Raw genomic sequence first — 105,252 nt, 5'->3', positions numbered from 1 at the left:
TATGTATATATGTATGTGTATATGTATATGTATGTATGTGTGTATATATGTATATGTGTGTATGTATGTATATATGTGTGTGTGTACATGTATGTATGTGTATATGTATGTATATATGTATGTATGTGTGTGTATATGTGTGTATATATGTATATACATATATACATATGTATATGTATGTATATATGTGTGTATATATGTATGTATGTATGTATGTATATATGTGTGTATGTGTGTATGTGTGTATATATGTATATGTGTGTACATATATACATATGTGTATATATGTATATAGATATATAGAGAGAGATATGTGTATGAGATATACGTAAGTTCACCACCAGAGGGCAGTCATTACCCGGCCACGAGGCAAGAATCAACATTGCAAAGGTAATAATTGCAGAGATTATGATGTAGCCTAAAAAAAGGATTTGAACAGATTGTCCTGTTCTTTACTGCACTGTGTCTGTGGCTGCAGGACAGAAGACGCTGCAGACACTGTCCTTTCTTTCTTGCTTTCTTGCTGTCAGTCTGTCCTCCTTAAGAGACTAAGCTTAGACACAGGAGTGCATTGTCTTAAGGCGGGGAGCACTCCACTGGACACTTTAATTGGAGAGCCATCACTCAGGGAACAGATTAGGCAGGAGTGTTCGACACATCTCCCAACATTTGCCAACACGCACTGTGAATAGAGCCAGTGAGTGACTGAGTGTGTGTGTTCCAGGTATTACTCATGTTGTGGGGACTTCAATCTGTTCAAATTCCCCTTAAATGACTACATTTTAAGGTGGAGACATGATTAAGGTTTGAGTTAGACCAGTATTAGTTATGGTTAAGGTTAGAGTAAGCCTCCCGGAAATGACTGTAAGTCAATGCAATGTCCTCTGAAGTCATGGAAACGAGACTGTGTGTGTGTGTGTGTGTGTGTGTGTGTGGTGAGGGGCCGTTAATGTCGCTAAAGAGACAAATCTATCTTGAGATTTACCGACTGTACACACGCGGCTGAAGAGCCGGACAGACACGAGACAGAAGCAGCAGCCATTTGCTTGTTGTTATTTATTATGATGTCATCACAGCCTCATTATTGCACGCATCATAAACTAGTGGAACTATGGCTTTGTGTCCAGCCAGTTCCAGAGTTGCAGCTTTGACTCCCTCGGCTTCATTTCATTCCACAGAGATCCTGTCTCGTCTCTAAGCCTCGAGAGCCAAGCACACATTCTGTTGAACAGCACAGAGCCTTTCGTCGAGCACATGGCAGTTGGCACAGAGTGAACAGAGGAAACCATGTCTGCTGTTGACGGGTTGTTGTTTGACAGGGTTATTCTTGGGTAAATCCAATTAATGAAGCTTCCAGATGGAGTCATGATAGGATGCAGTAATCTAGTGGAAAGCCAATGTAGTATTTTCCTGGCAGAATTTCCCAGCCTCCTCAAGGCTCCCTCAACGTGCCGTATTGGGCGTCCAGATTTGAGGAATTCTGGAAGTTCTGGGTCATACTGTAAAAGTCCACTATGGTCAGCGTGACGTAAATGTCATCACCCGTGGACTCTTGTGGTCCAGGTCAAGAGCGACAACAAAGACGAGAAGTCCACTGGTACCCTACACATTTACAATCATCGCTCAAATTATAAAATGGCAAAGAAAAAAATGCTGCTACTGGAATGATATGTGTGTATGTGAGGACTACACTCAGTTTAGTATGAACAGTACCACGGCCGTATACGCTAGGGCTGCACGACTGATCGCAAATTAATCGGAATTGCCATTGGTTTGGTTTGGTGATGGAAACATTCAAGTTTTCTTATATATTTTCTTTCAGGAAAATTAGAGTTAAAATGCAAACATTGAGAATATCTGTCAAAGAAAACACAATATGATTTTTAAAAAAAACCATATCGTGCAGCTTTAGTGTAAACACTAGCAGTGCTCTTTGGACAGGGGAGTATGACACAGGCCCAAATGTGGCTATCTATGTATATATGTGTATATATATATATATATATATATATATATATATAACTGTATGTAAAAATGGACTTAATCTTACAGTCGGACATCACATTCAGTCGGAGCGATACGGCTGTCAGTCACTGGTGTCCACTCACATGTGCCCTGCTTTATTGTCTATTTACCTCTAAATGGGAACATGATTTACGAAAGTGACTTCAGGTCCTATTTAAGAGCTGAAACCCTAATGACTGGGACCATTAACTCCTCAGGAAAAATGTTTATTGACTTTATAAATCAAGTGAGAAGTAGAAGCTCATTTTCCCATCGACTTCCATTCAAACAGCTACAGTAATTGCTACTTCCTGCGGCTTCGCTTTTCAAACTGGGAAAACCGCGGCCGTTTCTCACAGACCGCGTGTTGATCCTGGCTGACAGCGACTCAGTGGCAAATCTCACGCACAGTGTAAGACAGAGTTGGCGATGGAGAGGTTAAAGGGCTGAGGCGGACTGAGAGGGAGAGGGTCAGAGGAAGAGTGTGAGACTGTTGTTCATGACTAGTCCCTGGACTAAGTGAGAAGAAAATCAGGGTTAAGTGCTCTATTTGTGCGACCATTAAAATCTGTGAGTGGAGCGGTGCGGGGCCCTCACTGAGCCAAATCTCATCAGTCACTGCCAATTTGAATCACCACCAGCAAACCCCCGTTTCCCTCTTTATATTCGTCTTCTTTCACCCTCTCCTCTCACCCTCCTATCCAAGCAGACAAACACACATTCCAGCAGCGGATGTGGCGGTGGTTGTCCGTAGCAACCTGCCATGCGGGGTGTATCTTGTGGGAGCAGGACCACTGTGTGAATGGCTGAGCTTTCTGCTAACAAAAACTGAATCTCGGAGATGCTTTGAGCTTCCATGGCAGCACTGTGACTTCTGGGCTGTGGGAGTGCTTTACATAATCCAGCAGCAGCAGCAGCAGCAGCAGCAGCAGCAACAGCAGCAGCAGCAGCAGCGGCAGCAGCAGCCTTCTGCTCTCTCTCTCTGCTCTAAACACACAAGCCCCAATGTAGGTCGACTAGTCTTGGTGCATCCTCTAAAATTCTCTCAATCAGTCGTTCAGGAGCTGTTAGGAGACCGACTGTGTCAAAAAAAAAAGAAAAGTTCATCAGCTTCTTTCTATCGATGGAAAAATATCAAGCATAATAGTCAGACTTTATATTATTTAGACACATTACAGTATGTGCAATAGGGCTGCAATGACCAATCACTGACTTAGCTATCTATTCTGATAATTGATTAATGAGTTTGACTGCTGTTTTTAATAATTAAAACACATTTTCTATTTTTTTTCATCTAAAATGTGAATATTTTCTGTTTTTTTTTTCTCCATTGAGCAAAGAAATCAGAATTAAAACACATTTTGGAAATGTTTCATCTTCATAAATATGACTATTTTCTGGTGTCTTTGCACCTTCTAACAAAGAAACAAGAATTAAAACATGTTTTCAGATATGTCAGCATGTTAAATGTGTCTTTGTTCCATACAAGAAAGAAATTACAATAACTTTTTAGATTCCTCAGCTTTTTAAATGTGAGTATTTCCTGGTTTCTTTGCTCCATGTGCGAAGAAATCAGAATTACAAAAATTATAAAAATTCTCAAATATTATTTTCTAGGTTTTTTTTTTTGCACTATACAACAAAAGAGATTAAAATTAAAAGACATTTTTAGATTCTTCAGCATCTGAATTGTGAACATTTCCCACTTTCTTTGCTCTGCGCTTCAAATAATGTAGAGTTAAAATAAGTTCTTTGATTTCTAAGCCTAATAAATGTTCAGGTCCTGGTTTCTTTGCTTCACATAATAAAGATGTGTCATATGTCACCATGATTCTAACAATAATTTAATCATTGAACACACTGTAAAATCACTTAGGTTGTATAATGCATAATAATCACTAGTTTAGCCTTCTTTGTTTGTCATTTATTCTCCTCCTTTTCTCTCCACAGAGACGCTGTCACATTTCCAGCCACAGAGACTCTGATGGGTGTGTATGTTCTGTTAAGTGCTGAGTCGAATGTGCAGATGAGTTCTACTCTAACATCCTTTCGTTAGCTGGGATCTGCCGGCAGCTGACACTGTGTGCTCTGCTTCCTCCTGTGAGCCTCTGTGGGACTGCCGGAGCCAGCTGCTCGACTCTGCCTCTCAGCGTCAACACATTTAACACGAGCGTAAACTGCACACTTCAATAAGCTGCCGAGCCAATGACTTCATCTTAATGGAATATGAGCTTCTCTTCCCATTCTTTCATTCACTGGAGCTGCTGAGCTGTAAAAATGTAAAGTCAGTGATGGGTGTCTTATTTTTTTTAATCACAGGCTGAGGAAAGAATGGGTGGAGGAGGAGGAGGAAGTCCTTTTAACCCCGGAACTCCTCTTGTGTCACTCACTGTTTCAACACGTCAGGTAAGCGGTGGATGACAGACACACTGGTGGGGGTTTTAAATAAAACATGTACTCGTCTATACTGAAGTCACATTTACATCTACCAAACATGGATTCTGAGCTGGTAATGTAAACATGATCTCTTACAACTTTTGCTGAAGCACTATCAAAATACATTAAGGCACATAGCCATATTCAAAACATCAGCAAACACCATATCTGTGGGGCACGAAAAACAAGCCGAACAAACAGAAGCTTCCACCCCACTGTCGTTGGACTAACTCAGGATGTGTTCACCAAAGCAAGAGACAACAAATTCATAACAAAAACTGTCCAAATAAATACTTGTGACATTCTTTCACCCCTGCCATTAATTATTATTATTATTATTATTATCATCATTATTATTCGCCATTACAGCAGCACTACTTCACACTGCACACACTGAGTTGCTTTGGTGAACACATGACTGGCCACTATGGCCATTTAGATAAAGGGATTCCAGAATCAGGCATAGAAAAATGTATCAAAAGCAAAAATCTACTTTCCTTGAAAAAGAAAAAAAATTGAGTTGTTTACGCTGATCGAAGATAGAAATCATATTGACCAGAATGTGAAAAGGCAGATTCGCAAACAAAAAATTGGGCGCCGACACATAAGTCAATGTGTCCAATGGATTTTTGTTTGTAAGTCCATTCCAGCCGTTATTTTCTTTCCAGTTTATGCTTTTTGTCCACATTCACGAGACCGTTGTGCTGTTGGAACCATCAGTAGTGTAATATACAAATGTACAGATAAACCATAGAAATGCACCGGTTATAACAATGAGACCTACAAAAAAGCATGAGAATAAAAAGTTGGTGGAATATCGCGGGTGAGGCGAGCATTGAGCCACAAATGTGCATCCGGACCGAGAGGGACACACACACACACACCCTTCTACCATGATTAAGCACATGTCTATTTACACTGCGTCATAACAAAGCTATCAAAATCAAAGGCTCCAAAAATTCCTCCCTAAAAACTTTTTTTTGTTCTTTTGTTTCTCTACTTACAACAATGTGGATTCCATGTATGTACAACCCTAGAAAATAATTTAATTATAGTAACACACTTTCTACATTTGTGAAACAATACAGTTCTAGTCCACAAGGACGGATGTTTGTGTGTGTGTGTGTGCGTGTTTGTATGTGGACAGTGCAAACACTGTGTGTGTGTGTAAGATGAGGAGAGCAGGTTTAAGGGGGATGGAGATGATGATGTTAATCTAACAGTCGCAGGGGCAGATTTCATGAGTGGACTGTAGGTGGTCACAGAGAGGACGTGGTGGAGTCGACTATTTCTCTCCCGTTGCACACGGTCGGTACGTAGTGGGCACTGACCGAAGCTGGGGAAAGACGTGAGAAGAAAGAAAGGTCAACACTTATTGTTCTTGTATCTGTCGCATTCACTAAACTTGCATTCATAAACTGTGCTTCTTATGGCGCTTTTCCACTATGCAGTTCTAGCACGATTTGGTTCAGCCCAGCTCAACCCAACTTGACTCTACTCCAATTAGGGACAGTACCTGATACCTGGTGCTTGTTTATAGCCAAGCGTCAGGCCCACCCACTGTCAATAGAGCTCTGAATATCACATGTTGGCAGCAGGTGCAGCAATTTAAATGTTCAGAACCGGTGTCAGAGTTCACGGTGCACTTCCATGGAGAATGACCGAATACATTGTTTGTATTGTTGAACAGTATGGAAGTGATTCAAACATAATTAAAAACAACTAAATGTTTCAATTAAGGTCAAAATTGAAATATAATCTTCTATTTTGGGTTCATATATTTCACAATTAAAAGCAAAATACAACTTACCATGAGACGCATACGTGGTGGTGGCAGCCCCACTGACACTGAAGCGATTGAGGTTAAGCCTGTGACTGGTCACATTCTTCTGGGGCTGGAACATGATGATATGGACCTTCGGTGCAAACATGCAGCCCAGCACCACAAAGCCACTCAGGCTCACCGAGATGCACATCGTGGTGGTTTGAACCTGCAGACGACAGGAGGAGAACGAGGAGACACTCGTTACTTATGGTGGATAAATCTTGCTAATGCTAACGTAGAGCAGAGTAATTGCCATTAAGTGCTAATTTGATGATTGTAATCTGCAATAATGAACATTTTTTCAAAGGCACTTTGAGAAAATATAATAAATCCAGTTTTTAATATACATTATATAAATGCCTTAGGTAAGTAACCAATTTATCTACACACACACACACACACAGTATCTCAGTTGTAGTTTTAAATCCATTCTTTCTGATTTTACTGTCTCTCTTAGTAGAAATGTGTAATAGTATTCATTATATAGTGTAGTAATTTGATATTTTTAATAGAGTTGTTTAGTAATTGTGTTTGTGTGTTTGTATGCTGCCAAATTTACACCAAGACAATACAATTTACTGCTTTTCTTTTAGATACAAGAGATAAAATTAAATTAAAGTTAATTCAAATTTGGCCCGGCCCTCAACAATATTTTTTGTTTCTCATGTGGCCCCTTGAGGACAATAATCGCCCACCCCTGCTCTACACAGTTTGTATGGGGAACATGGTGGAACGGTGTTAAAGAAAAGAGCATGGATGTCATTTTTTTTGGAATGCTACGGCAGCTTTTTTCATCTGATGTCGTGGGGAAGCATTTCGGATGATATGGGTCAAGAAATGAGAAAGGAGAAAAGCTGATGGACAAACAAAAACCAATTTGCAGACACTGCCAGACTGCAATGACCCACACGATGGGGAATCTGAGTAATATGAGAAGCCACTTGGCAAATTATCACCTTGGAAAGAAATGAGAAGATGAAATTCAGTGTCGCCGAATGTCTCTAAATCAAAGGTTTAAAACTCCACTTCCCCATACGAACAGATTCTAAGATGAATTGTTGAATTTATAGTCCTATGGCCATTTTCTGTAGTGGACAACAAAGGATTCAGAGGAAGGGTGAACATGCTGGAGCCAAAGTATACAATCCTCTCAAACACCACCGCCACCATTCATTCTGTGCCATCACCAAGGTTATTATAGTTAATGAAAACTAACAAAATGAACTGTGGCACGTTTAAGCGTGTGGAGTCAAAGGAGTGAGATTTGAACATGTTTCCTTAATCTCAGTTGAAATAACATGGTAATTTAATGACTTAATACGATCAGTGTCTTACAAGCAGCTCCATTAAGTGTCAAAGATCGCCGTTGCAGTCGTATAATAGCGAGTCATAAAAATCACAGTGCTGTAAAAACTGCCAACAGCAGGAAACTCTTTAACGTAACATCTCCTCCTCTACGTAAATACATCATACTTGTGTGTGAGTGGTGATGTTATACTTTCACTTCACTCATCTTAAAGCCAGATTAAGATAAAATAAAATAATCCTTTATCTGTCCCACATTGAGGAAATGTGCAGTGTTGCAGCAGCCAGCAATCACAACAAGGTAGACAAGTAAGAAATAAGAAATAAAGACTATTAAATAGCGAATTAACCAAATAAATCCTTATTTTAATCAAGAGACAGACAGACTGAGAGACGTGTGTGTGTGTGTGTGTGGGCTGGTCTAGCATCAGCACCCTTGTATACACTGCTGTCTGTGTGTGTGTGTGTGGAAGTGTGTGCCTAAGATAAAATGTGTGTATGCTCTAGATTTGTATGGATCAGGTGAACACTGAAGCTAAAGCATCAAAAGTGAACATGTGTCAGCAGTTTGACAGCCTGTCTGTCTGTCACTCTGTTATACTGTGCAGCTTCAAGCACCTGCCTGACTGCTCTGTGTGCACACTTGGATTAATCAACATTAAGGAGACACACAGGGGGACAAAAAACGGGTCCCTGAAGGTCAGTGAGGATTAATAATAGAGTAGTTTGACATACAGACATTCATTAATTCATTGTCTACCACTTTATCCTCCATATGAGGGCCGCTGGAGCCAATCTCAGCTGACATTGGTTGACGTAACTGACGTAACTGCACGGTTAATAAGCCCCTTCCAGCAGCGCGCTGTTCAATAACCCATTGGTGGACTCGTTCGTCCAGCTCTGGCCATCGCGCTTTCAGCCCCTCGATTATCCTTCTCTGATTTTTTCATAGAAGTAAGAGTTACCTCTGCTTTTCGCCAGTCATCCCTTCGGCTGCTTACCGTATAATTTGCAGTTTAAATTCTGCAGTATAGCTTTTTCTTTTTTTGGTGGCATTTTATCTGTGTTCTCTCTGTCTTTATGGTTTAGTCGTGTCATTTTTCCGGTGATGCGCTCAACATCCATGAACCTTCTCTGTGGTCTTCCTCTTTCTTCCTGCCCGGCAGCTCCATCTTTAACATCCTTGGTCCAATATAATCACGATTCCTCGACTGTACATGACCAACCCATTTAAATTGCAGCCATGGCCGTAATCTGGTTCAGACCCAGATAAAAATTAAAATTGTTGAGATACTTTTTAAGAATTTAAAATCAGTTAAACTTCTCTTTAAGATTGTAAGAACACAGAAATCAACATTTGTTCTCGAGTATGTGTGAGTGTGTGTGTGTGTGTACCCTGTAGTCGCTTGATGTAACATAAAAGATGGGGAGGAAGGCCAGCCAAATGATACAGGTGGTGTACATGGTGAATCCAATGAACTTGGCCTCGTTGAAGTTCTCGGGGCACTTCCTGGTCTTGAAGGCATACCTAGAGGAAGAGAGTCATGGTTCTGATCAGGCATACACCACGAGGAAAAGCATCAACACTCTGAACACTCAGAAATATGATGAAATAGAGACATCATTTGAAGGGTTTTTTAACCTCTAAGACCTGGGACATACCATCTTAACAAATTAGCTCAAGGCACAAGGCGGGTTGGCACATGTTGGGGGGAAAAGTGTATTAGTCACTGGTGCCTCAAACACCACCTTGATAAGGTCTTTGGATCATCATTGACCATTTGTCCCAGGCTTAAAACACAATGAAGCCGATGAAGCAGACACAAATCTCTTGAGATGGGCGGCTCTCATGCGGCGCTAACAGCTGCGACTCACTTACACAGTACACAGGATGACCAGGAGCACGTCGTATCCCAGTGACAGCAACATACTGGAGTCGCGTACGTTGCACTTGAGGATGACAGTCTGCCGTCGCTCTGGCAACGTGAAGCGCCGTGTACCTGGAACCTCCAGCAGCAGCCATACTGACACCATCACTAACTGAACGGAGATTAGGCTCAGACAGATAAACACCTGGAAAATAAAAAGGGACAAGAGAATGTTAAAGGGTAACTAAACCACTAATCTCCCTTTAGGGGTCGCCACAGTGGATCATCTACCTCCATCTTGCCCTAGCCCTTGTTTCCTCTTCCGTTATACCAGCTGTCCTTGTGTCCTTCACAACATCCATTAATCTTCTAACTCTGCCCAATGCCTGATATTGAAAAATGCCAAGAATTGGAAAATCCCTCCACTAACGAGGTGCTCCGTGCATCAAGCTTCTCAATGGCATACACCACGTAAGCCATGTGGGAGGAGTCTGGAACAACATGCCTCTTGCTGATTGGACATTATTTGACGAAAGTGTGTATCAATGACACAATCTTGATACCCATATTTATTAGTTTGGGGTTTAGTTAAACTTTAAAGTCAAGACATGTCCATCACACTCACTGATGCATGTGCATGAATATAATGCTGCATTCACTGACCTGAGAGGACGGGCTAATGAAGCGTGGCCTCGTTGCACCCGCTCCGTCTTTCACACCACTGAATATCCGGGCAATTCTGTTGGTTTTGGTGAGGAGGGCAGAGTAGCAGACAGCAAATGATGTGCCCAGGCCGAGGCGACGCAGAGCACAGATGGCAGGAGATGGTTTGGCTAAGAAGAGGAAAGTCATGGCGTAGGACATGAAGACCCCCGAGAGAAGAATGTAACACAGCTCCCTGCCTGAGGCTTTCACCAGCGGTGTGTTGTTGTTTCGTACAAACACCCAGAACACCAGGCCGGTGCACATGAACCTAGAGACAGGAAGGTATGTTATGCAGACAGGCAGATAGGAATTTCATGATGTCAAAATGTGCAAGACGCTTATAAACTGGTAAACGTGTGTTTGATGGTGTAATAACCACAGTCACAACTGGGCATTATGTCACAACGTTAATGATGTCACCAAATTGAGATCAGGGTTAATTAATCTTCATTTTATACAGTGGGAGGATGGTATGATGTGTTGCCTGAAGTATATAAATATGCACAAGATACTAAACCAAAAACCTCGCATATCCAATTTGGGCTGCAGTCTAAACAAGGCCAAACTTCACACATGCATATGTCAACAGCAGAAAACATCAGATTTCTGAGTCCAGTCAGCATTTGCCTCGTGGAAGATTTAAAATTTGGAAACAGAGGATAATGCAATGCAATTGTGGATAAAAATGAGCTGTAAAGGATGACATCGTCTTCCATTACTGTTAGATTTTGTTGCTCTGCTGCAATGACGTAGATTGATGATGTCAACACTGTGCATGTGTGCATGCGACTGTTTGCATTGACACATATCAGGTACACAGTATATCTGATTTATGACCACACACTGAAGTGACAGAAACCTGAAAATAAAATAAAATCGAGTCACGTCAGAATAAAACTGGATATGAGTCACTTTCAGCCTGGTAATTTGAATGTAGGCAAACTATGATCGTCTCCCTTGAACTATTTGCTACATTGCTGCCTTATATTGTCCAGTAGTACTGCTTTGTTTCATCTGTTTGGTGCATATTCATAATCCACAAATAAGGAAAAATGGACACAGAGTAGGCTCCACTGATTTTTATATCCATTTCTAGCGACGAGTATGACATGCTAACGATTGCAGCTTGGGTATGAACCAAGTAAACACAATCCATAACACTTTTGCCCCTGTGGTTTTGAAACGGCTAGAAAAAATATCACCATCTTTGCTCTTTAAATGTGTTATACTTTAGAGTCTTCCGAGTAGATGCCTGGTAAATCCAGTGTCTGACAAACAGTTACCTTGAAACATCCCAGCCTTCACTGAACACACGGACCTTTGAGGATAGTGAGAAACTGACACCATGTTGACAGCCCTTTATCACTCACCCTACACAGGCAACAGTAATTGGACCAATGGCCCAAGCATCCTCCCACATTATGTAGTCCTCGGGTAGGTCGTAACAGGATGTCAGGTCATCAGTGGGCCACTGGCCGGGAGCACAGGGCGAGCAGGTGAACTCATCAGCCAGGTATTCATGAGGCTCACAGGCTGTGCAGATCCAGCAGCAGTACTCACCTGGGAAACAGGAATATGAGCAGCAGAGTGTGACAGTGTGAGATTTTTTTTTTTTTTTCCAAAAAGGCACATGCCGCTTGATATGTTGCTGTGACGAAAAAGAACGTTGTCGGAATTCAGTCCCCTACCTGCCTGCATTTTCTTCATCTCATTACGCTCGCAGGGGTCGCTGCACTGCGAGGTGGGCACCGCTTCTCTTGGCCAGTGAATCAGATCACTGCTCAAACTCAGGGTCTCAGCCCATTCGCCGACCGGCACGTAACCATAACGATCACCAGAGCGCTGGTAGCTGAAGATATTGTATCGTCCCATGCCGTCCCCCTGGGAATCAAACTTGACTGTTGTCTCGCTGCCTGGTGGAGCGAAAGGGGCTGGAGGTGGTGGGAGGTGATGAAGGAGAAAAATGAAAGAAAGTGATAAGACGAAACGGAAAAAGGAGATTAAACCTTGACATTCACAAACAATCATTTCATTGATGTCTCCTTGATGCCTCTTGAAAAAGCGGCAGAAAGGACGGAGACAATAAGCCTTGGTCAATTAAACCTTCGGAGTTCAGAACAGACAGTAAAGGACATTACAATAGTGTTTTCATTAGTGAGGACCAGCCGGTTACAAAAGTATTGGCTAAGAGGCTGTAAATGCCTGGTATGCTTAGTGATGTCTGTGTGTATCAATGGCCCCCCGTCCTTCCCTTGGGCCACATAGGGACAAAAATTGCTCGAAAATCTAGTCTCAGAGAGTTTATTACCAAATGCATCATTAACAAACTGCCCATAAAGTCATAGGCATGAAAGCAGAAGACTGAATCCCTGGACAGCGCTATAGCTACCCACACATTGATAGAATTAGCCTCTGGGTCTCTTATGTGAGGGAGGTATGCTGCAGAAACTTCCAAATTGGTTTGTATACAAGTTGTTATGAAAGGATTACCATCTACCCTGAGGACGCAGGAACAGAAGAGATTGTAAAATTGGCAGGATGCGGAAACCATAAAAAGGCAACGACCAAAAGACAAGGACAAAAGCATCTGGACAGAGGATTTTGATTTGATACATGCAGCGTTGGACTTGCCAGTGCTGACACTGGTTTGTTCTGACTTAGACAAAGTGTGTGTCACTGCTCCAGTGCGACTTCTGTCCTCGCAGCAAGGCAATCAACTCTGAGCTGTTGACACAGCGCACAGACAGAGCGGCGTGTTATACGCTGCTGTCACATGATGATGTGGCTGGGGAGAGTGCAGCATATGCTCGCCTCACAAAACATCACTCCTCAGTGTATAACGAGGCTCTTGGTCATCACTGCCCAGCTGCATAGACTCCAATGTGCCTCAGGGCTGTTGCGGTTATTGCAGTACCGCGGTTACGCCATCTTGTCACGCCCACTATAGTCATATAACATCACATAATCCCCAAGGGAAATTATCGAAGTCCCTTGGCACAGTGGATCACACGTGGTAAATAACCTTTTCCTGCTTTTAGGGATAATTGTACATAAAAATCACTTCTTTATAAAGTCAGGTTTTTACCCTGTCGGTCACAGTTGACTGCTCAGACAATGGCTTGGTTCACTTGGACAGTGCCGTTGAAGCCCACATAGACCGGAAGCTCCAATTAACGCTGCGTTTGTGTGTGTATCTGCGTCATTACCTCGTTTATGGAACCCTAAAGTTTCAGAACAAACAGTTCAGCCACTGCTGAGAAAATAGTGTTGTATTGTTTTCCTGGGCTGTGCAAAGCGGATCGGCACTTCCTTAATTTGATGTCGTCATCAAAAATCCTCACCACTCCTCTCACCACCGTAGCGCCTCCTGGTGCGGGCACTAGTCCGGGCACATCCGGTTGCGTACACTCAACCGCAGAAGAAGAAGAACTACTCTCGTTGTAGCTGCTGAGATACAGAGCATCCACCGTGCCAGAGGGGGAGCTGTGTATCTGAGAGCTGGCCTATCTATTACGTCACTTCCAGGTACCTGGCCAATCACAGGACAGTGGGAAAGCTCTCGTTGGCTAGCCAATCACAACACAGTCCACATTCTAGGGGTGTGGTTTTGGTCTGAAACAGCGCGGCTGACGAGAGCGTCAGTGAGGAGATATTTTGATCGGCTCGTTTGCAGCGATTAGGAGGTTTTTAACCATGAAAACAAGTTAATATATGTAAGTAGACCTCCATAACTAACATACATGTGTGATACAAGCATTCTATGTCACCTTTAAAATAATGTATGTCATGACTTGGTGCTATACAAGTACAAGTGAAGTGGATCGGTAGCAACTGAAGGCAGTCGTGCTGCTGTGATGTCAGTTGATGAAGCTGACATGTCAGATGTGTTTCTGCACTGTAATCTTCATGACGATGAGCTGCCAGAGATTTTCGCCTCAACTTCACAATCTCCTAAATATGGAACTAATCACAAACATAGCGGCCACCGAAGAGTAGCTGTCTTTCGACTCAGCTGTTGCTTCCATTTTGAGCAACTTCCTCCTCGGAGCTCCCCCGGGCAAAATGTTGTTAGACGCCATAGAAAGCCGTCGCTCCTGGAAAACAACCACATTTGACATGTTCTCCGTTCTCTGGATCGTTGGTCTGGATCGTTGGTCTTGTTAGTCAAGTCGGAGATGACTACACTCAGCTTCCTCCAAACTGCCATGAATCAAATGGTGAAATGTGTACTGTTGTGTTTACATTTCATTACTGAAAGTGCACTAGAACGCGTTCAACTACATGATTTGTTCAGAATCGGCTCCGTATTACAGATCGTCTGAGTGGAAGGCAGAATTTATGTATCAATCGCAAATGAGATTGAGATGGAGTCTGGAGTTAGCCGGGCTAATTTAATTCTACTCAGCTTTTAAAATTCTATGAGTGGGATTATGTCATGTGGTCTGGGCTTTTTATTTTGTATCAGGCAGTTATCGCAGCAACATCACTGGTTTGACAGATCTCAAGAAAAAGGCAAGAAAAACAGCCTTAATGTATCTTTCAGTGAAAGGAATATACAGATTGCAGATAAAAGTGTGTAGTTTTGCTGGACAGTGTGATGGTTAAGGCATCGCTGTGGTCGGCCGTGATGACGGAACTCTGACCCGACGCTTCGCTGTCTTGTTTGTGTGTGCGTGTGTGTGCAGATCCAACAGTGACAAGGGCTAAAGCTGTGCTATTGTTGTGAAAGCCTGGCGTCAGAGAAGAATGGTGTGTCAGATGACAGCAGAGGGGGGTTTAATGTTTTATGAAATCCATAAATCACAGAGACAACCCAACCGTCTATCTCTCTGCTTCTTCCGATGGTTGCAGGAAATTCCAAGTGTCAAGTCTTTGGAATTTGGGGATAAATGTTGTAGGTGACAGCTAAATGAATATGATTTCAATAAGACGGTGCTGATAATATCTTTGGCGAAGATGAGATATGAATCCATTATACTGCAAGTTGACAGATAATAAAGTCTGTTATTAACAGGGAGCAGTGAGACAAGCGGGTCCTCATCCTTTCACAAACCCATACACACTCACAGAAACACTTTGCCACTCGCTGATTATCATAACTGCATCTTATTAGGACCTTCGATGTATGCTGAAGTCTAATTAGCTGCATGTGGTAATTATGTCTAATACTGACTAAAGAGATAACAGCGTTAACCCACAGACGCTGTGTTGTCCTTGACTTTCCTCAAACATCACACATTCAGAGAGCAGTAGACCAGGAGCGTTGACAAGTCCTTCCTTTGGCCAACGTCAGCGACCTTGCTGACATGACAGAGCGCCTTATCAGGAAAGTGTACGAGGGTGCAAGTTAGAGAAGGCCACCGAGACTCTAGTGACTGCAGAGCGCTGATACAGACACGCCAGGTCCTTGACTGAGGGACGCAAACTATTCTCCTCATCACTGAGTTTCAGAGAACAAAGGATTTTGACTTTAACTTAACACTAAGGTGTAGCTGTATGTTAACATCAGTATCATTAGGTAGTATCATTAGTTCAAAAAGTATATTGTGATGAGATTTTGTAATCGATTGGAGGGCCACATTTGGCCCCCGGGCCACCAGTTTGACGCATACCTCCACAGGTTTCTGTGCCCATCTCATTGGGGCTTATTTGAACCCTGTTGTTAAGCAAAAACAACAAAAAAAACAGGAGTCAGCCCAGTCCTCTACATGCGTGGCATGAGCTGGAAACAGCTGGGAAAAGCCAAGACAAAATGAAAATGCAGACTCTAAAGTGTCCTGTGATGGACTGTGACCTGTCCAGAGTGAACCCGGCCTCTTACTGTATGTCAGCTGGGATCATTTCCCCCCCATGAGAGGATAAGTGGCACAGATAACTGATGGAGAATTAGTGCGAAACACAAACTACAAAGTACATAATACCATGGTTATTCAGTTGGAGGTGGAGAAAAACAATCATCACAAAGATCGTTACAGTTCATCCTCTTGGATTCATGAGCATAGGTGCAAAACCTGGTCCCTTGGGTTGATGTTGAGACATTTACGTGGCTGGATGAAGCGTTTTTTTTCGTCCAGCTGCTCCCACAGGAGTCACCGCTGCACATTTTCCCGGTCCGCATTGTTGCTTTGACATACTTTAGATTTATCATCAGATGCTGTTACTGACACAACCCTCTCCACTTATTATCACATCGGCATGCAGGCTACCAGAGCCAGGATCTTCCACTTGGACGATGTCACTGAACCTCAGCTGGCTCAGTTTGACCCACAGGTGAGAAAAAGAAATTTAAAAGTAAGCTGTAGGATTCATCAAACAAGGAATGTCTGTACCTTATACAGATATCTGATGTAAACCAATGTATATGAGTATGTAATAATGCTATCTGTTGTCCAGGTGCAATCTTCACAGTCTAGTGTAAAGTATTTAAATCATTACCGACACCAGCTACTGCATTCAAATTGTGCCGTTGTTTTTTGTTTACCCTCATGTCCGACCAGAGCGAGGCTTGTTGTCCCAGACTCCTCCCCCTTTCATAAAAGCTGTCGCGACACCATCTTTCTGAACGATTGAGAGGCTTGTCTTCACTGAGCACCTCACACAGCTGCAACTGGATGTCAGATTCCCTACCAGACCACGCCCCCTGCACGGCTCCCCACTCTCAGCCCACTTTTTTCAAAATCAGGCGCTAGTTTAGTCATTTTTAAACACCACTACACACCAGGAGAGCAGCTAAAAGGACGTCTGTGCTGCAGCTACAGTTTTCTACAACATGTTTCTGTGTGATGTAACTTTCATGAACCAAGAACTGAACCTGTATGATCATTTGAAGAATGAATATGTGATGACTGCTTCCTATAGCGACCAGAGGGCTTTCCTGCTGTGTCTTCATAGTTAATACATACTGTAACATCCTGGAGAAAAGCGCTGATTAGCGATTTATGTGTAATTGTCTGTACATACAATTCTCCCTGCCGGGCCAGTTCACTTCAGCTGAGACCCACCCACATTAATCACAGTTGGGGAGTTGTCAGCATTCATGTCTTTCTAAGTAGTTCTAACTCCACCAAGCGAAGAGTCTTTAGTGCAGTGATTCACAAAGATTAAGGTTCTGTCCACACAGAAACGTGTCGGGGTGAATATGCAATTTTGCATATTGCAGAAAACTTTTTTAAAAATGACAAAGGAAAAGATTGTTTGCGTCTCCGTGGTGATGTGCCTCAAATCTTCACCAGATTACCAACAAACAGCTGAGGCCGGAGAATATAAAGCGAATAACAGAGACAAACTGCTAATATATAAAGGAGCCTAACCAGATCCCTCATTTTTGAGTGATATTTAGTGTCCTTGCTAACGTGAGAATCACCTTATTATTCTAGCTTAATTAGATGCACTGTGAAAACAGGCTTTTAGCCATGTCGGGCTAAAGTGAAGCCCAAGGGGGATTGTGGGTATTAAAAGCAGTGAAAGACAGAGAGAAGGCAAAAGGGGCTTCGGTGGAATAAGTAATCTAAAAGCAGGGAGAAAGGGGACATACAGATTTATTAAGGGGGCTCTTTTCTTAGTGTTAAAGTGTAGCTAAATTCCAAAAGCTGTGTGCTCAGGAATGGAGAATTATGTTTGATTTCGATTCAAACTCAACAAAGAAAATAGTGCATTAAGACTGATGCGTAAATATGCACCACGTCCAGCTGCAACAACTGTGGTTGTATGAGATGTGGACGCTATAAACGTCACTGTAAATACAGTCATATTTGTTAAGCATGTTAGAGAATTTGATCAAAAGAATATCTCTGACACACTATAACATGCAGACATAAACATGGCATGGAGGAAGAGGGACGCTGCTTATGCTGCTGCTGTTACCTCAGGGTCTCTCTGAAGGACACACAGTTCACATTGTCCATCTTTTCTTTTGTTGTGTCTGAGCACAAGCCCACAAGCAGCACCCGCGATTGACAACTCCTTGCCCCGCCTCCCGATGACCCGTGAACTCGCGCAGCATTGTGACCGATAATTGGTTGGAGTCGTACTTGCAGTGTTGCCAGTCCTCCGAACAAGACGCGACAAGAATCCGTGACACTGTCGTTGATAATCTGACATGTTCACCATGGTGAGAGTGTGATGTGAGCGTTCGTCACTTATGTCCAATCCAAACAAAGGATTTCAAACACCAAGATAACACATTTGAGGTTACAGATGGAGGCAGCCGAGGATAAACATCGCCTGTGTACCGTGATGTAAAATTGCTGATTTTGGCTACATGGATTTTTTTTTCAGGGAGAGAACAGTTTACAAAGTCCAGTTTCCAGGCATAGAAATGGCAGTGAACATATTCTAAAGCATGTGGAGACTTAAACAGGTGTGGATGTTATTGGTGAGCTTTTTGTTAAGCGGGGACAGCGAGTGTTGCCATGAACCGCAGTGTTTCAGTGAAACGGTGGCACACTAAGCAACATGCTGAGTGAAGTCACCGTTGATAATGCCCATTCATTTTCTACCACTTTATCCTCCACGTGAGGGTCACAGGGAGCTGGAGCCTGGAGCGGTCACCCCTCCATCACAGGGCAAACATACGGAAGCAAACAATCATTCACTCACACATTCACACCTCCTCATACGGTCATAGAGCGTCCAATTAACCTAATCTGCATGTTTGTAGACTGTGGGAGGAAACCCGAGCACTCACAGGGAGAACAGAAAGGCTCTTGTTCAAACTGGGATGCAAACTGCCGACCTCCTCGCCGTGAGGCAACAGTGCTCGCCACTATGTATCAGTGACAACTACACTTCAAAAAAACAACTTTGAACTCTCCCTTTAATGGTATGGCCGACATGTTTTTTGTTTCCACTGCGGTCAATGACCTTATACATCTGTGGCTCACAGTGACTCTCACATATGTAGACACACTCCTGAGCATATGCAGTTATGTATGAATGAATGAGCGCCCATGATGCTACAAACACACATGCAGAGACAGGGCACATAAGCTGTATTTGTTCTCCCTGCAGATTCAGTCCTTTGAGACAGAGGCGCTCCCTGCGCTGCAGAGCAACAGGCCGCGGGGGAATAGAGCGAGAGAGAGGGAGGGAGGGAGAGAGAGAGAGACGACAACACGGGAGCGAAATGTATAGGAGGAAAGGTGCGGCGGCAGAGGACTGAGGCTTGACTTGAAAGAAAGGTGCTGAGATAGAGGAGACAAAGGAAGGTAACAGCGGTCCAAAAGCGCGAGGTTCTGGGAGGGAGGATGAGCTGCAAGACAAGATAAGGGCAAAGAAAGGAGGGAAGTGACAGGAGAAAGAAAGCAAGGGAGCAGGAAAAAACGGGAGACAGCTGAAGAGCAAGAAACTGATGTGACGGCAGCCGAGATATAGGTGGATGGAGAAAAGCCTTTAGATGTGGAATCAATAGAGAAAAGGTGAAGGATGGATGGAGTGATGGAGTGCGGTGGAGTGCAGAAACAATGAACCACAGAGAGGCGGTGGAGGCAGGAGAGAGAAACCTTGTGAAGTCTGAGTGGGATGTGCTGCTTTTGAATGTAGAAAGAGTATAGGACACATTCTGGGTGACAAAAGGGAAACGGACACGGAGGGAGAGAGGGAGGGAGGGAGGGAGGGAGGGAAAGGTAGAGTGATGGAGAGTGAGAGAAAAGATGGAGGGTGACAGAGTGAGGGAGAGAAAGAGGGAGAGAAGTGAAGGTTGTTTGCGCGCATCTAAACGTTGCAGTAAGCTCTCTGCTCAATACGGCCCTGCAGGCACACCGCCTCTGCTAACACAGACATATCACACACACACACACACACACACACACACAGACAGGAGGGGGATATCACATCCATCACCACTATTTGAACAGAAGACCGTGTGCATGTGTGTGTATTCTGATGTGTTTGCTGCAGATCGGGGTGGTGGGCGGGTGGGAGTTGAATGATGGCTTTGAGAAGCGTGTGGGTTGGGGGTGTCTGCAGTTTCATGATCGTAAAAAAAAACAAAAAAAAAACAGCTTTTCAAGCTTTGTAAAAAAAAAAAAAAAAAAAAAAGAATCCGCTGACTGTTTCGCACGTGTGTTTGTGTATGCGTCTCCTGTGCGTACCAAAAGTGCGTTTTATGTTTTTGCAAAGTACGCAGCGAAGCACTCATAAAAATGCGCAAATGTGCCCCTGAGTCTGTCGGGAGCAGTTCCCATGATCTGCCAGATCACTCCAACAATGGGCAATAGTGTCGGCTTCATTACCATAGCAACTAGCTGAGATGAGAAGGGGCATATGAAAACACACACACACACACACACACACACGACATACTGCCTCAGTGCACCACATACACTGTCAGTAACACATAACAGAGCACAGTAAAAGGCGGCTCGCTGTGGCGCGCTGTGAGCTGTAAGTTTAGGATAGTAATTCACTTTATCTAACCCTAACCCACGAGGATGTGAGTGAGATCAAACTTTGACGCGGCGTAATCTGTTTTTAATGACCGTGCATGTGTGTACGGGCGAGGAGACGCGGGCGAGATGAGAGAGAGTTGAACAGTGTTAGTTTTTCTATCAGCAACAGATCAGACTGCGAGCACTGCAGAGGTGCAGTGATGCTGCAGTATTTATACCCCACATTCAACCTCAGCTCACCTCTTCCTGCTAAAGATGTACTGTATACAGTATGTACAGCAGTGACAGCCAGTCAGTGAGTTAGGGCCGACAGTCGTCTCACAGCCACCTTCAACCTCCCTGTTGTCTCATTCAGGCCGATTCTGATTCTTTCAAGGTTATTTTTAGTTGTTTTTTGTATAGAAATCGACATCCTGGTAACCTCAAACATGTCGTATGCACCTCAGACACATCGAGAGTGGGAGAGAGGGACGCGAGGGAGGAAACATACAGATAGCGCTGCTCGGTTAATCATAAAATAATTCAAATTGCAGTGCGACCAAGTGCCTGGCTCATAATCTGTGTTCCAGTTCATCCCAAAGTTGGTCAATGAGGCTGAGGTCAGGAGATAAAGGGTCGAGCCCAAAGCCGAACCGTGCCACGATGGAACCGCAGCATCACTTTGTCATCTGCATATCGTGTTACTCTATCTCACTGTATAATCTTCCTCTCTCTTTCCCCTCCTGTCTGTCTGTCTGTCTGTCTGTCTGTCTGTCTGCCACGTCTGAAAAGCTCTACACCCTTTGATTTGTAGCAGAAATGAAGATGAGGGAATTTCAAAGAGAATCCTCCTCTTCTGCTGATGCACACTGTCCTGATCCAGCATTGCCTCACTGCTCTCTTGTATCCTCCCTCGTTATCACTTCTTCTACTCTACCCAAACTCCTCACTTTTTATTACTCCTGTCAGTCTTATATGAGCTTCCTTCCTCCCCTCCTCTCTCCTTTCGTCGTCCTCTCTGTCTCTGGTTCCCTGGTGTCTGGTGGCAAAGCTGCCGTGTTAGTGCTGCTTGTCTGGCTGCTGTGATGTCTGCTCCTGGTCACGGTCGGTGGAGGAATAAGCACCTCTAAACCTGTCAGTCCCTGAGACACTGCAGTTTATTTATACCACCTCCTTTGTACGCCACCTGTCAGTCAAGCCAATCCTCTGTCTCTTCTCTCTCAATTCTACCGAGACCTACTGACAGGCAGTGCGCTATAGGAGCTATTATAACACACACAATCTCATTAGTGCCAGAAAGGAAGAATATGGCTGACGGATTAACTGATGCTCTCTTTCCTCAAAGCAACTTTGCAGTGTCGTGTCAATTACGCATGGGTAATAGGTGTCAATGGCAGTCTGGCTCTGACAATACACAGCAATTAAATGGATTTGCCTGAGTTTTTATGCTCTGTTTTGGCTGAGGAGGACAACATTCCTGTGTTGTTCCTGAGACGACAGTTAATGCGGCACAGCACTCCAATCCCCGTCCGTGTCTTGCTCACAAAATCCCCTTTTCATCCTTCACACCGTTTCTATCTTCGTCCACCTCGAACGACTTGCTCCTCGCTCCCCTTCCCCACATGCTCCGTCTTACCTGTGAAGCTGACATTGAGGATGTAATCCCTGTAGAGTCTGCGCCCGTCCAAGGCCTTCATGCTGTCACACAGCTTGGTGGTGTTGGAGCACAGACTCTGTTGCATATGGTGAAGAGCGTGAGCCATAGCATACACCGCGTTCACCACGAACATGATCTTTGACTCCGGTTCAAAGTTGTTCTTGTCCATCGACAAGCTCCTGCCACACGGAGGGAGGTGAGCCGTCTCCCCGAGTCCAAGACCTACACCTCCTTCTTTTCCTCCACCACCTAAAGAGCACTGGAACCGCTGCTCCCAGAATTCCCTGTACCAGGGGTTACGGAGGTTCTTGACGGGGTTCAAGCTGAGGAAGTAGCGGTTGAACTCTGGCAAGGGATTGGCCGCCAGCTCGAGTGTGATGGCTCCCTCGGCGGTGACCTCGTTTCCCTTGACGATGCTCTCCTGCGCGCCCCAGCCGTCGCTGGCCACCCAGATGAAGGAGGTGTTGAGCCTGGCAGCAGCTGCCAGCAGCTCTCTGGCATCATCGCTGCGCAGGAAGAGGACAGCCACACGGGCGTTTGGCTTCTGCAGGAGCTGACGGATCACAGCTTCATAGGACTTCTTAGCGTTTGAGCGTCCCACCTGCAGACAAAGACAGCAGATCATCTGTAAATGCCTCCTTTACTTTCAAACAAGCTCACATTAAAGCCTCTTTCACACTAAAATGAGTGGGTATACCCGGGATTAGTGATTGAGACCGTTTCCGGTTGCTAGACTGCCCCCGACTTCACCCGCGTGTGAGATGTGACATCATGAATGTGCCGTAAACGGAATGAAATAAAAAACACCACTGTGGCTCTCTCGTCCCTCCTTAAATCGATATTTCAATTGATGGTAAATGGTCAGTATTTAAATAGCACTTTTCTAATCTTTTTCTAGACCACTCAAAGCTCATTTACACTTTGCCAACATGGAAGTTAATCTTCTTCAGTTCTAAGGAGGCAAACTGTACTGACGACGCCTCACGGATGAGAGGTGAAATGTCTGGTACAGCAGACGACTGAGAACCTTCACAGACATCTGTCGAGTAGTGGAGCCCAGGACTCAAAAGAACAGTCGTAAAATGAATGTACGTCATAGCGTTGTGCCTGAGACGACGTAGTCATCTGCGTCACTGCTAAGAATGAAGCAGACGAAGACAAAATAAACATGTTCACCTGGGTCTTGTATTCCCACTGATGCCAAACAGAACTAAAGCTGATCAAAAACCCCTTTAAAAAGGGTTTAAACTGGGCCTTTGGCCAGTGGGAATGGAGCATAACATGCACCTCTGTAGCAAATGAGATGTAATATGTGACTCTGAAAGTGCCTCGTACGAGTTCCTCTGAGATGAGCTTACATTTTATGGTTCATAACTGATAACATCAATGTAATATAAACCCCATTTGTGGGCAAGACAAGATAAGACATGAAGACAAACTTTTATAAGATCACTAATCGGTCTAGTTTAAGGTGCAGCTTCCTGCCATTCATCAGTATGACACTGCGGATTAAAATTGTGGTATTTTTGAGGGTTCTATTAATCATGGAGATTACATCGCAGAGAGAGAACTCTTTTATTTAAAGCGTAGCTAAACCCATAAACCACTTTGTTTTCAGGTGAAAACCAGTGTCTGTGTATCTCGTGATGTTATTTGTTGATCCAGGCGTAAAATAATTGAATTTATACATGTGATAAAAATCAGCATAGCTACTTCCTCTCTGGTCAAACACAAGCTACCGCATTTCAATTTTTCCATTGGCTTCATCTCTCTCCCTCAGCTCTCAGCCCGCTCCTTGGCATTTTTTCAAAATCAGACATTGGGCGGAGTTAGCCCCAGAAGAGGGGGTTTCTTTGTAGCCTACCTTCTCAGAAGTGGCGATGCAGATGTTCCTCATGCGAGCCTCTTGCTCGAAGGCCTCGATTCCAGTTTCACCATAATCGCCCTCGGACGCAACGGTGGACACGTACGTCCAGTTGAAGAACCGGAGGATCTCAGCCATGGCTTTGGCCTGGTAGAAGTCCGGGGGCACCGTGCGGGCGAAATAATCATAGCGGGTTTTGTCACTGAGCTTGGCACTTGTTGACGCGTAGCTTATCTGAGGGATCTGGAATAGCCGGAGAAGATTGGCGACCTGAGGGAAGGAGGAGGGGACAACGTTTTGATTTCTTTTTTAATGAAATGACAGAATCACATTTTCCCACGAATCACAAGGATATGTTAATATTAAAAACTGCAAAATTTAAATGATCATAAAATAATAATGAGTAATAAACAACACTTTTGGTCGGTCTCTCCACTCTAAGTAGCAAGGAGACACTTCTCTAAACATATTACTGTATCAACATTGCTATGTAATTTTTTGAGCTACTCACCTCCTTATTATTATAGAAAATGTAAAAATGTAAAAATTGCTAATGAGGTTAATTTATTTTGTCATAAAATGTGTGATAACTATATTTCTATTTCACAGATGAACATATTTAATGATGAACGTCCAGAATATTAATCTCTCTAATCTGCATTTTGTGTCTGCACTTAAATGGATGTCTTAAAATAAAAATAATCCAAGCATTAAATAAACTAAACAATAGTAAAAATGGGGCCCCTTTAATCAGTCTACCCGTCGTGAAGAAATAGAAGCAATGGAGCTACAGCTAATGTGTCACCTGAAGGAAGAGTGCAATTACACACTGAATGGGAAACTGGATGTTATCGCAAATAAATGATAAAAAAGAAGAAAAACAAAATGTTTTTAAAATGTCCCTGAGTAACATAAAGAAGGACATCACTTCCAACCAATGGATGAATAAATATTAAAAAGTGGCTATTATTATCATTATTATTATTATCATATATATGGCAGCCGATCACGATTTAAACTCTTTTCAAGCGAATAATCAAAGTCGGATCAAATATTATTGGTACACTGATAAAACAAACCCTACAGAATTATGAAGATGGTCTTTTAATAAATGTACTTTTTTCATCAAAGGAGAAAATCCCACATATTTATATGGTTGTTGCAAAACTGGAATTGCTTCATGGATAATGTGATTATTTAAAGATAAGACAATTCACACAGACGCACACACGCGCGCGCGCGCACAGGTTCAATAAATGCCTGACTCATGCATTAGTAACGTAATCTGGGCTCTACTGATGTCCATATAAAATTCCCTTTTACTGTTGACTGGGGTTTATTCATGTTCATTACAATTTTAGTCACAGACGCAGACAGAAACACTAACTGCGACACACAAAAATGTAAACAGACACAAATACACACACACACACACAAATAAACAGAAACTACACAACCATTCTGGTCTCGCCTCAGTTTAATCCTTTTAGAACGCATCACTCTGGCCTTTTTTCTATATATTTCATTCGCAGCTCAGTTGATGGACTGTTTCGAAAAAAAAAAAGTCAGAATCTCATTTCACTAATAATGTGGAAAATTAGAGCGCACACTCACCCTCACGCACACAAGGACAAGTCGACACACACGTACCAAAACCTGCAGTAACACACACGCACACACACACACAGGCAGATGCTTATAGTTTTATGGTTTTATTAGACGCCGTTGACTTAAACGTCGGGGAAGGTCACGCTAATGTAACCGCGTTGCTCCATTACCTTCCAATGACCACAGGTTGCTATCAGGCATCCGTGGGGACACATGAGTTCAGTCACTGGTCAAAGAACCTGTTTAATATTCAGGTGTAAAGTTATTTGCTGATCACAGATTAGTGTAAAGTATTAATAAAAGTGGTGTATCTACTTCCTCTCTGCTCAAACACCAGCTGCTGCATTCAACTCATATCACTGGCTTTCTTTGTTCCTGCATCGCTGTTACAAGCTTTCATCGCTCTGAAATAAACCGTTGTATCTTGTCCAATCAGCACAAGGCCTGTTGTCCTGAACTCCTCCCCCTCTTATAAAAGCCTGACCTGTCATGTGCTGTGTTTTCCATCATGGTACACTTCAGGGATCAGGGGTGTGGGCTGACGTCGCACAACAAATGCGACACAACACACAACAATAGAGGACATCCAGCAGCTTTTTTCTCTTGCTGATCAGCTGACTGTGGTGGGCGGAGCTGGTCTAGCTCCCCTGCTCCTCCCTCTCACTCAGCTCTCAGCTCACCTCTGGGCGGAGTTAACCTCAGAGGAGGCATTCACTCCTGATGACCCATGTGATTATGCTAATTTCTTCTTTTTCATTTTTGGCAGAGAGGCAAGTTCCAGTGTCACTTCTGGCGCACACTTGCTTTGTTTCACTCAATACTTTTAATGTCATCTTACTTCATTGTGCTCTGTGATGAATTTGAATGAGGGACAGAAGTGAGTGATACAGTAACAGGAATGACTTTAACACCGTCGTTACCGGCATGTTTGTGCCATGGAATGTCACACACATGTGTGTTTTTCTTTATAATTAGCCTTTTGTGTTTATCCTGGGCCACACAGAGGCGTAGCACTGTTGCCTTAGAGCAAGAAGACCCGGGTTTGCGACCCACTCCCATCCAGGGCCTTTCTCGATGGAGTCTGTGTGTTCTCTCCCGCTCTCATGTGCTCGTAGGTTTCTTCCCACAGTTCAAAAACATGCAGAGGTTAATTGTGTGAATGTGAGTGTGAATTATTTGTTCATCTCTGTACATTTGCCCTAAGATGAACTGGCAACCTTCTCAAGGTATGCCCTCTCTTTCACCCTATAGCTGCTGGGATTGCTCCTGTGATCCTGTGACCTTCTTTTTCTTTTTCTTCTTCTTCTTCTTATTGTCAGTGGGAATGGTGTTAATCAACTTTTCTGAGCAGGTTCCCCCGGGTTCAAAAATCCTTCTTATACCTGCTGATTTAAGTGTGACAGGGACTTCTGTTTGAGAGCACCGCGCTCTTCTTTTCACAGAGGAAAGGGAGATTCACTGAAGGTGAGGATTGAATATCAGAGAGAAGCAAAAAGAAAAAAGAATTAAGAGGAAAGGAGGGGAAAAAAGGCTGCAGTGGAGGGATGCTGTGTGTTTTCTGCTTGGGATGCAAGTCACACAGACACATACACAAACATGTAGGAATGGAAAGCAGGAACGGTGCCGACTACATAAATGGCCTTAAGACAGTGCAGTTTAATTATGCAGTGCATAACTTTTTTTTCTTATTCGAGTTATTAGTTTGCCTTCATGAACAGAACAAATCTGACATGATTTGCATGCTGCGTCCTTTCACTGTCAAACAGCACAAACAGACCTGACTGAGGACTGCGATCGTTCAGCAGCAGCAGCAGCAGCAGCGCAGACCCTCAAACTGCTGAAACTTTGTGTTTTCAGTCATACTCCAGCCTGTTTGAGTCATCTCCCTTTGCTAGCACAACATTGTTGTTGCCTCCGTCTGTGTCCAGGGTTGACATCAAATTCAAGGACTTTTAAAGGACTTTCCAGGTCCAATTTCCTCACATTCTAGGACTGAATGTGCTGACACAGTTTAAGATGGGAGGGCGTCTTCGCCCATGGCGTTCACTTTTATCGATTTGCAACACGCGCTGCATCTGGACAAGTGATTGTTGTCCTTGGGACCTTGGGTCAGTCTTTGTAATTTTCTTTGGTGAGACAGAGATCTTGGAATTTGTCCCAGGCATCGTGTCGTCACTTGCTCTCTCTCTTACTTAACTTTACTCACTCATTGTTCCGCATGGAATCTCACATCAACAGCAGAGAGAGACAGTGGACAGTGTAGTAATTATGACTCGTCTACGTACATCAAGCAATGCAGAGCATGAAACGGTACGTGGTGTCAACAACGGAGACATTTACCTAAATTTCAACTCAACTACTTTCTTGTACAAAATTCAAGCACTTTCAATGACACATGTCTCTTTAAAAGATTTGATGGCCTTGAATCTTTAAGACAAAAACAACCTTGCTACACACAAGCCAAATATTTTTCAAATTGATTTCATTTTTCTTTTTTAAGAAAAATAATCTGCCACATTTTTTCTTTGGCTAAAATTCTTAATACTGATACTTCCAGACTGTAATGTGCCTTAAAACAAGGACAATCTGGCCAAACTACAATGGCCAACATTTAAAAAGTTGCACTTATTGCCAGCAAATGTAAGAAATGTCCACTTAAAATGAGTCTTCATTGTTTTCTTGAACAATTTAAACCATTTAAAAGTTACTTTTAAATGGTCAGTTTGTTACTTACAATTAAAGTTTAAAGTCAACTGTACAAAGTTGGATATTTATATTATTTTTCTCATGCAAAACTTGATTGCCAAGATTATTTTACTTTCAAAAGAAGAACAATTTCCCAGAGACAAGGCTAATTTTTACTTTATCTGAAATCCATTCTTGCAGCATGTGTGCTTATTTGTTTTGTCATTAAAAACAATGCACTACAGCGTTATCGTAACATGAATCCTGACGACTTCATTCCGGAGCAAAACACAGACCAATTAGAGAAGTAAAGAAGGAGGAGTTAGATTAGCTTCTCTGGAAATGAGATCAGCAAACAGAGCACAGTTCAGGTCGTTAAACCGACGCGTTCTGTCTGAAAGGAAAAATTAAAAAAACAACAGCAGCAAAAGGGCAACGAGAAAGAGCCGCAGGAAAACGAAGGATAATTATGTTTGATGAAGGACGAGAAACAGAGCAGATCTGTTAACAATGGCTGCCCCAGGAAGCAGGAGGAGGAGAAGAAGGGGGCTGAGGTCAGCATACACTGAGCACTTCTTCCAAATAGCCGTGAGGGACGTCCCAGAATGCATATAAAGAAGGTGTGTGTGTGTGTGTGTGGGGTGAGAGAATGATGAGAAGGAAGAGCGCAAAGATTTGAGGGATTGTAAAAAAAGAGAAATATATAAGATGCGGGAGAGCAAAGAAGAGAGTGTGGGAAAGAGACGACAGAGAGACAGTTGCAGAGATTAGGGATTTAAGGACTGATAGGAGGAGGCTTTTGTGCAGTCACAGAGGGGGAAAGGAAGAAGGAGGTTTTATGCTAAGCTATGCAAATCACTGAGCTCTGTCACAAGAGCTGGGGAAACACAATAACACACCACTGCAACTTCTAAGAAACTAAGTACACACACGTATGAACACTGCAGAAATTGATTTCCAGGAAAGTCATAGAAGCCTTCTTCTTCAATAATCTTGGAAATCAAGTTTTGCACTAGAACAATAATAATGTAAGAGTTTTTACAAGTTTGAATGACCAATAACAAGATAAAACAATGGTTTGCATAAAAATCCAGATCCACATCCCAGATTGGTGTGTGTGCGAATATAGGAATTTATAAATTGTTCAAGTCAACTCAATCAAGTAAAGGTAAGTTTCAAGTGATTGTTAAATGTTGGCGATTTTCCATTTCCTTGAAATAAATTAATTTGAACCAATATTAAGAACATTTGACAAACCCAGACTGGCACAGTGTGTGTGCGTGTGTGTGTGTGTGTTACCTGTATGGACACACTGCTGAAGGAGCCTCCTATGACTCCAGCGATTGCAAGCGGACTGTCGTCCTGCAGAGCGTAAGATCCGTCTGGACAGATGAATTCTGTGTCGTCCACCTTGGTGAGGGAGGCTCTCACAAACTCCAGAGCCTAAAGGCCACAAGCACATTTATCTCCAGTATAATGACATTGTGCACCAAAAAAACCTGTTCTCAAAAAAACCTTTTTGAATTCTATTCTCTATATTTGAAGTATAAATTGAGTATAAATAGCAGGAGAAAAATGTCTTATTAAAATATGAGCCATAATTCCCCAGGTAGTGAACAATATTGTGCAAAATCAAGCGTTTCTTGGTTTGCTTTAGTACACTCCACACGTCATGACTCCGACCTATTAAATGCATGTTTTGATTCCACTCCATGATATTTGATAGATGACTGACTTCTGGATGTTATACATAATGGAGGGCGAAGATTCCTGGCCTGTCGAGTTGAATAATCATTGATTGTGTGATTGAGTGCTCAAACAATGTTGGACACCATGTGGTAAATCTGAACTCTCGTAAAAGAGTCAACACCTGCAATTTAGACAAGAATGACGCACTAATAACAACAGCTGTGACAAAAACGCCCTTCAATCTGGCGTCTAGATTGCAAATCAACTTTGAGACTGAGGCACAATATAACCAGCCGTATTTCTCCAATGTCAAGAACCCAGGGTTTGCACAATCAGTCAAGGAGCTCACTATATAACATTACTGGATGCATCATCTCTAAATAGCACAGCAATAAAATACACTCATCTTTTTGACGATAACAAACTCTGAGGGAACAAGGCTTTTTGTTTGCTGTGTATCTGGCTCATTTCCCTAATCCCAAATAGCTTCAGTTTCTATTTTTATTTCTCTTATCATTTTAAGGCAAAATCTTTCCCCTGCAGTAGATAAATAGATTTACAAGGTACATTTACTTTACCTGAGCATTATCTTTTAATGAGACTTTGCACTTTGGCTCGATTTAGATGGAAACATTACACGTTTTACTTCCAACGCCACAACTTACTTGACTCTGCAGCCACAGAAATGCTTTAAATGTAAAATGCAGCAAACGCTGATGTTGCCAGTCAGCATGAGAGAACCAAAAAAAAAGCAAATTAAACAAAGTATATCACTGAACTGTGCTGTAGAGTTGAAACGCTGCATCGGCATTTGCTGGTAAATGCAGTTACAACCATAGAAAAATGACTATCTTTGGAGAACAGAAGCTTTTACTCAGCTCAAACTATCAATTACACCGTTTGAATAACTAGGTTTGTGCAAGTGGTCGGTTGTGATCTGTGTAACTTCTCAATGTTATGTATTAGTATCTTTGATCAAGTCAAATTTGAAAGTAAATAGTGTTTTGTGCAAATGGAAGCCGGCAGTGATTTTGATTTACATATCTAAGATAATACCCAGTGTGAGTAGCATTTTAAGTGGCTGGCGGATAAAGTATGATTAAACACTGTCATCATCTCTGACGGGGAAACAAGCAGCGTTTGTGTACATATTCTGATCATGCAGTGCTATAAACGGTCTGCGGGGAAATTTAATCCAAGAAATGATCAACATTTTTCACATCTCTGCTGATACCGACCCACTTTGTCTCATTTTAGGGATGATATGAGAGGAAATTAAAATAGAAAGATTATCATCTGTTTTTTTTTTAAAGATGTTTTTTGGCTAAGCAGTGTAGCCTGAAAGCGGGAGGAGACATGCAACAAATGACCACGGGTGAACTCAAACCCAGGTCACAGCAAAGGGCCCTTTGTCCTTTGTTCGTTGTTGTCGTTTTTTCTTAGCTTTTTTGTACATTTTAGAATTGTAATTACTTGTCTATTTAACTTACAAAGTGCTCATTTAAAAAGAGAGTTGGTGCACATTTCCATACTCACACACCTGCTCCAGGGCATAGGTATCTCTTGAGCAGGTGTCCAGGATGTGGACTCCAAGGGAGACCCCGGGCAGTAAATAGTTGTCCTTATTGATTCTGTCAATGGCGAATAACATGGCCTCCAGCCTCTGGATTCCTCTGTCCTCGTTCACACGGCCACACTCCTCCATCCCAGCACCTTTCTCGTGCACGGGGAACAAGCCGCCGAGAACCAGGTCACCCTCGATGCGGATCTCTCGACGGGATTGAGGTGGGTCCCCGATGGAGAGCAGGACCCCCCGACACATCATCACCAAGAGTAGAGTGGGAATGAAGGCCACCATGTTGTGTTCAGGGAGGGACAGGATTGATGGAATGTGACAAGGGTCGAGCAGGCTAAGGGTGAAAGTGAGGGGTGAGGGATGAGGGGTGAGGTGTGCAGCGTCGGGGTGGTGGGGTTGAGTCAAGAGGCCGTGGATGCTTGGGTCGGTTTGTGGCCCATGAAAGATTCAGGGAGAGCTGAACTGGACGGCACATGGAGGGGCACACCATCTGGACATCAGTCCTGTTTTAGACAGAAAAGGAGAGAATAGGATGGGTTTGGTTTTTGACAAAGGGTAAAAAAAAATAACTACAAGATCAGAAATGAATAATCAACCCCCTGTTCCACCTTTAAACCCCTGATTTTTCAGTGTCAACCTCATTGCCAAACTAAGCAGTTCCACAGAGAAAACAAAATCCCTCAGAGAGCATCGACCTCCATCCAGGCTCAAACACTCATCAGGGAGGTGGGACAAGGAGTTGTCAAGCAAGGCCACCAAAGCCGTTTGGGTGATGCTCGGGGTCTTTTGCTCAGACTCAAAACAGAAAAGAAAGAAAAAAAGATTGTGGATAGTTCTGGATGACCACAGCTCAAAGAAAGCCTTCCTCTTCCTCCTCACCATGTTCAAATCTGTATGTTATCCTATTGGTCTCAGACTATAGGCAGGAAAGTAGAACATATTCCAACATGAGGAGAGGAGATATAGAGCAACGCAAGCCTCTTTCACACTAAAATGAGTTGGTAGACCTGGGATTTATGAACCCAGGTGAACCAGTGGGAGGAAGAACAAAACAACAAATAATTTTCTAACAGCTCTGGTAAAAAGTGAAAAAGTAATACAGCCAAAGACGAAATGGGCTTGTTCAGTCAGAGTCATTTGAACCGGAAGCAAATGCCAATTAAATACATTCCAACTGGTCAGAAATTCATTGAAATCTGCGTTTAAATGGGTTTTTGAGGAGTGGGAATGGTGTCAGTCCAACATTTCACGGGACAAACGAAAGCTGTCCGAAGCTGCACAATGAAATACTCTTACTCTAAAAGAACAAGACAGCAACGTAGACCTTTATTGGAGTTTGGGGACAATGTTAACAAGGGCTCAAAGATGTTTCCACTTCACAGCCAGACCCAGACCATGACTAAAAGGGATAAAGGAATGGGTTGGAGATTGTACCATTCTGTTCCCCAACCTACCCCTCCTTTAAATCACTCTGAAGTTTCTTCTTCACTGTGTGTGTGTGTGTGTGTGTGTGTGTTTGCCCCTGGCTGTATCAGGATTAACTAGCTTAGATTGCTGGTTGATACATGAGCTGAGCCCTCTCATGCCACAGATCAGAAAAGCTTCTCTAATCTGATATCTGTTCCAACAATTCTCAGCTAGACCATGAATTTTATTACAACTGTGTGTGTGTGTGTGTGAGTGTGTTTTCAGATTTATTGCTCCTTCTCTCGCCTGCATAATTCCACCATGAAAGAAGCTACAGTAACTGACAACAAAAGCTCATGCTGCTTATCATAGCTTTCAACTCAATTAAAGCCCTCACTTTGTGTTTTGACTGTTGCATTTGCTAACGTTCTCCACCCACTCTTTTATCAGAAGATAAGATATTTCACTCGAGAACTCTGTCAACAGACTTTACACGTTTCAGATCAAGGGAGACAATCCTTCAGATGAGGAGGAAGGAGGATCCTTTCTGGGTTACTGGTAAGAGTTGGAGTGAAGTAAGCAACTTGTCTTCATGGCTATGTTGTCATGAAGTTACACAACTTGGAGATGTGTGGCATGGAGACACTGGCACTGTCTAAAAGACAGGAGGCGGAGCTGAGATTGTTGCTGGGACTGACCAGGATGAACAGGATATTCAAGACAGACAGACAGAAAGAAAAGAGATGTATGCAACATGGAGATGAGTCTTAAAGAGGTCCTTCAGACCACCTGACCTTTACCACATCACCACCATTTATTCAATTATTCATTCATCGTCTACTGCTTTATCCTTCACACGAGGGTCATGGTGGGGAGGGTCATAGGAGTGAACGACCTTGTGGGAGGAAACTGGAGAACCCGAAAAAAAACCCCAGATACGCACATGGGGAGAACATGCAAAATCCCCATCACCTCCATGACATTACCATTTATGGTTTCTCATGAAATGCCAGCTATGACATGGATAGCCATGACATATGGCACCGATACTGTAGTTATGAATGTGTTCTTCTGACCTTTCATTGAGCAGCAGCATCAGTTATCAGAAACGGCGTCGCTATCGTTATATATTCTCACTTTGCTAAAAATGGCAGTGAACCAGGAAATGGTAGCACAGCTCATCAGCATTTTCCTCCAACCCTCAATACTTATAACGAGGAACCTAACGCAGTCAGGAAATTGTGTTTGACCTTCACGTTTTTACCTCAGCCATCATGGCAGACATTTTAATTTGGGCTCACTTTGCTAAATATTGCTAAAACGCAGTGACTTGAGTAAATTGGGGAAAACAGAATCACAGCAGTCTGTAAACGTGAAGCAGTGCAGTGTGTGTGTGCTTCTGTTGTTAGCATGCTGCTGCTAACAGAACTGCAGCATCCAGATAAAAACTTTTTACTACAGTGGAGTTCCTTGTTTTAAACAGCCTGACCTCTGATGGTTAGGTACACAGGTCAATGTAACACCAGTTCATATTATGGAATTGTGTTAAATTAACTCTAACTTACTAACTTACAACACACCTGTTGTAAGTTAGTAAGTGAAACTAACAAACAAACAAAGACAAACTGTACTTTCTACAGTCTGCAGGGTCAACATCAACTCTCACATTGGGCCTTTAAATGAGTTTTGTGTGCATTAAACACTCTTTCTTATTCAGATGAGAGATCCAGTTACACTGATCAGTATTTTAATAACCAGCCCCTGCTTCAGTACTTAAATTCCACAACTTTATGCTTATGCTATACTAATGACTCCAAGACTAAGCTGTTATAGAATGTATATAAAAGAGTCACTTTTTTAGTGCGTGTCTATATTTTAAGCCTTTTTTTTTTTTTTTTCTTCACCAAAGCAAAGGCAGTAAAAAGCTTTAAGGAGGAAATGACTTTCTTATAAATTCGCTCATGTCTCCCTTGCAATTTCTTGTGTACTCAGGGGAGATAAGACACAAGCTGGAGGTTGACATTTTGATTATGAAGATCAATCTCGACCAAGGAGCAGGACAATGGTGAAGTTTGTGTTGATTGCTGGCATCACTGGCCTGATTTGTGTGTGTGTGTGTGTGTGTATGTGTGTGTGAGAGAGAGAGGGAGGGAGAGAGAGAGACTCATCTTTGGTGGGCAGGTAGGAGGATGAAAGCTTCCCTCAGGAAGCTCAGATTTTTCTGCAGGCAGCTGCCATACCTTTACCCCTCTACTCTATAATATGGCACATATGTACACACACACACACACACCACAGTTTCCCTAAGGGGTTGACCTAAAAGCAGACTATTTCTATGTCTTAGCTTCCGTCTCTCTCCCTTAATCTCTCTCTCTTCCTCACTCAACCAAGAAATCTGAATTATAAAACACAAAGAATTAGGATGTGCGTTAAATGTATATTAGAAATAGAAAATAATTGGAGTGCTAATGAATCTGCGTAAAATGTAGATAAAAAGTATTTTAAAGTCACTTCCCGTTGACTTTGCTTTAAAGGTCTTGTGTGTTTCGATGTTACACCAGAATTAGCCTTTTATGTATAGCGACGAACTAATGCGATACAGTATCACGTCGATCAAATACTGGAAAAGTGTTACACACTCGTAGAATTATGTCTTTGAACATGTGACAGTACAAACGTTCAGTGAGCTGCTTTACAGTTTCAAATCGCTGTATCAGACTGATATCGGTATCAGTAGATAGTAAATACAGAGACTTTATCTGACATCAGTATCAGTATCAGACAAGACAAAGTGACATTGTACCATCCCTAATTTTGGATCCCCGTGTTTTTTACAACGTGTGTGTCCACGAAAGTAGAGAACATTTGCTTTCATTTGGCTGAATTAGATGGAGTTTTTGGAAACAACCTTCCATAATTATTACAGGCCAATATGCTGTTGAGAAGCAATCAACACGACAACAACGACAACAAAGCGGTGGTTGTGTCTCTGTGTGTGTGCGTGTGCAAGTGAAAGTAATCCCTGTGTGTGTGTGTTTATGGAGCTGAGACTCTAAAAACTCTTCAGCTCGAGGACTTACTTGAACAGTATGCTTTTATATAATTGGCAGCTCTTGAAGTCAATTTCCTAAATAATATCTCGCAGCATTTTCACACTGTTCTCAGGGAGATTGCTGGCTTCATTATAACCTCTTGGAAAGTGCCCAAACTTGGCTTCCTGACGCAAGAGTGGCTGTGCAAGCAAAACAACTCACTGTAAAAAATAAATTGCTTGTTGTACCTTCAATATGTTCACAATATACTAGTTTGAAGGTGATTTATATAAGATATGCACATCAAATGACCTTGGAGACACATGGCAGGGTAGTGGCTAAAACTGTAGCCTTACAGCAAAAAGGCCCAGGTTCGTAACCCGGTCCGGCCTTTCTAATGTTCTCCCCGTGTTTCCTCCCACAGTCCAAAAACATGCAGAGATTAACAGGACAATCTTAATTGACCGTAGGTGTGAATGTGAAAACTTTCTTGCTCAAAATTCAAGCATTTTCAATTACCAATGTCTAAGTGATTTTCAAAAACTTCAAATTCAAATTCACAAACCTTTAAGAATTTCAAGGACCACGGGAACCCTATGGATGCCAGCAGAGAGCAGCTAACTTCTGCTAAGTGTCAGAATTGCTGATTGTTGCTACCAAGAAAGCCTTGGTACCCCTCTGAAAGTTGTCTCAACCAAAGGAGAAGAAAAACTTTGAAGGCGCCAGGATTGAGATCTTGGGTGGACCTTGAGATCATTGGCTGGGTCAAAATTTTAAGGCCCTGGAATACTTCCAATCCACGCACAGCAGCGTGGACCCAGCACTCACCGTGTGCATGAAATAGGTGTCTCTGTGCGTCTCTGCTTTGTGGACAGTGTCACTCGCTGTCCATGGTGCTGAAATGGACAGAGACCTTGACCTCAGCCTAACTCAACAGTTTTTCTCTTTAACGCTCACCACACTACACAAAAGCAAAGAAGAAGAGTCTGTCTTTCTCAATTTATTTAACCCCAGATCAGCGGGGTTAATGTAATGTCATGTAGATAATGTCATTAAAGGGCAGCAAAACAATTTGACAAAGTTGCTGAAACAGCACCGCAAAAAAAACCCTAAGCAGAATTAGACTATACATGAAGAAGTGAAGAATCAGAGGGTGGGCTGTGTGGCAGGCTCATTTTTAGATGGCAGGTCTTGAGGATCAGGTTGCTGCGCAACCCTGCCACCTATAACACAACACACTATAATAAATACACTACCTCTGCTGCTGTAGCCTTTTATTTTTCCACCGACTTAACCGACTTGCCTTTGTATTGCTGCTGCTGTGAATTACCGGCAGCTGTGGGTGAACTTGCCAGTATGACAGCAGATATGACAGTTTCCACCTGCTCGTCATCTGCGCCTACACCTACTTCTTCACGCCGTGCTTCTTTAAAAACTAAAATTAAATAAGCAGCTTTGCTTACTTTATTTTGACAACATTATACTGCATACAACCGCTAACTAGCCTATGGTGTCTACGGTTGACACTACTACTACTCATGGTAACACTAACTGGATAACGTGCCGGTAACGATGCAGCCAATCAGAGTCAACACAAGTGAGGTAGAAGCCACTGATCTGCTGTGACGTTTTATTTTGCTCAGGATTTCAAATAGTCTTCTGATTGACGCCACCTCTGGTTTTAAATACATGCTCAAGGCTACGAAATCCAAACCTTTTTTTTATTTTAAAGCAAATACACAAACAGACTAAAGGGTAGTATATAGCTAGTATATAGTATATATGGTTAAACTCAAATCTACCAGTGATTTGATTTTGCTCTGCAGAAACATCACAAACGTTTTTTTCCCCCTAGAAACGCAAACACAACATCTAGCAGCTTTTGTATACATCCAACATTGCGACCACAGAAGAGCAGCTGTCTTTCGATTCGGCCATTGCTTCAGTTTTAAGCGACTTGCTCCACAGCATTTGTTAGATGCCATTACTAGATAACTGTCGCTCCCACTAACCACAACAAGCATGTTTGTGGACACGTTTTCCACCAGTCATCTGTACCATTGGTCTGATTGGTTGTCGGTCTATCCAGTTGTGTACAGAGGCATTTTGATGTACCTCAGTTGGTCATGGGAGGTGACTACACCCTTTCCAGACTCACTCTGAATCTGAAATGAGATTGACATGCAGTCTGGCATTAGCCAGGCATGTTACATCATAGACCTTTAAGGTACGCAAAGAGGAAGACACAGTAATGTAACATTATAACTTTGTTTTTTCAAAATAAAAGAACTTTCAAAATACTGGTAGGTGGACTTTGTTACTTTCAGATGTTATTTCCAGTGTCAACTGTGCTAAACTAATTAATGGTAAGAGAGTGGTATCGATCCTCCCCAGCTCTTGACAGGAAAGTAAATAAGTGTTTCTCCAAAAATGTCAAATTATTCCCCGATCATGTACATAATTCCTTCAGCATTACATTTACATATATATACAGAACATTCACTTAACACATAAACAGTATACATCATGACTAACCTGAATAAATGAGTGTTGAAGCAGATGGCAGCCGGCACATGGCAACATCACCACAGACACCTAATAAAAAGAAATGGAGAACAAGGAGTTCATGAGCTGACTGTCAATCGAAAGACAAAAAGGAGGTCGGATAGAGTCTGACCACTGACCCTTCTCACTGGAGGCTATGATGCACTGCCACACCTGACAGACATCCCTGTTTCACCTCTGACCTCTGCACAAATCTGAAGTCAGTAGGCGCAGTCAGCATACGCACCGGCACACTCTCCTGTTTCATCTTCTTTTTCCTCCATGCATGGCATCACCTCTGCATCCTTCTCCTCTCCCTCTCCTCACTGGTCTTCCAACCTCCCTATTTACTTCCTCCTCCCCTGCACCCTCCACAGCCCTTGCTCTTCCCTCTAACAGGCAGGGCTGCTGTGGATGACACGTATCCAGCTGAGAGCAGCCGTGCAGGGTCGATGGACCGCGTTCACTGAGAGCCACACACTTGCGTGTGTGTGTGTGTGTGTGCGTGTGCTTGTTTATCTGTCTATTGTGCACCTCACAGAGGCACAGCTGCATCACCGGCTCTCACCGTATGAAGATACATGTGTATGTGAATGTGTGAGTTCTTTTGTGTCGTTTTAGTGAAAGGAAAGAGCAATGGGAGGAGGCGAGCTGTCAGATGCTTACTTAATACAGAACAGCAGAGAGAGCCCTTAATTAGAAATGCACACAGTCTGAGGTTTATCGCTTAATTCAGCCAATAGCTGTGTGGTGATCATCTCTCTCGCCTTCTTCCCTCTATTCTGGAGATTCATGCCAGTAAGTACAGTGCAACTCATTAATACACACAACTACGTCCATGTGTTTTTGGCTACAGTCAAACTACTTTGTTTTGATTTAAAAGTGGTGCCTTCAGTTTCAAGCTCAGCTTCAGAAGTAACCCGCGTCCATATCACCTGACCAGTCAGGTATACTGGTCACATTAGATTGTTCTCCTCTGAAGTTCTTCGATTGGTTTCACAAAGTTCAATTAAAGAAAAACGACGATTGTGAAAAAGTAAGAACGAGGAATTCTGTTATTTTCTGTATTTGGTCCAAATGAGTATATCCATTCACACTCATTCACTCTCACAGCACATGCTGCTGGCACAGCTGTCAGGATGTAGACTCGCTCTTCCACTGAGCCACTGTCGCCCGCTATGTTATGAAACTGAATATAACGGAGTTTTTGCTGAGTTGTGGCTGAAAGGAACCAATCAGAAAGCACACGTGGGTACTGCAGCATCTTCTCCAAACGTCTCCGTTGTTGCCCGCACAGACTGAACTCCCATTGTGAAGCCTTGAAATCCCAGATTTGGCCACACTGACGTTTTACAATCCAAAAATCACCTGTTTTCTCTACACGGATGACATTATATTCTATTTCAGAAGACTTGAAACTAGCGATTGAGACAATGAACTGCTCTAGAACATGTTTACTGATGGTATAAATCAAGTGGGAAGTGGAAGCTAATTTTTTTCCCATAGACTTTCATTCAACAGGAGTTATTTTTTCAACCAGTGGAGTCGCCAATTACACTACCCTTACTTCCTGGATAGCTTCAACAGGCAAACCAAGTCCACTTGTATACAATTTATTTGTAAAATACAGCCTGAGCTTGCAATGCTGTATTGTTTTTTGGGCTCTAAAACACCATGATAATATTAATTTTTTTTAAATGAAAACAGAGTAGTGCGGTTGTATGGATGCGGCTGTTTATGTGTGTGCAGACACGGTGTCCCAAACAGTCTGACAAGTGCGATGGGTTGTGACCATTAATTATTGACAAAATGCATTTTAGGCAGGAGAGAAAGAGGACTCCACAAGTAGGACAAAAATATACTCCATATAAAAAATACAACAGCCAAATGATGCACACTCCTCTCTGCTTTTATGAAAACATCCAGTATAATAAAAACTGCCTTTTTTCTTTTCCAACAGCAAGTCATTTGATTAAATCACGTCTCTGAAATAATGCGCCTCGTCAAGTGAAAACAAACCGCGCGCTCTCTGGAACGGTGACGGTGGATAACATGGGTCAAACCACAGTTTATCACCCCTAACCAATCAAAAATCAATAAGCAGCTACCCTGATCTCGGATGACTATTGACATTTCATTCACACAGTCAGATAGAAACCAGGCCTACGCCGTATCGATTCCTCAGTCCATTTCACGACCTGCATTAGGTTCAAAGGTTAAAAGCTGCACGTTGGCAACATAGAAATTGATTTCCTGAATCTAAAACACAGCTGAGATTGAAAAAGATTCAACTGTACAGCTATTGATATTTGCTTAACAAGAGAAGTGCCGTTCCAGAGTGTTGCCCTCATGCTGCAGTGGAGGAGACAATCAATACATTCGAATAGTTATACGGAGAAATTGGATTAATCCTTTCAAAAGGAGGTGGCTTTCTGTTTTTAGTGCTCTGGTGTTCAGTGGCTACTCCGAAGCTTACTCCATTAAAGGAGCTTTTAACCTTTGAGCCCCACAGTGGGAGTGCTCAGCATTGACAAGGTATTTACACCGTACAACAGTGAGACCACAGAGAATGACGACGATCAATGTACTGTGTAAGTTCTTTAAATTACCACAAAAATGTATCAAAGATTTTGATTTATTTTCAATTTTACTGCTCATTCCACGCTAAATCATCCAAAATGATTTGTTTCAGCATCTGGAGTATGCTCTTTATTGAAGCCGATTCTGTTTTATAACACAGTATGAACTGAATTTGGGTTTCGGACTTCTGTTTGCACCAAACATGATCACAAGGTTTCACTTTGGGCTCTGAGAAACTAGATGGAAATAGAAAATATCTGAAAATACCTGAAGGTTAGGTCTGCATAGCTACACTGTAAAATGCGACAAGTTGATTTTACTTTAAATAAAATTATTAATCTTGAGCTTTGTTTACGTCTCCTTGTTGAGTTTACCCAAGATTAATTCAAATGAAGTGTAGGGTGTATACAGTACATTCATTCATTCATTCATTCATTATCCACCGCTTTATCCTGCACATGAGGGTCATGAGGGGCAGGAACCAATCCCAGCTGACACAGGGCGAAAGGCGGAGTCAGACACTGGACGGGTCACCAGTCCATCGCAGTGCCAACACACACGACAAGACGAAACAACCACTCACTCTCACACTCACACCCATGGTCAATTTACAGTGTCCAATTAACCTGCATGTTTTTGGACTGTAAGAGGAAACACAAAGAGAGAACATGCAAACTCCAAACAGGAAGGTCCTCGGTCAGACCGGGTCGTGTACCGGGGTCTGTCTGCAGTAAGGCAACAGTGCACTGCAAAAACAGCCCTACGAGAAACAAGCCAAATATTGTTAAATTAATTCATATTTTCCTGTTTGAAGAAAACAATAAATGGCAATGAAACATTTTGCTTGGCGAGGGTTCTTAAAACCAGCTTGTAAATGGAACTAGAAAAAACTGGCCAAAATTTAAAAAAGAAAGGAAGTTGTGCTCATGAAATGTATGATTAGAATGAATCTTCCTTTTCACTGGCAATTAAAGCTAAATGTTAGCTGTTATATTAACAGTTGTATATATGTATATTTATATATGTATGTATATATATATATATATAGAGAGAGAGAGAGATAGATAGATATATGTCCCTATGCCACTACAGAGGATCTTGGCCCATTTCTGTCCATTTATTTTAATACAGTCCACCTGCAATATTTCTACGAGCCACCAGGTGGGCTAAGTACTGGGCTAAGGGATTATTCAAACAATTGTTGGATGCAGCTGTAGAATGTACACGTATCAGTCTATTGGTGGTCCACAACACACAGGGTGATTAAAAATGACTCTTCAGTCTAAAAACAGAGCAGAGCAGAGCTGTGGGGAAATGTATGAATGAATCAATCTGCATTTTATCACTGGTGAAGGCGTCGGGCCTGTCAGAAGCAGAATTACCCCTCTGTGGATGACATCCATCAACTTAACTGTCATGTAATGGCCCTGGGAGTCATCGAGGAGCATCAGTCAACCTTTTACCACGCTGCTGCATCCTACTTAATCCATCAGTGTGTCCATCCATCAGTCTGTCTTCGCCGCGGTCAGCGCGTGAGAACGTTATAATGAACGGGTGGAGAATAATAGAGTGTAATCACCACATAACTACACATCAGACAGCCAGGACTTTTTGAGTTAACACAATACTGAGTTGTTGGTGGTCATATGTGGAGAAAGTTAACTGCAGTGTTCCCTGGATTTGAAGCTGTGTAAAGTCTGCAGTGTAAAAGCATGATTTATACTTTTGTTTGACTAAACTTAACAAACCGAGCAACATTTTCAGGTTACAGTTGTGTAGCCACGCTCCTCAGCTCTGTCAGCTGCTGTGACAGCTCAACCATTCATCGTTTTCATAGCTTTAAAATTCTTATCAGTGGTTCTCTAACTTTTTCAAGTACAACCCGAGAAAATATGGAGCTCAAAGTAACACCGTTAGATTTGCTCTCTCATCATCCTCCTCTTCCTTTTTTTAGTTTGGGAAACATCGCCATAAAGCATTGTCAGTGTTACGATGACAAAACGTATGTTTACAAAGCTTCTGTTTTATTTGTTTATTTTGTTTTGCACTTTTTATTTAATTGAAAATGTAGTATTTATTTTACCCTGCAAAATTTGAACAAGTAAAATAATATAGTTATTAGTTCACAATAAAAATAATATTTATAATAATAATAATAATAACAATAGGAGTACAATGAGCCTACTTGCTTCTAAGCTGTTGGAAAAGCATGGGAACTGTGTTGTTTTACACAGTAAAAAATACTGTGTTTATGTGAAATGTGTATGTTGCTCCCCCCTCATGATTCAGAACATATGTGGTATGCAGCGATGATTTGTTTGTCTTCCTAACGTGAACATCAACCGCTGGAAGCATTTATTTGTCTTATATCATATAATCCCATGTGTGTGTGTGTGTGTGTGTGTGTGTGTGTGTGTGTGTGGTGGTCCTGCTATACCAAAAGTAAACAAATTCATTCATGAGAATGAATCATGAAAGGATTTGACATGTGACACTGTACTGGCTTTTGACATAGTTGCGTGGAAGAATATAGAATATAGAGAATATAGACTCCGCCCCCATCCATCTGTACTTACTGTATTCGCTGGTTTAGTGATGTGCATTGAGCCTGAAGCACTGTGACTGAATACACAAACTTGTTTGGTGTAAAATCGCTCATTATAACACGAATGCAAGTGAAAACAAAGCAAAGAAACAACCGTGACCCACGTCCCACTGTATGTCACAACTCGTTTTGTTCTTTTCTTTCTGGCACCCGACATTTAGGAAGTGGTGCCCTGTTTGCAACGCACCGCGTGTGTGAGGCAGTCACCTTTTGTTACAAGTGGCCGCTGCTATGATCACTAAGCCAGCTCCCTCCCTCCCTCCCTCTCTCTTTCACTGCTTCCTTCCTCAAGCTCATCATTTATTGAAGGGTCTGATCTTTCTCTGAGACAAACCATCACAGCTGTACATCCCACTGCCCTTTCACCAACTCATCACCCGAGTGTTCGTATGTGTCGGTGTCTGTGCATGTAGTGAAGGAAAAGACTTGTCTGTCTGTCTGTGTGTGTATTTGTTGCCCCTCTAGGACCTTTTCATAAACACTGACCTTGTCGGGACCAGTAGTCCTCATGGAGACCAAAACCTGGTCCTAATGAGGTAGAACATAGCTTTCTGAGGAACTGGTTAAGTTTAGTGCTAAGATTTATATTGTGGTTAAGGGTTAGGCATTAACCGGTTATGGTTGAGGTTAAGGTTAATGCTTTGTTTAGGCTGTCCAAATGAATGGAAGTCAGTGTGGAGTCCTATGAAGAATGGCTGGGCAAACCTGTGTGTATGTGAGAGTCCTTGTATTTATGTCTTTGTGAGGTCAAAGAAATGTTAAAAAAATAATATTTGTGGGGACATTTTGTCAGGGCCCCACAACCTTAAAGGGCTTTTTCAGGGTTTAGACCTGGTTTTATGTTAGAATTGGGTTAAGGTTAGGCACATAGTTGTGATGGTTAAGGTTAGGGTAAGGGACTAGGGAATGCATTATGTCAATAAAATGTATCTTAAAACCCACTTTAACTCTTTGGCTATTGACCCACTATGAGATGTTGATTTGATCAGTTTTTATTTTTTTACTTGTGTAGTTTTTATATTTTTATAGACATTATTTTATTGTTTTATTGTTTGTTTTTAGGTCTTATGTTTTTATATTTTTGTAGACATTGTTTTATTGTTTTGTTGTTTGTTTTTAGGTCTTATGTTTTTATATTTTTATAGACATTATTTTATTGTTTTGTTGTTTGTTTTTAGGTCTTATGTTTTTATATTTTTGTAGACATTATTTTATTGTTTGTTTTTAGGTCTTATGTTTTTATATTTTTATAGACATTATTTTATTGTTTTGTTGTTTGTTTTTAGGTCTTATGTTTTTAGATTTTTGTAGACATTATTTTATTGTTTTATTGTTTGTTTTTAGGTCTTATGTTTTTAGATTTTTTTCATCCCTGACGTACAGCACTTTGTTTCAGCTGTTGTTGTGTAAGTGCTTTATAAATAAAGTTGGATGGGATTAAATGATACTGTATAAATAAGAGCTTGTGTGTGATTGTGTCTGAACTGTGAGACGCAGCAGTGATTTTGCTTTTGTGGTTTCTTCACAAAAGCAAAACAGTATGAGAAACACAAAGAGTGGAGAAACCATGACTTAATCTAATTATTAATCTTGTTATATTTGTTATATTTCACAATTTAAGTTAGTTGAATATAAACAAATGTCCGTTGCGGGCCACATGACGGAGTAGTGGCTAGCACTGGTGCTTGTAGGTTTTCTCTGGGTTCTCCAGTTTCCTCCCACAGTCCAGAGACATGCAGAGGTTAATTGGACACTCTAAATTGTTTTTTTATCTTTACAAATTGTGAATTTGAGAGTGAATGGTTGTTTGTCTCCATACGGTTGCTCTATGTGACCCGTTACCCTCATGTGGAGGATAAACAAGTGGAAAATGAGTACTGCTCTCAGTATAGCAGTGTTTAGATCTTCTGTCGCACAGTGATGTTCCCACACTGCACACAGACAGTGAATATCTTATCAAGACAGATGGAGGGAACGTTACACTGAGCTAGTAAAGTGAGACGACGGCCAACAGGTTGGAGTTTGACCGAAAGCAAAAAGAAATGCATCAATTGCATGTCAGTAAAGTTAGTAATCACAGCGCAGTAGCAACTGTAACTCTGTGGCTTGTGGCAGCTACTAGGAGGAGCTATAGCTTTATTAAAACGGCCCCAACAAGCACTGGTGACTAATTTGATTGCAGAAAGACACAGAAAGATGCTGTCTTCAACTGTTATGGCTGATACATTTCATGTTAAAAAGGTTAAATAAGAAGAGGGATATTTAGCTATAGCTAAGAACTGTGTCATCTGCATATAAAGGAAACATACAGAAGGGCTGCAGCTCAATGTAATTTACATTGCTAGTCTATGCTAATGCTAATATTATTGAACTAACTATTATAATGATTATTTGCACCTGAGTAATGTTATAAAGGCTAAACAAGCAGAGGGATATTACAGCTAAGCACTATGTCATCTGCATATAGAGGAAACACTTTTTTTTACAACAAACACGTTGCTGTGATAAATAATAAATAAGATCTGGCCAAGGACAGAACTTTGGAGAACTATCTTGACACACAGCAGCCAATCTGAAGGATTAACACTAGATTTGAAGTTACATACCTGTTCTACTGATGGGTTAGTTGCCTCTTGACTTCACTGAGATTAGATGTTTCCATCCCATTGTCTTCAGCACTGATGAGCACATGAAACCAGGGAGAAAAAACTGAGAGAAAAAAAGAGAAAAGAAAAGAACAAAACGTTGTTCACTGTTATGTCATCTGTGTCACTTTTCACAGAATTGTGTTTAATGTGATGTTAATTTCCTTTTTGCCTGTGTATCTCATACATCAGTGTTTCCCAAACTTTCCAGATGTGGACCCACTCCTTTAGAAATAGCATCATGGTATACTTAAATATACACGGTGTAAAAGGTGTAATAAACTAAGGTTTGCTTTCAACTTGTGAAAAGAGCTCATGAAACCTGATTTATTTATATTCGCATCCCAAAATGTTAGAGATTAAAGCAGAACTTTGCAAGTCTGGTAATCTTCTCTACAGAGCTCCCCCTACAGGCCGTAAAGATCCATCCATCCAATCATCGACCGCTCCGCCCCCCCCCTCCTGGCCATGTGCATCTATTTTCAAGCTGTGGAGCTGGTTTTCAATTTACGCCATTCAAAAAAACCTGCTCCAAAGTTTACTCGTGTGTGGCCCCTCCCTCGGTCAGACAGTCGTTTCCTCTTCCTCCCTCGCTCTCTCCAACAATGGTTTTGTCTGCTTTTTATTGCTGACTCTGCCATGAGGAATATCTATAATAACACTATTGCTGCCTCGGTCTTTCTCACAGGACCCGAGACTTTGTGAGACCTCCTGATTCTGAGGATCGGGATTGGAGACAGCCCTGAATCTCCCTGCAACAAAAACAATGTCTCTGAAGCTGTTAAATGAGGGTAAACTTCATGCTTAGTTCTGCTTTGAAGACAGAGTTTGTTGAGTTTATACATTTCTCACTTCAGTCACCCCAGTGGCAGACAGCCCTGCACAGCATGACCAGTATGACTGCACTGATGACAGCACATTAAACTAACTGTTCTCACTTAATTAATGTACAACGCTGCTTCACTGTTACATCAGAGACGCTCCACACAGCCACCCGCCACTTGAAGGGGTTACAGCCCCAGCAGATGGCATTTCCCCCCTCTCCTGGTGTGGTGCAAATGCCTGGATGTTGTAAACCAGCAGTGTGCAGAATGGGACGGATGACATCTTGTAAAAATCAGCATGTTCAAGCGGCGCTGTAACACCACATTCAGCACAGGTATGTAAAGCTGCTGATGCTAGCAGTGCTTATTTTAGCCCCACTCTGCCAACTATCTGTTGTCTCCTCTGTCCCCACAGTTTCACAATGAACTCGTAACATAAACTACATGCCTGGCGTCACTGCTCTCATTTCCTGTTTCTTAGTAACACAATAACTTCAGACAAAGTATTTGATATGTCACCAACAAGTTATTATCACTTAAAAATGATCAATCGATTCATGTAGAAAAATATCCTAAACCCATTTAAAATTTCCCAAAAATGATAAAAAAAGAAGTTGCTTCAGTTTTGATTGGCATAGCAAACTGTGAAAGAATCTTGAAGATAATTATTGACTTAACGTTACAAGTTGAGATCTATAATCTGTCACGTTTCAAGAATATATTGTATTCATGAGCTGTTAGGATACTCAGTATTGGTATTGGGCCGAAACTGGTCAAAATCACACATAAAAATGGAAAATAGCTTGAAATGTTTAGCACAAAATGTTGTTAACAGCTTCATAGTGAGTAAAACTTCTGATATTGTGATATTGGTAACGGAGATAAAAAAAAAGTGGTAATGTGCCGTTTGTGACACTTAAATGAATAAAGTTCATTCAAACTAAAATAAGAACGTTGTGTAACTTACAAACATTATACATTTAGTTGTAACCAAGTTAAGCTCTATATTATTTTGTCACAATAGGGTAATTGTGCCATTAATTACAAGACAGGTTCATGTAAGATTAGATTAGATTAGATTAGATTAGATAAATGGGCTTTTCTTTCATGGTGTTAAAATACTTCCAATATTTTCAGTAAACCAATATTCGCCGGCATAATTTGCCTTTTTTTCTGAGAATCTCAGCATTTTACACTGAAAAAAAGGTGTAACTAACTTAATTGATTTTTAATTGAAATCCTTTTTTTTTGTCAAATGTTTTTGTCTGTCATTTTCTTTTTTCCAGTTGTGCTGTATGTTGCTGCATAAAGGGACATCATATACACGTGCAGGTGTGTCTTACAGGACATGTTGGACGGTTGGAAATCATTGGAGGTTTTTTGTGTTTACCCTTTGGAAACAGTTCTGTATTAGATTTAACTGCAACTGAATGTGAATTCTAGCTGACCACAGCTTTTTACAACTACATTTCAAGCTCATGTGGACTGAGTGTTTGCTTGAGATTGAGGTTTGGGGCACAGTATGACTTTAATATTTTTTGCCGGCAGATCTTTCTTGCACAGAAATGTACGGCTGTTACATAGACACTGACTTTTACAGATGAGGCGAGGATTCAGGTGGAAGAAGAAAGGAAAGAAGAGAAAGAAAAAAGAGAAGAAGGCGACAGTAATGCAACATTATGGATGCCAACTGCCAACAACAACACCAAATAGGAAGGAGACTTTACATAGGTTTATTTGTTTTTATCCCGTTACCTCAGAATTCACTTTCCCCTTCGTTTCCGCTGTGCCTGAGATTTCACTTTTCACAACATAAAGTCAATAAGACATTGAACTATCGGGAAAACCGTCAACCCACATTATACATTATACATTGTGCATCTAAAATCTGTCACACACGTGTCCAAACATCTCTCCTCCTCCTCTGCCAGTTCACAGATCTGCTCTGTGGAAGCTACAAGGCCATTTCTCCACTTATGCACAAACACAAGCAGAAATGCTGAAAGAAAAAAAAAAACCAAGGCCACTGACGGACCATTGTCCCCAGACGCGCTCATACAGCACATTTTCCAAACACACATGCTCTCCCTCTCTCTCTCACGCACGCACGCACACGCACGCACACACACAGGCATTTGTGCAGCTACTCTTCTTAGGACACTGCACTTCGAATTCACAGCCTAAACGGAGCGTTATACCGAACCTCATGCCTAACCCAAACCTTAACTGAACCACAATTCAAATCTTAGCTTTAAACTTTAACCTGTTCCTCAAAGAATAGGTTCTGCCTCATTGGGACCAGGTTTTGGTCCTGACAAGGTCAGTGTCTAAGGACCTAAAGAGATAAGAAATACAAGAAAACACACACAAACACACACACATTCTCACGTAGCATTCTTACTGAGGACACCCAAACGATTAATGAACCTAAACGCAACTCTAACTCTGACCCCGAAACCAGATCTTTACCCGCTTCACTTTAAAAGTTGTGAGGAGCAGACAAAATGTCCTCATGGTTTATACGTCCTCACAAAGACGCATGTCCAAGAACACACACACACACATATTTTAACAAGGTCATCAAAATGATCATCCCCTCCTAGAACTCGTATTTGACCTTCCAGTCCATCCAAGCACTAAATGATGCACATATGCACAAATAATAATAATAACGATAATAATAATAATGCTAATAATTATTATTATAATAATAATGATGATAATAATAATAAGGCGGGAATCAAAGTTTCCCCCAAAATAAACACATACAGCACATGGAATAAATGCAGCGGAATTCAGAGGCAAACCATAAAGGAAAATGTCAAAACTTTGAAAAACATACATAAATATCTGATTATAAATGTCATTTCAGTCATTATTATTATTATTATTATTATTATTATTGTTGTTATGCAGTGTTTTAGTGATGTACTGGAAGAGCCACTCTCCAGCCCACCTCAGTGTAAATGCTTGTTTTCTAGATAAAGAATAGGAGTTAATTTAAACTTATTTAAATTCCACCTGGTGGTGCTGGTGTTAATACGGCTGTCATAGCAAGTATTTATGTGAACAACAACAACAACACAAATGACGACATGTTATTGTCACATTCTGTAACATGCTGTTAACACTGTTAATGTTCAAAGTATGTCACTTTTTAAATGGGATGGACACTATTGTGCGTTATACTAACACCATTGTGTAGTAAATAAAATAATAAATTGACTGTGAAATAAAGAGAAACCACACTACACCCACTGTTGAATGAATGAATGAATGAATGAATGAACACAGCACGAGCCTTTCATCGCTTTTCTATCTAATTTCAATAGAACATCCGTCGTAAATGTATGTTTTTTTCTTTATCTTCTCTTCTGTGAACAAACTTCAAGTTTCTTCTCTCTGGTGCATCAGGACTCGCTCACGGTCTGAAAGCAGCTCCATGCTCTCGTGGCTGTTAAGACCTGATCACAGTCGTCCCCCCAAGAAAAGAAAAAATCCCACAGTGAGAATTGACAGACTGCTGCTGTCAGAGTCACATCCACCTGTGTCTGTGTTTGCAGAGACACTCACTGCCCACCCATCATCTCTTTCATGCACACACACACACATAAATAACTTCTCCACTGAAACCAACTGCAGATACTACTCTTTGTTTCACCTTGTACATCTTCATCCTCCTCCTCCTCCTCATCACCATACCTCTGCTCTGCTGCAGAGATTATTATAGCAACCAGGGATGAATGATTTTTTTTTATCATCACCACCCCGCGATCTGAAGCTGCATGAGAATAAACAGGCGGCGCATGAAGGAGCTGCTGCTGCTGCTGCTGCTGCTGCTGCTGCTTCTGCAGCACAAGTAAGTGGGTGTTTTTTAAAAATCCTGCGCAAAGTTCAAAGCAGGAAAAAAAAAAGCTCTCAGCAGCACCGTAGGACTGGCTGATGCTCCCTCCTTGAACGGTCCCAGACTGATAATTCCCCACACACACACAGCATGCACTGGCTCCCTAATACTGCAACAACACATGGATCAGAGAAACTGTATAAGAATGATGTGATGGATGAGGATCAGCACCTACCTGCACCACCTGGATCCTTCAGTGCGTGCGCACAAATCCTCAACTGCAAGAAGTTTGACTTACTCCTGATTACTCGGAGGAGTCGCACTGAGTGAGAGAGAGAGAGGGGGAGAGAGGGAGAGGATGGGTGTGTGTGTGTGTGACAGAGAGAGAGAGTGAGAGAGAAAGAGAGAGAGAGAGGGGGGCGGTGGAAAGGGAAACAACAGACGTGGAGAGCTGTAGCCCCTTTGCCAAAGGATGCTTCAGTCTCCTAGCAACAACAATCGATCTGACAAGGAGACATTTTTATTGGATAAAAAGAAAACTTAGCCATTCACCCCCCTCCTCTCTTTCTCTCTCTCTCTCTCTTTCCTTAACACATGTTTACCACTCTGAATAACAACAGCGCTTTTTATTGAGTGAGGAGAGACAGAAAAGGAGAGTGAGTGAGTGATGTTTTAAATGCGTGTGTTGAGGTGAGGCATGCAGAATTCACCCTCATCTGTCCTTCACACAAACTGACTCAAACATGTACAGTGAAGGGAAGAGAAGAGATTTCTCTTTTTCTATTTCATGCAACCGCCATCACCGTCTCACTCTGGTCTATCATGTGGTAACGATGAGGGTAATAAAGATGCCATCCACGCCTCATCTATAGTTCAGGCATGTTTGAACAATCTGGCACTGGCTGCATAGAGATACAGCACGTCGAGCTAAAGACGTTCACTGCTGTGGCCACAGTGGTCTTTCATCCTCAACATGATGCATGGTATATGGCAAACACACACACACACGCAGTCTGGTTTCCATGACTTCAGAGGACGTTACTTTGACTTACATTCATTACGCTCACCTTAAATACTAACCATAGAACATGTCTTCACTTTAAAATGTTATCATTTATGGGGACTTGCTTTTTTGTCCCCATGATGTGACTGTGTAAACAGATCTAGGTCCCCACATCATAGGTAATACCTGAACACACACACACACACACACACATACACAGTATCACACAGCCTAACTTAAATATAACCTTACAGCTCCCATTTGTATGTTTGCATCCATCTGAAAACAAGCTCTGTCAAGCAGTACTATCAGACCTGACAGCAGCATCACGGGGGCGGGTGGGGGCGGGGACAACTGAGCAGTATGATTTACTACTGTATTGCTTCTTGTGCTATTTCTTTATTGTACCGGTTTACAGTCACCTTGCCTAATGTTGCCGTTGTTTCCATCCATGTTGACCGACGACAAATGACTTCCTGTGTGCAGCATGGCGATGTTGAGAAAAGGGACGTGAGATTTAAACACTGCTGTACTGAGAAACACTGAGAGAGTTGTGTGGAATTCATACACTTAATCAGCATTGTATGAACTCAGTTGACTTGAATGTCACAGGCATTTTGTTAGACTTGAGAACTGCTGGTCCTGACAAGGTCAGTGTTTACACCAGGAAACGTCCTAAAGAGATGACAAATACAAGTACACAAACACACTGCATTCTGACTGAGAACACTCATTATCCCAACTTTAACCATCACATCTAAATGCCTAACCCTAACCCTTAACCTAAACCTAACTCAAACCCAGTAGTAACCCCTGAAAGCAAAAAGTCATTTAATGTTGTGAGGACCAGACAAAATGATGGTTTCTAAGGTTTTTAGTCCTAACAAACATACACATACAAGAACACACACACACACACACCATTAAAAGTTTGCTGTCTGTCTCTCTTTCCCTGTTTTTCCATCATGAGAACAGAGCCAGTGGCACTCTATGGTATGTTTGTGAAGGTAAGTGTGCAATTACACACTCTCTCTCTCTCTCTCTCTCTCCCTCACACACACACACACACACACACACACACACAGGTTTGCGCAGCTATTCGTCTTAGTATTCTGCATCGAATTCCATTCAAACCTCATCCCTATACCTTCACCATAACCATTTAATGCCTAACCCTAACCTTACCTTAACTTAACTTAAATTAACTTAAACAGTCCTCAACTTAACCAGTTCTTAATAAATTAGACTAGGTTTTGGTCTCCATGAGGACTACTGGTCCTGACAAGGTCAGTTGTTTATGCCAGCAAAATGTACTAAAGAGGAACAAATACAAGCACACACGCACACACATCTCTGTGTGTGTGTGTGTGTGTATGATTATGCACATGGAGTCATCAGAATGCAAGTATGCAAGTGTGCAGCTCCTATTGAAGAGAAAATCCTCTTCATGCATGATTGAGTCACTGAGCATCCAGTCTCTCTCTCTCTCTCTCTGCTCGACAAGAAATGCACACAACATACACAATAAAACACACACACACACACACTAGAGGCTTGATTTCCGTATTGTAAAGTTAGTCAAGTGTGCAGAGATACACTGTCTGAGGGCTGGCTTTGAGCAGTGTTCTCCTGATTGCAGCTACAGGCCACAGAGTGTTGCTTTTGCCTGTTTTATATGCAGATGTATGACGACCGGGAGGTGAAGTTTCTGACTGGCTCATATGTTTTCCTGTGCATGTGCAGTGTGACGCCATATGGCATAAGACAACTGTCTCTGAGGATAAGCCCGAGATTGATTAGTTGACTGAAGTACTGAGGGTAACAGCATCCACTTCACACCTCCGGACACACACACATGCACGGGCATGAGGTGATAAGTGAACACACAAATGCACACACACTTGTGACCAGTGTCAGTCACAGCTTTCCCGGGCTTGAGTTGTGGGAGATGCTGGATACTCCAATAAAGGCCTCATTGTCTGCATGGCATGCATATATGCAGAAAGCCAGCTTTGTCCCGTCAGGGTCCCTCAGCGAGAGAGCTTTGTGCTCGGCCTTTCCCCACAGACCAAGTCACAACACAGCTGAAAAGCAGAAAAAGAAAGAAAGAAAGTAAGAAAGAAATAAAGAAAGAAAGGATTGATGGGTGAGAAATAGGCACAAGGGATTCTGGCTGAGTGATATGGCCAAAAATGCTTTCATGTTACACATCATCATGATAAAAGTTAGATGGTTATAGACAGACTATTACTTTTAGCAACCTGTCAATCGTGGTTTTAGACTTTTTATGGACAGGAAACAACAAATAAGTATTTCACAAATCTGTGGTTAAACAGGCAAAGTTTATATGTGCAAAGCATAAACATGATATTGATAGATATTGAACCGTTCTTACATTATTTTCTTTTTCCCCACCTTATATTGTAATTGATTTATTTGCCAGCTCTACTAGAAATGTAGCAGTATTATCAATTTCATGATATCCATAGAGCAAAAGTGTCTTCATATGCTGTGAAATTGTAATAGTGTCAAACGTCTTCTAGGATTTCGAGACAAAAATAACGTAGAATGTGTATTGCATCACAATACAAATGGTTTAGTTTCGGCGTCCAGGCTCCGGCTTAATCACTCCCCCAGTTGGAACCGTAGCAGTAGCAGCAGCAGCAGCACCAGTACCAGTAGCAGCAGCAGCAGCAGTAGCAGTAGCAGCAGCAGCAGTAGCAGTAGCAGCAGCAACAACAACGGCAGCAGCAGCAGCAGCAGCAGCAGTAGCAGTACCAGCACAGCAGTAGCAGCAGCAGTTTCAGTGGTAGTATCAGTAGCAGTAGCAGCAGCTGTAGCAGTAGCAGTAGCAGTAGCAGTAGCAGCAGTAGCAGTAGCAGTGGCAGTAGCAGTTAGCAGTAGTAGCAGCAGTAGCAGTAGCAGCAGCAGCAGTAGCAGCAGCAGCAGCAGTAGCAGTAGTAGCAGTAGCAGCAGCAGCAGCAGCGTGTAGCAGCAGCAGCAGCAGCAGCAGCAGCAGTAGCTGCAGCAGTAGCAGTAGCAGTAGCAGCAGCAGCAGCAGCAGCAGCAGCAGCAGCAGTAGCAGTAGCAGTAGCAGCAGCAGCAGCTGTAGCAGTAGCAGCAGCAGCTGTAGCAGTAGCAGTAGCAGCAGCAGCTGCAGCAGTACCCCACCAGGCTGAGAGGGAGTGTATGTGAGGTGTGTCTTATGGATATAAAAATGCAGCTCGACTGCATTGACTACCTGAACTAGCTCAGGCTCACATCGTTTTTGTTTAAGCAGAGAAAAGGGAAGTGAGAACTACCATGACCACGGTCCAATTTATGCTCATCAAGAGTGGAAAAAAGAGTATGAATAAAGGAGAGAGAAATTGTGGATGCTCCAGTGGCTTTTACTCTAAATCTGATCTGTGGAAGAATTTCCGTTTCCCAGACTCAAGAACAACAGCCACCAGACTGTGGTGACCTACACATTGAGGAAAACTAGAAATAATCTCCTCACAAAAAAAGTCCTGTGGCCAAACATCACCTCAAGAGTGTGAGTTAAAAACAAAATCCAGCATGGATGTATTGGTGAATTTACTGCCAAAGACACATTTTCTGAAGTGGAAAATGAGAGATTCAGAAAGTTAGTAAACATGCTTAACCTGGCTAATCTCAGTCACCTCCCACTTCCAAGAGGCGCGACCAATGGACATAGATGAGTGTCTGTCAGCACTTGGATAGACCTACAACCACCAGACTGATGATCTGGATGTAATGGCTATCTAGTAATGGCTTCTAACGACTTTTGCCCATGTTGCTTAAAAATGAAAGCCAGCTGCTCTTCGGTGGCCACCGTGTTGGACGTATACAGAAGCTGCGAGACGTCACTTCTCTGTTGCCATCCGTTAAGCCCACCTCTAGCGTGCCAGGGGAGAAAAAAAGAAAAAAAAAAACAGTTTGTGATTGGTTCTCTTTTTCAGGAGATTCTGAAGTTGGCCAAAACGGTGTCGTTGCCAGCCGTGTGTGCAGAGTGAAATCAAATCACTGGCACACTCAGAGGAACATGCTGGAGCTAACATATAAAATCCTCTCATGGACAAATTTTTAGTCAAACACTATTAGCAGCTCTCTACAAAGACGGAGACTCACGACACACCAGCGACTCACAGCTACACTACGGTCACGATATCACAAAAAGCTTTTGTGCTGGCTGTCAATACCATGGAAATATTGCTGTGAAACGTGTTACCACCATTGATTGTACATTCATAAAAAGACGTAGTATTCTGCTTGCTAAATGAATTCCCATTCACAGATATCACCTGCAATCACTTAGTGATGGACAATGAACAGAGATGTATTTGACTGTGCACAGATGTAGTGATGAGACTCTCAGGTCCACAGTCCACTCATTCATCCACTACCGTCTCCTCATGCTACATGTTTCCATGTTACACGGATCTTGACACAATTCCTGAAAACTGAAAACATTCCAGTTCTTCCTCACCTGATACGTCAGCTATTGAGCACGTTTGGGATACTTTGGCTCGACCACAGCAGGTTCCAATCCGCGCCAATGTCCAGCAACTTTACATAGCCATCGAAGAGGGGTGGACCAATATCCCACATACCACAATCAATAACCTAATCAATTCTTTGTGAGGGAGATGTGTCACACTGTGAGGCTGACACACTGTCAGCCCTCCTTGAAAATGACCATTTTAGACTTTTATTGTGACCAGTTCAAGGCTCACCTGTTCAATAATCCTGTTCTTTCATCTGCATCTGGATATGTTTGTTGGAATATTGTAGTAAAGGTGTCGTGTTCACTAATCCAGAATTTAACAAACGTGTGAACCAAGTTCAAGAACCAAGAAATCTCACATATTTTGATTTAATTCATTGAAAGTGGGAGCAAAAAATGGATGCACTGACTTTATTAATCCCAGACAAGGAAATTGTTCTTTTACAGCAGCAATAGACATCAGGCATAGAACATAATAATATACTGTGCATTATAAGGTAGACAAGAATAAAATAATAGAATAGAATATAACATATATACATACTTTTAAAACTATATAACATAAATGTGATCTACAAACATCATGTTACATCCTGTTCCAATGAAGAAGACCCAAGACTCGTGATGGACACTATTAAATCATCAAAAGTAGACATTTGTTTTCCCATAAACTTTCAAACAGAGTTATTTTAACCAGCCAGCCAGTCGCCCCCTGGTGGCTAATTGCTAATTCTACACCCCAAATGAGATGCAGTTATGGATTAAGTGACCACATGGACTCATCCACAGACACAAAGACACCCTGTGTGTGTGTGTGTGTTGGAAATGTAGGAATTTGCCTTTATGGTGAACTGCTCCATCTCATGCAGCAGGAAGTAGGTCCGCTGGGATTCTGCTTCCTTCTTCTTTGGTTCCACACAGATTGTTTGTGTACCAGTGTTAACAGAATTATCCATGCTTCATTTCTCATGTTCTTCTGTCCTGCCTTGGCCTCATGATGGATGGAGGAGCGAGTGTGCTCAGAAGTGTGCCCAGTGTTGGTCAGAGGGCAAGTTACAACCAAAAGCTTCCATTTGCTTCGGTCACTGTTGGGTCACATGTGATGTGGCCAAGTGGACAAAAGGCCTTCTAATGAGGTGACTGTTCACCCACTGTGACAATCATAACCTTTTTACCGAAGTGTCACAAACTAATGAAACGTGGGAGCAGCAGATTCGCAGCTCGTGTGTCACTGCAAACTAAACACATCATGAGGATTTACACAATTAACTTTGGTGCAGATTGAGCAAGTTTGCAAACTTCCGTTTCAGCCAAACAGTGAGTTAAAGACACTTACATAGATGTAGGCTGTGGACGCTCTTACATGGTGAGCCTTTTATTAAGTGGCTAAAAAGTTATCAGTGAGTGTCTCTCTTTCCAGACTGGTTTAAGGAAAGCAAAGTAAATATTTCAATAAAATTCCTTTAAGTGTAAATATTCCTTTTGATATTTGTAAGTTTAGCTTCTTATATTGAAGAGTTTAATAAGCTCAGTCCAGACCACAGACAGAAAGATATGATCTTTAACACTTAACACAATGAAAGCTGTTTTAAGACAAAACCTGACGCTTCCTATCAGAGTCCTACTAAAATAAATTAAACGAAAACTTGTCTAGTAAAATAAATCTGCAATATCATATTAGGATCAAATCATTCAACATTTTGGAATAGAAAATATACATGTACCCATACAGGGAGCAGTCAGAAACATGATGGTTTGATTCTCCCAGTGTGTAACAGGCGTAGGAAACAAGAGCTATATTTAGAAATGAATGTATGACGCATATCAAATTTGCCCTAAATGTGTTGTAGATGACGAAGTAAAAATGTGTGTGTGTGTGTTGTATGTCGGTAATGCTGTTTTGGGCAGTTTATGGCTCCTAACGGGGGGTTGGTCTCTAATTATCCTGGTTACAGAGGCATGGCCAACAGACTGTGGACCACACACACTTCACAGGACGTGCACTGACCTGTCTCATGTTCATCTGCCCGTCCAACACACACACACACAGACACACACAGACACACACAAACACACAACATACGTAAACTTTGTGACTAGTGACTTAATGCACCATTTAAACAGAGTGGTTTGTAGCTGAACTTTATTTACTGCCGTAATGACCAGTGGTTCAGGGATAATTTGCGTAACAAAAATAAATAAATAAACAAGTAAAACATGAATTTATCAACGGAGTTTGTGCATTTGCAATCTTTTTTTTCTTTCTTTCCAACTATTTTTCCTTATATGCTCCAATAAATGCTTGTGACTGCAAACACAACCTTTCAATTTATGGGTGACAAGAAAATATAATGTGATTTTTTTTTTTTAATGCACACACACACAGTTTACAGTATCTGCTTTGGCCTCCACTCAGATTTTTCTCACCACGACCACATTTCATTAGTAATTGACCACAGCAGCCTCACTCATTAAACATTAACAGACTGCTTGTGAATTATTGATTAATTATATGAGGCGATCTGCAGCAGCATCCTGACAATAAGAGCACAAGGACGAGAGGAACTGAGAAGCCCAATGTACGCAACGCAAAGCAAAGGCCCGGACACATCACACGGGCAAATTCACTCCGGGGACTCACATGTAGCTTTAAAGCTTAGCATGTCTGAGGCTGGGTCCTTCGGCATGTATCAGGAGTTAGCAGAGCAGTGTCTGCCATGTCCGACATTGTCCGTCAAGTAACACCAAACGGAGAAGGGAGAGGCGGACTAAACGTGATGACGTCGAGCAGCTTTTTCATGCATCCAACATGGCGAAGAGCGGCGTACAGAGGCATTTTCATCTACGTCCGATGGTCACAGCATCCGTGACTCACTCACTCACTCACTCCAGCGACAGATTTATTTCACTTGATGCTGAATCTCATTTTAGACAGAAACCTAACCCAATTTCTTAATGCAAACACTCTGCCGTGTGTTTCTCCCTGAAGGACTCTCTGAGTGTTCTCTGGTTATTGTGGTCAGCATATTGCATTTCTGTTTCCCGCAGACTATTTTGTGTCTTCATTTTTTTTTTGGGCTGTGTTCTATTTAAAATGATAAGGTTGTGGCCAAAATGAAAAATGGAAAAAGGTGGACGCTACACAGCCTAGACCACAGAATTGCTGTCCCCGTACCTCACTATAATTGTGCTATTATGATCGGATGAATCTAACTTCGATAGTTTTTATCCACCTTGTTCCCATTTTCCTCGTTATCGAACGGACCATTCCCTGGGAGGAGGGTGTGGAGGAGGCCTCGTGGTGACTGAAGCCACAGCTAGAGGCTGGGAAGCTGAAGTGTGTCCAGTTGAGGTGGGCTGCAGTGGCTTTATGGGCAGTTCCATTTTTTTTTTTGTATTATTAAATACATTTCTATTTTTATAAAAAGGAAAGATTAGGTGATTTCATTCTACTTACATAGTGGTGATCAGGGTACAGTAAGGGTTATTGGGGTAAAAGAGTTCATTCACGTCACACAAATCCTAATCAAACCATATAGGTTAATTACAATTGATATTTTTTCAGGGAGCACCCCAAGTACTGTAGAAGTTAAGTGTATTTAAAGTTTCATGCCTATTGTAGGGGCACTGGGGCGCTACAGTTATAATAATACTAAAAGTGTCAGTTTAACACTACTTCTGATTAGGACAAAATACAATTGGGGTTTGTGTATAATTTTACTCATTTAGTGTTAAAGCGATTTGATGTTGCTCTGCAGACACTTGTGGCCAGGATTCCAGGGTCTCCTGCAAAAGGAGTTCAATCACAAACAAGTTTGTTTTTTTTTCTCCTGGCACGCTAGAGGCGGGCTTAACAAGAGGCGGGCTTAACAAAATAACGACAGAGAAGGGACGTTTAGCAGGTTTTGTATGCATCCAGCATGATGGCCATCAAAGAGCGGCTGTCTTACGATTCAGCTGATGCTCCCATTGCCACTACTAGATAGACATCACTCCTGAAAACCACAACAAGCACGTTTGTTGACATGTTTTCCATTCCTCTGCGTATGTCATACAGATCATAGGTCTATCCAATTTTGATCTACTGTCTGTTGCAAATGGGAGGTAACTGAGTACCGTGTATAAATATCACATTAGAACAATTTCATGCAACAGTCTCTGTACTTCCCAAATAATTATGAATAGAATTGATTATTTTAGTGTTAACTAAATAACTATACTATATAATAACTATATAACTATAACACTGAAGAACGACCTGAAGAAGTGGCCTCAGCTAATGAAGCTATGAACAATTTGAAAAGTTCCAAAGCACATCAGTACTTACACAGCAATAAAGTTGGTTGCATTTTGTTAAAAGAGGTGGGACACAGTCTTATTTATTTAAAGGCAGACAAAGGTAGCCTAGTGAGAGTCTACATGTCGCACATCACCAAGCCTGGGGTTTAGTTTCACCACTGGGTGAAATACAAATTGCAGCCAAATAAGCAACTAGCTTCCTGCTGCTTCCACTTCTGCTCTGGAACATCCACCCATAATCATTTCTCCAGTAGCAGCTCCAGGATTAAGGTTGATGTCCATGATGAAACCTGAGGAAGTTCTTGACCTGATACCAAAGTTGATGGCTGGTGTCTTTCTTCTTGAGTAGGGTAGGGGGTCATTAAGTGGGCACCCTCCTTCCTTGTGTGTGTTCCTTGGACAGTCCACTAATGCAGATGCTGTTGCAGGGTGTTGACGCCACGCCTTCAAAAACACTGTCACAAATGAAGAAAACACTTAAAACACCTACTTAATCCTGCACAGTTGAGCTTTTAGGACTTGATGTTGGAAAACCAAGAATTGGCCTTGGTGTTAGTTTTCAGATATATATTTCAGATATTTTTATTTTATTCTGATTACTTGTGTACAAACATAGGCCCATGACACATCGAGAGACGTCAAAGGCGACATCATGAGTCCTTCAATGACGTTCAAGAACTGTTTAAAATCGCTGTGGCCTTAAATTCTTTTGGCTCTTTGCGACTTCTCTGTCACTGAAAGAGTTTCATTGAGGTTATTATCTGTCATTAAGCTGATTGGATGATCTAAACAGAGACAGAGGAAGTTTAATAAAGTGTGAGAGTAGCACAAATTAACTGTGCAATCTGCTGACAAGGCCTTAATAAATGACGCCATCATCTTTGCTGAATAGTCACCGTAGCTGTATCTGCAGATATTGTATTATAGCGTGTCATTTGTTGACTCTGCAGTATTCCTGCTCACAGGTGAAAAAAAACAAAAAAACGCCGCTGCTTAATGTGATTTGTTGGTGAGGTAATGACAGCAAGAACGTTTTTATTGGGTTGTGTTAAAATTGGAAACAGTGAACCCACCCACCCCGCCACACACACACACACACACGCGCTATCTGCCTGCACTGACACTCCCAGAGTGAAAATTAGGATAATGACAGTCATCTAGCAGTGAAACTAAGAGCTGGATGTCTCCTCGCTCGAGTCAGGCTGAGACAGTTCAAGCTCATCAGAGAGAGAGAGAGAGAGAGAGAGAGAGAGATGTTCTCTGTCAGCGCTGATGAAATTCACCGGGTCCTGGACAGGGCCAGTCACAGAGGTGCTCCATGATGAATAGGGGTCACTGTCACCCCTTTAAATCAATAAATATGACTGTGTGTGTGTGTGTGTGTATGCATATTTGTTTGTATTCCTATGTCTGCGCTCATATACAGTACAAGTATGTCATGTGTCTTGGCTCCCGACACCTCAGTTCATTATCACATGCTTTAATATTTAATTTAGCGATTTGATAAAAAATGATGTTTCATTAATGAGATGATCCATCCCTGGACATGGACAGTCATCCAAAGCAGGCCAACGCTGTGACACTGAAAACCTCCAAGTTTCATACTTACTGTGCACTCAGAGATACAATGTGATGGTATATTCTCAACTGCTTCATGGGTATTTTTAGCCTATCTGTTCATCAGTGTTACCTAGCGTGACATTGTGTTACATGCTTGTGCGTGTGTGCTGTATCTAGCACAGAAACAATTTCATGCCAATCTATTGATGTCTTGATTGGTCACTAATCCCAGTTGCTAATTTCAAACACTTTCACTCTTAATAGTAACATTTTTAATTCTCTAATCATACTTTACAATGCAGTACAACAAACAAATACAAACAATACAGGCAGCGTAAATTGGGGCTGAATTTCGGGAGTCGAATATAATCCTAATTTTTAATATAACCATCAACAAACTGAAAAATGACAAATGGACAACGAGCGGGGTTTACAGCCGACATGAGAACGATCAACACAAACAAGGAATGGGAGATGAAGGATATAATTCTCAAAATGACCGAAGCTCAGATGAGCCACACTGCTGAAAACGTTGCCAGATTTCTTTCTTTCATAGAGCGTATAATGTTTGCCTACCTGTATGTCACAACCACGTCTTCTGTTCATTTACTCTGTACCACTTATCCCGCGAGGGATGACAAGTGTTCACATTCACACCTACAGTCAATTCAGGGTCTCCAGTCAACCTAATAACAATCTGCACGCTTCCACACACAGTGGGAGGAAACTGCTGCACCTGGAGAAAACCCACACACAGACAGGAAGCTGAACACTCTCGATTCCCAGATTTAACTTTGCTTTGTGGTGACAGCGCCACGTTCTCACCTCACACTGAAAAAAGAAGCCTGAACAGACTGATGATGACTAAGTGAATTAAGTCCCAGAAGTTTGACTGAAACCCTCAGTTATCACATTAGTTGTTCTCTTGAGTATATGTAACGTCTTTTATCAGTGTAGTGGTTAAGTTGTTGGTTTGTGGCCTTTTTTGGGTACATTTTGTGGGTACATTTTGAGTGTGGATCTTGCACCAGCGCCACTCCTCCAGTGCCAACTGGAGTAACTCGCGCCATTATAGACTCTATAGAAACATAGTCTATTATATTGTTGGAAAGAACAGTCTCTGGAACTTGATTACAATGGAACAGTTAGTCTGTTAGTCTATTGGACCCTTGTTGACAATAACAATGACTTACGATAAATAGTTGTATTCTGTATTTGTATATTCCTTGTTTTCTTTACTTCTGGATATGTATGTTTTGTTGTGTTGTGCATCCAATGTAGATGTAACCTAAAAGGATCCATTTTATGGATTTGTTTTTCGTCATTGACATTAAGCGATGGTCTACTTTAATGCGGGTTGTTGTTGTTCTGTTGGATAAAATGGGAACTATATTGCACCTTGTTTTGCAGTGTTGTGATTGAGATGGGCAGGTGATGAGTTGAGATCCTGCTGTACAAGTGCTGAGAGGGAGAATAAGATGGGCAGACAAAGATTCTCTCCATGTGTAATGGTGATACACGTCTAGCGAGGCATAATAACGACAATCATTTAATTTCCATAATAATATTTCTGGCTCAGAGTCATTTTGTGCTGTATTTAAATGCTTTACAGATATGTACATGCATGAAATATGGTTAGGAATGCACTTTGCAGTTATTTTAAATGACCTTATAACGTGCCAAACACTTACCTGTACTCTCCTCTCTTTGCTTCCCTGGGTACGCATGTAAAAGAGTCCCCAGGGAACAACCAACTCTATTATTCCAGGAGGGTTCCATCGGATAGGATGGTGCAGGGGTGGCGGTTTATGATCGCTTTTGTTGTGAGTTAATGTTTTGTGTTTAAGACATATTGAACTATTGCGCTGTTAAATTATCTGAGATAGCATCATGTGTTCTTGTGTAGTAATGTTTTTGGTGCGTCGGGCTTTGTGAAATAGGGCCGTGTGATGCACCCCTGTTCTTTGTGTCACCCGAGGGCGAACGGTATATATGGCTGATCTTTTCCTCATCAGGGCAGTTGTGTTGTGATGTACTTTTCTCTGATCCTATCACTATTCATTCACAAAAATTGTGAATAAATACACACAGTGTGCGTTTGCCTGTCTCTGTCTCCTCACCTTGGGTCAGACCCACACCAAGTGTTTTCTTTTGCACCCACAGGAAAAAAACCCTATAATTATAATAAGAAAAGAAAAAAACCCAGTCAATTTTCTCTTTTCTTACCTGCATGGCCTTACATTGGCCTATATTGTATCGTATTGTGTTGCCTTTCTTCTCGTCTTTATCCTTTGAATTATCTCATGGAGTTTGTATTTGCTGTGTTGTGCTGCCCTGACTGGTGTTGTGAATGTTGTTGTACTCTGAATAATGATAATAAACTAAATTATCTCTTCATCAAATTGTCTCTCCTTCATTTAACCAAATAACAGAATAGATAGGGCTGTTGCATTGAAACGAAAAAGAATCTCTAGCTCTACTCCTGGATTACCAACTTGTCTTTAGTTAAATTGATGCTTGGTTAGTGCTGCCTGCTGCCACACTACTATTTCTGCCTTTGCCAGTCACTCTGGGATGGCGGCTCTTTGAAGAGCTGTCCAGGTGAGGGTTTGGCAATGGCAGAGCTTTTTCTGATCTTTCACAACACAGAGTGGCTTTCAGGGACTCAAATTGCCCTGCAGTGTTATGGATAATACTCCAATGCTCATAAAAAAATAACACACACGCACACCTCAGTCTTTGCATGCCATACTGTACACACACTTCTCCAGGTACACACAAACACACCGGTTCTCACTCTCACTTCCTTCCTGTATTAAAATAGCAAGTTGGACGACACAAAATCACGGAAAACAATGGCTCTGGCATGAAGATTTCCCTTGGTGCCATTTCAGACACGGAGAAAAAAACAAGTACTTGAAGTTTATTTTTCTCTCTGGACCTCGACTCTTCTCTCAGTCCAGCCCTTTTAGTTTTTCATCCTTCTTTCAAGTTCACCTCCCCTCCTCTAATCAGCTACAACATTGCCAGACTACAGATGAGACCATATGTGCCGGTGTCTGTTTGTGTGTGTGCGTAATTACGTGTGTCTAATTATGTGTGCTGTTCTATTCGAAGACACTGTGGAGAAGGCAATGGTGTTGCGGTGGAAAGTAAGCTCGTCACTTGACAGGTTCTCGGCGGGACTTCCAGAAACCACGTCGATTCCGAAATGTGTTGTTGCTCTTTTTAGTCTTTCTGAAAGTGTGTCGAAGGACAGATCTTCTGTAGACTGAACAACGCAATTTGTCGCTGTGTGGGCGAAAAGGCTTAGCCACTGGGTATGATCCAACTCGCATCTCTGTTCTCAGATGAGCGAAGAGTCGATAAAGTCCTCCTGAAGCTAAGTCAAGTTCTATGTCTAAGCTGTTATCAGACAGAAGACAATAACTCTATCCTTGGGCTATAAAATCTTTTATTTGCTCAGGATTGTGTGGAACAAAACCTTTAATGCCACTAAGAACAGTGTGGCCGTGTATCTAATAGATACAGAAAAAGAACATGTAACCATGTGTAGCAGGTATGTCCTTCCTGGGGCACTCTAGGGTTAGACATACCCACTTCCTGGTTGTCCACCTTAAAATGTAATAATTTACATTATTTGCGCTTGCTTTTTGTCCGCTAAAGGAACACAAGTCCCTATAGTGTGACTGTGTAAAAAGATGTAGGTCCCCACAATATGAGTAATACGTAGAGCACACACGCACGCACACACACACACTGCTGTGAACCAAAATCACATGGGTAATAAATCATTCCGCGCTCACATCGTCCCACAGAGGACAAACTACATATAGAACTCTGCATGTATCTAAAAAAACATGAATGTGTTTAACTACACACGTTCTGAGCATGTATGATGCATTTTCATTTCCGGTGTATGTGTGTGTGTGTGTGTGTGTCTGTGTATAAACCATGGCGGAGAGCCTTGGGGGTACAATTTCAAATGGAAGCCTTAAGGTGGCCTTTTCTCTGATCAAGTTAAACAAGCCTGTGACTGTGGTGCACCAGGTGAGCCAATATGAATAGATTATATCATGATTTATCAGGTGCCAGACACTGATATTGGGCCTAAATAGCAGATGGCTAAATTTAGACCAATGACCTAAACAGCCAGCCTGTTGTGTTACCCATGAAATGCAGTGTTGCAGTTTGTTAAAAAGGAACTGTATTGTCATTCAATGGCATGGCTCCATATTCTTTATCACTGTGAGTCGACATCAGAGTGGCTTTTTTCAAATGGCAAGAACGGAGAAACACAGAAGCATGCGAAACACATGCAGAGTTACAAAGTTTGTGTTTGAATCCCTTCTTTTTTTTTTTTTTAGGGGATTCTGTAGTTGGCTAAAGTCAAATCATCGGCAGGGCATCGGCTGGGTCCACCCAGGCTAGAAGAGGACTGAAGCTGTGGGAAACTGAACAGTCTTGATGGTCTTTCATCGCCCCAAAAAAACTGAAATATAGAAAAACAGGCAGAAAAGTAATTCCCTTGTGAGTAAAGAAAACAAAAAACCTTCTGAAATTATGATTACTTACATCTTCTCTTATGTCTGACACGGCACCTTCCTGAAATACTCGGGGTTTGATCCTTGGCAGATTGTCCAGCTGTGCCTCAGTGAACACCTTGTTCCTCTTCTGCTTGCTTTTTCTCCTTCTAACTTTTGCAGTCACAGTTGCATGTGAATGATTCTGGGTTCAAGCTGGGCCGGAGCATGAATCTGTTTTGCATGCGAGGGCAGATCTGAAGTGGATTTCATGTCTAAATTAGGGCACTCAGTAGCAACACATTGTAAATGAGTCTTAATGACTTTCCCAGCCTTTATTTTCTGCACTGTTAGACAGCCCTATGGCTGCACCAAGATGTCAGCCGCTCCTGCTGAGGCTAATATCCTCCAATCACCATGATGACACTGCCACTAGTCATACACACACACACACAGGTAATTGCATGCTCCAGGCATTGACGTATATTATATTGTGTAAGTGTGTGTGTTAAGAACAGAGAATGCATAGTAACAATGCACAACACACAGGTTATAACTCAACAGTCTAAGTATTTTTTCCATTAAAACAGTAATACGTGAAAACCAGGGTTAATAATAATGAACGATCTGCACCAAAGTCTGTAAAATACACACGACAGCGAGTTATATTTCATGTTTACGTCTGAGTTTGCATCATTTCGGGTTTGAATTATTGAGCTGATTTTATCTTTTGTTTTGTGCCGTCACTTTAACATGGATAAATCTGGATAAACTGGACATACATGAGTTGTTTATATCTTGAGTTTGGATTGTACATTTGTACGTTTTTGAGTTTCCATTATGATTTCTGGGTTTTCATGTCTGAAGTGAACGCATGGCGTCATACGTAAACATAACACATACTTTTCTAGGTTTGTGTTTAAGGCTGAGCTTATAGATTCCATGGTGATTACCTCCTGGTTTTGTTTATCGCTTCCTTTTCCAAAGCTGCACTGTAATTGATGCGATCTCGATCAGTGAGGAACACACTGTTTGGCTCAGTTGTTAATTTAATGCAAATGTTACAGGTCTCTTCCAGGGTCTTGCAATGGAAATGAAAATATGCAAAGGTCAGCGTCCTTCATTAAGTATCACTGAAGAATTTCAAGTGCCGTTTGTGCTAAAGTGATGATCTCATGCTGCCTCCACAACAAACATGTGCACTAAAAACAGACACGTTTAAAAACAGAGTTCATTCGTTCCCCTGTATAAATACATCGTCTCACTTTCACTTAACCTCTGTCAGATTGTCTTGCGTTTAAGCCGAGTTCTCCAGCATAATCTTAATTCCCTATTCTCCCTGATCCATCCTGTTTTCCATTTTTGTCCCTGGATTCTAAGCCTGCTGGGGTTTTTGTATTTGTTTGCCTGATTTGACTTATCCTTATTATTTTGACCCAGTCAGTTTCTTTGAACAAGTAAACTTTGAATCAAGAGTCTTTTGGGTTATTCTCTGCCAGTACATGTCACGCAACCACCAGTGACCAATGCGACGTGGCAAAGTCCAAGGATGTGGGTGCACTTGAACTCTGAATAGCTTCTGTCATGTCTTCTGAAGCCTGGATCCGAGGTATCATAACTCCGGCTTGCCCTGCGGTAAGTGAGCGGTCAGGTGATGTGTTTCAACGATGAGAAAGATGCAAAAGTGGATGCTGAGGAGCCACCGGACACACTGGGCTTTTTGTTAGACTTTGTGAAGACGTTCTATGAAGCACAGCGGGAACCCTGGACTCTCCTCAGCAAGCTGTCGTGTGTAAATGGCACGAAGAGAGGCTCGTACAGGAATACCGTACGTGCTCATGCCCACACTTACTGGACTCATTTTATTTCTTTGTTCCAACTTCCAAGTGGCCTACGTAAATGTATAAAGGACTCATTCTTGACAAAAGGCAACAGAACTGTCTGCGTGCGCACATTTGAATAATGTCGGGCCTTAAAAAAAAGCTGTCAATCAAAATGTACTCGTCGGACTAAATTTTGAGGCCCGAGTTCAGCTCTAGATTTTATTTAACAGTCCAAAAGCATGCTGATTTGAGGATTAGGCAAATCAGGCGTGAGTGTGAGAGTGGGTGGGTGTTTTTCTCTATGTGGACTGTGATGGACTCCACCATTCACCCTGTGTCAGCTGGGATTGGCACCAGCATCCTCCACAACCCTCATGTGGAGGATATGGATGGAGATTTTATTCATTCATTCCATCACACAGTCAACTCAGTGTCCCGTTAACCTCTGTGGGAGGAACCTGCAGAACCCTGAGAGAACCCATGCACACACAGGGACAACATTTCAACTCAAGTTGGTTTGAAGTGGGATTCGAACAGGCATCCTTCTTGCTGTGTGGGAACAGTGCTGTCCCGCTGTGTGACTCTCAAAGACTTTTGGGGCAGTTGTTGTATAGAATATTCATCCGTGTCCATCTTTGTGTCCTGATTGGAAGACGCGTGTATGTCTCCCAACACAATAAGCTGATGACAATAACATAACATGCGGTCCCGCAGCACGCATGTATGGATAAAAGGAGACCGTTCATGCACGTGTGAGTGTGCACGCAGCAGTCATTATCTCGTGACTCATCTAAATCTCTCTTTGTGGATTTCATGTCAGACACGTCAAATCCGCACGCCGCTGAACTCAACAATAAATAAATATGTGCTGGCTGAGTATGTGGGCCATCATACATTAATCATCAACGCTATTGAGTGGAGTGATAGATACTCATATCAGCATTTACATGTGTAAGTGGAACAGGGTATGGATCCAAATTATTAGCATCACACACGAGTTGCACCACGAATGGTGGGGACCATGAGTCTGTAGGTGACATCTGGGATTTTAATCCCAGAATAACAGAACACAGCAGTCACATTGTCTAATGGCTTCCGTGTGGAAAATGTTCTTCGGGGATTTTTGTGTCTTTTCGGTGTAAAACTAGATTACACAGGATCTGTTGTGTCTGAATGGATGTGTAGAATAGAATTATAAGATGTTTGAGGAGAGAGTAGCACTCTAATAAGGCTGCATAGAGCATCATAACAATATGCACTGTAATCCAGGAAAGTTGCATCACTTCTTCCAGCTAATCTCATGGGAGAAAAGCAGGCCACAAGAATGATGTTAAGCTGGGCAGAGGAAACAAATACTATACAGAAGCTTATGGTGTCTTTTGCTTCTCCTTCCCTTCGCCTGTCTGTGGATTTGCTCAATACTAATATATCTCAACAAATACTGTTTTAAATAAGCATTTATTTAGCGCTCCAGACATCACATGACCAACTGTGCTCACAGCGACATCATCAGAACCAAACAGGAGCTGTCAGAGTTCACTGCGCACTCTAAATCCATCGATATGCCACGAAACTTGACAGACTTATATATTGATCCTTATAATCCCCTCGCATGCTTTTCACGAATACGGAGAGGACATTATTCCAGACCTGCAGTATCCTGACATCTTCAACTCTATCAGCTTCCCTTCAGCGTTTCAGTTGATCCCTTCACGGCGTGTGTGAGCGTGTGCAGACATCTGTGTTCCCTTGCCCTGCGCTGTCGACCGTATATTCTTTATAGTTTGAGGAAACATGATGAACGCACTGACTGGATTGAATAAACTAGAGCTGCAATGATTACTTGATTATCAATCGATTACTCAATTAATCATCAAATACTCAATCGGTTTGAGGTTGTTGGCAACAGTGGAGGGCGTCCACTGTTTCTCCTGCTCGGTCTGTGGCTGTAAAGCTTTGTATGAGATTAGACTGGACTGCCATGGGATATTTACCCCGACATCGCCCAATCAGCTGACTGTCGTGGGTGGAGCCAGCCTAAGCTCCACCCTGACTGTACTGTACCATTTTACTCTGGTACCCCCTGGGAAGGGGGCCAAAGAATGGAACGGTACTATTCCTAATGGAAAAGACAAAAAAAGTGAACCGAAACACGGTTTAAGCGTATCAAAACTTCCTCCACCATGTCTCTAAAGTCCTCTAGGTAATTTTATTTAATATACATATATGTACAAACAAACAACCCACAGCCGTAACTGTGCTTTTAGGCTGAATCTGTAGGTTGATTTGATTATTTTCAGCCTTATAAAACATATATTTTGCACACTCACACACAAAAAGTATCACCTTATCTTTCCTTCCCTTCCATCCCCACCTCTCCTTCACCTCCTCCTGCCTCTGCCCCAGCTTCCATTCTCCACTCCCACCTCTTTCCTACTCCTCGCTGAGTACACAGGGCAGGGTAGCAGAACTGTCTCGTCTTTGAGACGTGAGGAGTTTGATCTTCAGAAAGTGGAATCTAGATAGCATGTCGTGCTGTGCTTCAGGGATCTGTGTGTGTGTGTGTGTGTGTGTGTGTGTGTGCGCACGCCCACATGTGTATCTTACATTCCAGATGAAGATAAAAGCTCTAACCCCGACATCTCTCAGTTCTGCTAAGCAAAGCAACAGGAAACGCTCGCAATTTTAGCAGCAGCGCTCCTTCAGAATTCCCCCCCAAAATACACTATTATGACTCATATTTATGTCATCGACTCCTTACGTACACATATAAAAACCTCTATCTATCGTTTGCTGTGACTGGCAATAGTAGTAATGATAGTTTGCGGGACAAAACCCCAAAGATGATTTTGTATTTGATCACCTGGGTGTGTCTGGAAGTTTGTCAACTTCCTGTCTTCATTTTTTGATGAACAATCTGAATTTTCTGTGATGGGTACGTGAACACCCAAGTGTGTTCCCAGTGAACAAGAAATGGTATGATTTGAACAACATTTGGTATGTGTATGCAGGAGCAGACGCTTTACCATCAAATTGGGTGTAATCCAGATTACAGGTTTGGCAAAATTTTCAAATTGAACATAGTTTTAACAAATTCATTCTGAGTAAATTCTCTTACAAACACGTCTTCTGGATCCATTCCAACCAAATGTTAACATGTCACGTGGCACGATGTGAAGCACAAGTGACACACCAATAAGTGATAGTGAATTTGACCTCTATCCTTATTACAGTAGTGAACACACACACACAAGCAGGGCAACAGGCGGCACTTATCTCAGGGGAACCCCAGCCTTCCGATTACAAGCCCAGTTCCTTTCTCTTGGCCATGGAATCTGCCTAAGTGTCTGCTTTAACTGCTGCACAGTAAAATGCAGTAAACTAAATTTACTGGCAATGTTAGTACAAAATGAAGCTCCATTTTAATTTGGTTTCCGCAGAGCTTAAGTACCAGAAAGAGTCATTTTCTATTTTGTGTGCACACAGAAAAGCTACAGATTCAGATCCACAGAGCTGCTGTAAAATGGAGACTCACTCATTCATTGTCTGTCGCTTTATCCTCCACATGAGGGTCTCGCTGGAGCTGGAGCCAATCCCAGCTGACGTAGGCGCAAGGCTGGGCGGGGGACGGGGGTCACCGGGACATTACAGGGTATAAAATGGAGACTCAGTATACCCAAGTTTTATTTTCACCTCAGAATGTGACATAAAGACATTCTTGTTGCTGTGGAATCAGGAATCTGTGCAAGATAAATAACATGCAGTATATCACTTTCTGGGACTGTAGGTGCTGTGTGAGTTTTACTACAAGCAAATGCACAGAACACCTTTAACGGTGTGTTTCTATTGATGAATAAATCATAGGATGACGTGTTCTACAAACATCGCTGCACCTTTTGTGTGGGTAATATGATAAATCAAAGCCAGAGTTTGGCCTTGATTTTTGTCTTTTGCTGTCCATATTAGAGAGCGCTCCAAGAATGTCAGGGCATCTCTGGAGTGTGTGTGTGTGTGTGTGTGGGTGTGTGTGTGGACACCAAATTCTGCATTTCTTACATAAGTGCATGGTGTTGATAATGTCACTTTCTATCTGCTGTAAAAACACATTTTCAGGAGACCATGACCTGAGTGTTTGTCAAATTCTAACCAGTGTGTTTGGTTTTGTACTCCTGGATGTGTGTGTGTGTGTGTGTGTGAGAGAGAGACACACACACACACACACACACATCCAGGAGTAGATCCAGATCCAGATGCACTTGTGTGTGCACTTGTTTGTATAATAGTATAGGTCAGGGGTCAGCAAGTAAATCTGGCCTAATCAAATCAATTAGACATCATATCTTCATTAAGCAAAAAACTTTTTTTTTTCTTTTTATCTTTTTAATATTGCGTTAAAATGTATTTGGATTTTGCCGCAGACTATATGTAACTCCACTTTTACTTTTCAGTTTAACGTCCCTTTGTTCCACTGCCTGAACTACAACGTTTATCTCTATCAGGCCAGAATCACACCACTGTCACTCAAGGCTGTGCTCGACCGCACCCCACAGGTTTGACCACGTTCTGATCAAATCACTTTGGCTGAGCTTGGCTGAGTCTGCGTCGGATTCATTTTGTTCAGTGTGAGGGAATGTTTATTTTTGAGATTTAGATTTTGTCATGCTCAGTAGAGATGGTTGTTTTTGGGAGAGCACACATCTTTATCTTTTTTGGGGTTTTTTAGAGAATAGTAGCCTAAATGAATGTTTTTGAATTTCGGCCATGGAGTCTGACATCACTGATGGTAAACATGTCTTTTTTACTTTTATACTTTTTTACTTTTACTTAAGTAAAGGAGTTGAATCAGGACTTCTACTGTACTTTACCTTTTTTCAACCATTGTTTTCTACACAAGTATCTGCACTTAAATACAGAATGTGAGTACTTTTGCCGCCTCTGGCTCTTGGAACAGTAGCCTGTATTGAAGAAAAATGGTCTGGATGGTTGGGTTTATTTTTCTTAACACATGGAAGAACATGGAAGCCTACATGAGCTGAGAAAAAATCCTTTTACAGGCTCCGTATACGTCTCTGAAACAGGATAAGCTCATTTCAGGCCCAGTTATTTATATATATATAAATTCTAACATATACGAAGAACCGGAACAAGAAGATGATGAAGATAATTGTGTAAACCTGAAATAACAGAGTAGTGTTTTCATTTATGCAAATAAAAATGTGCTATATCACAAAGCAAATAACACACAACAACACAGCAAAAACGACAAGGCTCCGCTGTCGTGTTTCTGCAACGCTGTCAATCAAAAACTGGTTCCGCCTTTCAGACAGTTCACGCCCGCCCACCCCCCATCCACTGTCATGGAAGGTGAGCATCCCTGATTGTGAGGTTTTTGCCGCATCCTCCACGTTATCATCACTGTCTTAGAGCAATCTCCGCTGATGTCATCTAAACTACTCTTTATTGTAGAAAAATGTGTACACTTAAAATTTGCAAATTTAAGTCATTTGTTGGTTTAAAAAGTTTGTTGGTTTGTTGTCACAGACTGTTAGTAGTGTCTGTTGAGAGAGGGGGTGGAGACCCAACACCTGAACACCTTTCACCTCTGTCTCAGTGGTGGTCACTTGGTGTCATTTGGCAAAGCACTGAACAACATTTAAAGGCCACATGGACCGGAAGCTCCAATTAATGCTGCGTTTGTGTGTGTATCTGCATTATTACCTCGTTTATGTATTTTTTTCCTGGGCTCTGCGAAGCGGATCGGCACTTCCTTAATTTGATGTCGTCATCAGAAATCCTCACCACTCCTCTCACCACCGTAGCGCCTCCTGGTGCGGGCACTAGTCCGGGCACATCCGGTTGCGTACATTCAACCGCAGAAGAAGAACCACTCTCGTTGTAGCTGCTGAGATGCAGAGCATCCACCGTGCCAGAGGGGGAGCTGTGTATCTGAGAGCTGGCCTATCTATTACGTCACTTCCAGGTACCTGGCCAATCACAGGACAGTGGGAAAGCTCTCGTTGGCTGGCCAATCACAACACAGTCCACATTCTGGGGGTGTGGTTTTGGTCTGAAACAGCGCGGCTGACAAGAGCGTCAGTGAGGAGATATTTTGATCGGCTCGTTTGCAGCGATTAGGAGGTTTTTAACCATGAAAACAAGTTAATATATGTAAATAGACCTCCATAACTAACATACATGTGTGATACAAGCAATCTATGTCACCTTTAAGTGTCGACAGGTAGAAAAATCAGTGCATATACACTGTCAATGACAGAAGTGTTGTCCACAGCGCTTTGAGATTAGATTAAGATTGATTAAGATTAGAAAAGTATAAATACAGAGCATTCTCTATCATGCAATGAGGATGTTATGTCTAAGTCATGCTCCTGACTTTGGCTCCTGGCCTCACAGACCTCTTCACTGTCTGGTTAAGATCCACCTGTTTTCCTCTGCATTAGAAATGGTTTGAGATGGTGTGAGATGTTGTCGAAGGATGTTTTTATATCACGTTTTTATATCATTTTTAAATGTGCTTTATTAATGGTTTGGATTATTTTACGTGTGTGGAACAGCGAATGATTCTAGATTCAGTTTCGATTAACCTCAGACTCAGTTACTGCGTGACCTGCATCATCTTGGTTGTGACTGCTGAGTATCTCACTGAGCTCTCTGTCTGTCTCTCTCTCTGTCTCCCCATCTCTCTCTCTCTCTGGTCTCCTCCCTCTGGTGGATGCTAAGATGTCGACAGCTCCAGCGGTGAAGAGGAGGTACATGAATAAATCCACTGCATGGTTTATCGCTCTCAGCATGTGGTCCTGTTTATAAACACCCTGTGTAGGAATTCAAATGGACTCCTCTCTCTGGCTCTGACTCTGGGTTTCTATTGTCAGAGCCCAAAAATTGAGCTTCTCCTAACTACATTTTCCTGGTCTATCCTTTCCTTGCTGTGAAAATATACAAAATGAAATGTTTAAAGTAGGTAAAGTAGGATAAGCAGGCCAGAGAACGCGCTGAAATGTGTTTGTTGCATTTTAAAGATAAGACAGTTTTAAGAAAAACACTCATTATTTGGTCAGACTGTCATTTTGACACCTGGCCGTTCCCTTTATGCAGGTGAAAGTTGTGGTTTGCATTTATATTCATGACTATTCCCACAACCCAAGAGACAGTAACAAAAATATCAAGCTTTTTACTATTCATTCCCAAATTGTAATATTTTATTTTCATAGAATTTGTAAAATGTCTCTTGTTTCATAAGAAACACTCCCAATGCCTTTGTGTTCCCTCGTGTTCCGGGTGTTTCCTGGCTCCGTGGTCAGTCTCCTCTCTCTCACGCCGCTGCTCCAATAAATAAGCAAACAATAAACTGCAAATAAACATTTACAATATACAGAGCCCGGGCTGTGTTTTATGAGGAGAACTCCGGCCGTAAGAAGAGTGTGGAGCTGGAGAGGAGCAAAAAAGCATTGTGAGGGAATGCAAGGCTGCTGCAGGGGTATGAAGTTTGCTCTTTACCACCCCGACTACTTCCCATCTGATTTTCTACCTGATCTTTGCTGATCAGAGTTGCCATTGAAATTCTGACCATGATGACAGACAGTCAGAGAAGCACAGACTGAGGAAAGGGATGGGTGCATGTGAGCATATAAACAGAGCTACTGCAACAGTGTAGGCAAACTACCAACCGCCTAGGGCCACGTGTTGGAAGGGGGCCCCCCCCCCCGATAACGCCACAATGCAAAGACACCAGGTGTTTTGTGAACTGCAGAGAACGACACAATGTCTGGATGCCACCTAAAAGGACCAAGTCAAGAGTCTACAGCAAAGCGTGCATCTGGGGACACCTATGAGGGCCCCCCCCCACGGACATCCGCCCAGTGCAGCAGCATCACAGGGCCACATGTCATTGCAGTCATAGCTCCAGAAGGGACCGTCTGTGCTAGAATCCATATCTAAATACTATAATAATTTAATAATCCATCCACTGTGGGACATAACACAGTATCCAGTCATCCTAATCCCAAAATCTGCATGTCTCTGGACTGTGGGAGGAAACTGGAGAACCACTACACCAACGTGTCTTGTTTATATGCATATGTTTACACTTATTTTATGCATATATGTTATTTTAGTTTCTTGTAATATTTCTATTTTTCTTATGTATATTTATACTTTTCTACTTTATGCTGGTGTTTTTGAGTGGACAGCAAAGTAAGAATTTCATTGTACAGGGAAACGTGTTTCTTTACTGTGCATATGACAATAAACACTTTGAATCTTGAATCTTGAATCTTGTGTGGCCCAAATATAATAATATAATCATTTTTAGTGACAGAAAGAACAAGATTGCAGACACAAACAGCTGACATGAGTTTTCTCCGCGGGGTCTGGGCTCACCCAAAGAGATCGAGTGAGTGAGGAGTTTGGACATTATATTTTGGGAGGGGCTCAAAGTCCAACCACTGGTCCTTCACATCCCAGGAGACCCTGGACATGCAGGAGAGTGGCTGCACGACCCAGACCTGGATGAGTGGTAGTGGTTCACATGCACTGGTGACAGTAATGGGCAAGAAAACAAATCATTTGGTCCAATTATCTTAATGTCTTGAACGTGTATCTCATGGATTAACTTTAATGTTTTGTTTTAATTGACAGTAAAGTTTGAGTCGGACAACGATGTCATCGGTGAGTGACAAAGATGACGTCTAGGTCTAAATGGGGAGCCGTGGTGTATATGACTGTTTCACATTAAGAATTTAGACCTGGGTATCTATTAATCTACAAGACAGACTCCACAAGTCAAATATTTATTAGCACTGATTAGAAAATTCATATTTTAGATATGACTGTCTCATTCCTCTCCGCTCATAAATATTCACATCATTTCAGATGAAAACCTCCGAAGATTACAGGAGGAGACAAAGCTTCTCTGTCAAGGATTCTGCCGTCCAAGATGTGGAACGGCTGCCGTCCAAGATGTGGAACGGCTCCTTAAAAAGTTTCCCTCAACTTTATTTGGATGGTGTATGATGATTATCATTATGATTGTTGTTATTTTTGTTACATGGACCACAGTCCTGCTGCACGGGGGGAACTGTCTTTGTGTATTTTCTCACCGCGTGTGCATGTGCGGTTAAATGTGAGCCGCGCTCTCTCAGGGACAGCAGCAGGAGAAAGGAGGAGCCGATGGTGTTTGTTAAATTGGCCTGAGATCAGATTGGGATGACTGAAACTGGTCTGTGTGTGGTCACATTGTGTGTGTGTGTGTGTGTGTGCTGATTGGCAGAGTGGTGTCCTAACAAGTTGAAGAGACCCCCTATTGGACTACATGGGTCATGGGAACTTGCACTCTCAGGGTCTCCATTGGCCATCTCGCCACACACACACACACACACACACATCACAGATTGTAGTGTGATGCTTGTGTTTCTCCTAGTTTCCCACTATCAACACTAGATCCTCCAGAGCAGAGTAGCACCACTTGTTTTTGCCAATTAGCTCGCGGCTATACATGTCTTAGCCTGTTTTCAGTGAGGGCCACTGCTCCCACACTTTGGGCTACATAATTATCTGTAACACATATTTTTGTCCTCATGGCCAATAGAATAAAGCTGCAAAAAACAGTACCTTTTTAAACTGTCTGAATTCTGTCTATAACATTATACCCTGAGTATCCACTGTTTGAAAATAACATCAAAAAAGTGATTATCCTGTTTAAATCAGTTGACAGTATGATGCATTAGTTCTATTAGGCTCATTTTGGGGGGTCGGATGATTTGCAATCCATTAAGCGATATGCAAATGGCCTTGTTTGTTTGTAGAGGTTGGGGAAGGACGGAGCTAGACTGCGAGAGAGAGAGAGAGATACGGAGAGAGGGAGATGTACGAAATTGGAGGAAAAGAAGGGGTTTTTGTGTAATTGGCCAAGGTACTATCCTCTGCTGTGTGCCTAATGAGGCCCACACACACACACACACACACACACACACACACTCAGGAAATTTCACGTCAACTGTCAACATCATGGCCTTGAGTACTCGATAGTGCTGGTGTGTATAATCAATAAATTGTGACAGAGGAGAGTTTGAGGGGATCTGAGGAACTGTGCGTGTGTTCACCTCTGGGCTTGTGTTTGTGAGTTAGTTTAACTTGTGTGTGTGCGTGTGTGTAATCGTAAGTGGTGGGGACTAAAATAAGCTCTCTCCTGGGCTGTGTGTGTGTGTGTGTGTGTAGTCCTTGTATTGATGCTTTATAGGAACTTTACACAGGAGCAATTTCTTCTGAATGTTTATATTAATTGACTGAGTCTGGCCCTGGATTTGGACACAGTTTTTGATTTAGGTTTGTATGAAAGACAGACACCGCTGTCACCGTACATGCAAACACAAGTATACATGATACACTGTATATATATATATATACACATAATGTTTACATATATACATTTTTTACTTAATTCCCTGTGGTGTTTTTTCCTCAGCTCTCTGGAAAAGAGAAGCACATGAAAGAGGAACAATTTTCCAGGACAACTCAAGCCTTTATAAGACATTTCACTTTTTCCTTTCTCGTTTTCCATGCCAGGAAAATTGGTCAATAATTTTCCAGGTTTTCCAGGATGTGTGGGGAGCCTGGAATGTTTTGTATGTAAATGGATATGTGCACGGACACATTATTAAATGGATATCATAGTAGCTTTCTTGTTTCTGTGTCTCTGTAAAACAATCATTATTCAAAACACTTGAAACGCTGGCTGCTGTCGTACAAATGTCGCATATCACCTTTAACCAAGAAATCCAAGCAAAAAAACAACAACAAATGTTGAAAAAAACCCCAAAGTGATTTGCACATTAAAAAAGGTCTCAGTGAGAACATTACCTGAGGGCCGCCCTCCAGACCCGGACTCTACCTTTGCACAGAGAGAGAAAGTGCACATCCCGTAATGAGCTAATCCATGTGCAGCCATGGTCAGGCCTGCTCAGGGAGTCGGTGTTCTCTCAGGCTGAACCATCGCTGCACTGTCGCTTCTCCAACACTTAATGACTTTCTGCTCCGTGGACAGCTTGGGCCAGAGAGATTACATATAAAAAAAGAGCAGGGGGGGGAGAGTAAGAAGGACAGAGAAAGACAAAGAAAGTGAGTGAGAGAAAGAGGCGGGGAGGCGGGCAGTGAAGCATGCCAGCTTCTCTTAGGTTTGTTCTAAATTGGTCCAGACTGGTGTTGATCTTTATCACTGATCAATTCTGGACCTGTTCTGCCCCCGCACCACCTTGCCAAACAGTGAACTGCCCAGCTGGGTTCGACTCCATCCTGCCAGGTAACCGATGTTTTTGCACTGGTGGGTTTTCAAAAGTCTGACACAGTGCAGTGCAATGTGGTGGCTCATAAACGACCCCCCAAACTCTCCCAGAACAGCACTGCACACATCACTGTCCACACTTTGATACTTTCAGTCATCGGCGGGAAGGTTAATTCAAGGCGAGACGTGGACACAACAGCATGTGCAAGTCAACGCCGACAGTTGTAAGCAGGTGATTTATGGATTCAACCAAAATACAACAAGATTCAATTAAGTCCATTTTCCACAGGTCAGCAAAAAATCCACTAACACCCGCTAACATCTAGAATTGGAATAGATACATTCACTCTCAGGTCAAACCAATGTGCACAAGGTTTTTATTGGATCTGGTCAGCAGTGATGGAAACGAGAGGCTGACTCGGCACCTTTTTTTGTTTGCACGGTTCAACGGTGAACTAAAGTTGTTCAGCTGCTGCTGATGTGGAGTGAAGGATTCAGATGGTAACACACGTCACTGGTCTCCAAGAGGGAGACTGATGAGGAAATGAAGCGGTGATGATGGTCACTCGCTGACAGACTTCAGACGAGGGCCTTGCTTTTTAGATGTTTCTACAGTAGCCTGAACAAAGCAGTCAGAGCAGGTGTTTTTTTGAAGTGAAATGTTACAAAACCAACTTTAAAACATCTGTATGCACTGGAACCTCATCAGCTGACGGACAACTAGACAACGTGGGGTTAAGCGTCTTGCCCAAGGACACATTGGCATGAAGACCAGCAGAGCCGGAGATCAATAATCTCCACCCTGCACGTCATGTGCGAGGTCTTAGCGGCGGAAACATCACCGAACTTTAAGATTCTCTCCGTCATTCAGCACATGTGATCTGACGAGGACTAGATCACAAGCAAAACTTTCCGGAGAGGAAGCAGGTCCCGGTTGTAATGTGGAGAAGAGATGCTGTGGGTGCACTGCATTGTGGGACGGCGGTGGAAATGTCAAACCAGCCTTAATGAATCGTCTGCAGCCGCTCCCCCCCGAGTTACTCCTGTCAGAATGTTTCCTCGCAGGTTTTGCAAAGTGAAGCTGGTTTGCGGTCTCAAACCAAACTGTTTGTGTCAAATCAGAGCCTCCCATGCAAATCACCTGAGTGTGAAGCTGCCCACAGCCATTTCAATATCAGATGGTTCATTCTAATAACAATAGCTCCATTATTCAAACAGATGTCCCTTACAAACACGGACCCGGATACAGACGGCGGCCGTGTAAGTATAGATGAAATGAATACATGAAATGAAATGGAATTTCGGTGGCGTCCGTGTGCGTCTCCGTTCCCGTGACCCTGCAGGACTCATTCTCATGCTAAACTACTTTTCATTTGCTAACGACGTGGCACGGCTTCAGTCGGGCTGACTGAATATTTATGGAGGCTGTGAGGAGAGCGCGTGGTGTTCATGGAGATGCAGATTCATCCGTCGCCTCTCCATTACCGGTGACCCTTACAGTCGAGAGACAACAGACGAGTGGATCTGAGTTTGAGTCTGGTTCTGAGTGTATGGACATGTGTGTGTGTGTGTGTGTGTGTTAACCCCTCATTTAGTCAACCCTCATTGGGTCATTACACCCACTAATGCAGAGTACTGCATGATTCCACTCATAATAGCTCTTCTGTGATATGCAAAAAGAGAGCTCTCCACCGCACCTGGCATCCAGACTCGCACTTCTCATCGCCGACAGTCTCCTCACCCTAATTTGCTTCCTGTTCAGAAGTAATAGGAACCACTCCAACAGTAAAATGGTTTGTTTTGTCTGGTTGAATAATAATGTGTTAAGAGGCTTCGGCTCAATGTGTACATATGTGGAACAAAGGCTTTGTAATGCGGCAACACGGTGGGACATCGGGAAAAATAAAACAGATGGGGATAATGGAGTTGCTACAGGTGTGATGCATTTGTGCGTTTACGACTGTTTCCTTTGTCTGCATCATCTGAATAATGATTCGATCAGTGTCGCGCTCGGGCTGCACGAGGAGGATGTTGATGAAAACCCACTGTTCCCGTAAGTGTGTTAAATCATCTCCAGTACACGTGAATATTAATCATCCGCCGATGTTTCTATTACCCGGTCGTGTTTTTCAGTGTGTGTACCTGTGTGTGTGTGTGTGTGTGTGTGAAGCGTGGGCAGCAGAAGGTGTGAAGAGCGGATGTGTCCACAAGCCTGTCGATCCACACCTCTCTTTTCCCCTCTCTTTGCCAAAAATCGAAACAAGATCAGTTTGGTGTTAGAGAGATTTGAAGTCTGTGCTGTTACGCCGGTGGTTGACTGGAAAAAAACCCACCAGAATCCGTATCACTGCACCAATGTGAAGGACTTCACCAGACCGCCTCATCCATCTTTTATTACATGTTCCTCGAGTTCTCTCCCAATGTGGAAAAACTGCACTCTCTGTTTTAGTGCAGCTGAGTCATGGAACCAAATACAGCACACCCTTCAATTAAGTCCACTTCCCCCTTATGTCCATGTGTGAAGCGGGGGAAAGTACGTGCCAGTGCTCCCCTTATCCATATGAGGCATGTATGTCTGACAGTATTAACTAAGTCATATTAAAATAACTATAATAATAATAATAATGTTGCACATAAGCCAAACTGCATATTCAGATGATGCTGTTACAGGATTCCAATTTCCAGCACACAAATGTGGTAAGAAGTCAGTGACTATTATTAAACTAAACTGTGGTTCTTGTTTCAACAATAAAAATAAAAACTCTTGACACGTGCGAGTGTTAAATGATTATTCTGGACCACAATAATAAACCGGAGAACCTAAACAGAGCATTGGCGTCAGTGGTAGAGCGAGTGGTCTTTCAACTGCAAGGTTGTGGGTTTGATTCCCGGCTCTGCTCGTCTACATGCCGGTGCACTGCACATAGATGTGAATGGATGAATGGCAAAAAAAAGCAGCTTTGAGTGGTCATCAAGACAAGAGTGTTACAAATAAATAAAAACAAATTAAATTTCAAGCCTTGCAACTGTTTCTACTTTTACATTTTGCACAGGACACAGAGCAGGTCAAAACCCAAGAATTAAATTGCAGCCTTTGTGATTTGCTAATTGCTAATGCTTTGTTTTAATTTGCAATTTCACTTTGAAAGCAATTAATTGTTCAGCCCTACTTAGGAACCTGCTCCCGCAGTCCTGGGTTCAGCTTGTCCTCATAAATAGAGCATATAAATCTGCAAATGTGGTCCATAAAACTGGAAGCTGTGGACTTTTTCCACGGAGTGTATAACGTGATATATGTTCACGGCAGCGCTGCTGTATGTGTGTCAGATTGCAAAGGAGGAACAAACCCCGCGTACTGTACCTCTCTAAAACAAGCTTGGGAAGGGAACACATCACCATGACAACACAGGGAGGAGTAGGATGTATGCCATTATAAAGATGGAGGCAATGTTGTGTATCCTGCCGCCTCATCCCTGCGCAGGAGCATAAACGTACATTTGTGTGAGACGATGAAACAAAGTACGCTCGCAGAACCACATGACACACACACACACACACCGAGCACACTAATCCATTTTATTCAGTCCTTGCCTAATTTGCCACAGCGACGACAGACTGAAGTAATTTCCTCCACGTCTTTTTTTTCTAATTTTTTTATTCCGCTTCAATGAACTCTTAAACAGTTGAGCTGGAACTTTGATTACTTGCTGCTCATTTGCATATACTCTTCGTTCAGGCCAATGTGCCCTTTAAGTCAGTGAAGCTGAGGTGACCTTATATTAATAAAATAAAAATAAAATACAAAGTTGCTCAATGATGACAGTCACACACACACACACACACACTGCATTCTGCCCAGTGTTTAGAGATGTGCTGAATGAAGTTGTAATTAGGAGAACAAATGAACTTTTTTAGCCAAATATGCAGAGAAATGCTGCGTGGCAACTTTAGCAAGTGTTCTAAGTGTGTTCTAAGCATGTCACCACGGTCATTCACAGGGAAATTTAAGGCATAGATGATAATGACATCTAGTGGTCAGTTAGGGAAATGGAGAAGAACATGTGTTCATGGCAGGCACTCAGACCCTGCTGTGGAGCATTTATCATGTCGGTATATTTAGCATTTCAGGTTGAGTCAGAGGGTTTTTTTCTCTCTTCCATTAAACAGTGCTACGCTCACTCACTCACTCACTCACTCAGTCAATATGAACAGCCTAACCAACATTTTCGACCCAATGTAAACTTAACCATAGACATTTAATGTCTTACCATAACCTAAACTGCAATTCAGATTATATTTCTATATTTCTTTCTTTGCTAATAACTCATAAATTAGTTCTGCCTCATTAGGACCAGGTTTTGGTCTTGATGAGGACTACTGGTCCTGTGGTACAGCGGTATTCTTGCTTAACTATAACCAGTCACCGCCTAACCCTAACTTTACCCTGATCATCATTAATATCTTTCCTCTTATTTTAACCACATTTATCTAATCTGGTCCTAACAAGGACTATCTAGTCTGGACTGACTGGATCAGTTGTAGAGCACGTCTTCTTTCAACTGGAAGGTTGTGAGTTCAATTCCCGGCTCTGCCAGTATGTGTTAACACACATACTGTATGTGTCCTTGGGCAGGACTTAACCCCAGGTTGCTGTATGAACATGTGAGTAAATGAACGTGTGAATTGCAAAAACTATAGCGTAAATATAAGCGGATAAGCGTTCTATAAAAACAGACCATTTAATGTATAGCCCCTTACCTTAACTATCAGAAATAACCCTTAACGTTAACTCTAAACCTAAAACCAAGACTTAACCCTGTAAAGTTGTGAGGAACAGACACAATGTCCTCATTATCCCACAATGTTGTCACTCCTTATGGTTTGTTGGTCCTTACAAAGATACACATACCACAATACACACACACACACACATACATACATTCTTGTTTGCATGTCACATTATTTTCCATTTAGGAGGAGAGCCATAACTATAACCATAACCAGTTTATGTACAACTTAACCTCAATTCACATCAGTGTTTATACCAGAAAAGCTCCCAGACACACACACACACACACACACACAGACTTGCACATGGGGAAGGCTGATTTTCCTCTGTGACATCAAATTTATTTAATCAATCCAGCGCGGCTCCAGCTGTCCAACATGAAGTGTTTCCCAATTATCTTAATGTGATTTGCTCCCCGTTGTCACGGCAGCAACACCACTGATTACAATGTAAGAAGCTGGTGAGCTTAAACACACACACACACACACACACACACACACGCTGACTTTTTCTGTCCTCCTGATGCTTCCCCTGTCATCAGATCACCAGAAAAAGTAATGACAGGACAAGCTGTGACAAAGGGAAAGGATGAGGAGACGTAAACCCTGGGAGAGGAGCGATGTCGGGATGGAGAGACAGACAGCAGTGGCGCGTCCTGCAGAGACGCGGGGCAGACATCACCCTAACTATCTGGTGACAGGGCAGACAAGACGTTAAATACACATAAGGAGGCACGTCACAGCTGCAGCGCGCAGACATGGAGCGAGGAACAGAGGGAGACAGGAAGAGATGACAGATCAGTATATCAGTGCCTCGGCCAAAGAGAAGTTATGAATCCCTGTGGACAATCCTGACTCTCTCTCAGTCCTTCCATCCTGTGTTCCTCCTTCATGGCCGTACACAGAGAGGTAAGAGTTCTGGCACCTGAGTGACTCTGTGATGACAGTGTGAACTCTGGCCAGATATAACAAAGGAGAACATCTGGGAAACACTGCCTGGTCTGAGGGAGAGCAGCTTCAGTGTAAAGGATCACACAGCTGATGGTGTGTGTGTGTGTGTGTGTGCGTGTGTGTGTCTGTGTGAGAGCAGTGCAGCAGGTCTGTTGTCAACAAAGAGGCTTCATGACAAATGAGGGGAAGGAGGGTTAAAAGAGCCACAAAGGTTGTGTTTCTCCTGGGGTTTCTTTGAAGACTGCAGCCCTGCAAGTACATGGTGCGACCCCTGGGGCTGGAACCATTCCTCTCATCACTCTCCCGCCCCACCCCTCGTATCCTGGGCACTGCAGAGATGGGAAAATAGAGAGGATGGGAATTTGTCACTGCTTTTGTTTTTGTAGTGTTGATGTCGCAGAGAACAATCCATCTCCAAGACAAGACAAGTGGGAAAAACTGACAACAACAACACTTAATACTGGGTCGGGACCCACAGATGGGTCACGGCAGAATTTTTGGGTCCCCATACAAAATCACAGAGTTTTCCCAAATGATATTTATCTGTTTAAGTTTTGATTAATTTTCCAAACATCTCTTGGACTACACTATACTATACTATACTATACTATACTACACTATACTCTACTATACTACAATACACTACACTACACTAAAAACACATTTGTTCCGACTCTACCTCGACTAAGACGACAAAAAAAATATATATATATATTGCACTTATGACTAGCACTTCATAGTTTGTTCTACTTGAAGCTCTTACTTACTTCTAGCTCTTATTTGTACCCAAATGTTTAAATGCACTTTTGTAAGTCGCTTTGGATAAAAGCGTCTGCTAAATGACATGTAATGTAATGTAATGTAATACACTATACTTTACTATACTATACTATACTCTACTACACTACACTACACTACAATACACTATACTATACTATACTACACTACACTATACTTCACTATACTATACTATACTTTACTATACTATATTATACTATACTATACTATACTATACTATACTATACTACACTATACTCTACTATACTACAATACACTACACTACACTATACTTTACTATACTATACTATACTCTACTACACTACACTACACTACAATACACTATACTATACTATACTACACTACACTATACTTTACTATACTATACTATACTCTACTACTACAATACACTATACTATATACTATACTATACATTATACTATACTATACTTTACTATACTATATTATACTATACTATTCTATACTATACTACACTATACTATAATATACTATACTACACTATACTATACTATACTTTACTATACTATACTATACTATACTATTCTATACTATACTATACTATTCTATACTATACTATACTATACTATACTACACTATACTATACTACACTACACTACACTACACTACACTGTACTTTACTATACTATACTACACTACACTACACTGTACTTTACTATACTATACTATACTATACTATTCTATACTTTACTATACTATACTATTCTATACTATACTATTCTATACTATACTATACTATACTATACTATACTACTCTATTATATTCTATACTATACTGTCCATATCCTTACCATTATCATTTAGTAACTTCTTTAAATCTAATTCCCATGTTCACTCATTTAGTACCAGACAGGCTGATCACCTTTATCTTCCTTTTATTGATTAGGTTGAACCTTTTTTGTGTATTCCTGTAACTGTGGAGATTAGTGTAGTTTCATTGTTCATTGTTTTCTTGTTATTTCTGAGTTACTTGTTCTAGCATTTTCTGTTTCTTTTTTGAAGGAAGGTGCAGTCTTTGCAAGGCTGTGGCCTCTTGACGTCCACTGACTCATTCTAATATTATTTTTCCTTATGGATTCCTTACGGATTTTATCCTGTATGTGCATCCTTTAATCTTGTTGTACATAATGACATTAAAGGTGATTCTGATTCTGATGCAAATGAAGCCAAATCTGTGTATCTCAGTAAAGCTGTGTTTGGATCTTGATATGTTTTATGACACAAATCACAGAGGCAACAACAACAACATTGTGCCAGTAAAGTGAGGTAACTGCAAACATAATGACTGGATAATGACTGAAAACACGAAGAAGTGAATTCTGCTGCTAATTCAGCAGTTTAATGTAGAAATGCTTCTCACCTCTGCTCGCTCCTGTGCTACACACAAACACTCCCTCAGTCATGTCTGATAGTTTTGCTCGACAGAGTCTGTTTTCAGCATATAAATACTAATAAACAGAGGCAGAATAACATCAACCATCTCATAAAATCACTTGTGCACTGCAGTTTTTGAGAAGAGGAAGAAAAAAAAGATGTTTTTTATGTATGCTGTTGTCCACATGGTGTTGATATACTGCAGCATTTTCAGAGTTGACCTTCTGACTCTATTGAAATCCATGAGACATGCTCCTTCACTCTGTTTATTTTTCTTCCCCCTGTCCTCACAGCCCCCTGCCTGTAATCCATCTCTGATTTCTGTCTTTAGACAACCCTTCTTGTCTTTAATTATTTTGTCAAATCAATTATTAGGCTCCTCTTGCTGTTTGGAAATGCGTTTAAAAAGTGACTGCGGCTCCGGCTCGGCAACAGCTGCTCTGGCTTATTTATATCAGCCATTTGAACTCGAGGCTGCGCCGTTTGCAGCATTTCATGGGTAACTGCCTCTTTGTTCAAGTGTCACACAGCGATTTGCCAAAAATGAGTTGGAGCAAGAGCTTACATTAAAGAAGCGCCCAAAACGTCCACATTTGTAAATGACGCACGGCGATGTCTCTCTCCGCCTCATCCATCGCCATCGATTTGCTGCCGAAGGAGAGAAAAAAAACTTTTCTTCAATGATATGTGCGATGTTGATTCAGAGTGGCTGTCTGCATAAGGACTATCTGATCTGATGCTGAGACTCCCATCATGGAGTCAGAGCACTGGCATTATAATGATGTCCCTGTTTTCAATTTCACACTCAATGGCTTCCATGTGCTAGCGCTTAATTGGGGCATCATCAGGGGAGTCGTTGAATCTATATGTCTCTCTATAGGTGTGTGTGTCTGCGTGTACTTGTATTTGTTACCTCTTTAGGACCTTTTTTTTCTGGACCAGTAGTCCTTATGGAGACCAAAACCTGGTCCTAATGAGGCAGAACCTCTTTTCTGAGGAGCTGGTTAAGTTTGGGGCTATTAGGAAGTCAGTAATGCAAGTCTTTAAAAGGATAAATGCACAAACCTGTGTGTGTGTGTGCGTGTGTGTGTGTGTGTGTGTGTGTGATATAAGGTGTCCCACTGTTTTATCGTCAGAGCAGCTTTGCAAAGAAACTCTTTGACTCACAGATACGCAGCACTTTTTTCCTGTGCTTGCACCCAAAATGGGCATTTTCTTATTTTTTTAAATGTTATATATTCTAAGTAGGGTCACACGGTTGGTGTAGTGGTTAGCACTCTCGTCTTTGCAGCAAAAAGATTAGGGTTCGGGCCTCAGTTTCTGCATGGAGTTTGCATGTTCTCCCCCGTGTGTGCTGGGTTCTCCAGCTTCCTCCCACAGTCAAAAAACATGCAACATGGGTATGAGTTAAACTGGACACTCTAGATTGACTGTAGGTGTGAGAGTGAATGGTTGTTGGTGTGGTATTATAAGGAAGTAAAGTAAACACTGGCATGAATCTGGCTGTTTTCACACAGACGCAAGTTCTGCATCAGGACTGGTTGAAAGGTTGAATATGCATTATTTAAAAAATAATATCATTATTGACAATTCTCTATACTTCAGATCATCAGAAAAATCGCTGGAAAATTCACGGCGAGCATGAATGTTGCAGAGATTTCAGGAGAGCAGGACAATCTCTTGTATTTAACCAATGCGAACGGCAATGTTTATGCCTGGAAATGATTTAAAGTTATGATTCATTAATCAATCTTAAAAACAAGGCTGATGAAAATGGCAGTAAAAATAGTCAGAAATCTTGTATTAGGCACAAATTGGATTATCGTGTTTAAAAAGCTGGTCCCCACATAAAACCTTTGCTTTAAATAATCCTGAATTATAACAACATATATATAAGAAAAATACAAACCTGTGACCGATGACTGTATCTGGATACAAACATGGAATTAAATGTGTATCTTTTCCAGAAATAGTCAAAGAGGGAAATACAAGAGCATACAGATATTGCTGTAAACATTTTGCTGCATTTATTTTAGTGAATGCAGCAGGAAAATTGACAGTTAGCGTGAATGATTTTCCTGCTATTATGAATGTCAGATCTCCTGCTGCGGTGACACAAAATGTCAAGTGTCAATTTATGCCTGAAAACAGTTGAAAGCGTGTCATTCCCTGAGTTTTTACTTAACATTTATTAAAGAAAAACCACACATGATTGATTTATCAACATCTCTGTACAGAAATGGCAGTAAAAGTGTTCAGAAGGCTTATATAATGCAGACATCTGTCTGTCATGTCATGTAAATAATCCAACAATATTACCAAATGCGTAAACCTGACAATAATATGTGAGTTTTTTGTCTTTATTGTTATGCGTTATAGATGAAAAATCTATTTTACTGCGTTCCAGGTGTGTGCTCTGTTTCACTGTTTGACCTGTCGGACTCCCAGACATCAAACACATCAGCCCAAAGCTCTGTCACTAACCACACATCAAAGGTCTCAGTTCTCTCTGTCTCCATCTGTCCTCCCATTCCTTCCTGTCACTCCCCAGACCCAGTCAACATACCATTTCCTTTTAAAGCTCATAATAAAAATGCACCGCATCAAAGAGGAGACTGGGCCCATGAAAGCAGCTTTACAACAGTGACATTCATTCACAGGGTCTAGAGAACCGCTGCAGCTAAAGTCAGCAGGGATGCAGCTTAAACACGGCCCCAAAGATAACGCTAACACAAAAGAGACCGCTAATCCACGGTGTGTGTTCACCTCTGGGCCCCTCAGTCTCCCCTGCACTTGTGCCGTGTCCACATGGAAACTTTTACCTATGCTGTATTTTTGTTTGTCATTTTCAAAAGGTTTTGCGTAAACATGACATTGTCTTGGTAAATGTTGTGCCGGCGCCCTCGTGTGGCTTGTGTGTAGACAGCAACTTACAAGACGATGATGAATAAATAAATACAATATCAGGGATGAATTGAAAATAAAATTTAAAAAAGTCCTGTCTTAGATTAACAGTCTGATGGTTGTTGACTGAAGGACTGAATGTAACGTTTAGTTTTAAGAAAACAATGTCACATGGTCATGGACATGGTCGCATTGGTCACTGATGCTTTCATTTTTGAATTGACAGAATTGCTCCTAATTCTAGGATGGATCAAATGCAGAGGAATACTTTCCCCAAGGGGATTAATAAAAAAATAAAAAATAAAAAAATAAAATTATTTAATAATTTGATGGTGTGTGCAATAAAAAAGTAATAAAAAACTTGAAAGGAAAAAAAAAGCTGGTTCCGTGTGGATAAAAAGCCAATAAGAATAAAAAGATTTTGAGGTGTGTGGCTCCTCCTCCTTCACCTGTTAGCTATGCTGTTAGCTTGCAAAGGTATAATGTGTGTAATTATACATTATACACAACATTTATTTGTGTATAATGTATAAGTTGCATGTTGCAGCTGAATACGCCTCACCTCACTCTTCTATGTAGCCTTCACTTACCATCAAAATGTAACAGATGTTCAGCTTGTCCGCTGCACCTGATATAAATGTGAAAGGCTCATTCTGTGGTAATGAAAAACAACAACATGTTGAATTATTTTATCTTCACTTTCTGTATAATTTGACCTCATTTGTACTCACCTTTAACAATAGGAAGACGTTACAAATGTGTCTCACTTTAATATGTTGACTCTTGAGTTAACGAGCTAGCTCTACATTTGCACTGCAAAGAGCAAACAGCTCTTTGATGTCCTCAAAGACACAGCCGTGCACCAGGATACAGTGTGGCTGCAGCTGTAAAGGATACCCAGAATACTGCAGCTTGTTTTACTCAGCCCCCAGTTTCATTTTGCAGTTGTCTAAAATCCAAAAACAATCCCTAATCTGATCGGCTTTGCTCTAGTTACATCTATCCTGTTGTAACAATTTATTATCTCTGTTCAGGGAACAGCTGCAGTAAACCACACTCATCTGCGTTGCTCTTTTTAAATGGAAAAAAGCAACATCACACATATCATTAAACTCGTCCATCTCTGTCATTTTATTGTCATCAAAGTGTGCACATGCTTAATCTAGTGGATCTGTTTGTGTCATTGTGACATTCTGCTGTTTCCTTGTACCTTGTATTGAAGCTGTTATATATCTATTATGTGTGAATATGCTAACGATGTGTCCTGCTCTCAGTTGTTCTCCCTAGATTTATTAAAGGTCAAGTTATTATGTACATGTATACTGTATGTCTATGAGGCTTCCACACTGAGGATTCATCATTTAAATACAGGGCAGAGATCCAAAAGCAAATATTACTCTTGAGACACTAAAAGTATTTGTGGTACATGAGGAGATCAGTACCTCTCCTTCATTTATTAGTCCTAAATATCCACTCCAATCCAATCCACTTTATATAGCACCATAGAGTCCATAGAAATATAGACAAATAGATAGATGAATAGAAGAGACCACACAATTCTCATGCTGGGTTAAGTCCAAGGAGTAAAAGTTTCCAGGGTGGGGGCCAGTTTGACATGGGTGGGTAACTCATTCCACAGTTTGGGTGTCAGCACTGAGAAGGCTCAGTCACCTCTGGTTTTTTGCCTTGTTTCAGGAACAACAAGGGGAAGCTGCTGTGCAGACCTCAGTGGGATACTCAGTGGGAGTATGCGACTCTAAGAGGTCTGAGATACTGAGGTGCCAACTCATCCAAGGACATAAAAACAAAGAGGGCAGAATGGGAGTGATGTGATCGTGTTTACGTGCGCTGGTTACAAGTCGAGTAACTGTAAGTGTGCCAGGGACGATGTGGTTGACACCAGCATACAGCACAATACAGTAGTCTAGACCAGACCAGTCTTAGTTGAATAATATAGCCTTTATCATGACAATTTCTTACTAGTTATATGGCCTTACCAGGTCATCTTTGCCCTAACCCTAAGCTCACTTCTTCTCCATGCCTAAATCTAACCCTGGGGTGATTCTTTTCCCCGAAAGTGAGTTGTTTCTTAACTGCATGTTGTATGAAATCACTTGGTGTATCCATATGACCACTCAGTAAAATATCATTGATATCGTTTATAGAAACTGTGATAAACGTCAGGAGTAAGTATGGAATTGAATGAATAATATTCATCATTTAAAATGGTAAATTGCATAAAATGTTAATATGGTAATGCCCTCCATATTATTCTCCACCCTTCAGGTAGCTCTCGGTCTCAAAACGGTTGGTGACCCCTGGTCTAGACAATTTGTAATAAAAGCATTTTTTAAAAGACAAAACTGAATTTATTTTAAATAACTGATAAAAAAAACTAGACTTAACCACAGAAATCCGTTTTCCGAGTTTTAAATCGCAGTCCATTTTAAATCAGCTCTGTGTTTGTGTACAGCAGGGGTCTCAGTTCAGTAGTGGTGGGCGTTATGAGCTTTAAATGATACTGCAATTTTCCATTATGATACAACTTAAACAATGTGATGATATTTCACAGAATTTCAAAATAAAAGCATGTGTGTGGCAATGGAATGATTTACAGTTCACAATGAAGATGCATTTATGATGCAAAATGAATCACAGTTTGTTTTAAACAATACACAAATAAATCAAAATAACTTGTTATGGATGTTAAACATTCTATTCTAAGAACCAAGGATGTTGTGTAGTGTTTGAACAGTGACCATGTGTGTATGTGTGCACACACACACACACACACACTTTAGTAGCAGGTGAACGTCACTTCATGACATCTTTGCTGAGCAGGAGGTTTGACACTGAAGACATTACGTTTATATTCTGAACAAACAAAGCCTACTTGGTTTGAAACCTAATTGTTAATTACCAAGCGACTCTTTGTAATCGTTCACATTTGGCAAAGTGCTTAGTGACACATTTTCATGGGGGGAGCATTAATCACACAAACATGTTGGGTGGGTGTGTCGGAAAAATAAGAGCTGGATGTCACAGCAACGAGCTAACAGCCACTGGAATGGTACGTGTTATTTCCAAAGAGTCAGACTTAAGTTCATGTGCATGTCTGACTTCTCTAATATGCTGGAACAAGCTTATAAGCATACAAATAAATCAGCACATGACACATCGTTGGCATGGAAATCCCTCATGATACTGTGCACAAAATGTCAATGATTTTAAACATTTGTGTTGATGCCCGAGCTGACGGTGCAACGTACACTTTCTTTCATAAGCCTTGTTTAGACTGCAGGAATTGTGTCAACAACAACAAATTCTTTTTTAAGAAGCAAATAAAATATTGATTTTATCATTCAAAATATCGTATTTTATTGTTTGAAAATACACTTGTTCTTTGCGCTCCCTGGTTTGTTCTTTACACTGTGTTTTTTTTTGTTTGTGGGCGGGCCTTAGGGAGCTGGCTGCTGATTGGCAACTGACTTTTGGAGTGACAGCTCAAATAATTGTAAATATCTAACAAGTTTGTCAGATTATAAACGTTAGGTACATTCTAGTTCTTAGTTCCAGACGGAAAGTGACTCCGAGACGTCAATATTTTATTTGCTTCTTATTTGCCTCGTGTTTTTGCTTCGTCTCAGTCGCTCAGATAGAATTTCAAGTGTCTTCTGCGTCACTCGCAGCGACAACAATGATGTAGATCCTGAGAGAAGGAAGTTAATTGGGAATAAATCGAATAAATTAAAATCATTTTATTACTACTTGTTTTTGGGGGGCGTGGCCTGTAACTATAAAAATCCATATGGAAGATTAGACTAGACAACGTGAATATGGACACATGCAGATCGGATCACATGCACTATATAATGTGAACAGTTGGTCATGTTGAGATTCTGATTGGGGCTGAAGTTCTTAGACCTTCACACGAGCTGACAGTAATGAAGACGCTGTGAAAACAATTCAGCCCCCGTGACTCGGATCCTATAGCGCACTGTAACATGTAATGTACACACAGTTTGTAGTACAGTAAAGCGGGGCGATGAAAGCAGGACGTGTCACATACAATGACATGGCACATTAAGCACAGCTTCCAGCTCACATCCATTAGAAGAGGTCTGCAACAACAGCGTAAAGAGAAGGCAGAGACGGGGGGGAAACTTTGGGGGGGTTTGGGTACTTGAGAGAAAAGTTATAAACAGCAGGAGAGTGTGCATTACAGATCTGTCCTCTTCACTCATTCAGCTGCTGGAACAGGTGTGATATATCAACCTATACACATGACTAAACATGAACGCTATAATAACTTCCAGGGCTAAAAAAATCTAAGCATCTTTCCATATATGTATGATACATCTGCATGTCTGTGTGTGTGTGCACATGAAAGCAGGAAACCAATCAACTGAAGTACATTCCATATTAATGTGATTTATGGCTGCTGCATAATCAAAATCGGATTTTTGCAGACCGTCAGCAGAGGGAGTGGATCTATTTCAAATCAACCACAAATGCCACAGGCCCCAGGATGTGCTGTTTCCCCTTCTCTGCTGACAACCCGCGTTATACCCTTCTGCCCTGAGAGACTATATAGAGATTATAGGTCGGATATAGGATGAACGTGAATTTGGAATATTTTGTGAGAATAAAGTGCAGAGGTGAGGCATTTAAAGAGAAAAGACACAAGGGGAAACGTTTTTATTTTATAGGTAGATAGCTAACTAGCATAGATAGCTAATTCACTAACTAGCTTAGAAAGATTGCTAAATAGATAATTTGCTAACTAGCTTAGATAGATAGATAGATAGATAGATAGCTAGATAGATAGATAGATAGATAACTAGCATAGATAGCTAATTTGCTAACTGGCTTAGACAGATAGCTAGATAGATAATTGCTAACTAGCTTAGATAGATAGATAAATAGATAGATAACTAGCATAGATAGCTAATTCGCTAACTAGCTTAGAAAGATTGCTAGATAGATAATTTGTTAACTAGCCTAGATAGATAGATAGATATATAGCTAACTAGCATAGATAGCTAATTCGCTAACTAGCTCAGAAAGATTGCCAGATAGATAATTTGTTAACTAGCCTAGATAGATAGATAGATAGATAGATAGATAGCTAACTAGCATAGATAGCTAAACTAGCTCAGAAAGATTGCCAGATAGATAATTTGTTAACATAGATAGATAGATAGCTAACTAGCATAGATAGCTAATTCGCTAACTAGCTCAGAAAGATTGCCAGATAGATAATTTGCTACCTAGCTTAGATAGATAGATAGATCGATCGATAGATATCTAACTAGCATACAAAGCTAATTCGCTAACTAGCTCAGAAAGATTGCTAGATAGATATTTTGCTAACTAGCTTAGATAGATAGATAGATAGATAGATAGATAGATAGATAGATAGATAGATAGATAGATAGATAGATAGATAGAAAAAAGTGATTATGTCACATCAGAACATCATTACTTGTGGTGTTGCATGCTTAGAAATACGGCTTGTGGTATTTTTCCTAAACCATGAGCAATGGAGGAAGTCTCACAATTAATGTTATGAGGAGAGTAATTAAAAACATGCTTTTCATTAAAGTATTTTTTTTATACCCATTGGATGAGTCAACGTTCCAGTGAAGCCAAACTGAGCTGTTGGTTACTGAAGCGTCAAAAGCACTCAGATGTTTATGGACTGGATCAGTGCACCCACAATCCTCCTCCTTGTGATATAATATAGTTATAAATGCATAAATAATATACACTGTGACACTTCCTGTCAGTCAATCAGTGTATTTCAATATTGTAAACCAGGTGTGTCATCCCCATCAGCTGATTGGCTGATCTTCTTCCTTCTACCTGCCTCCTTCTCACCTTGTTTCTCATCTGATTGGAGCGGCATTGATCCAAGGTGATGGAGCAGATATTTGATTATCTAGTACCTTTATTTTACACATAGTTTGGTAGAGTTCATATCCTGAGGCTCTTGTTTGTTGTTGGTTCTAGGAGACTGCACATTTTGGGGTGTTTAGGAGTTCAAACACAGTTTGGTTTTGTCTTTTTTGTTTTGTCAATAATTTAAACAAGATCTGCTTTTGAAGAGTTTAGATTTTTTTCTTTGGATTTTTTGACACCACTCGTTAGTCCCTTTATGTTGTAGTCTTGCCTGAAATGATTTCGTTTTGTACAATGTCACAAGTGACTTTGTTTTAACCAACACCATCTGGTTTTTATTTGAATTTATTCTTTGATTTCTTTTACGAAGCAATTAGGGTGTAACATATAAACATATATTGGAAAAAAATGTGAAAGATATTTGTGAACAAATGTAGTGAAGTAAAAGTAAAAAAAAGTGCCTGAAAATAAATGTATTTAAGATTAAAAATGTACTTAAGGATGGTAACAAAGTAAATCTACTTTATTATATAGTTGCAAGTAACAATGTTTCAGGGGTTTGGAAACAACAGTGGATTTTTCTGTGGATTTGGATGATAAATTCAAAACCTTTGGCATCACTAAGAACTTATAGTTGTATTTCAAAACACTTTAATTTACACTGAGACAAAACAATGATGTCCAACCTTAGGTCTTCTTTTTTACTTTAGCCATGGAATCAGTCTTGATCTGAAAACACTGCTCAAATATCATAGGTGGTCATTTTTAAAAGTCAGAGATGACCTCAGCGCATACAACAATAGCCTATGTTTGAAACAATAAATGCTTATAACACACACACACACACACACAAAGGTGACCCTATACCAGACACCTCTTGATTGATTACCAGCCTCAGGCTGTCCCTCTATCTCAACTTCCTGGTTGTTAAGTACTGCTTCCTGTGAGGATCACATTTTTTTTTTTTTCAGTGATTAAGTCGCAGGACTGAGGTCATGATTCATGCTGGGGTCGTCAAACAGGTAGAAGTTAAAGCAGAGACTAGTGACAGGTTCCCAGGTGGCCTTTCTTTACACGGTGGATGGAGCTAAAAGAAAAACAACCAGTTGTTTTTAGGGGGGTTGGTTTAAGGTTAAGGTTGAGGCCAGAGAAATGATAGACTGGCCTGAGGGGACAATGCCATGCCTTCAGGGCACATTCAGTAGTTTCTCATAAAACAACAAAAAAAGGCTCCAAAAATTGTAAATCAGAGTTGTATAATGGAGCATTTTTATTATCCTCCTACAGTTAAAATAACCAATATCGCTGTCATATCTCTATGCGTTATGAAGCTACTATCTGAACATGGTTAGTACCACCTGAGAAAATATTGAGCTCTTAAAGTAACACCATTATCACCAACGTTAAAATACAGTGGAGTAAAGTCAGCCAGATTTATTCCCAATAAGATCATTTACTCTGTCATCATCATCCTCCTCTTCCTCACATATACTTGATAAGATGATTAAGATGGATATGATAATAGTGATAATGCTTACGATCCCATTTTAATTATATTATATTCTATTTTTGTCGTGATGTGTCTTTATTCTGGTCTGTGTCGTGAAATTCAAGATGCTTTTGTTTAGATGCAGGAAATCATAAATGTTCTGCTCTACTTTTACATTCACCCATTCATATCCATTCACTCTCACGTTCATACGTGTGGAACATACATCTTTCCTACCCATTCAGTCTCCCTTATTCATGTTTTCTGCACTAAATTTGATTTTGAATTGTTGTTTCTGGTGCAGATGTTTTTTTTCTAATGTTTTCTGATGTTCTGTCAGTGTCAACACGACCCTATTGATTATTGATTAAAACTGAATTTTCACTTTTGATAAAGAACACAGACCTGGTCAGATTAGAATCAGGACCTATCCCAAAAAGCACATTTTTGTCTGACATACATCCATATTTATGGAGCTGTACATTCATCTATTTAAGAGTTATGACAGTGCCAGCAGTTGTTCTCTGAATATCGCTTCATCTTTTTTCGTCTGTCCATCTCTTGAAGCCCACTGCCCTCACATGACCCTGTTTGCTTACTAATTGAGATTCTCGTCTTTAACAACCATCTGGCATTGGTTTCAGTTGCACTGCTCTGATCTAATGAGCTATCCCATGTGGGGGGGGGAGGGAATAAAAACGTTTAGATTTATAACCGGCTCCTTCTCGTGATTCTAAGGCGTGACCTAGTGATTTCAAAGGTTAAAAACTTTACTGCAAGCAAGCACAAGCTCGGCTAATGACCATTACTGCAGATGAAAAGCAGATAAAGGGTTTCATTTTCCAAACTTTATCACTGCTGAACCCCCGTTCTGCCCAATTTATGACCCATTTCTCTTGTTGTGAGTGTCAAAGAAAAGCGGCACGACGCCCACGAGTCCTTGAGTGCTACAACCACACAAGCACTTTGTATTTGTGGCAAACACGACTCATCTCCAACAATAACAACAAATACATTTGTTATATCATTTTGAAAGATTTGCCATTGCATCTAAACCTAACCCTGTTTAAACACTGGATTACACAGGTGGTTTCATTGGCTCCAGTCAGCATTGGTGAGAACCATATATAAAAATAGAAATACTGTGGTGTTCCAAGTCCATTCTGAGCCCAACCAGGATATGAGAATATATTAAAAAGTACATACTTCATCATCTATGTTCCTTGAAATGGGAAAATAATTTACAAAATTGACATGTTCTTCTGAAGAAGACCTCAAATTAGTGATTGAGACCATTAACTCATTAAAACTACTCACCATTTACTACTTAAGAATTACTGACATTAAAAAAAGTGAGAAGAATGAGAAATAAGAGGTGAAAAATAAGTGCCAGTAAGTACAGCCAACCTAAACAGAGTACTGGCATCTCAGGAGAAGTGCTGGTACTCAAATAAAAGTCCTGGTAGTCCAAATAATAAATTCTTTCTTCCATTGACCTGTCCCAAGAGTTGAACCTCTGACCCTTTGGTTACAAGTCTAGTTCCCTTCTACTTGGCCATGGGCAGTTGATTTAGAATTGGAAGAAGTCTCATTTTCCTGTGGACTAATATTAAAAAAGAGTTATTTTTGCAACTGGAATGTCGCCACCTGGTGGCTGGTTGATAGTTACGTCCTTGGATTCACTCAAAACTGCGTCTTTTGTTCATGTAGCAGGCATTCATCTTCCTGATGTTTGCCGTGTATGTTTTTAGCAACCCTTACTTATGACAACATGGAACAGCGCTGAATATTTTTTATTTTTGTCTTACTTCACTTTCTTCTTCTTCTGCTAGAGGGATCATCTTGCCCTATTCCTTTTGTCCTCTTCTGTCACACCAACTGTGCTCATGTCCTCCTTCACAACATCCATGAACCTTCTTTGGGGTCTGTGCCTGGCAGCTCCATCTTCAACTTCCTTGGTCCAAAAATAATCACTGTCTCTCCTCTGCACGTTACCAAACCATCTCAACCTTGACTCTCTTATCTCTTATATATTTATAGTCATAATCATCATTTATTAATCATTCACTTGTCTGTCATTTTTGCAGGAAAAGCATATTATACAGAGTTAAAGTGCTGGTTCAGCAGTGGTGAGGGGTATAGCTGTTTAGGATCGTTCACAGCACATACAGTGGTTTGCATGTGCTTTCACACAGTAATCCATCTGTGTTCATGCAGTCAGCCATTAGAGATTATTGTTGCATGACACAATTAGGTGTTACCAGGCTGTAACAGTGTAGGAGAGTGTGTGTGTGTGTCTGTGTGTGTGTGTGTGTGCACACTAACATGGTGGAACGGGGAGTATGGTGCCAGGGAGTGAAAATTCCATACTGGTCTGCAGCTTTTATTGGTCCCGCGATATGCAGCCACACACCACACACACACACACACATGTGTGCAGCATAGTGAGGATACTCACAGTGCATTACCCTAACCTGAACCATCATGACTGCATGCCTTAATCTTAACCCTTAACCTTAAAGGTAGGATTTGGAGATCCTGGAAAAAGTGTTTGCAGAGGCTACATTTTGAATTCAAAATTCAAAATTGAATTCAAAAAAAGGTGACAACGCATTCATTCATTGGTTACAATTGGGGTGTGAAGAGGATTTTAAGGAATACAGTAAAAAAATGATCTCCCACTCTACCTTTAAATTAAAGGAATACTTCACCGATTTGCATTTAGGTTTGTTTTACTACACTGTGCTTCCCAAACTCAGTTTCCCCTGAGTCAAGAAATATTGTCTTTTTTTTTTTTGTTACATGCTCACCAGTGACACTTGGTCCAAGCCTTGAAACTGCAACGCTAATTCCGCACTTTTTAGTACCACCCAGAATGTAAATGTGTCCGCCATCTTTGCTAACAGTTACGCTAACAGGACCAAGTGTCACTGGTGGGCATGTACGGTAACAAAGAAAATAATGAAGATATTTCTCAACTCAGAGGAAACTCAGCTTGGGGAACACAATTTTTCAAAAATATTACACCTATTCTAGTAATACAAAGCTAAATGCAAATCGGTGAAGTATTCCTTTAAACTAAATTCCAACTCTATCCCTAAAACCAAGTAAAGCCCCTTTAAGAACATGAGAACTGGCGACATTGTCTCACTTTAACAAAATGTCCTCATTTCCTCTGGTTAATAAGTCTTTTGTTGGTCCTCAAAAGGGTATCAGTACAAATACACACACACATATGCAGAGGCTACAAGCAGCAACACCCTGTCAGTTAATCAGCATCGCAGCAGACGCGTAAACCTTGCCACCACATGGGGCAGGAGTAGACCTGGTTTGTTCCTTCATAGTGACTCATTGTACCAATCGCTCCTCATTTCCTCCACAGTGAAGGATTGGCCTGTGTGGTGGCAGCAAGAGGGCAGCACCCGGCAGCCTGACACAGCACTCATTATGGTCTGATGGAGGTGAAGGTGCTTTTATGGCTCTGTCTGGCCCATTCAAACAGGCATGTGCCACACAACACTCTCTGAAACACGCATACATAAAACCTTCTAATTGCCTCCCATCTCGCCGGGACCCTGGAGATTTGCACTCCCGAGCCTCCATGGTGAGCCCCTGCAGAACTGCTCAATAAGTGGCCTTACTTTTATTGAAACTCCTAACTGCTGTGAATTGTTTCCAATTAGCTGAAATTGGTCAGTTAAGTTTTTTTTTTTTTTTAAGTTTATAGTGAAAATAAGTGACTCACTGTACCACTCCAGCCTGGATTGGGACTATATTAGCGTTGAACTCCTCCTCTAATGATGCTAGAGTTCCACAATAACCAGAATTTGTCTGTAATTGGGTACTTAACTGCTCTTAATTGTTTTCATTTGTTTGAAACAGTGTAATAGAGTGATTTATAGCCCGCTACATGGGCTGGCCAGCAGCGCACATCCACGCTGAGCCGTCCCCAAAGACAAGCAGTAGATTAGAAACACACCTGACATGCAAGGCCTTTATGATTGGACGTCACGCTTCGCTGGCACAGACGTTAACGTCACTGCGCTCCTCTGAGACTTTAATGGGAGTCGTGTAAGTGCATTCCTTTGTTATAATAATGAATATGTGCAGAGATATGTGGCTGACGGGAGGAGTCAGTGGTAAATGAGATAAGAGAAAAACAGCAGAGTTGATCTGGTATCAGTGATTTGATCAAATACGTAGTCAAACTTTAACTGCGGCATGTCTGCGTGTCTGTTATCGAGCAGGAACACAGACTTTGGTGTTTGTTTGTTCATAAATGAATCATGTAGTTCCTGGTAAAAGGAATAGAAGAGAAATTCTTCACGAGAGAGAGAGAGAGAGAAAAGGTCACTGACATGCTGACGGTCTGTAACCCTGAAAGTTAACCGTGCTTGACGATCGAAAAAAAAAATTCATCTCCCTTTTCTGTTTAGTGCGTTCCCTCCTCTGTTTGCCCCTCTTTCTTTCGCTCTTTCTTCACGTCTGTCTTGCTCTTTATGCTTGAGTGACCACAATTACAAGTTGAAGCCAGCACAGGATGCAGCAGTGATTTAAAATGATTCATTTCGGGAATGCAGAGAGCTGACACACTGAAACACACACTCCCACCACACCACTGCGTCCCACTCACTCTGCAAATGAATAAACAGTACGAGCATCAATAATATAAACTTACGCCAAGAAAGTGCACTGGAAAACACAAAAACCTGCACGTGTCCTTTCCCATGAACTGTTGTAAATTTTGTGTTATGTATTTAGGGATTTTTTTTAAACCAGAGGAAAAACATCATTTTGTATTGATCACTGTAATCAAGGGTGCTGCAAAATTGAATGTAAGTGGCTCTGGAGTCAGTCTGTCAGATTTCTCTGCAATGAAATGAAAATATCTGATCCATATAATGTTGTATAATGTGTCCCGACATCTTCAACTTCCCTGTATCTTACTCCAGAGACGACTCACCTATGGAGTCAGTAGAAGGGTAAGTGTCACGTTAACACGATGTTAGCATGAGCAAAGGGCGGCGTAATAAATAATTGCTGTGTATGACGTTGCTGTGCAGACTAGCTCTTGGTAAATCCACTCTGAGTCCATGATTTACCAAGAGTTAAGAGTTCCCATTGCTCCGTCTTCTTCTGGATCTGTAGGGATCAGGTAAAATGCTCTTCTGTTTGCCTGTCTCTAAATGTTGTGGCACAACGTCTATTCACCAACTTCACTTTTATGATGAAAACATGTAGATGGTGTAGAGACAAGTCGTCTGACATATTGCCTGATTTATCTATTGAGGTGAACAGCGTAGAACTCTGCCAGAGTGCTGTAATCTTAGTTGCGTGATGTCAGCTACTGGAGCTCTATATTTCACTTCAGTTCCTATTTCAAACGCAAACGATTTTAACGATGGCAGGTAGATGAGTATGTGTCTTAGCATTGCACCAGAGATGATGCTGGACTTTACATTGCTACCAAAAATGACACTCCTTGAGGTAGTTTTTATGGCTTGTCCACAAAACAACACAAAACCTCCTCTTGCGTCTATAGTTTGTATGGTCTGTTGACTTTTTTTTGATAACTTTTATTTCCTTCCTTCCATGTCTTCTTCTCTACACAGCACCACGTACAGGCCTGGCATGTGTCCTACAGCGTTGATTGGTGATTTTAGGTGGGTTTGTGCGGATGAAGACATTTCCTGAAACGATGCCGCGTTGACGGAAAACTTTCCCAAAGCACCAAAGGAAAAGTTTGCTTGCGTTTCGTTTCGCCTCCATGTGGATACGGCCTTGGTCACAGAACTCCATCTTTAGAAACGACCTGTCTCCTCAGGCGACGATACCCCCCACCATCCTGTCTCACCACCCCTGACTGAGTAAACTGTCTGATAAGCTGTGAGAACACAGCAACAAATTCAGTCTAGCTGGGCCACAGGCATTGCTGTGTCTATCTGCAGTCCTCTCACTCCCCCCCGGGCTTTCTCTGTCTAGATATGAATCACATGTAAACAGTGTGGAGATGGAAAGTGGGAAGGTGGTTAAGAGCAAGAGAGAGAGAGAGGGAGAGAGGGAGGGAGAGAGGGAGAAAGAGAGAGAGAATCTTCCGTCCCCACTGGCACATAACAATTAAGGAAGTGGAGTGCACATGCCTCCCTTCTCCATTTCCTCTTTCAGTCAGATGCTGCCAACATCTGACCCGCTGTAATGACAACTCCAGTTGAAAATGCTCCATGACGGGTGAATAACACCGTGGCGTCAGGCCGCTCGACTATAGAGAACCGTTTGTTTTCTCTCTCTGCTGATTTCTCGATATCTGGTACTGATTTGTCTGATTTATACTGAGATATACTGTGTATAAAAAAACACACTTGCTTTCTTTACTTTTCCGACTCTTACCTCATGGAGAGAGTCAGAAGTCAGAGGATATTAAACGCAGATTAATCCGTATTTCCTTAATTAATTGAGTTGAATTGGAGCGTAAATGTCTAGTGTGTTAGAATTCACCGCATTGTGGGACCAGTGGCGCGGTGAGGGTACTGTTATCACCCACTCCACCTTTGTCACATAAACAAAATGTAAAGCAGCATGGGTTGCCAGATCAGGATAGCAATCACCTACAAAAAAGATGATGAATTTTTTTACATTTAACGAGTTGTTTTAGTAAAATTGCTTCAACATCCTGAACTTTTATTTGCAAATAAATTGTTGAGGACAAGATCTGTGTCGATACACATCCTTGCACATTTATCAGTGGTTATATGGAAATCCTGGTCCTTTTGTAGTGGGTAAACCTGCATGTTATGAACGCCAGTGTTTCACTAACTCTCTATAAGAGGACCCACTTTTTAAAGATAGCAAACGTTTGTGACAAGAGCAAAAATCTGTATAATGTAGTGACATATTTACAGCTCAAGAGAAACAAATGACATGTAATGATATGCATGTCATTTAAAACAT

At 41.6% G+C, this 105,252-nt stretch overlaps 1 protein-coding gene across 2 annotated transcripts; it reads right to left on the bottom strand.

Annotated features, from left to right (window-relative positions):
* Positions 1-3,920: 3,920 nt before the first annotated feature.
* grm3 (glutamate receptor, metabotropic 3) lies at positions 3,921-51,377 on the bottom strand. 2 transcript variants are annotated; one of them, XM_044035858.1, is made up of 14 exons: positions 51,306-51,377; positions 46,364-46,466; positions 38,564-38,623; positions 31,554-32,092; positions 29,624-29,767; positions 24,032-24,301; positions 22,147-22,768; positions 11,832-12,074; positions 11,514-11,703; positions 10,102-10,411; positions 9,450-9,643; positions 8,966-9,098; positions 6,251-6,431; positions 3,921-5,776 (listed from the first exon to the last, which is right to left on the bottom strand). In XM_044035858.1, the coding sequence occupies exons 4-14, from the start codon at positions 31,869-31,871 to the stop codon at positions 5,700-5,702; spliced, it is 2,682 nt and encodes an 893-aa protein (XP_043891793.1). In that variant the 5' UTR covers positions 31,872-32,092; positions 38,564-38,623; positions 46,364-46,466; positions 51,306-51,377; the 3' UTR covers positions 3,921-5,699. The 2 variants fall into 2 exon arrangements, with proteins under 2 accessions (XP_043891793.1, XP_043891794.1); XM_044035859.1 differs by lacking the exon at positions 38,564-38,623.
* Between the last annotated feature and the right edge of the window lie 53,875 nt (positions 51,378-105,252).

The sequence above is a fragment of the Solea senegalensis genome, linkage group LG10 (genome assembly GCF_019176455.1).
Source record: "Solea senegalensis isolate Sse05_10M linkage group LG10, IFAPA_SoseM_1, whole genome shotgun sequence".
Lineage (NCBI taxonomy): Eukaryota > Metazoa > Chordata > Actinopteri > Pleuronectiformes > Soleidae > Solea > Solea senegalensis.
Note: the sequence above shows the minus strand (reverse complement) of the source record. Positions and strands in the feature narration are given on the sequence as shown.

Bases quoted from the DNA above. Each gene is read 5' to 3' on its own strand.
- grm3 (XM_044035858.1), bottom strand. From the start codon at position 31,871: ATGGTGGCCTTCATTCCCACTCTACTCTTGGTGATGATGTGTCGGGGG. The intron at 9,644-10,101 runs GTCAGTGAATGC...TTTATTTTCCAG, and splicing joins TCATTAGCCCGTCCTCTCAG to GTGTTTATCTGTCTGAGCCT. The intron at 6,432-8,965 runs GTACACACACAC...TGTCGTCTGCAG, and splicing joins TTACATCAAGCGACTACAGG to GTTCAAACCACCACGATGTG.